The 144,179-nt window shown below is 43.1% G+C and overlaps 3 protein-coding genes and 1 long non-coding RNA gene across 5 annotated transcripts; 2 read left to right on the top strand and 2 right to left on the bottom strand.

The window, feature by feature from the left end:
* Positions 1-1,252: 1,252 nt before the first annotated feature.
* SLC1A4 (solute carrier family 1 member 4) lies at positions 1,253-23,695 on the top strand. The gene is made up of 8 exons (XM_030310711.1): positions 1,253-2,093; positions 10,298-10,340; positions 12,499-12,561; positions 13,896-14,062; positions 16,733-16,966; positions 18,148-18,342; positions 18,650-18,784; positions 20,744-23,695. Exons 1-8 carry the CDS (start codon positions 1,567-1,569, stop codon positions 20,976-20,978), a joined length of 1,599 nt encoding a protein of 532 aa, XP_030166571.1. The 5' UTR covers positions 1,253-1,566; the 3' UTR covers positions 20,979-23,695.
* An 18,574-nt stretch (positions 23,696-42,269) lies between these two features.
* Positions 42,270-47,730, bottom strand: LOC115509843. The gene is made up of 3 exons (XR_003967505.1): positions 47,658-47,730; positions 43,370-43,380; positions 42,270-42,280 (listed from the first exon to the last, which is right to left on the bottom strand). It is a non-coding gene; the product is annotated as an uncharacterized LOC115509843 (long non-coding RNA).
* A 7,054-nt stretch (positions 47,731-54,784) lies between these two features.
* On the top strand, positions 54,785-78,710 carry CEP68 (centrosomal protein 68). Of its 2 annotated transcripts, XM_030310713.2 has the most exons (7): positions 54,785-54,890; positions 65,406-65,811; positions 67,669-69,195; positions 70,854-70,976; positions 73,367-73,463; positions 76,791-76,963; positions 77,859-78,710. In XM_030310713.2, the coding sequence occupies exons 2-7, from the start codon at positions 65,449-65,451 to the stop codon at positions 77,880-77,882; spliced, it is 2,307 nt and encodes a 768-aa protein (XP_030166573.1). In that variant the 5' UTR covers positions 54,785-54,890; positions 65,406-65,448; the 3' UTR covers positions 77,883-78,710. The 2 variants fall into 2 exon arrangements, with proteins under 2 accessions (XP_030166573.1, XP_030166572.1); XM_030310712.1 differs by having other exon boundaries at positions 54,796-54,890; positions 76,791-78,710.
* A 2,176-nt stretch (positions 78,711-80,886) lies between these two features.
* RAB1A (RAB1A, member RAS oncogene family) lies at positions 80,887-111,782 on the bottom strand. Its single transcript, XM_030310714.1, has 6 exons — positions 111,572-111,782; positions 93,253-93,325; positions 88,734-88,829; positions 84,849-84,944; positions 83,185-83,316; positions 80,887-82,703 (listed from the first exon to the last, which is right to left on the bottom strand). The coding sequence occupies exons 1-6, from the start codon at positions 111,592-111,594 to the stop codon at positions 82,506-82,508; spliced, it is 618 nt and encodes a 205-aa protein (XP_030166574.1). The 5' UTR covers positions 111,595-111,782; the 3' UTR covers positions 80,887-82,505.
* Between the last annotated feature and the right edge of the window lie 32,397 nt (positions 111,783-144,179).

Genomic DNA, 144,179 nt, shown 5'->3' on the forward strand with positions numbered 1-144,179 from the left:
AGGAAGGCATTTTGATTTGCACAAATATCTGTGCGGATATGTTTTAAGATGACTCCTTTTCAGCAAGAGATTATAGCAAACTGCTTTCCTCCTTGACTCAGGTTAGCCACATGCAAGACTTCCTTTCCACTGGTCTTAAAAGAACAATTTTTTAAAAGCAGAATGAGAAAATACAAAAAACTAATGCATGTGACAGAGTAAAATGACCCTGCAGAGGTCTCTGATATCTGCCATGACCAGAGCAGCTATTAAATAAAAGTTAAAATAAAAAGGAAACGAATCGGATGTTAACATTTAGAAACCATCTTTGCAGGCTGGCTAAACCACTATATGTACTGGTTTCCTGAGACTGCTGGAAGCCAAGAGATGGAAGAGGGTAAAACCTAGTGGCTTCTACGTGGTAGAAACGCAACTGGAAGTCAGGGCGAGAGAGCTGTGGATTCTGGAAGAGTTTTCCGTCTTCAGCCCACATACCGCAGACAGCTGCCGGGTAACCCCGGGCCTATACCGGAGGCTTTAAGCCCCACGCCTCGGAGAGCGCTAGCGCGCGCAGTGGCACACCCGTGCGCTGGGTTTGGTGCCACCCAGAGCTCCGTTTCACTTACAGGTGAATCTTTGTTAGAGCCTTTAATGAACTTGGGATAAGGTTTTTCTAATTCATCCAGCCATCCATCTCCTGTCTCAGGGACAGAAGATGGACACCCCGGCGTGCTTTGTGGTACAGGACTCCTGGAGTCCGTGGCCCCCTTACAGCGCGCAGCGCCTTGGCAAGAAAGGTTGTCAGATTCTCCCGCAGCCCGCGGGGCCGCGCGGGGGCGAAAGCACCAACCCCGGCGGGAACCCCTCCCCTCCCCCAATCCCCAGGACAGTGAACGCCGCTGCGTTCCACATTCTCCCCGGCCCTCTGACCCTGGGGGCCCAGACCCCGGCCGACCCGAGCGGCCCCGGCAGGTGCCAACGAGCGTCGGCCGTCCCTCAGGCCGCGGCCCGCCGAGGTCACCCGAAGCCGGCACCAGTTAGCGGGGCCGGGAGGCGGCAGCCGGCGCCCGGATTGGCCCGCTCGGCAGGCGCCCCAGCGGCCAGCGGCCTCAGCAGCGGCCTCAGCAGCGCCCCCCGCCCGGCCGCCCCTCCCCCCGCGCCGGCAGCCAGGGCGAGGGGCGCGCGGGGGCGGATCCCGGACGCTGATTGGCCGAAGTCGCGGGGGGCGGGGCGGCGGGTGTGAAGGGGCGGGCTCGGGCCGCTCCCAACTCCCTCGGTTCTTCCCATCTGCGTCCGTTCTCGCGGCTCCCGCGTTGCATCATCTCCAGCCCGCGACCGCTGTGGGAAGGTTGGGCGCGGCGCGACACACTCAGGCCGGTGCTCCAGCCCTCTCTCCCGCGCCTCTCCTGGCCCTTTCCACACCTGCTTCTGCGCCCAGGTCGGGAGCTCTCCGCGGGCCGCCTCCCAAAACCGGCGGGACACAGCTGGCGGACGTCGCCAGCTCCGCCTGATCCGTTCATTGAGAGCCTCGTCTTATCCCAGAGCAAAGTCCCCCGCCTCCAACAGCTCAGGGCCTCGGGCACCGCCATGGAGAAGAGCAGCGAGACCAACGGCTACCTGGACGGCACCCAGGCGGGGCCTGCGGCGGGGCCTGGCGCGCCGGGGTCCGCGGGGGGACTTGCGCGGCGCTGCGTGGGCTTACTACGGCGGAACGCGCTCGTGCTGTTCACCGTGTCCGGAGTGGTGGCGGGCGCCGGCCTGGGCGCGGCGCTGCGCGGGCTCGGCCTCAGCCGCACGCAGGTAGCCTACCTGGCCTTCCCCGGCGAAATGCTGCTCCGCATGCTGCGCATGATCATCCTGCCGCTGGTAGTCTGCAGCCTAGTGTCGGGCGCCGCCTCCCTCGACGCCAGCTCTCTCGGGCGCCTGGGCGGCATCGCCATCGCCTACTTCGGCCTCACCACGCTTGGCGCCTCGGCGCTCGCCGTCGCTTTGGCGTTCATCATCAAGCCTGGGTCTGGCGCGCAGACCCTTCGGTCCAGCGACCTGGGGCTGGAAGAGTCGGGGTCCCCTCCGGTCCCCAAAGAGACAGTGGACTCTTTCCTCGACCTGGCCAGGTAACGCTCCCCCACCTCGCCAAGTGCACAGTGAGGAATGCCAGCTCTCAAATACACTCCAGTGCGCGCGCGCGCGCACACACACACACACACACACACACACATATCACCTTCATATACTGCTAAGAGTTCATTCTTAATTGGCTGCTGGTGGACTTTAACATTTTTTTTTAATATGAAAATACCGTCTGCATGTTATAGCCAAGAACCAGCCCCACCGTTAGGTACGAGTGTGTGTGAGGGAAGAGGCAGCTGTCTCACCTGTACTGTACTCCTTAAACTCTCTGGCCACCCTCACCATTAAAAACGTTCCAATCAGGCCGGATATCTTCACCCCATTTTATCTGCACAGTGCCTGAAAACTTCCGGGAGCATTGGTTAAATTGTGCTTGTTGGGTCATCCTCACCTGTAATGTCTGGCCGTCCCTGTTTCAGCCCTTTGGCTGAGAGTAAGGTGGCCATTTTTGGAAGGCAGCTATGCTCACCACTATACCACCAACGCACACGGATGGTGGCAATTTTTGAAGAGTTGTCAGTGGTCCCAAGGATAACAAGGGTGGGGTTAGCTGTATGAGACCCATTGCCCAGAAACCTGACTCTTCTGGTGGCTTGGGACAGGTTGCTGTTCACCCCATAGTCAGGACCACTGTAGAGTATTGTGAGTTTCAAGGAGCTTTATTTCTGGAAGAGTGAGTTCTAGATGGGAGGAAGTTTTGCCTGCTTTTTGTGACCCTTAGAAGTTGCATTTTATCCCTTGAGATGCAGTGTTGTTTCTGTTGTTTTGGATTATCCAAAGCCTCAGCATCTCTTGGTTTCTCTGTTAGCCTAGAGTTCACAGATGGGAAAACTGCACCCTGGAGGCATTTTCTGGCCTGGCCAGGTTCAGCTGAGTGAGGAGCTCAGCTGGCTCCCTCTCCAGGTTTCCGATAATTCTAGATTCAGAGCCTTGGAGGTGTGTTTTGTCTTGAGTCACGAAGCAAAGCTCCACGTTGCTGAGGCCGTGAAAAACAGCAAACCCTGGGCAAAGTGATTTGACTTCCTGCTACTTCCTTTGCTCCCTCTGGAAAATGTGATGACTGTCTGCCACTTAAGAGAGAGTGTGTTCATTTGAAACTATAACAACAGGAAGTCCAAGACTTGTATTTGAAAAAAAAAAAAAAAAAAAAAAACAAGACGTCTGATGAGAGGGACCAAAAAATTCTTACCAAAAGGGCAGGTGGAGGTGGCCCATTAGGACTTTGATACGATCGCAGTCTCTGGTATCTGGCAGCTTAATATTTGGAGTCTTTAGAGATCCTTAAAGTTTTGGAACTTTTAAATAGGGCACTGAAAACAAAGTCTGCTGAGGTTGAGACTGCCTTTGGCTCATTACATTCAGTACTATATCAGTCAGCTTTCCCTGGGAGGGAAGGTGGTTGGGGGGCGTGGGGGGGTAAAGGATTCTCTTTTGCAGGGATCAGTAGCCCAGGGAAGGGAATGTGGATGCCCAGCCCTTACCTGCTGGCGGTATCCCATAAGGAGGCTCAGTAGCATTCTTTTCTCTCCAAAAGAGGGACAGTGGCCAAAAAATGGGGCAAGTTAAGGTGAGGGGTTACTTTATTACCACCCATCCCAGAAGGGACATCTTATTTCCTGATCATGGTTTTCTAGTTTTAGATCCAAGCCCCTACAGCAGCTGCTTCTGAAGTGAATGGTGGCCCAGCATCATGGCTTATTGACCAGTCTTGGTGCAGACTTTTCAGTGACTTGGACTGCAGGAAAGGACTAAGAGAACCTTTGTTGTGGCTTGTTGGGAATAGGTTGCATTTCATAATGCTTCCAACAGCCAACCTCCTTTAATCCAGCAGCTCTCGGATAAAGGTAGGGCAGGTGGTATGATCCTATTTTACGACTGAGGAAACTGAGACTAGAGAGATTAAGTGATTTGCTCAAGGTCACAGGGTGGTTTACCAAAAGAGGGATTAGAAAAACTATGGGTCAGGGCGCCAGGCTAGCTCACTCAGTGAAGCATGCGACTCTTGATCTCAGGGTTGTGAGTTCGAGCCCCATGTTGGGTACAGAGATCACTTAAAAAAAAAAAAAAAAACTTTAAAAAAGAAAGAAAGAAACTACGGGTCTTGTGTACCAGGGCTCTATTTCTCCCACTCTCCCCTTCCCCCAGTCAAAATGCCATAGTAATGATGCCATGCTGCTGGTCTAGTCTGACCATCTCAGAAATATTTGCTCTGGGCCAAATGGGAATCAGGTAAGAATATAATTTGGGTCAGGGCCAATGCCCACTTCCTCTAAACAGAGGATCTGAGCCTCTTCAGCAAAGAGAAGCCTATTTACTGCTGCTCAGATTTGGCTTTGACGTTGAGCAGCTTATGAGAGGAAACTGAGTTCTGAGCCATGTCTAAATGCTTCCTCGCTCTCTGGGTAGAAGTTTTAAATTTGCTTCCTCCAAAGAAACCCCACAGATGCTGATTTTATGTGATTCTGGGCGTGTTTCTTGGCAAAGGCAGGGTGTGGTCCTGTCTGCCTGTGGGCAGTGAATGAAATGAGACTGCCAGCAAAAACACCTCAGTTATCCAGCAGGCCCTCAGTGGGTAAGGGCCCAGAACTTAAATACCAGAGAGAAGTCTCTGATGACTTCGTGCAGCTGCTGCCAAGGCTTTGCTAAAGCCCATGAGCTTTCCTGGTGGTGAGGGCCTCACAACTCCCACAGGGTCTCTCTGCCTAGATTTTGAATTTTTCTCAAGATGGAGCTACAAGCCAGAAAGAAATGAAGCTAATAGATATTCATTGGAACTTTTAGAAGGTTTTCAGAATGCCATTACTGAGTGGTTTGATTTTCCAACGCACAGTGGATTAGAAATAACGGGCTGGGAAGTGGGTGTGAGGCACTGCTAGTAGCAGGCCCTTTGAGAGTTGAGAAGGGATGAGCAGCCCAGAGCCCTGTGCCCAGGCCCTGGAACCATACAGGACTCTCAGAACTGGATGTGACCCAAGTGATTGAGCTGTGACTTTCCATCCCAAATGAAATGGTTTTGGCACCAAAGAGAAAGAAACAGGTTATCAGGAACTCAGTCATTAGGGAACTTCCGGGCAAACCATAAGAGACTTAAATACTGAGAACAAACTGAGGGTTGATGAGGGCTGGGAGAGAGGGGAAAGTGGGTGACAGGCATTGAGGAGGGCACCTGTTGGGATGAGCACGGGTGTTGCATGGAAACCAATTTGACAATAAATTATATTAAAAAATAATAAAATAAATTTAAAAAAATTATGGAACTTCTTGGTCCCTAACAATACTTCCTGATCATGAGTGTTAGGGCATGTCCCTAACCTCTGTGTCATAGCTTCCTCATCTTTGTAACGGCCATCATGAAAGTACTACTTCAGAAGATTGTTCTGAGGGTTAAATGAGTTATGTCTGTAAAGCTCTTAGAACAGGGCTCGCCCAATATATGCTTGCTCTTGTTATAAATGGAGCAGTATTAAGAGCGATTGGGATTTTTGTTTGTTTGTTTCACGTGACTCTATGGGGATGGCCCTCTTTTCGTAGTCTGAAAGAAGCGAGAGTAAACAGACGGGGACAGCCGAGGAGGACTTGAAGCTAATGTAGTCTTTAAGTGTGTTGGGAACCACACGAGCTTGGAGAAAAAGAAGTGAACAGTTACTATATTTTGGACTGATAGAATCAGCACTATGGGAAATTTGGAAAATGTGGAAAAGTGAAAACTAAACACAGAAGAGCCTTACATTCTAAAAGGGAGCAGAAATCTTCACATATCCTCCCTGACATTCCAGTTTTGTTCCTCCCTGCATTATATGTTTGTGATCTCCAAAGTTGACCTCAATTTTCTTCAGGTATAAGTGGGAAGGACTGAGACAACTGGCTCCTAACATTCCTTTGGGTGCTAAAATTTGTAGTTTCCAAATGGAAAGCCAGAGGCTTATCTGCAAAGGTAGCAGGTAGGAACAGCTCTTGGGCCCAGGGCTCTGTCTGCACTGGCAACCAGAGAAATGGACCTGGGTCACTGTTTTTTGCAAAAGTGTAGCAGGGTGCAGCCATGTGCATGGTAAACACAAATGAGATTTTGCCTGTTGCTCAGTTTTCTAGGCTTTTTTTTTTCCTCGTGCTCATTTTCTCAACAGTGGATAGTGCTACAAGCCTTTCCCTTTGCAGAGGGAGACGTAAAGGACTTCCTTTTCCTTTCAAGGACTGGTGTGAATAGGATGCCTTTCTGCAAAAAACACATTTCTTTAATAGCTGCAAAGAAACCTATCAGACTGAGCTCTATTATTAGCCCCGAGATCACAGTCAAGACAGTGAATAGTGAATAATTTCTTTTAACTTTTGGGCCACAGCAGGTTGTTTGACCCATGCCCTATGTCTCTCTTCTATAGGCAAGATGAAGGCTCTTAGCAAATCTAACAAGGATCCAAATTAACCGAGGGTTCTCAGCCTAAGTAGTCACTAAAGGGAAAAGGTGACACTTTGTTGTTTTAAAAAAACAAACACTAAAAGGTTTTAACCCGACATCTTTCCTTCTGCCACCCAGGAGGCTACCTGAATAGTTGAGACTGAAAAGAGCCCCCGGAGAGGCCACATGGGTGGTGATTAAAAGCAGACACTGAAGGGGGCTCCTGGGTGGCTCAGTCAGTTAAATGTCTAACTTTGGCTCAGGTCATGATCTTGCGATTGGTGAATTTGAGCCCCGTATCAGGCTCTGTGCTGCCAGCTCAGAGCCTGGAGCCTGTTTGGGATTCTGTGCCTCCCTCTCTCTTTCTATCTGCCCCTCCCCTGCTCGTGCTCTGTTTCCCATTTTCTCTCTCTCTCTCTCTCTCTCTGTCAAGAATGAACCTTATAAACAAACAAACAAATAAAAACAGACTTGGGTTTGAATCCAGCTCTGCCACTTACTAGCTGTGTGGACAAGTCAGCTAGCCTCTCTGTGCTTCAGTTTACTTATCTGTAAAATGAGGCTAATAATAATATCTACTACTTACACTTGTTATGAGTATTAAATGAGTGAATATTGGAGTGTCTTGCTAATATTCTCAAGTGTCCCAGCCCCTCAAGGACAGCCCTCAGGCTACTTGCTACAGAGAATTAGTGCTGTTCTTAGCCTCATTTCCCCAAAAGTCCCCCACCCCGGGGGCCCAGCAGTAACCTTACTAGCTGGAATCTAAAATTGGATATGGGCCTTAGGAAGAGGGTAGATTACTCCCCCTGCCCCCTACTGTCACCATAGTGCAAGCCCAGGACCCCCAGCCCTTCCTCTGCTCCCAGCCTTGTAGGGGGTAGCAAGATCTGAAGGGGCATGTCCCTGTTAACGGACTCTAACAATAAACACTAAGGATAATAAATATATAGCAGGCGCACATACCGTGCCATATCCTGTTCTGAAGAGTCTTTGAAATTTTCATAAATTTGGTAAAGAATTTTTGAACTTAAATAAAAGGAAATATTTCTGGAACAAAAAATATACCTAAGCAAAAGTAAATTGTTTTCCATTCTTTTCATATAGGACAGGGAAATGCAGACCACCCTTGACAAATAGGATCAGAAGAGCAAACGGTACCCAATGTATAAAGAAGAAACATCTTTGAAGTGTTTCACTGTGTGAGCTGCGGGAGCATATGCTACCGCTGACAGAAGTTCTCCTTCCAGCAGTTCAGCCTCAGCCCACACCGGTTTTTCTGTTTAAGTAGTGTACCCAAAGACTCCTATAGCACTGGAAAGGCTTGTCCATTCACTCTCCTGATTTGGTCTGACTTGGCTCTCTGAATTTAGTATGGACTTGACACTTTTATTTATTTATTTTTTTTTTAATTTTTTTTTCAACGTTTATTTATTTTTGGGACAGAGAGAGACAGAGCATGAACGGGGGAGGGGCAGAGAGAGAGGGAGACACAGAATCGGAAACAGGCTCCAGACTCTGAGCCATCAGCCCAGAGCCTGACGCGGGGCTCGAACTCACGGACCGCGAGATCGTGACCTGAGCTGAAGTCGGACGCTTAACCGACTGCGCCACCCAGGCGCCCCTGGACTTGACACTTTTAAATTATAGCACCTGTATCTATATACCAACCCCCCCACTCCCCCCCACCTACAACACCAAAGGCACAATCTGTCAAGAGCGCAGAGAAATGTTTTGCTTTACTGCCACAATCTCAGCTCCTTGCCCTTGGTGTGGGCAAGAGGGACTGCGCATGTTCTGTGGTGACCAGAGGGACCAAGGGAGAGGAGAATGACTTTGTGGATGCATGAGCTCCATCTCACTGCCCCCACGTGGTGCCTTCCCAGGGATTCACATCTGAGAGCTGAGATATAGAAAGTTGAGTCATCCCATTGAAAGTATGCATTTTTATGGTTGTAAAATCTTCTTTGCAGTTAGCACTGTATCTTTTTATTTTTTTAAGCAATTTTGAGATGTGATTTAGGTACAATAAAATGTACCCATTTTAGGTGTACAGTTCAATGAGTTTTAATAAAGAATGAATTGCAATAAAGTCTAATAGCAAGAAGGAAGCCACGATTTTATGTAACTGAATCTTGAAAAATGACACCCCATCACCTTTGCTGTATTCTACTGGCTAGAAGGAGGTCCTTCTAGCTCACACTGAAGGGAAGGGCATTGCACAAGATGTGACTTCCAGGAGCCTATCTTAGACCGCTTGCCAAGCCGGGTTGCAGTCAGAGCTGCCTACCTCTGAAACCAAATGCGTTGCAAATAGTTGCATAGAGATTCCAGTGCTAGGGAAACAATTCAACCACAGAAGTTAGAATTACTGGGTAAGTTTGACATAAATTGTAAAGGATGATTTGGAGAGGTTCACTCTTTTAGACTTACTCTTTTTTTTTTTAACGGTTATTTATTATTGAGAGACATAGAGAAACAGAGCATGAGCATGGGAGGGGAAGAGAGAGGGGGAGACACAGAATCTGAAGCAGGCTCCAGGCTCTGAGCTGTCAGCACAGAGCCTGATGCAGGGCTTGAACCCACAAACTGTGAGATCGTGACCTGAGCCAAAGTCGGACAGTCAACCAACCGAGCCACCCAGGCACCCCTCTTCTAGACTTATTCTTAAAGGAAGTGGTACAACCAACGGACAGGGAAATGTCACTGGAATTTTGTTATATATTAAGACCAGCATCTTGCATAGAGCCTGATCCAAAGGAGGCTCTCAGTAAAAACTGTTTGCCTGAATAGATTTTGGTTTCAAAATCTAGCTTAATTTGATCAGTTCTATTGCCCTCCTTTTATGACAAATATTTTATAAAACTCTTCATCCTGAAATGAAATCCATAAATAGAATTTACCTACACACATAATCTCAAAGCATCAACATGACTCAGCAGTAATATAAAAAGATAAAAGGAGAGTAATGTATAATAAAAAATAATATGTTTTAATACATAAGTATCCTGAAACAAAGTGGTTAGGTGCTTGCTTCTCAATTTACATTCACTGTGAATGAGACAGCTGTAAATGCAGGCTGGTACTTGATACTTGTGTGGGTAATTAAGGACTCAGATCCTACAATTTGCCATTCATGATGTGATTTTCCAGAAAGATGAACAATTTTTTGCAAGATTCTGAATAAAGCAAAAAATTATCCCACATTTTACACAGTAGTTGCATTTCTGGAAAATTCAGTGTAAGTTCAAATTGTGCAAAAAACCCAAAAACCAACCTTGTTTTGGAGTTGGTTTAGGCTGAGGTAATTATAAATAAGGTTTTCATCTACAGGTATATAGGACATTTGGACAGCGTGAGGGCCACGTGAGGGCCTCAGTAGAATGAATAGCTGGGACCTGGCACCTTCCGCTATATACACTCCCCCAACTGCAGGAATGCCCCCCAATTATTTTGACAATGAAAACACTCCCTTGGATTTCACCAGTGGGCTGTACCACTCTTGCTGAAAACCTCCGCAATAGGGCTTAACTTCTTGGGGAAAAGAGAGTGCTATGGTTTTCCTGGAGTACCACGAGGGAGATGAGCATAAGACTCTGTGCTCTCAGAGCATCTATTGTGGCCCAGCAGCCAAGGCATAGTAGGGTGCCTGGGTCAAGCAGGGGCCACAGTAACTTCTGGAGGTGGAGAGAGAGGGAACATTGTGTGTTGAGCTGTCAGGAATGGGCATCTTAGAGCAGACGCTTTGAATGCTGAATCTTAAGAACACTGACAAAGTGCTTTCTTTTCCAACAGAAACCTGTTTCCCTCAAATCTTGTGGTTGCCACTTTCCGCACGGTAAGGCTTGATGCTTTGTTAAGAACGGGAAACTTTGATTGGGGTGGTGTATAAATTCGGCTGTAGAGTTAGGTAAGGCGGGACAGGCCGGGTAGTATTGTTAACAAAACTTGGTACGCTGGCTTACATTTTTATAGAGGGGACCCTGGAGTAAAAACAAACCAAACCACAAAAAACAGAAAGGTTTCCTGAAATATCCCCCTGGTTCCATCATCTTTTCGTATCACCTGGGAAAGATATATATACTTTCATCTTTTTTTCTGATTATAAAAGTCATATATGCTAATGCAAAAAAAATAAAGTGCAAAATATGAAAAATATGGAAGAAACTAAAAATCACCATAACCACTACCTAGAGATATCCATTAACATTTTGGTATGCATCCTTCAGATATGTTTTTTCTCTGCATGTGCACACACACACACACATTTTGAAAATAAAAATAATTATACTACATATTTTAATAGTATGTACACATACTACACATATTGTTTTTAATCTCTGCTTTAAGGCAGCATATGATAAACATTTTTCATGTCAGTAAATATCCTTCTGCATGTTAATGGCCGTATTCCACTGTATGAGCATATCATAATTTCTTTCTGTCAGTCCCGTATTGATAGACAGATTGTTTCTGTTTTTCTCTAATGTTTGCAAGACTGCAAGTAACGTCCCTATAGTCCTGCTTTGTGAGGAGAAGGAATATAAAGGTCTACATTAGATAGACTAATCTCATTACCTTTTCCAAGCAAACGTTTCTGTTTCTACTTACAGCCCTCTCTCCCTCTCTGTTATTTTTATTTTATTTATTTTAAAGGTGTATTTGTTTATTTTTGAGAGGGAGAGAGAGCTTGCACGTGAATTGGGGAGGGACAGAGAGGGAGAGAATCCCAAGCAGGCTCCGCACTGTCAATGCACAGCCCAATGAGGGGCTTGATCTCACGAATCATGAGATCATAACCTGAGCCAAAATCAGGAGTCAGTTGCTTAACCGACTGCCCCCCCCTCTCTTTTTAAGAACTGCATGTAAACACAGCTGTGGCTTGTATTTATACTGTGAGATAGGAAAAAAGTAAAAGGTTTATGGAGTTTTCAGTGCTTGTCGCAGAAGGTGTAGGGTGGGTTTTGTTTCCCCTGTCACCCTTAATCACAGGACAGCTGAACACCTCTGTCTGTCTGAAAGCTTGATAAATCAAAGCTGAAAGAAACCAGACCTCATCAACAGTAGGCACAAAGCAGTATACCCTAAAGGGCTCCTCGGGACAGTTCAGAGCCAGGTGTCCTTAGAAGAGGTCAGGAAAGGTGTTTTATAACGGATTCCATTCAATTGTGCATACCACCACAGGGAGACAGCTGTGAGCATCAGGCAGAAGTATGTGAAGTCAACTGTAGGACCAGAGTTTGGAGAGTCATTGTACTTATAAGTGAGTCTCCCAGATGACTTAGCCAGAAAATGCCATCTTGCCTCACATCCTTTGCTTTGGAGAGTAGAGGCCACAAATTAGAAGTAGATGTTGAAAAAGCAGTCAAGCTCAAACAAGTTCTGGAACAAAGTGGAGCATAAATGTATGAATGAAAATAGGGGCGCCTGGGTGACTCAGTCAGTTGAGCTTCCGACTTTGGCTCGGGTCATGATTCTGCGGTTTGTGAGTTTGAGCCCCGCATCAGGCTCACTGTTGTCAGTGCAGAGCCTGCTTCGGATCCTCTGTCTCCCTCTCTCTCTACCTCTCCGTTGTGCTCTCTATAAAAAAATAAATAAGTAAAGATTTAAAAAAATCAATTAAAAAAATAAAATAAGACATTGAAAAGTAAACTTCAGCATTATGAAATTAATGTTCTCCAAGTAACATAAAGTGTCAGCTGTTTGAAATATCAAACTATCAGGATGAAATTGTGCAGATCTCCTCCTCCAAACCATTGTCCCTAACGCTGTGGGTCCCTGAATAATGCAGAGGCCTCTTGGGGTGTATGCTGCCTTGGCCTTAAGTAACTTTTGTACAGTTCTCATAGGCCCTTGTCAGGCCAACCGAGTGAGGAATTCTGAGAACACTTGGAGTGAATAGTGAGGAATAACAAGAGGCCCCACAGTCATCTCCCTTCCTCTGATTGGTCTTCACCTGTGAACTAACAGCGGGTTTTTCTTTCTCTTGTTCCCAGTATGCAACTGATTATAGAGAGATGACCCACAACACGAGCTCTGGAAACGTAACCCATGAAAAGGTAAAACTCTTTATAAGATCACTTGTGGCAAATGACTTATAAAGCAAATAATGCTTCTAATTGCAGGAGCTTACGTGATGCATCTTTTCCTCAGCAGGGTTGAAAACTCTGGTGTTTGAATGAACTGTCTGAAGAACATACATTAGGTTTGTTCCTTAGGTTATTTACCAACATGGCCAAAGGCCAGCATCTGTAGTATTGGAATCTTTAGTAGATCCATTTCATTGAATTGGAACTAATATCCCCTTTCTTCAATATATTTTATCTATTTTTAAATATATTTTATATATGTAAATATATTAAAATATATTAAATATATTTTATATATTTATATTATATATATATATATATATATATATATATATATTATAACACCCCTTCTGCCATCCTGAAATATAACTAATAAAATATAACTACCTCTACACATAGAACTTATCTTGGGGCCTTAACTCACTATTGCCATCATTCATTCACACATGTTCTTGGAGCAGCTATTATTGGCCAGACACTGGGTGAGGTCCCAGCCTTCATGATAGAGCTGGAAGGGACAGGGGACCTTGAGGATTATTCAGTGCTTCTCCAGAGCTGTCATGGGAAGAAGCAGGTACTTTACCCTTTCCCCACCCCCACACATACAGCTTCTGAGGGCTGAGGGGCTCTGAGTTATCCCAGTCTTTCTTTGATTGAGGAAAAGTTCTACTTAAAAAAAAAAGTTGAAAACTACTAATTAGTCCAGTTCATTTCATCTAACAGTTGAAGAACCTGAAAGTCTGAGAAGTCATTTAATATCAGAGCTGGGACTAGAACTCAGATCTGTGGTAAAAATGCTGATTCTATTTTTGCCGTGCTGACATATGTTTCCTGTTCAGAATTTCATGGTGTGTTTTGATGGAATAAACATTACTCCAATATATGCTTGTAGTAGTGCAATTGAGCATTATGGGGAAAAAGAAAGGAATACAGTATGTCTATATACTTTAAGTCAGTGACTTAGGAAAGAATATCCTAAAAATATCCACGTTGATCCTGAAAATCTTTTGTGAAATTTGTCAGCTAGGAGGGCCACCACAACAGTCTAGCAACAAAGAATTTGTGGACATTTGGGAGGCACAATTACCATCATTGACTCTCGATCTGAAGAAACTTTTCACCAACCAGCTCTTTTATTTTTTTAAATTTATTTTTTTATATTTATCATCAAAGTGTAGTTGATATACAATGTTATTTTAACCGGATCTCCTAAAAGCAACCCTTTGAAGTGATCGTCTGACCTCTACTTGAATTCTCACTCATAGATTATAAACTTAGATCCTCTGTCCCTTCTGATCCCACAGGTCCCCATTGGCACCGAGATCGAAGGGATGAACATTTTAGGACTGGTCCTCTTTGCCCTGGTGTTAGGAGTGGCCCTAAAGAAACTCGGCTCCGAAGGAGAAGAGCTCATCCGTTTCTTCAATGCCTTCAATGAGGCAACGATGGTGCTGGTGTCATGGATCATGTGGTAAGTTTGGCCTATGCATTAGTCTCCCTCTCATTTCTCCTGCCATCCAGAAAAGAATCCCAGTCTACTGTCCGAGGTCACCCCTGTGGGGCCAACCTGGCTCAGAACTCCATCTGTGGTTGACGCACCTTAGGCCAGACTTGATAGAGGGAGTGGTGGAGGTGGAAAGGTTTCTCCTCACGTCCCCAGTCTCAGAGAATCAGGAATGTGCCATAGCTACCTGTGCCTTCTTCACCACCCACGGTGACCCCTTATGGTTCTGTCACTGGTGATTTATTTATGGGTTTCTGCCATTATCCATATCATATAGGATGCCCATACCATCTTGTGGGTCAATCAGCTCCATAAATCTGCTATCTGCTATGTAAAATAAGGCTTATTTATCTTAAAACCATACACCTCAGGCTTCAAAGGGGCCCCTTACTATAATATACTATATACTATTATAATATACTATAATATTGGGAGGACAAATTCATTTTCATCCCACGCATATATAAACTTAGAATCGTCTCTTTTTACATAAATGTTTCTTTATGTGACATCAATAAAAGGGCAGTTGTTTAATAAAAACCATTTGATTGATTCTGGCTAACAAGTAAAAATTGGACCAGATCTCTCCAAATGGTTTCTTAGAAATCCTATAATTCCAGCACCTATTCCTTATAAGCTTTATCTTGCTGTTTTACTCAAGTCAAACTTCTGTGGGTTTTAACTTCTACACATACATTGTCAAAAAACTTAGTTTATCCTTTCATACACAAAGCATTTTCCTTATTGTAAACCCTTAAATATCCCAGAACTTCTATCAGATAGCATTAGGGTGGCAGATTTTAGGACAGAAGCCTGGAATTTGGTAGTGAAGTTTATCATTAATGGGAGGCCAAGTCTAGAGCCCCCACTGGTGGTGTTTATCTTCCCCAACCAAAAATTCCAGAATCTGACTCTATCCTTGCAAATATGACCCTTCATATGACTATTGTTGTTCTGGGGAGAAAAATATTTTCAGAAAGGAAAAAGTATTTTCATCACATGTCAGGTTCTTTTCCTGGCTTATTTTTTTGGTCTAAAATCTTCTCAAAAGTTTAGATTACAGGAGATTATTCAAGAAAGTGATGTTCTTGGGTTAAGACACTTTCAATCTGGAAACCAATTTATAGTCATTCCTTTAGTTCAAGGTACTAGTCACAGAGGCAGAGCCTGCTGTGTGTCTGACTGGAGTGGCGATCTGTTGCCCAGTAAGCGCATCTCACCAGAATTAGGGTTTAAAACGCCTTACCTGGGGGCGCCTGGGTGGCTCAGTCAGTTAAACATCCAACTCTTGATTTTGGCTCAGGTCATGATCTCACGGTTCGTGAGTTCGAGTCCCACGTCAGGCTCTGTGCTGACAGTGCAGAGCCAGTTTGGGATTCTCTCTCCCTCTGTCTGCCTCTCCCCCTTCTCTAAATAAATAAATAAATAAATAAATAAATAAATAAATAAATAAAGTAAGTAAGTAAGTAAGTAAGTAAATAATACTTTTAAAAGTCTTAAATACATACCTATGTATCTAAATGCATAGTAAGCAAAGTAGTTCTCTGAGGAGGAGTCTGGCATGAGGGTGGTGCCTAAAGAGGATTTTGGCCTAATCTGTGTTCAATTTTTTGAAAGTTCAGTGCATTCATGAGTTGCTATGGAATTTAAAATTAATAATACTGCTTAGAATATCTGTAAAGAAAATTCAAGAAACCAGTGACATTGGCTATCTCCAGGGAAGGAAACTGAGTACTTGCAGGGAGAAGTGGGAGGGAGACTTTATTCATCCTTTTGAACACTTTCACATTTGAACTATGTGACATTATATTTATGTAATTGAAACTTACAAAGTCAATGGTTATAAAATTCTTCCTAAATTTATATTAACTTCAAAACAGCTGACTTTTGTTTTCTGTAGCTCCCATAGTTCATTTCTTCCCTTTTTTCCTCCCATCTTGCCATTAAAAAAATCTTCACGTTCGAGGAGTGTTCCCTGAGGGTCATTGTTAATGACTTTTTCCCACGGAATCATGTTTTGCAAACCACAAGGAATTTAAAACTTAACAAAAGTCCCAGCTTTGGCTCAGTTCTGTATCACAGCAATTCTACAAAATAGGTGTTAGTCTTTTGTTTTTCTAAGTTCTCAGAACAAGCCTGACCAAGGCTGAAAGTCAGGTTCTCAGTCCCAGAGGCTTTGATCTTGAGGAGTTCCTTGGCTTTCCACTAAGGAGCCCAGGTGGTTGGTAGCATCCCTCTGTTAAGAACATAATATACCCAAGGGGAAAGAAGTCTGGGTTCTGGTCCTGACTCTCTTATCCCTGGTGATTTATCATGTTAATTTTACTTAGTTTCACAGCCTATAAAATGGGCCCATCCTTTTCTATTCCTCAGAATCATACTAGGGAGAGCTTCATTTTTTCTTTTTTTTTTTTTAAGCAGGTCCCACACTCAAGGTGGGGCATGAACTCACTACCCTGAGATCTAGAGTTGCATGCTCTACCGACTGAGCCAGTCAGGAGCCCCTAGGCTTATCCTAAGAAGAAATGAAGACCACTTAGTTGAAAGTCCCTGTGTTGTGTATCAGGAAGGGTCTGCATCTCCCAGCCCCATCATCACGTCACTCTTACTGACAAGTACCCTATGCTCATGCCCTAGGTATGTGCCTGTGGGCATCATGTTCCTGGTTGGAAGCAAGATTTTGGAAATGAAAGACATCATTGTGCTGGTGACCAGCCTTGGAAAATATATCTTCACATCCATATTGGGCCATTTTATTCATGGAGGAATTGTTCTGCCACTTATTTATTTTGTGTTCACACGAAAAAACCCATTCAGGTTCCTCCTGGGCCTCCTCACACCGTTTGCAACAGCATTTGCCACGTGCTCCAGGTGAGTCGGTTTCAAGCGGCCTTGGCTGCTCGGAGCCATATTACTGTGGGACCAGAGCCCAGTCGGTGATGCACAACCAACATCTCGACATATTTTAATTTCTTGAAAACTCTTAATTGATCTTGTCTGGTTTTTTCAAATTACCAGTCCCACAGTTTTATGGAAGTGGGTTTCTGGGGTTGCCAAAAAGAGGGATTGCCTCATTCCCTCCTCCTTCTTGCTCCTTAGAGGTCGAATCATTATTTAACCCAGTTGTGGGTCCTCACCCTAATTAGTAAGACCTTTGCCTGAGTAAAAGAAGGCAACCACTTAACTCAAAACTCACCACAGGGAAGTTCCAGAATGACACCTCCCCAATTCTACCTCTGGATACATGAATTAGAAAATAAGACCAAGGCATCATGCGTCATCCACAGTATTGTGGGATTATTTAATTTAGTACAAAAGATGCACCTTATCATTATTGGAAATCCTTCAAAACAGTTGGGCTTTCCAAATATGTTAAAAAAACTTTCAAAGGCTGGCGGCCCATTGCATTTATACATTTGGTTTTTGCCTCTCTACTGCATGTTTCCTCCCATCCTGACTGGCTATTTATATGACACAGTAGGAGTGGTAAAAAGAATTAGGTAGGTAAATTCTCTGGCTTAGACAGAAACAAATCTACTTCTCAGCTGTGCCGGCTACCCTCTGTGGAGCCTGCAGAGCGGGCTGGAGTAGGGCTTGACCTTCGAGTTATCTAGGAACACAGTTACTCTCCAGACTCACAGCCACTGCTACTTCTTGCCCTAAAAAGGAAAAAAAAAATCATAGCTTGCCTTTTACTTTTTTTGGGGAAAAATTCAACATAGGAGATGCACATATGAATAAACAGTTCTTCGTTCTCTTGAGAACAGTTTGCACCATGAGGTAGTGTGTAGTTTCTTGAAGTATTTTGAACAGGTGTATACAGGTAAATAACAGGTAAATCTAGGGAGTCAGATCTTGAATACTTTGGGAATTGACAAAACCCCACATCATGACAGAAACTTTGAAACAATTCCTATTCTTCTCTGATTTCGGAGTGCGGGGACCAAAAACGAGGACAATGCTAATTGCTCTGTTCCTGGATCTGAGCTGAGTGATATATTAGCCTGGCTGGGAAGGACTATTCTCACGGTGGGTTGTTCTTCCATTTCCAGCTCAGCAACACTTCCCTCCATGATGAAGTGCATTGAGGAGAACAACGGTGTGGACAAGAGGATCAGCAGGTTCATCCTCCCCATCGGGGCCACCGTGAATATGGACGGAGCGGCCATCTTCCAGTGTGTGGCCACCGTGTTCATCGCCCAGCTCAACAACATCGAGCTGAAAGCAGGACAGATTTTCACGATTCTGTAAGCGCACTATTCTTTTCTTCACCTCGAGGCCTGGGTCAAAACTCGAGGGGTTTTGCACATGTGTGATTTCCTTCGGAAAACCTCATGAATACCAGTCTCACCATGACTTGGGGATGTCTCATTAGGAAAACGACAGCGTAAATTCATTACTTGAAGAGAGTGAATCATCTCTCAAGGGCACAGCCGGCAGAATCTAGGGTTGTGTGGTTTTCAGTTTCTAAGCCATAGCTGCCATATTTTGCATATTTCTCTGTGCCCACACCATGTTCTGTGTTAACGGCTAATCTTCTGTGCCACCCCCTAGAGTGACGGCCACAGCCTCCAGCGTTGGAGCAGCTGGCGTGCCCGCTGGAGGGATCCTCACCATCGCCATTATCCTGGAGGCCATTGGGCTGCCCACTCATGACCTTTCTCTGATCCTGGCTGTGGACTGGATTGTGTAAGTAGCAAGTCCTAAGGGCACTAAATAAAAGAGAGTCTGTGCTGACTTCCCTGGGAGCTCGGTGCCCTGCAGGGCCTGGGGCATGCAGAGAAACTTCACACATGCTCCCTGCTTTGTGAAGGGAGCCTACAGTTGAGCTGGCAAGACAAGATTTAGAGCTAGAAAAAATTAAACAATATGAGAGACAAAGGCCCATGAATGATCATGAAATGTCATTACTGAGAACTTGGGCAGAGCATCCAGGAAAGCAGGGGTCCAAGGCCCAGGCTGGGCCCCCTGTGCAGGCCGAGGCGGCACAGGGTCTAATGGAGATTGTTGGCTGCAAGGAGCCTTTGGGAATGATTGTCCTTGGCCTGGAACATCCAAGGAGTGATTTCTGAGAGGGAAGTGAAGATGAACCCAGCTGATGTGAGTGGCTTGGGCTCAGAGGAAGCGGACTTAGGGGGTACAGCTCAGTGGTAGAGCATTTGACTGCAGAGGAAATGGAGTGAGGAAGGAGGTGTGATTCGCACCACCATCACCAGCGCTCCTGTAACGGCACGGAACAGTGAGTGTTGATTCTGAGTTCTGATTCCTTGAGTCATGTGATACCTTGTTTGAGTATAAACAATACTTATTTTATAGGGAAGTTCACCTGAGTTACTAATGTTGGACAGTAGCAACATATGGATAAGAAAATGAGCCGTGGAGCCCAGGTACCTGGGTTTACATCTCAGCTTTGCCATTTATTAGTTGTGTAATTGGAACTGTTCTGTGTTTTAATGTGCTCACGTGTCAAGTGGGAATAATTGCACAACCTACATCAGAGCTGTGTTGAAGATTAAATGAGCTAGCACCTCCACAGTGAATAGAAGAGTTCCAGGATGGTGGTAAACAAGTACCTTAGTGAAGAAAGACACTCCTGGCTAGCCAGAGCCAGGCATGGCATATAATCTAAACTGGAACCTGGCACTGGGCTTGCGGCTCTGCCCATTGTGGTTGGGAATGGTGGTCTCCAGCCCTTTGTGTAAGCCCTGGAAATTTGAAGGAGCCTCTCAGAATCCTTATGGCTCCTCAGCACAATGAGGTTGAAATGTGCAGCAGAAACCCGCATCATCTGGACAGCTCATCAGATGGAACTCAGTCCCTGAGCTGGTGAGTGGGACAGGACCAGAATGGAGCATCAGAGGCCCCGTCTGCTTTCTTACTCAGTTGCCTCTGCATGGGGAAGGCAGGCCTTTAAGAGGCACTTAGGAACAGGGAAATAGGGCTCCAGGTGGGCCGCCCAGTAGAGACCTAAAGTCACGTGAGCCCTCCACCACCCTGTGGCCTCTGCTTCCACAGCCCTCAGCTTCTCTGGGTCAGTCAGGCAAGTTCACACCTTTTCCCCTGTGTTCAAAGTGGGCACTGTACTTGTTCTGAACCCCAGGAGAGAGGAAGGTTATTGGGCTAATCTATGGGAAGACAAGCTTCTGGAAAGGACAGTGCTGTGAGATGGTGTTTGCCAACCGCCATGGAATACATACGAAGATTAACATTCAGCAGAGACGCAGTGTTGAGGTGAGAAAAAGAAGGGGTGTTCCCACGGTGTACTGAGAGTGGGAGAGAAGCTGGATACAAAACCACGTCTACACTATCCATCCCAGTTATATGTGATTTTCATATGATGATGTCTATTCTACCAAAAATACATACACAGGAAGATGACTGGAAGGAAACAGATCAAATGTTACTAGATTCTCTCAGAGTTGTGAGGTATGGATGGCTGACTTTTGTTTTCTTCTTTATATTTCTCTTTCTTCCAGGTTTTCCACAATCAGGTTATTAGTTTCACGAAATAAGAAATATTGAAAGAAAATCAGTTTAGAGTGAAGTGAGGCTTGTGCCCTTAGTAGCCTGCTGTCCAGAAAACAGCAGGGCCTGCAGGTTGCTGTCACCGCAGCACCGGTGTGAGGCCTGCCTTGTCTTTTCCTGCAGGGACCGCACCACCACCGTGGTAAACGTGGAAGGGGACGCCCTGGGTGCAGGCATTCTCCACCACCTAAATCAGAAGGCGATGAAGAAAGAGGAGCAGGAACTGAGCGAGGTGAAGGTGGAGGCCGTCCCCAACTGCAAATCGGAGGAGGAGACGTCGCCCCTGGTAACACACCAGAACCCCGCTGGCCCTGTGGCCAGCGCCCCGGAACTGGAATCCAAGGAGTCGGTTCTGTGACAGGGCTCGCTTTGGGCTTGCCTGCAGCGGCGGTGTCCGGCCTGTTAGTGCAGCTGCCGAATGCCAGACACCGCGCTCGCTCTCTGACTTTTAGCCTCCAAGCAATGCTTTGGCCCAGTCACCAGTTTGAGGATTACCTCTCGGCACAGGCATTGGGCTTCCCAGTGGGAACTGGTTACCGAAGACCAGGGCACTCTGATATTCGGCTTCATCCGTGTCCAGGTGCAACCGTGTGTGCTCTGTTTGGAAACACGCCCTCCAGCTGCCAGGCTGGGTGCGTAGCAGGCTCACAGGTCCTGGCAGTCAGAATGTGGAACATGTACTCCTCATTGCGCCCAGTCAGCTCTGCACTGGGTGCTCTCTGGGCAAACCCAGGGGGTTTACAGTCATCTGTCGCATTGCCTCATGAGCCGGAGTAATTGGAAAAATTCCTAAATTCTTACCCTTGGCTGGAATTCACTGAGCTGGGACTCGAGGTGTCTAGATTTTGTACTGTTGCAAGGTGTGGCTGGCTTCTGATTCACTGGTTGCTTGGGGGCTTGGAGGCACTGCATGTTGTCAAGTTAGAATACTCTAGATGGTGTTAGCACTGCGGGGGTCTCTGGTCAGGGGCACTAAGTAAACAGTTTAAATTCTGAGGTCAGAGAAAGGAGGGGGCATGTAGCCTGCAGGGGAAGGGATGCACCCTATCAGGACGGGCGCACACACACACACACACACACACACACACAGTCATCCTTATTCTCGTCCCAGCCCCTGGGGAAATTTGCTGCTTCTGTGACCTGGCCTCTGACCACACTGTAGCTTTATCCCCATCCACTCCAATCTGGCAGTAGGCAGAGAGGGGCCTCTTCCTCCATGGTCATCACATTCAGAACCCTTGTTGGTTTATCAGTCTATTATTATAATTCAACCAGACCCCTAAAATGCTGCACTGCAGCAAAACAAAGACAAAAAGAAAACCACAAACCCACTCACTAATTAGGGTGGGATGCCCCCATTCCAAGGTCCCCAGACCCCCTAGCTTTGGCTGATTTCTGTGGGCTTAGTTTCTTTTCCTGCCAGTACATCAAGATTTAAATTATAAGCCAAATGTCCGCTTCCTCCAGATGCCTACTGACTGGGTTTGAATGTAGGCGAGGAGGCTTCATAAAGAAGACCGGTGTTGCCAGGGACAGGGAGGACTGAAAGGCACAAGAATGCTATTTCACTGTGGCTGTGGTGTGTATCCTTGGTGTGACCTGCAGCAAGTCCTGGGCCTCACTTTACCCCATTTGTAAAATGGGGCTGATGTCACCTGCCTCTTACCTACCTCAGAGGGATTTGGTGAGGCAAAGTTAGTGAATCCGTGAAAACAACCATTTCAGTTCTTGGATATCAAGTGCTGACACCCCAATGCTCTTAGTTTTTACCTAAGTGATACCTTTCTCCACAGAGGCCTCATCCTGCTGGTAAAAATATCTCTTACGACCAGGGCTTTGTGCTCCGTGTGCATTAACCACTTCTATCATGCCCCTCGTTCTCTTTGTAGTTATTTGATAGCATCAAGTGCAACCTCCTGATGTCGTTCAAGCGTTCCTGAATCAGCCACCCCCACCTTCCACCACATTTCTGGGTCCCTGACTTCCGTGTGACTCCAAGACCCGGGCAGCAGCTCTGCCACTCACAACAGGCCACAACGGCTCCCAGACTGTCGGCATCCTTCGTTTTCTTATTTTCCCTGTTGCCGTGGCATTGCTGTCACCCAGGCCCTGCAGAAGCGAAACACACACACACACACACACACACACACACACACACACACGTTAGGATGTGTGTCCCATTGTACTGAGAATGGGCGGGCAGGACAGAAACAGTCAGACTTCTCCGTTTTAAAACTGGGGTTGTGTTCCTGAGTGGAAGGAGTGGGGAAGAGCCCTGCTACACAGAGCCAGTCCAGCTGGTGGGGAGGCCCAAGTCCCTCCAAATCTCTTTAAACCAGCTAAGTCTCTCCTGTCCCCTGTGAAGCCAGGAGTGACCAGGAACCAAGCTGAGAGGTGCCTGGAAACCTTTACACTCTGGCTGGTTGTTGATCCCCTTCTGTTTTTAAAAGAGAGACAATCACACTGATCCCAAATCGCAAGTGAACATTCACAATTTTTCTGCCTTCTAGAGATCTTATCTTTCCTTCTCCCACATATATCCATGGCTACATATGCACACAAATGCACATGTGTATGTGTGTTAGACACATTGTTTTAGCTCCAATCTAAACAAGTTTGAGTTTGGATAGAGGTGATCTAACCATAAGTTTTAGGGCTTCTGCACACTGATTCTCCTGTTTCTAAAAGTGAATTCTTTCACAAAATATAAACATCAAAGCCGTGCATCCAGTGACTGCACACGCTCTGTCCCGAAACTGGCAATGCAGTAGGTAGCATGCTGTGGCCTGGAGAAGGGTGCTTCTCTATGAAATCCTGATGATCGCCCCACTTCTCCTGGGAGGAAGAAGGTGCTGTGTTTCTCCCCGTGTTTCAGTCCACAAGAGGAATCAGAGCAGGAGTGACCCAGCTGGGGAAAATCCCACTTTCTCGCTGTCTGAAGCTGTCTCCCCTGCTATTCTAACATGTTGTCATAAATACTGTTCAGATACTGTTAATCTCTGACTGTTTTATATGTGTGACATTTGCCTTAAAACATAGCAGTCCTCAAAATGAATACAGTATTTCTACTAGGAACTGCACGCTCCTTTATTCCTTTCTTATGTTTGAAGTGGCATTTACCAATGGAGCTCTGCTAGGGCATCACCTGAGGGTGACTGAATTGATTTTGGTTCTAGCAGCTCTTAACCAGCCTGACCCCCTGAGGCAGGGTAGGCTGACTCAGGGGGGCAGAACCCTGCAGGACGGTCACTGATGCAGCTTGCAGGAGGTGAACGTCCAGCTGCTCCTGGCTGCTTCCTGTTCAACACTATCAGGGCTCGTGAAAAAGTGAGTGGTTTTGCCACATACCTCCATAAAATTAAGTCTTGTCGGAACAACTGGGTCAACAGGCCTTAACTAAGCATCTGTAAGCCATGAGCCACACTGGAAGAATGCCCCCGTCCATAGAATTACTGAGATAGTCCCTCCATGAGGCACTGGCCCAGGCCTCCACCATCATCCACACCACACCCAGCCCATTCTTTTATATAATCTCATGTTCAATGATACCACATTCCAGCACATTTAGGGAATTTAGAAGCCTCTTATAAAAGATTATCCTACAAGTTCACACTGGAAGCCTTAGTTTCCGGACCCTGGGGCCTCTGAAGAAACGGGTCCCGTTCCGACCTTGGACATTTCCTGCTCTCCGTATCATATGGACACCAGTTTTAATTTCTGGGCAAGGCCCAAAGGGATGAGAACAGAGTTTACACAGACCAAGGGCCTGATGGGGCCTGCCACTAAGGACAATTTGGATTCCCACCTTGGAGTGCAGCTGTCTTGCTTCTTGGTTTTGAAGAGTGTTTGAAGGTTGAGATCAGTACTCAGTGCTTCTGCTTTTCAAGACAGCCAAATGAAGAGGAGAAATTCCATAAGCTGCCTCTTCCCAGGGGACCAGAAATTATGCTGATCTGTTGGATCATCTGAGCCTGCTTCCAACAGCATCAATGAAGGATATGACGCAGCAAGAAGGAGTGCGCACTGTCTGCCTTCTCTGTGACCCCAGGCACAATAACCCCTCCGTGCCTCAGCCTCCTTATCTTTAAAATGGGGATAATTTTTTTTTAATTTTTTAAATGTTTTATTATTTATTTGAGAGAGAAAGAAACAGAGCACAAGCAGGGGAAGGGCAAAGAGAGAGAGACACAGAATCCGAAACAGGCTCCAGGCTCTGAACTGTCAGCACAGAGCCCAACGAGGGGGTCAAACTCACTAACCGTGAGATCGTGACCTGAGCCAAAGTCGGACCCTTAACCGACTGAGCCACCCAGGTGCCCCTAAATGGGGATAATATTCTTACCATTGGCACAGGCTATTGTGCATGGAATGTGCTTTGGCAGTTGTTGGCTCTCAAATCAGATGCATTCAAATGTCTCTTATTCACAAAAGAAGCCCTCCGCTCATGATTTCTCTCTTAACCTACATCCTCCCAAGTTGCAACTCAAGATGCCGCCAGCTCCCGGGAATACCCTGCCAACAGAGATTTGCTTTCCTGGTCAAGCTCAACCTCTATTCATCGTGCTCAGGGGAGGCAAAGACAGGCTGTGGTGTGGGGGTTCTAGTCTGCCTCCCAATCGCAAGGCCTTTGACCTACATTCCCCTTTACTTGGGGCCATTGATGAGTGAGTGAGTACACAGCAAGAGGGAGAATCTTAAGTTATTTGAAAGAAAACTTCCCCCTTTCGAAAGAAGACAACCCTGAGTCCTCACTGGCTTTTGTTCTTTTCAGAGAATTGGAACTGAGTATCCTAGAATTTCTCAAATCAGAATCTCAAACCTGAATTATTTGTCTTAGAAACAATATATAAAAGAGTATTGGGTTGAATTTTTAAAGAGATGTAGGATCATTTGGAGCAAGACACAAGATTGAGGTGATAGCTTTGGGACTCCTCCAGTGGTTTTTAACAGGTGAACTTGCCCCCGGTTCTAGGGTACAACTGTCCCCAGGCTGTGTCTTTAGGGGAAAAAGAATATCATGCCCAAAGCTCAGAAGTGTTCCTTCTCTGAAAAAATATTTTCAGGGGTGTCCTGAGCTCAGTAAAGATTCAGTGTCTCTTTATTTTTTAAAAGATATGATAGTTTTGTCAAGATTTAGTCCACATACCATAAAATTCACCCTTTTAAAGTATACGATTCAGTGGTTTTCAGTATGTTCACGGAGTTGTGCAGCCGTCACCACATTCTAATTCCAGACACTTCCATCACCCCAAAAAGAAACCTAGGACTTCTGGCATCCACTAATCTGCTTTCTGTCTCTATGGATTTGCCTGTTCTGGACACTTTGTATTAATAGATAGGGATGTTTCCTTTCATAGATACATCCCAGCTAAAGAAAATTGATATTCAAAACATAATCACTGCCCACATTCTCACTATACTCCATTCTCCCTGCACACACCCAAAGGAGATCCTGTCAGATATTCTTAATGATTAACTAAAGACTCAATCATTTTAGCATGTTGGTAAAAAAAAAAAAAAAAAAAGAAAGAAAGAAAAAGAAAGAAAGAAAGAAAGAAAGAAAGAAAGAAAGAAAGAAAGAAAGAAAGAAGGGATATCTGGCTAACCGGAACACTTAACTAATTTGAAGCACCTCTCCCCAAACGTGTATAGCTGATGAAGGCCCTAGACCACAAGCTAAGTTAAAATGTGGTCTGGATTCAGGCAACTGGTTGTGCCAACATTCTGCTCACTGCACTCTGTAGTTCCCTTGTATTCCATGTAAACGATGCTCCCTGGAGTTGTTAGTGAAGCTTCAGGGTTATAAGTGACAGCTCTGAATTCTGGAGGTGAGTTGCAGTTAAACTATCATCTTATACTCAGAGCTTGTTGAATGCCCTGTTAAAAAAAAAAATTCTTTTTAATAAGTGGCAGCAAATGAATCTCAGAGGCAATAAGCCTGAGGTCTAGAGGGACCTGTTTCATCAACTTTAGCAGTCAGGTTGGTTTTCCCAATGGCTAGTGTTCCTGTCACAAGGCATCTGGGTCTGTTGCTAGGCATTTGGTAGCATCACTATACCTTAGTCTCTCTAGTCTGCAGAGCACCCTGGGCCCGCTGGCTGGATTATTCACAGCCCGCCTCCCTGCCCCCACTTACCTCCAGCCGAGCCCCTCTAAGAGAACCAATCTCAAGACAAAAGGGTGGCCCCAGGAGCTTGTGAGTGGTGGTCCACTACATCCAGTCCTTCCAGAAACACAAGGACAACAATGGCCAGGACTAAAAAAGGACAGATGCCAAAGAGTAAAATGCCATATATAGTATCATTACATTTATACCAACAAAACTGATGTATAATTGATGTGTTCATAGCCTCTTTCAGGTGGAGAGAGGGGGTGGTGATTGGGAGGGGGGAAAGAGGGGCCTCTAAAAGTGTTGCCAGTATTCTATTTCTTGACCAGATGGGTGTATGCTTTGCAATAACTTTAGTTGTACACATATGTTTCACATACCTTTCTGTAAATGAGTACTACTTCATTAAGAAAAAAATAATAATAATAAAGGCAGGGGGACAGGACCTTGGCAGGAGATTTAACTCTCTGTAGTGGTTACAGTTCAGTTTGAGTGATCACATCCTTTCTAAGGTGTCCTACAGGCCACTGGAAATTCGCTCAGCCAACTGCATCTTGACCATCTAGAACAAAGGGCAGTTAACCATGACCCATAGCTTAAACCCAGCCCACTGCTTGTTTTTGTACAGCCCTCAGGCACTGCTCCAGCAGACTAGCTAGCACTGTGGGCCATGGAGACCTAGCTCGGGTGGCTCCCTCTGCCAGAGTCAGGGCTAACTTACCCATTAGGCCCAGTTCACATGGGGCCTACGGCCCACAATACTTTTAGGGGCCTATTTTAATTTATTTTAAAATCATAAAGAACCTAAGCTAAGCCTGTATTATGTCTTTTTTATATGAATGCAGTTATAAAATATAATCTTTAATATGTTTTTATGAAGGAAGAGCCCATGTAGGCAAAAGTGCCAGGGACCCACAGAAATCATATGCGCCCCTAGCCCCTGTTCCCCCCCTCTACTCCCAGCACCAGCCTTCCCGGTTGGTGACCACACCTTACCCCTGTCCGGGGCCCGCCCTGCTCACCACTTACATGCCAGGGACCAAGCAGTGGAATCCCAGTCCAAGCACTGGCAACTTGGCAAATTGCCTCCCTTCTGACCAGTGGCCCAAGCTGAGATGACCAGACTCGTACTCCACGGTCTAGCAGCCACCCAACCCACTGTCCACCAACCCCCTACCATCAGGCCAATGGCTCTTTGACCTGAGAATGTCTCCAGCTACTGGCAGCTGGGCATCAAGTGTATCCAGCCTTGGAGAGGGCCCATGGCAGGCAAATGGGGCACGGCAGGGTGGGAGTTTTCTCTTCTGCTATAGAAGCACCTACATGATATCCTTTATTTTGCCTCTTGTCCCAAAAGGCCTAAATAACTTACTATCTGGATCTTTAGGAAAAAAAGTTTGCCAACTCTTGCTCGAAATAAAATACTTCCATAAAAGAAAAGAAAAAAGAAAAATTTTCCCTGCTTTCCTAACCCATTTGTCCCTGGTATCATTTAGTGGAAACCAGAAAGTCATGTAAACTGTCCTGTAATGTTCAGCCCAGGAAAGAGGGCTCAGCCATCCCAATCCTAGACCAATAACCCGAGCTTTGTTGTTGGCTGGTTGAAATTTGTATGAGCTGGAAGACAAACTAAGATGCATTTTTAAGGGAGACTCTAAGATGGCCCCCAGTGATTCCTGCCTGCTGGTCCTACAGCCCTTGTCTAGGTCCTACCCACACCAGATAGGTCTGATCTGTGTAAGACAGACAGTCTTTGAATAGGAAGCTGGCCCCTGGTCAAAAATATTACTTACTAGAAAAACCTATGTGATTACATCGTCTTAAAAATCCTCAGACACCTTCCCTCTCTGGAGAGAGAAGAAAAAGTCACATTCACATGGATAAATGTGGTGAAGTAGAAAGCCTTACCCAGTGGTTCTCAACCTCGAGGGCTTATTAGAATCACCTGAGCTTTAAAAAAAAAAATGTCTAAGCCCCACCCCCACAGGGATTCTGATTCAATTGGTCTAGGTTTGGGCCTGATTATTTACATTTTTTTAAAAAGTCCCAGATGAGGGGTGCCTGGGTGGTTCAGTCAGTTAAGCATCTGACTCTTGGTTTCAGCTCAGGTCATGACCTCACGGTTTCATGGTTTCGAGCCCCCTATTGGGCTCTGCACGACACTGGAGATCCTGCTTGGGATTCTCTCTCTCTCTCTCTCTCTCTCTCTTTCTCTCTCCCTCTCTTTCTGCCTCCCTCCACTTGGGCTATCTCTGTCTCTCTCAAAATAAATAAATAAATAATTTTTTTAAGTCCCAGGTGATTCTAATGTGCAGCCAAGGGGACAAACCACTGGGTTAGTGCAATATTATGATTTATAAGAAATGTATATTTGGTCTTTGTCCACAGTTACTGGCTCACAGTTCCCCAAAACCTTGGAATTTCCTGAATGGTAAGAGCAATGGGAGCATCTTTTGTCATAATGTTTGGTCTCTTGTCCTCAGTTTCTGAAATAACTTAAGAGCCATAGAGGTAAACCAAGCATCTTGTTATTCATAATAAGCCCCTTTCCAACACAACTGAGTTCATGCTGATGAGGTAACTTTCAGAAAGTGCCTAAGAATGGGGGCTGGCTGCCAGGGGAAGCAATCATGAATAAACTGTTAGAACTGTCAGTCCCTCCCCGTGATTTCCCAGGAGGAGAGAGGGTGAGTGCTGGAGGTTGAATTGATCCCCAGTGGACAAAGATTTAATCAGCCGTGCCTATGTAATGAAGCCTGCAGAAAAGCCCAGAAGAGCAATGTTTGGAGAGCTTTCAGGTTGGTGAACATATGGAGGTGCTAGGGGCAGGCACTCCTGGAGAGGGCACAGAGCCTCTGTGCTCTCCCCCCACACCTTGCCCTATGCATCTCTTCCATTGTGCTGTTCCTGAGTTACCAGTGATCTAGGAAGTAAATGTTTTCCTGAGTTCTGTGACCTGCTTTAGGAAATTCATCAAACCCAAGGAGGGGATCGTGGGAATCTCTGATTTATAGTCAGTTGGTTGGAAGCACAGGTAACAATCTAGGCTTGCAACTAGCATCTGAAAAGGGGGGAGAGTGAGGCAGTCTTGTGGAACTGAACCCTTAACCTATGGTACCTGATGCTGGCTCCAGGTAGATGGTGTCAGAAATGAGTCGAATTGTAGGAGACCTCGCTGGTGTTATAGAATCGCTGGGTGGTGTTGGGGGCCACCCCACACACATATACACACAGACGCTCTGGAATTTGGTATCAGAATCAGAGCTAGCCACTTTGTCTTTTCTTAGCAAATATGCCTTCTTTCACTATCTAGTTAGTGCTACTGACATGATGCATCTCTAGGTGACTTTTAATACCTATATTCAACATTCCTGCCATCTGCCTTTTTGTAGAATAAAAGTATACTACATTGGGGCTCCTGGGGGACCCAGTCAGTTAAGCATCTGACTTTAGCTCAGGTCACAATCTCATGGTTTGAGAGTTCGAGCCCCACATTGGGCTCTGCACCGACAGCACGGAATCTGCTTCGGTTTCTCTGTCTCCCTCTCTCTCTGCCCCTTCCCCGCTCGTGTGCTCCCTCTCAAAAATAAATAAATACTTTTAAAATGTTTTTAAAAATTAAAAAATAATAAAGTAAATAAATAAAAGTATCCTACATTTAGTTCTATGCAAAGTTGATGGTGGCATTCACATGAGGAATTACAGTACTGAAGAATAGTCAACACAGATTTTCTTTCTTTCTCCCTTTTTCTTTCCTTCCTTCTTTCTTCTTTCTTTCTCTCTCTTTTTTCTTTCTTTCTTTCTTTCTTTCTTTCTTTCTTTCTTTCTTTCTTTCTTTCTTTCTTTCCTTCCTTCCTTCTTTCATAATACATGTCAGCCAGTATTTGGAAAATTATCCTGCATCCTCAACCAGTAAGCGCCCTCATGGCAGGCCCTATCGTCAGCTCTGGATCAATGAGCTCTGGATCAATGAGTGTCTATTTTTTCATTTTGAGTCATGTAAGTCAATGTGTTTATTTCCCCATGGTGCTTGTGTTCTCATCGCAATAGCTATCAAAACACATCCAAGTGACTGCTGGAGGTGCCACAAAAGTATCAAAGAAGAGCGTCCAGCTGGATGTCCAAATGAACACCTTCAAGGAACCAATGAAGAAACAGGACAAAAATCGGCAGTCAGGTATGGAGTTCTGAACCCCTCTGACTGATAACATCAGAGCACATGGGAGGAAGAGATGGAAACTGTGAACAGTAACTAGAGGAAAGGGTAATAGGAGACTTGTCACAACCTCAGTGGATTTGAAGAGAATGATATCACAACACATCTCCTTGAGCCCAGGCTGGATAGTTTTGATCTGGATAGAGTAATCTATGAGTAAGAATTCCAAGTTGCAGACAACAGAATCCACCGTAGTTACGAAAAGCAAAAAAGCACTGGTTACATGGTTTTCGTGGGGAGCATAGAGAATTTCTGAGGGTAAGGAAGCAGGTGGGTTGCTAGTAGCCAGGAACAATGCAACTAAGAGTTCTGAGTTCTGGAAGAACTGTTCTAGCAGAAGTTCCATCGATGCCACTGCCCACCACACCACACCTGTGCTAAAACTATATTATTTAAGAATATGTCTGATGGACGAAGTGTCATTAGAAATTTGACAGCCTTGTTTACCTTTCTGGGAGTGGAAACCCCCTTGCGATTTGGAGGACTATTTTTAGCTTTTGCACGTTCTCACGTGGAGGCACTTGTAAGACTCCATTAATATATCAGTCAGGTTTCAGTCGACAAAGAAAGGGAAGCAAAAGAACAGGTGTGTGAGGGGGAAGGAGGACTCCTACACTGAGCTTACTCAGGTCCTGCCCCCCTGCTGGCCCTCACCACCGTGACCCATTAGGTGCCAGCCCAGCTTCTCCTCTTGAGGTCCCCAGGCCCTCCATCCTCGATTCTTTTCTCCCAGGGCTGCTTATCTGGCTGAAAGTGAAGTGAAGACATCAGGGAAGGGTAGTTGAAGGAAAGGTGCCCTTCTCACTACAGCAGAAAGGGGTTTGCAGGGGCGTGAAGGGCCGATCAGCGTCTATTGTGGGCAGGGCCACATGGGCTACACAGAGCTCAACACTTGTCCCGTGTATGCTGCGGCCTTGTTGGCTACAATGAAATCTCCTTTCACCTTCTGCTCTGACGTCTTCTCACACTTATAAACATACTTTCCCCTGTGTCATTTCTACCTGAGGGATGCTGGGGACTTCCAACAGAGCACAGAGTTCCTCATCCATCAGCACGCTCATGAGGCATTCTTTTGTGAACAGCAAACTACTGGTCCTACAGCTAAGTTTTCTGCTTTTTCTTCTTTTTTTCCTTCTCTTTCTTTTTAAAAAGAAATGGTTTGGAATTTCTCCAGATAACCAAAGCCATTTTCATTGGAGACCAATAGAGTCCTTACTGGAGCTAGGGGGCCACCCTGTGGCCAAGTGTCAAAAAACGAGGTCCAGCGTTCCCCACCACTACCCGCCCCCCATGCATTTCTGCAATTAATCTTTTCACTCAAAGAGCAGATAGGAACACCAGGATATTTGTGCTAAGTTTCTGCTCAGAATGTTCTATTGGTTTTCCAGGATAGACTATTTAGGCCACACATGTGGCTAGACCAGCATCATCAGCATCACTGAGGAACTTGTGAGAAATGCAGATCTTCAGGCCCACCCCAGACCCATTGAATCAGAAACTAGGGGTGGGGCCAGCCATCTGAGTTTTAGTAAGCCCCCAAGTAATTCTGACACCAGGTAAAGTCTGAGAACCACCAGTTTAGACCCACTGGGTAAAAGGGGATCTCGCTGGGCTAGGCTAGCACAGCAACTGTACTGATGGTTACTGATTATAATTATTGTGGCACTTGTTCATTCAGCAACTGTTGTATTTCATTCATTTAACTTATGTCCAGTGTGTGGCAAGAAAGTCTATGTGATTGGAGCAGAGTGGCTGAGGGAGAGTGAAGGGAAGGAGTTTTGAGAGGCAGACAGGGGGCCAGGTTGTATAGACAAGTAGATCATGATAAGGACTAATGTGTCCTGGGAGCCCCTGGAACTAAGCAGGGAAAGATATAAGACTGTCTTATAAATAATCACTTCGGGGGTTGTGGGTGGGTGGATGGGCTAAATGGGCAAGGAGCATTAAGGAGGACACTCGTTGGGGTGAGCACTTGGTGTTGTATGTAGGGGATGAATCACTGGGGATGTAGGGGATGAATCTACTCCTGAAATCATTATTGCACTATATGCTAACTAATTTGGATGAAAATAAATAAGATAAAATAAAATAAAACAAAATAAAATAAAATAAAGGTAAAATAAAATAAAATAAAATAAAATAAAATAAATGCACATTAAATAATCGCTTCAGCTACGGATGGAGAGCAGACCATGGTGGAAGCAGAACAGATAAGAAGCTAGAACAAAGCTCAGGAGAGGGGGGGCAGTGAGGTGGTGACTTGGATGGGGTGTGGCAGCTAGAGGTGTTGAGATGGCTGGATTCTGGGTGGATTTTTGAAGGTAGAGTCAGTAGGATTTACGGATGAACTGGATGTGAGATGAGACTGGGGGGAAATCTAAGTTGATTCCAAGATCTTATGCCTGAGCAAAACTATATTTAATGAGAAATAATTAAGTGCCTACTAAAGATATACTTAAGGTGTATTACATACAGACCAAATATCTCAGTAGGCAGGACCAATTAAGTGAAAATTATGGGTTGTTTTCCTTTGCACATAATTCTTTGTTTTAGTCAAAATATTTCATCTTTCATAAAAATAGGTTTTAATTTCGATAAGTAACCTGGTGGAATTTCATAGACCATGTTTTCATACTCTGGTATCTGCAATGAAGGCAGAGGTTGTGCTTAAGGTAATCAAGGGCTATTCTTCATATTAGAAGTTGAAATAGATTTCCTTTACCAATTTGCTACTTTTGTGCTTCCTGCGGTACAAATTAGCAGCAATTATGCATGCTTGCAAACATACATTTTAATATATAAGAGCCAGCCATACCCTCCCCCATTTAACTTAGGAGTCAGATACTTGGCAACCTCAACTATTTGGAACTCAGGTATGAATTCCCAAACTCTACTCAGCAGCTTAAGTGATGTGTCTGAAATTAAGGTTAATGATTTAATAAGCTTAATTATTTGATTTCTTCTGGCAACCTTCCATTCTTCCCCGGTTTAATCCAATTCAATGAATGGTTATTGACTGCCTACTGTGAACTGGGCACCCTATTAGGTAGGCTGCAGTGAGGAATGTAAAAGGGACAGCAGAGAGCAGATTACAATCACATGGGGGACCGGGGCGCAGACCAGCTGTCTGCTGCAAGGAGGAGGGAGGGCATGGGAAGACCACCGCCTACGAAAAAAGAAGTCTCAGATCTTCTGAATTAGCACTATTAATAACACCAGATAATTAAATAGCTCCCTAGGCTAGAGTACAGCCAGCTCAGTGTCTGAGCTTTTCTAATAATGATGAGTTATAAAATTAAAAAGAAAAACAATTGTTAGTAACTCAATTTCATATTGGGAAATGACACAGACATTTTAGAAAACGTTTAACCAAAATAATTAGCATTTAACTTAAAGGGGGTCTTCTCTAGTTGTCTAAATGATTAATTAAATTTGGACTGTCTCATTTTCATTAGAGTTAATAGGATGTTAATTAAGTGTAAATGTATTGTAAATGTACCTGGAAAGTTCTTTTAAGGAAGAGTTTGAAAACTGAATCTTGACTGGCCAAATAGACTGCTGGTTTGGATCTTTTCACATTAATGGGCTACAGGCTAGGTGAATGTGTGGGACAGGGAATGGGGAAGAATTGCTAACTTGTTCTTGTTACCTTGGGTTCTTTCCTTTCTTTAAAATTTCCCACAATAAAACATTTTTTAATACACATAAAACTAATAGAATAGCATAAAGAACCTCCATATATTTGACCCACTGGTTGACGCATTGATAAATCTCATTTTATCTATACCCACCCACATCCCCCTCCTGCATTACTTTCTTTAAGTTTATTTATTTTGGGAGAGAGAGAGTGAGCAGGGAAGGGGGAGAGAGAGAGAAGAGAGATAATCCAAAGCAGGCTCTGTGCTGTCAGCACAGAGTCCAAAGCAGGGCTTGATCCCACGAACCATGAGATCACAACCTAATCCAAAGAGTTGGATGCCCCCCTCCTGCATTATTTTGAAGCAAATCCCAGACGTCATGTAATTTTATCCATGAATATTTCAATATATATTCCTAATAGGTAAAGACTCTTTAAAGAAATTCCCAAAATTCCATGATCATATCTAAAAAATTAACAGTAATCCTTTAATATACTCAAACTCTGGTCAGTTCAAATTGCCATTTGCTTCGTAAAGTTACATTATGTATTAGTCTGCTATGAAGATAAATCCACTTGTTTATGACTTAAGTGCAGTTGTTTTCATCCACTTGCTTATGACAAAGACAAAACCCAGTTGTTTTTAGAAGTTGTTTTGCTATAAGACTGAGGTTAAGTTGTGTCAAGATGCCATCATCTCTTCTGTTCTCACTGAGAAGCACTCCAGAGCTCAGTGCTGAGAGGCCCTGCCCGGGCTTATACATAAGGACATAAGAAACAACTCTGGCAAGGGGACAGTTAGACTTTAAATACCGAGAGTTTGTGAGGACATCAGAGAGTGTTTAAGCACACCTGTACTTTGCTGATCTAAATAGCTCTCTGAGGACCTTGGGGCAATTAGGTCCTGCCTTGATAAAGGCTGCAGTAAAGATGACTCTTTCCCCCAGTCATGAAAGCTGAGCAGCAGCCGTAAAGGAGATCCTCTAGCCCACCAGCAATGTGTCCTAGCAACTGGAGATTTTTACTTTTGCCCTGGCCGCTGGACGTCAGATCTAGGTTAGTTAAACCGTCTCTCCTGAGTATAATCATATACCTCAATTAAATTTAGACTTTGCTCCTTTCGTCTTTCCTTGCCCGGGACAATTATGTGATTAATCTATCATTGGTTTGGAGATTGTTATTTCCTTGCTGGCTTGAGACATTATCCTGTACGCTATTGGCTTGTGAAATTCCCACAGTGAACCCCTGGAACAACATGGGTTTGAAGTGCCCAGGTCCACTTCTACGCAGATTTTTTTGGATACAGTACTGTAAATATATTTTATCTTCCTTAATAACGTTTTCTTTAGCTTACTTATTCTAAGAATACATATATGTATATAACATATATATATAACATACAAAAATGTATTAATTATTTGTTATCAGGAAGGCTTCAGTCAACAGTAAGCTATTAGTGGTTGAGTTTGGGGGGAGTCAAATTTATACATGAGTTTTCGACTTACATGGGAGGTTGGTGCCCCTAACCCCCAAGTTGTTCAAGGGTTAACTGTAAATTGCTAGCAAAGTCATACTCAGTCCCTGAGCATTAACTTGACTCCCCAAACAAGTTATAACTTTTAAAAGGTTTATTTGAATTAGGATCTATATCAGGTCCACACTGCAGTTGATTGGTATGTCTTAGTCCATATATCCCCCATGCCACCCCACCTGTGCCCTTTAAAACTTTTAAATTGCTAAATGAGAACTTCTCCCTCCCATTGAGCAGTGTGGTGTGAAGATGTATGATTTGGGACTGCTACAAACCATTTTGCTGCTGTGCAAGGGGAAAGCCCATCAAGGTCCCAGCGGGAAACAGGTGGCACAGCTAAACTGGGCAATTTGAGGAGCAATTAATATATATAAATATATATAAGGACGATTCACTGTTATGAGCACGGTGTAGGGAAAACTCCAGAATAGCGAGGTATCTTAGGGTTGTTACCACTCTAGATCTACAGAGGGTGGTGACTGGAATACAGAGACAGCAAGAGCTCTATGGAGACAGTCACCTCACAGGTGAGGGCTGATGGTAATCTGTTGTGTGCCCCAACAAAGACAGAAGTTTAATAAATACCCCAACTGTCCTCTGAGCTCTTCTAGTGCTCCACACTGGCCAAACCCAAGTGGAAGGCAGAGGGCAAGGGAGGGCACCAGTGTAATCCAGTTAGTGACTCTAAGGTCACTGAACAGCATGCAGAATAGAAAGACATGAAGAGGCAAAAAGAAGATATGAAGCATAGGTATTGATGCCAGGAGAGGGGAGAGGGAGCCAAAAGGGGCAGGAGGGGGTGTGAAGACAAGCTGACACTACAAAAGGTAAAATAGGAAAACAGAGCAAAACCAGACCACTTGCTGTGCTGAGTTGCTGGATCAGATATCACTTGAAGCTAGATACTTCTGTATTTCTCAGTTCTATGAGCTAATAGATTCTCTTTATTGTTTGAGTATTACATGAAACATAAAGAAACCTCATAGATGTAAGAAGTCTCCAAGTGTGATTGAGCTTTCAATAAGCAGACATAGAGAAAGAACTTTCCGGAAATAGGGAACAGCATAAGCAAGGCAAAGGTGGAAAAATGGGGGGCACGATTAGGGATCCACATTTGGGTAGGCAGTTAACTGGAACATACAAGCCAAGTAGAAAAGTATTAGGAGAAGATACAGGAAAGGTAAATTGGGTCTGTAGAATGGAGGTCCTAGAACTTCGAGGTTGAGGATCTGGGAGCTCCTGCAATTGGCAATGGTGATCCGTGAAAAGTTGAATTGTGCTTATAATTACCATTTTCTTTATGGTTTTCAGGGGGTTCTGGGGAAGGGGCACCAGAGCTGGTACATGTAATTGTGAATAACTTGATAGCACGAAAAATCAGTCACTACAAAGCAGGAGAAAGAGGCTAAATGGGACCCAGCTGCAGAGCTATACTGAGGGCTCCTTGGCTGCCATGAAAATCTGATCCTGGTCCCTGCTAAGCACCTCTCCTGCTCAGGTTAAGCTAGCCCCACTTATTGTGTCCTCCCAGGAGTCCCCAAATGGTTGCCCAGCTGACTATAATAACCACTGCAAAATCAGCTCTCCTCAAAGCTACTCCTAACACCAAGGAAGCTGGGTGACAGCTCAGAGCTTGGAGCCTGCTTCGGATTCTGTGTCTCCTCTCTCTCTGTTCCTCCCCCACTCATGCTCCGTCTCTCAAAAATAAATAAACGTTAAAAAAAATTAAAAAAAGAATACAGGTTGTAGAGGTGCCTGGCTGGCTTAGTTGGTAGAGCATGCAACTCTTGATCTCAGCGTTGTGAGCTCTAGCCCCATTTTGGGCATAGAGGTTATTTTAAATTTTTAAAATTTTAATTTTAAAAGATATTCTCATCACAAGAAAAAAAATGCTAGTTGTAGAACCAGACTATTTGGTTCAACTTTTAGCTCCATCACCTACTAGTTGTATGGCCTTAGGAAGTTAATCTCTATGCGCTTCAGTTTCCTCATGTATAAAATGAGGATTAAAGAGGCACATGAATACCAATAATAGTGTTTGATAGTAAAACTCTTGCTGAGATTAAATGAGAAGTATTAATATGTGAATTTCTTAGCACCGCCTGGTACATAGTAAATGCACCTGGTACACAGTAAATGCCCATGAAATGTTAACTATAATTATTGTAATGGCTATTAAATTAGAAGTTTCAATGGAGGCAACCAACATACAATAGATTTTGGATACTAATGTGAGTTGTGAGTTAGCCTAATTTGCAGGATTTTCCAAGTAGAGAGCTGAGATCTATTAGAGAAATTACCCAGATCGAGGCTATCAAAGAGTCCTGGTGGTTGGACATGAGGAGAGAAGAATTCCTGGAGCATTGCTTTAGAGTGATAAAGAAGGGGATTGGTAGGCATTGAGCTAAGTATGGCTTCTCAGCTTGAAACCCACCCTCTGCACTAGGCTTCAGGATTCTGGGTGGGGGCTCTCCCTTGCCAGCCGCTCATTTTAGGCGCTGCCAGTAGGGGGCGGCAGAGGAGATCACAAAACTGGAGGAAGAAGGGCTTTTTCCTTCCTGCCTGCATACTGTTCCTGTCGCCACCACCCTAGCAATGTTTCTTCACCTCGGCAACAACAGTTCACGCCACTGGGGTCAGTTGATTGAAATTTAGTTTGCCACCTCCCTCTGATGGTAGCTCATCACACCCCCTTGGGCATCCTGCGTGAGCCGGCAGGCATCCCCTCCTCAGAGGTCTGAGTTTCAGCTCCGCAGGCCCCTCAACAAGCTTCCACATTAAATAATCCCAAATGCTTCTCTTTGTGCCCCCAGCCCTCGGTGTGGTAGTGGCTTCATGCAGATGCCGTCTCCATGAAATCTTACCGTCTTTTTGCCTTTCAGTTCTGCCTAGTTAACAACTTTCATGTTAACTTTTCTCAGTTAAAATCAACGATGTGGTTTCCGTGTCTTGACTGGATCCTGACTAAGAGGTGGGGGGTGCTGGCCTTCACCCAGACTAAGTGAGAGGGGCATCAACCAGAGCCCTTAGAGAGCTGGATGTGTGTCCTCTGCAGCTATGGAGGCAAGTGGATGAGTGTCTCGCCCTCACTCACGAAATCTAGAGGCAGGAGACAGGCTGATGAGCTGCTTTGGAAAGAGAATGGATGGGCCTGCATGAGAATGTGTCTCATGGACGCGACCAGTAGTGAATGAGAGAGAGATGGACCAGCAGGGTGGTCTCAGCCAGCCACTGAAAGGCCAACCTGAAGGACTAATGGGACCACAGCTGAAAGGAGAAGGTCTCGTGATTCTTAGAGACCGTGTGGAGGGAGCAAAGAATCTGCTGCATCCCCACGTTGAGAGGACTCAGGTGAGGCCAGCGGTGGTAGGGTTCCTGAAAGCGGACCCCACGAGAAAATCTGTTTATATGCCTCCGGGCCGGGAGAGCAGGGAGCCATCCCACTATAGTACCAGGTGCAAACATACTTGGCCCCCTCCAGCTCCTACCTCCTGTAATCCGAGGGATCTCAGAGATCCCTTGTAGGGAGAGGGGAGAAGATGTCACATCAGATTGAGAGTTCTGACTACTTACGGCTGATATCATAATGGCTACACTGGGACTTTGTGATTTTTCTTTTTTCTTTTTTCTTTTTATTTTAGCGAGAGACAGTGAGAGCATGAGTAGGGGAGGGGTCAGAAGGAAAGAGAGAGAATCCCAAGCAAGCTCTGTGCTCAGCGCAGAGCTTGGCGTGGGGCTCGATCCCACGACCCTGGGATCACGACCTGAGCCAAAAATCAAGAGTTGGATGCTCAACTGACTGAGCCACACAGGTACCCCAAGACTGTTTATGACTTAAAGCAATAACCTCTTTTTACTTAAAGTGACTAGAAAAATAACGAGGCTTGCAGGGTTTGATGCAGGTGAGGGAGAAGAATTACTAACCAGCCCCCCAAAGAGATGATGGGATTTAATTCTAACGTTGCTGTTTGGTGGGGGGGTTGCCTGGATAGCTCAGTCGGTTGAGAGCATCTGACTTTGGCTCAGGTCATGATCTCCCAGTTTATGAGTCTGAGCCCCACATCGGGCTCTCTGCTGTCAGTGCAGAGCCTGCTTTGGATCCTCTGTCACCCTCTCTTTCTGCCCCACCCCAGAGTTGTCTCTCTCTCTCAAAAATAAACATTTAGGGGCACCTGGGTGGCTCAGTCGATTGAGCGTCCAACTTCAGCTCAGGTCTCATGATCTCATGGGTCGTGGGTTCGAGCCCCGCATCGGGCTCTGTGCTGACAGCTCAGAGCCTGGAGCCTGCTTCAGATTCTGTGTCTCCCTCTCTCTCTCTCTCTCTCTCTGTCTCTCCCCCACTCATGCTCTGTCTCTCTCTCTCAAAAATAAACATTAAAAATTTTTTAAAACAAACATTAAAAAAATAAAGTTGCTGTTAGGATTATACATCATACATTCAGCTTTTTCAACTCACAGTCAGATTAGTAATGCTGATAACAGTGTAACTCCTGTTAGTAAGGCATCTTATGTTCTCTAGATACCAGAGATGTTTGTCCTCTACCACTCTCTGCAGGAAAGCTATGAGCCTTTAGTCAGATTTGCCCTGTTCAAATGTGTCCATGTTCTCTTTTTTTTAATGGAGAGTAGGGAAGAGCTTTAGTAAAAAGCTTGAGTTCTGTGTAATGTTCCCTTTTTTTCTAAGTACATTTTCAGAAATAAAAAGTACTTTTAGCTCTTAGGGAACTAAGTTTTGCAGTTGACTCTGAACCTGGTCAGACATAGCAGTGGCCATCCGGGAAGGAACATTTTCCTGATCAGGCCAAGGGTGTAAATAGAAACCGACTGCCCTCCCACCATACATGTCAGGGAGCTTCCAGAAGGCAGACTCCAGCATAGAGAAGATGCTCTGCTGATGTTTTGCTGAACAAACACCGCCCTCGCCTCCTCTGTCGACAGTCTGTGAAACTCTTTGTGACAAAATGGACTCCACCTTGTGGTGGTACTTGAGAACTGCACCACTAGCCTCTGGTTTCCCCCAAGGGCAACAGGATCACCATCCCCTTTTTCCTAGTCCCTTCATACCTCCAGGTCTCTTAAAAATGGAAAAGCAGGGGCGCCGGGGTGGCTCAGTCAGTTTAGTGTCTGACTTTGGCTCAGGTCATGATCTCGCGGTCTGTGAGTTTGAGCCCCACATCCAGCTCTACGCTGTCAGCTCAGAGCCTGGAGCCTGCTTCGGATTCTGTGTCTTCTTCTGTCTCTACCCCTCCCCTGCTCATGCTCTGCCTGTCTCTCAAAAATAAATAAACATTAAAAAAAAATTAAAAAGAACAAAGTGTGTGATGTCAAAAATTTTTTTTAAAAAAGGAAAAGTATACTGGGGCTCAGTTGGTTGAGCATCCAACTTTTAATTTCAGCTCAAGTCATAATCTCATAGTTATGAGTTCAAGCCCCACATCAGGCTCTGCGCTGACAGCATGGAGCCTGCTTGGGATTCTCTCTCTCCTTCTTTCTCTGCCCTTCCCCCACTTGCCTGCACACACACAATCTCTCTCTCTCTCTCTCAGAATAAATAAATAAACTTAAAAAAAAAAAAGCCCCAAGTATATCAAAGTAAATATCATGCAGGCATCTTAAACACAATTTGCCTCAAACTGTTGTGGAATCACTGAGCACAACAGTCAAGAAAGACTTGTTGAGATGTTGTATGGTGCAACTTAGTACATTTAAGTAGCATGGGGACAGGACCTGTGAGCCAAAAGATCTGCACTTTTACTGTATGAAGCTGGTGGTTATATGCTTAGTGCTCTAGGAGGTGGGGGTGTGCAGGGAGTATTAGATCATAAATGTTTTCTTCAAACTTCTACTCATAAAACTACTTTCGAAAGCGTTCTCTGGTGCTTATCATTCAGCCTGATACTAACTATCGGTGAGATGTACAGGCAGTCATGAGACCCTTTAAGAACATAGCAACCAGGGGCACTTGGGTGGCTCTGTCGGTTAAGCATCTGACTCTTGATCTCAGCTCAGGTCTTGATCTCAGAGTTGTGAGTTCAGGCCCCATGTTGGGCTCATACTGGGCGTGGAACCTACTTTAAAAAAAAAATGTAGCAACCAGTAGGTATTTGATCCTTGTCAGAACTACGCAGGTTCTAGACTGGCCTTCTAGGTCAAAAGTAAACATTTTTCTGCTTCTATCCCTCATCAAAACCATCTATATTCTTTATTCTCCAAGTCTCTACATCCTCTTCTATCAGTATTATGCATTTTCTTTGATTTCTTCAAAGCCACAATAGGCCAGGTGCTTTAAAAACATTTTCACATTTAATCCTACAATAACCTGAGAGACTGACAGATGTTACCATGACCATTTCACAAATGAAGAAATCTAGGCAGATGGGCTCAGAGGCTTTCAATAACTTGCCCAAGGCCACGCAATTAATGAGTGGGGGAGTAGGATTTGAACTAGGGCACCTGGATTGACAAACAGACTCTTTCCACCAAGCCACGCTGCCTCTTGGTTGATAGGATTTTCATCTACTCAGGTTTAGAAACTGGAAATTAGTAAGGTGTTCTTGATTCCTCTCTCTCCTTCATCCACATGTGAAGACGGTTTACTGACACCACCTCCTAAATGACACTGGCACTTGTCCTTTCCTCTTTCTCACCGTCACCATCTTACTTTGGCCCTTCCCCGTCTCTCATATGAAATACTTCAAGAGCCTCCTAACAGGGTCCCTGTCTCTCCTGCACACTACCCCACTGAAGAGAGGTCCTGGTTTTAAAATCTAGATCTGCAGAGGTACAACCCTCCCCAGAGGACATTTGGGCACATGTATCAAGAGCCTTAACAACGTCTATACCCTTTCAATCAGTAATTCTATTTCTGTGAATCTACCTACAAAAAAGAATCCCACGTATATAGAAAAAGCTAAATGCACAAATAAATGATGGGGTTTTGGAATGGTGGGGGTTAGGAGCTGATGGCCAAGAAAGAATTCTTGAGATGTCTTTGGTGCAAAAAAGGTGATTTTATTAAAGCATGGGGGCAGAACCCGTGGGCAGAAAGAGCTGCATTGTGGTGGTGAAGAGCAACTGGTTATATACTATGGAGTTGGGGGCTGCAAAGGCAAAAGGGAGGCCCCCAGAAAGACTTTCATATGCTAAAAAGGACTCAGAAGATGCCAGGGACCTTGCCATTGCCAAACTAAGGCTGTTTTCCCTCTAGTAAGGCATTATCATTACAACAATAGGGGGTTCCTGGAGAAAATATATACTCTGTGTTTGTCTCAAGTATTTGTCAATGGGCTACAGGTTATAAGGAAAATTAATTTTACCTGCCGTTTCCTTATTGCCTTTGTTCCCCACATCACTATGGTGGGGAGGGTGATATTGGGACTCCAGGAAACTGAGTCTACAGGTTTTTGGAGATTAGGCTATGGATAAGATTGCCTTTTTCTTGTAATTTACTAAGATAGTTGTAAACTGATGGAGACTCCTGTCCTGCACGACTGTGATCTCTATCAGTTAGCTGTTTGTTTGTTTGTTTGTTTGTTTGTTTGTTTTTCTTCCTTTCCTTTGTGCCTGAGGAATATCGCATAAGTTCCACCTGGGGGTGGGGTGTCAGTTTGCCTTATGCTCCCTCATCACAAAGACGGTGAGGGTGATGAGGTTTTTGGGTGATAGTTCGGTTCATGGGGTCCTGAGCCAATGGCCAAGAAAGAATTCTTGAAGACATCTTTGGTGCAAAAAGGTGATTTTTATTGAAGCACAGGGACAGGACCTGTGGGCAGGAAGAGCTGCCCCAGGATCATGAGGAGAGACTGGTTGTACACTATGGAGTTGGGGGAGATAAAGTCCAGGGGGAAGTTTCCAGTGAGCTTTTCATATGCTAAAAAAGACTCACAGGATACCGGAGGGCTAGCTACTGTCAAGCTAAGATTGTTTTCTCCCTAGCAAAGCATTAACATCAAGATAGTAGATGGGGCGCCTGGGTGGCTCAGTGGGTTGAGCGTCCAACTTTAGCTCAGGTCACAATCTCGCGGTCTGTGAGTTCGAGCTCTGTGCTGACAGCTCAGAGCCTGGAGCCTGTTTCCGATTCTGTGTCTCCCTCTCTCTGACCCTCCCCCGTTCATGCCTGTCTCTCTCTGTCTCAAAAAAAAAAAAAAAAAAAAAGACAGTAGGGAGTTCCTAGAGAAATGTTTCACTCAAGTATTTGTCAATGAGCTGCAGGTTGTAAGGAAATTTAGTTCTATCTGCCATTTCCTTTTGCCTTTGTTTCTCACATCAGGGGCAGTATTATTGTGGTATATTCATCCTCTACAACTTTTTTAAAACTCCATTAGGGAACAAACTGTCTAAATTAGTTCATTTCGGGGCCTGGGGGGCTCAGTTGGTTAAGCATCCAACTCTTGGTTGGCTAAGGTCGTGATCTTGAGGTTCATGGGTTCAAGCCCCACAACAGGCTTGACGCTGACAGTGTGGAGCCCACTTGGGATTCTCTCTTGCGCGCGCTCTCTCTCTCTCTCTCTCCCCCCATCTCCCCCTCGGTCCCTCCCCCATGCTCACTCACATGCTCTCTCTTCTCCCTCAAAAATAAATAAACTTTAAAAAATAGTCCTTTTCAACTGTAAACTAATAGGAAATTGTGCCCCAGGCCATCCTGGGGAGATCCTTAGAAGCCCCTGCAGCATGGGTCATCCTTTGTCACTGTGGAGACCCCCACTATCTCAGTTTGCCTGGTTCCCTCAAGTCTAATATCTCCCTAGCTTACATGCTACCCTTGGGGACACATGGATATTTGGTGGGGCCATTCCTTGCTGTTCCTTTCCAAGAGCTGGCCACCTCCCGAGGTGTTGTCCAGGAGCAGGGCACCCAGCCCTGGACCCCTCCCCCAGCCTGAGGATCCCTTGCCTGGTGAAAGTTCACCAATGCCTGCCCTCACAGGTCTCCCTCAGAGCCATTCCCTGTCTCCTCCTCCGGTCACTGAATCACCTCCGGGAGTTTAGGCTTTTGAAAACAAAGCCAGGAAGGGAAGTGTTTTGTAGGCAACTTCTTTCAGCTCCCACAAATCTCCTTGGAGGAAAGTAAATACAAAGCCCACCACCTGCTTGAGGAGGAAGGAAGAAAAATGGGGGGGGGGGGAATCCCACATTAGTATCTTAAAAAATTATCTTACCTTGAGAAGCTGGAGCAAGCAGTGTCGAAGTGTGAATATTAGCATCACAGAGATGCTGACGTTGTCTGGGCATCAACCCATTCACCCACTCATTTATTCCAGATGCAAATTTCTGAAGTTTTGGTGAAGATGGTTGAAAGAACAGATATTATCACAGCGACTGCACTTGGCTTTTCCAGTTTTATAGTCTCTGAATGCCTATAGAAATCTCTCTCCTGCCTGTAGCTTTAATTTTCTTGGCCCTATGACCAATGATCCCATGTTCATCTCCTGCCCTGCCTTCTGAACCTCACCTCCATATCTCCAGCCGATGGAGAAAAGCACGCCTCCTTTCACTCATGTCCCAAACCAACCTTGTTGTTGTTGCCCTGAGCCAGCTTCCTCTGCACATGTCATTCCTGTCAATGAGATGGGAGTGTATAGGCCAAGCAATGTTCCTCTCTACACTGTCCCCTTCTGGGAGCCTCAAATGCCTGCCAAAGGCCCTAATTTAGGGGCTTCTTTGCAGAAGTTTTTCTGTCTGGTACCATCTCAAAGGCAAATGTGGAGGGAGCCCACATTTCCCTTCCACTGAAGGGAACCCACTGGTGGGAACCCAGTCACAAAGGCATCCGAGCTAGTGGCCAATCTGGACCCTCTCAGTAGCTTGGAGTGAATGTGCTAGCCAGCCAGAACACCCTCTATTACATGGTGGCCAACCACTCAGATCATCTCTCTGGGGGCTTCAAGTGTTGGAGAAATGAATAAAGTACTGCGCTTTCAAAGATGGCCGAGGGGACTAAAACAAACCCTGGTCTCTAGCTTGGAGACCCTTCTTCTGGGTTCTTCTTGCCCTGTTTGCCCTGCGCACAAAAACCCGCCACAGATATGGAAGCTGACAACCACAAATTACCCTTCCCCCCTTCATTCGGAGCTCAGATCTTTGGAGAAACCGTCTCCTCTGAGCCCGCCAACGTTAAATACATCTCTGACCCACCAAGATCTCCGAGTGACGCTTGGTTTTTCCACCAGCGTTCCAGCCTGGTTCTGTAACACAAGGAGTTATAGTCAGAGGGAGTTGAGACAGCAGGAGAGGCAAAGTGGAGATGGAGATAGAGTTACCTTAGTGAGTCCCCATGGATTTAAATTCGGGCACTGGGACCTCTGTAGATGTTCTTTCTCCTATAGCAGGTGAACTTTCCAGACAGTTGGGGAGTAGAGAAGAAAGTGTAGGAGATGTTTGCTCTGTCTCTTTCCTCTCTTCCTACCATCCTTTTTCTTTTCCTTTCTCCTTTATTTCCCCTGCCCCCTCCCCTCCTCTTCTTTTTCTCTGGCCTACCCAGCATCTGAATAACCTCCTGGTCTGAAGGGATGCCCCCGTTGCCTGAGCTTTGGGAGAAGACGGGTCACAGTACCCGCTGTGAAAGCTGACAGCGTGGGGTACTTTCTGCCCTGCACCCGGGAAGCTGGAATTTGGCAACATCAAGACCCTGCTACTGAATCAGACACTCAGAATCAGTTGAGGAATAATTGTAGCATCATCAAATGTCAACAGTGGCAGCATTTAGAAAGTATACAGTGGCCTTGGTGCCAACAGAGCATGCAAGCCAAACTGTCCCCATGGTGAGAAAAACTGCAAATCTCCAGGAACTGTGAAAGGGGACAGGGATATACCCTTTATTTAGTGAACTAGTCATCAACTGCTGTGAAACCAAGGACTCCAAAACACAGCAGGTTCGAGGGACAAACACTTATTGTGCCACAGCTTCTGTGGCTCAGGAATGCAGGCCCTGCTGCCTCAGGGCCTCCCACCGAGCTGCAGTCTGGGTGTTCACGAGATTGGGGTCTCATGTGGAGGCAGGTCTTGGGGAACATCTACTTCTAAGCTAGCTCCCTTGGTGGGCGGTGGGATGCAGTGCCTCACAGGCTGTTAGACTGAGGGTCTCCATTCCTCACTAGCTATTGGCTTGGAGCCTCCCTCAGTTCCTTGTCACACGGCCCTCCTCTCCGTGGGGAAGGTCACAGCAGCCAATTTGCGTCTGAGTCAGCGAGGGAGACAGAATGTCCAAGATGGACGCCCCACAAGTGACATCCCATCATCTCTGCCACATGCTGTTTGCTAGAAGCCAATCACTAAATCTATCTAGCTCATACTCAAGGGAAAAGGATTACACAAGGGTATGAATTGTAGGAGGGAAGGGCGGGGTTCACTGAGTGCCATCTCAGAGGCTGCAAACCACAGATTCATGGAATATTAACATTTTGCCCCATTTGCTCCCCCTCCCCTTTATGAAGCCATAGCTACAGATACAGATATACGGGCTTAGGGACGCCACCCCCCCCCAGCCCCGCCCCACGGTTGAAAAGCCATGTTTAACTTTTTTTTCTTGATTTTAAGGAAGCCCTACACCCAACATGGGGCTCGAACTTATACCCCCAAGATCAGAAGTTGCATGCTCTCCCAACTGAGCCAGCCAGGTGTGCCTCCATGCATAACTTTGACTCCCCCAAAACTTAACTAATAGCCTACTGTTGATCAGAAGCCTTAAAGATAACAGAAACAGTCGATTAACACATATTTTGTATGTTATATATATTTTATACAGTATTCTTATAATAAAGTAAGCTAGAGAAAAGAATATGTTATTTAAGAAAATCATAAGAGAAAACATATTTACAGTACTGTACTGTATCGAAAAAAGTCTATGTGTATAAACAGATGCATGCAGTTCAAACCTGTTCAAAGGTCAACTGTAGATATGGATATATCTGTGTGTATATCATGTATACATACATACACACATACACATACATACTTTTTTTGGTAAAAGTGTCAAAAATAAGTTACAGGTATCGAGACATTTCACCTCTAGTTACTTCAGCATGCATCTAAGAATGAGGACATTTTCCTCCATAACCATAACATAACCACACTGTACCTCTCCCCAAATTTCCCAAAGTATCTTCTATAGCTCTTTTTTTTTTTTTTCTGCTCCAGTATCCAGTCGAGGTCCCCATGTTGTTTTTGATTGTTTTATCTATATCTATTTGGTCCCTTTTCATCTAAAACAGTTCTTCCCAATACCATCTGTTTCTGGTTTTTCACACTGTTGACATTTTTGGAGAGTTCAGGCCAATTGTTTTGTAGAACGCCCCATATTCTGCAGATGATTATGTTCTGATTTCTTTTATTTATTTTGAGAGACAGACAAGAGAGAGTGTCTGTGTGTACAGGCACGCACGCAAGAGGGGGAGGGGCAGAGAGCGAGGGAGAGAGAGAATCCTAAGCACAAACTGTGAGATCACGACCTGAGCTGAAATCAGAGTCAGGTGCTTAACCCACTGAGCCACCCAAGGGTCCCTGCTGATAGCGGTGTTTAACTTCTCCCTGTATCCACTGTGGTTTTTGTAAGCAGGAAGTTAGGTTAAACAATTCTGGAAAGAATACTTAGGTGGCACATGTCTGGTAGGACCACTGTTAGTGATGTTCGATGACTGCTTGATTTCTCTTTTATAAATGCATAATAACTTCCCTCTTGTCATTACTCATCTGTGGGATGGTACTGGGAGTCTGTGTGAATATCCTGTTCCCCAACAACCTTCCTCCCAGCCCTTTAGCACCCAGGAATAGTCCTTGACTTGCTTAATTACTACATTTGGGGTTGCAAATGCTGATTGTCTAATCTATCATTCCTTCTACATGTGTCACTCTGTAAAGATGCACTTTTCTTTTGCTCCCTCTTTTTCTCATGCTCAGTTTCTTCATTTTAGAATCATGATGAATTCATGTTTTTAAAAACTTATTATATTATAATCAATTAGCATTATTCCTTTTGATGTACAAATTGTCCCAAAGTTGGCCAGTGAGAAACCCTTTCAGGCTTTTGGGTTTTTTTGTTTGTTTGTTTTTTAAAGTTTTACTGGGATAGAATTCACCTTCTGTACAATTCACTCATTTAGAGCATACAATTTCATGATCTTTAGTTCATTCACAGAGTTGTGCAACCATCAGCAAAATCTATTTATTTATTTATTGATTGATTGATTGATATTTTTTTAGAGAGAGAGAGAGAGAGAAAGGATCTTAAGCAGGCTCCATGCTCAGTGCAGAGGCTGATGTGGGGCTCACTCTCACAATGGTGAGGTCATGACCTGAGCCAAAATCAAGAGTCCAACGCTCAACTGACAGAGCCATCCAGCCACCCTGTCAAAATCTATTTTAGAACATGTCACCACCCCCCCCCCGCAAAAAAAAAAAGCCCATTACCCATTTAGTGGTCCCTTTCCATTCCCCCAACTCCCTCTGGCCTAAGCAACTATTAATCTACTCTCTGCCCATATAGATTTGTCCTATCAATGGGTTCACATAGTATGTGGTCTTTTATGAATGGTTTCTTTCACTTAGCATTATGTTTTCAAGGTTCATCCATGTTGTGTCAGCTTGTATCAGTACTTCTTTCCTTTTTATTGCCATACAACATTCCATTTTATGGATAGGCCACATTTTGTGTATCTATTCATTGGTTGATGGACATTATAGTTATTCCCACTTTCGGACTATTATAAACAACGCTATGAACATTCATGTACTGGTATTTGTGTGAACTCACGTTTTAATCTTGGGATATATGTAGGAGTAGAATTGCTGGGTCATATGGTAAGTCTATGTTTAACCTTTTGAAGAGCTGCCAGATTTTCCAAAGTGGCTGCAACATGTTACATTCCTAGCAGCAATGTAAGAGGACTCCCATTTCTCCATATCCTCACCAACACTTGTTATTACCTATCTTTTTGATTGTAGCCATCCTAGTGGATGTGAAATGATGTCTCATTTTGGTTTTGATATGTATTTCCCTCAGGCTAATGATATTGAGTCCATTTTTGCCCTGGTTGGTACCTTTGGTCCCTTTCAAAAGCTCATGTCTTATTTTATTTCCAGAAAATGTCCTTGTATGATAGCTTTGTTTTACTCTTATGTTTTTCTTCTTTGGGGACCCTGATGATACATATGTTGGCTCTTTGTCTTCTGTGTCTCTCTCTTCTTCTCTGATATTTTTACTTCCTTTCCAAATTTACTCTTGGTTCTCCTGTTTAAATTTTTTTCCTCAGTGTCCTTTTTTGAATTCTTTGTCTAACCTATTTTCTCTTAGACATCATATAATTTAGTTTTCATATCTCAAGATTATGTTTTTCTTTCCTGAGTTCAGTCAGTCCTCATTTTGCTGCTTTCTATTTTGAGCTCTTCAGTATCTGATTTTTACATATTCTTTATAGCTGCTTTTTGCTCCCTAAGTGATATTTAATTTATGTTAAGAGAACTGTGCTGCAGTTTTCCTCTGCGTTTTGGTTGTATTTTCATTAGCTAAAACGGTTTGATTATTATTTTGTTCTGCAGTTATCTTATATGGATGTCAGCTGCCATTTGCTGTTTATTCCAAAAAGTCTTGGATCCTCCTCAACCAGAAATAAGAGGTGGTTCAACTGAGGGGAGACGACAGTGTAGGAGGCCTACGTAATAGGTCAAGGTTCAAGCAACAGCTCAGAAGGAAGGAAGGAAGGATGATTTCTTAGGAAGGACATCTCTGGGGGAAAATGGAAATGTTAGATGACTGTGAGCATTTTAAAACAAAGTGCTGGTAGAAATATGACACATTTAATGGAAAAAGTAAGGACAGATACGATGAAATCTGTGCAGGTAAAAAAAATCTTTAGCTCCAGGAAAAACAAAAGCTGTAAGAGAAAGGAAACATACCATTGTACAGAACTCATTAGTAAAGAATATTTGACTTAAATTATGAAAACTGTGTTATAGCAAATATAAGGTGGATGAGAGAAAATAGGAAAGGGGTATAATAGGGCTAAATCCTCATCAAACACAGTAAAAAGTCAGCAGATCAGATCCCATATTCATAAATCAAAAATAACAGTACAAGTACATTATTTGAAAATATGTAAATAACATAAGATAAAGGTAAAAATTTGAACATGAAAGCCTCTAATAAAAGAGATTATGGGGGTTGAATGGGCCGTAGACTCCTTTGTCTTACAAGTCTTTTAGTACTACATGATTTTTTTTTAAGCTTATTTATTTATTTTGAGAGAGAGAGCAAGCCAGGGAAGGGCAGAGAGACAGAGAGAGAGAGAGAGAGAAAGAGAATCCCAAGCAGGCTCCACACTGTCAGTGCAGAGCCCAACATGGGGCTCAAACTCACAAACCGGGAGATCATGACCTGAGCCAAAACCAAGAGTCGGAGGCTTAACCGACTGAGCCACACAGGCGTCCCTAGTACTACATGATGATTAAAAAAAAAAAAAAAGAATATATGTACATATTACTTTAATAACATAAAAAATATAATTAAAAAAAAAAAGATCAGTTGAAATGCCAGCTGGGAGATAGTACCCTGAGAGTTTATAGTATTGTCCTTCTGGGTGAAGTGCACACTCTGAGCCAAGGACCGCTCCAGTTTCCCCCACAGGAGGCAGATGTCAGTGAACCAGCTGGTGAAAGCAAGTGTGGCACCTCTCAAATTATACCTAATGATTCTCCTCCAACATGTGTGCTTCCCTTTCCTCCACATCAGTTGGTTTAGATATTTAAGTGCAGTACTCACACCAGAGCCTATAACAGTGGTTCCTACGGACTCAAAGCTGAGATTGATGTGGTCCTCTCGTGCCACTGCAATGTTGGCTGGTGACTGGTCCTGACCAGCAAGGGGAGAGAGGCAGGAAGAGTATGACTAGAGCCTAGGAGATCTCCTGGGGCACCTTATCACTCCATGCCAGAGATACACACTAATGGAAAGGTACGGCACTACATGCAGGCAGGTCCACTAGGGCAGACTCCTCGAGAATAAAGATTTGGTTCACCCTATCGGGTAAAGAATCCTGGCCAGCTTGAAGGTAAGGGGAACCTGGAATGGGTAATGGAGAAGGGAAATAATCAATGTCAATGAAGCCTTATGATGTGGTACACCACTTTAGTGGTGTTTCTTTTCTTGCTGTGTCATGTACAAGTGTAGATTTTTTACCTATCGTCCTTTCATCTCCTTTCATTATCGTATTTAAAGTATATTAGTGATGGTTAGTTTTAAATTTTAGTCTACTGCTACAACACTGAGATAGGATGACGATGAAAGTTAGAGGAAGAATGGACGCACAGCTACAGATGTGGACTTGGGTGCAGGGAGCCAAGGCCATGCTGCTCCAGCACTCTGGTTAGGGTGCATGCTTGTACTTCTAATGCCACCGTTAATTGTTTTTCAATTCTTGTGATAATAGTTATTCACTCAAGATTCAGTTTTGTACAGGACCATTGGCTCGTCCTACTCTAGGTCATGCACCAGTGTTCTAGCTACCAATAGGCAAGGAGAGTTCTGGTTTCTATCGTGGCTTCCTCTAGATCCGTTGGCTTCTAGTGTGGGAGGAGAGGCCCAGACTCCTTCCCAGACTGAGAGTAGGGGAGGCTCCCTCCAAATTGGATATTCAGATGCTGGGTAGCCAACAGGAACTCCATGACAGTCCATCCTTAAGTCTGCCCAATGCAACCATCTCTCCTACAACAACAAAGGCACTCATCCTCTCCTCAAAAGACGACAGCTCAGTCTCATGAATTATTTTATCTGCCCCCAAGTCCACATCTGTAGGTGATGATCCATTTTTCCCCTTTCAGGGGATTTCAGGTGGTTCCTCAAAGGTAAGATTACTTGTCAAGCAAAAACAAAAGATGCTCAACAGAAAATTACAAAATGTCAGAGCTGAAAAGAACCTTGGGAGTCATCCATCCTACCCCCTCTTATTGATGAGTAAACCATACAGGGTAGAAAACGATAAAGGCCATAGGAAAGGTACACACCAAGTGCTGCAAGTTTCAAAGGAGGGGCAGTGCAGGTCTCCTTGAAATTAAGGGGAGGCTTGATGAAGGTAGGGGGACCTAAGCTCGGACCTGACACACAGTGGGTGGACTCTCCTGGTCTTTTGCTAAATTCTGAAGTGCTTTTCTGCTCATAGTCTGCTTCTCTTAAATTCCTCCAGCCATAACTTACTTGGCTTTTTGAGATCTTACTCGTTTGGCCTTGATTTTTTTTCCACATTCCCTTCATTTGGATTTTGGTGTCCTTGACCTGGTTGCCTATTTGGACTTGGCCCGGTTCTGTTTCCAGCTCCGTGTCTTGGCTGGAAAACACCTGAGTCTCAGTCCCTGGGATTAGGTGACTCCCCCAGAAGTCTCAGGAGATTCAGAGAAGTCCAAGGGTCACAAACGCAAATGCCTTCTGATTTCAAGCAGGTAACAAATGTGTGAAGTGGCTGGCTGTTCATTAATACACAAGTGGTGCTCACGGGATTTAAATTTTTATTGAAAACCAAAAGCAAATAAAATTAACGTGCTGCCCAAACAAAACCATCTGTAGGCTAGTTTCTGCTTTTGCTGTCAAAAGTTCGTGATTCTTGGTTCAGACAAAACCTGTAGCTATCAGGGCAGGTTCAGGAAAACCCAACAAGTCTTTATGTCCTAAACTGCCTGCGGCCCAGGAGTTCCGTGATAAGGAATTTATTACACTGTCCACAGCTGAGGTTCAGACATTTACAGACCTGTTTCATAAATTAGTGAGGCATTCAATGTAACCCATATTGCCGAAAGTGCTGTTGAAGCAAAAGGATCAGAAAGGAGGAACAAGTCTATGGGTTACAATGCGACCCCTTCCCTACCCCACGGTGGTAGTTCCTCTAAGCCCCAGGATTCCGCTGGGCAGTAGACGCTAAAGAGCTGGGTCATTAGACTCCTAAGTCTCACTGCTGACGGGGTGATGCATCATAGCCTTCCACAGTCAGGATCTCACTTCCCCTCGGACTTCATCACCCATTTCCTACCAGACCGGCCTGCTCCCAGAGCCTCTAAGTGTCTGCCGGCCCATTATCCAACCCTTCCCACCCTTTCCGAGCCTGCCTAGGTCCCACCTCACTGCTGAAGCTGTCCCCATCCACTCGTCCTGGACACCGCCCTCCCAACCCCGCGCGCTGGTGCCCGGTGGCACCGTTTGGGCCAGGGTCACACGCCTGCGTGTTAAGATGCGAATGCGAATACGCACAGTAAAAAACTCTGAAACCGCCTCCTTCCCCCCCCCCCCCGCCCCGCCCCGCCCCGAGGCGGCGCTCCAGAAACACAACCGCGTGCCCTGCGCAAAAATGAATGAATGAACACGTGACTCAGGGTGCGACCTACACGCTGGGAAAGAGCACCCTTCCACACACCTCCAAGACTTCATGCCCCCGCAGGACCTGACTCGCCCAAAACAGGCGAACCTGACCCCCGAGCGCGGAAGGCGAGGGAAGAAGGTTGGACGAAGATCAGGCTTCCCACAGGCCAGAACGGCACGAGGGGCGGGCTCTTTTTCGAACAGGTCGCATATTGGTTGAGCCTCCAGCCTTAGGGCTGGGATTGGCCGCGACGCGCCAAAGGATGCCTCTGCGCGGAGAAGGGGCGGCCCCGAAGGGCGTGGCCGGGGCTCGGTCCCGCCCCGGGCGTAGCGGGCTCGGGCGTGAGGGCCTCGGTCTCCACCTGGGACCCCCGCGTCGGGGCCGCAGCGTCGCGTTGCTGGCGCCGCAGGCCCGGTCAGGGAGTCCGAAGCGCTTGAGGCAAGGTAGGCAGCTTCCCGCACGGGGGTCGGGGTTCTGCAGCTCCCGTCCGCCCGGACCCTCTGCCCAGCGGTCGCTCCAGGTCTGCGAGGCCGGGCTGGGCGCGTCGCTGGGCCCCGAGTCCCCCGCCGGGAAGGGCACAAAGGCTCCCTGGGGGGGGGGGGGGCAGGGGCGCCTCTTGCCTTCGCCTCCATTTTGCAGGCGGCCCGGCGGGTGCGGGGCGCGGCGGCCGGAGGCCCGGGTTGGAAAAGCCTGAGCTCGGTGAGGCCGAGCCGAGGGGGCGCGCGTGTCCACGTATCCTCCGGTCCGAGCAGCTGCGCGTCTGGTTGGCCCCGGGCGAATTCACTTTCCCTCGCGGCCTCTCCCGGGCGTGTGCTGTTTACCCTGTGCGCTCGCCGGGGCCCAGGGAGTAAGGGGCTCGCGCTGCTCCCGGTCGGGGCTAACGCCGAGACCCTCTGTCACTAGCTCACGGCCCTTCCCACGAGAAAGATGGAGACGAATGATGCTTTCTTGGTGCCGTGAATGCAGCAGCCCCCGGCTGTCGAGGGGAAAGCGCAAAATGTCTTGCTTTTTTTTGCCTAGAAAGGCCACCCTTTTCGGCTGTCATCACTAGAAGTGTTCTCAGCAGCCTGGAGGCACATGCTCGGGCCCTTTATAATTATTTGTTTGGGTTCGGTGTATTGTTTGTAATAAAAATGAGCGGAAACCTGCCAGTGCGGGAGCAGATTGGACCTCACTGGGAATTCCTCGGGGGGTGGGGAGTGGGGCCTGCACGCTGGTACGTTGTATTCATAAATACCCTAACAGCTCCCAGATCTAGGGTGGGAAGGATGTTGTTAAAATGCCAGGCAAAATGTACTAGATCAGTTTGCAGTTTGCCGAGGGTTTGGTTAAAAGAAGTACAGGTCACCACTTCTCATCTTGTTGCCTCCAACACCTGGGTCAATTCTAGACCACTCAGTACTGAAAAGAGCAAAGAACTCCGTTTCACCTCTTCTGAAAAGCTTTTAAAGCTCTTCCCCACCCCACAGCTAATAATCTCTTGTTCCTTTAGGCTACCTTCTATTGCCTCTTTTTTTACAAGCATCAAGTTGTGTGGTTTCCTCAGCTCCTAGCACAGTGCTTGGAACAGAGAAGGCACTCAGTGGATGAAGCCAAAAGAAAACAGAAAAACAGCAGTGTAGCCAAAAGTTGACAAAACAAAAATTTTCATTCCTTTAATTTGTTGGACCAGTTATTATTACTGGTTAGGGAAGCTGTTGACTTCTGGCTCTCTTAAGTCAAATCAGGCTTTATCTGCCAAGTTACTAACTCTGGATACATTATTTAACTTCTCTGTGCCTCAGCTTCCTTATCTGTAAGATAGGAGTTATAATAGTACCTACTCCATGGGTTCTGAGGATTAAATAAGATATTGACATAGGGGTGCCTGGGTGGCTCAGTCGGTTGAGCGTCCAACTCTTGGTTTCAGCCCAGGTCATGATCCCAGGGCCCTTGGTCGAGCTGTGCCTAGGGCTCCACAGTGAGTGTGGAGCCTGCTTAATATTCTCTCTTTCCCTCTGCCCCTCCCGGGGTTCCCATGCTCTTCCCTCTCTCTCAAAAAATAGTACAAAAAAAAAAAAAAGATATTGATATAAAGTGCTTAGCATAGTTCATGGCTCAAAGAAAACGTTCAGGAGCAGTTAGCAGTTGTTAGGATAAAAATAAACAGATACTTCAATAGATTTACTAGTATTAAGTATCTATATAGTACTTGACCCTTCAGGGTCTCTCTGCCTTTTAGTCCTTATCTGTGGCTTGATTTTAAAAAGTCCTTAAGCCTTTCGTGATTTTCCCCCCATAGCAAAAGTATTCCACAGGAGACTATCTGTTATGCATTTAGAGCCTTACCACCCACTACAGATTGATGAAGTGCCAGATAATAACTTGGCCAAGTACTGCAGTAGTAGCTGATATACTCTTAATATGGTCTGATACCCAGAATGGTCCTGTAAGAGCAGAGGAGTAAAACAGATGGGGCCTGTTGTGGCTAACAGGAAATCTTCAGGATGATTGGTTCAGCCAGAATGGCAGAGCTTGTGGAGATGGACTTGGGGTGGCTTCTTTTCTTAGAACTTTGTTCACATGAAGAAACTGTCTCCTGTCTTTGAAGTTGTTCACAGACACTGTGAAAAGTGGAAGAAGCCTTCTCATTGGCTTCAGACCTGTTTGCCAGACCTAGAGGTGGCAGATACAACCCCTAGGGGCTATTGCCTCACTTCCAGGTTTTCCTGTACCACTTTCTGGGGGCAGGAAGCAGGCCAAGTTGTACATTTCCTTTCAGCTGGAGGTCCCCTTGAACTGTGTTGATTTCTCTTAAATTATTTGGAGTCATCAAGACAAATGCTGTCTCTTTTTCACTTGTAACTATCACAGGAGAATTCTGGTCTCTGATTCTGTTTTTAATGTAGGCATAATGAATCTTGAATCTTTTCTAGGGAATACGGTTCTTTCTGGATATGCCTTTCCAGCTGTAACATACTTATAATTAGCTATTATATTAAAAACCTGCCACAGATGTGAACTTTTTCTAGTGTCCTATTGCAAAGACTTTAAGGACATGGATCATAAATTTCCTTCCCAAGTGTACCTGGCATAAGATAGGCAATCACTGGGGCACCTCGTTGGCTTAGTCAGTAGAGCATGCAACTCTCGATCTTGGGGTTGTAAGTTCGAGCCCCACATTTGGTGTAGAGATTACTTAAAAATAAAGCCTTAAAAAAAAAAAAAAAGAGAAGCACTCAGTGAATGGTTACAAAGCCACTGTAGTGGTTCCTTTCCAGCCTGCTGAAACAGGCTTACTGATTAACCTGGTGCTCCTGAAACATTACTAATCGCTGGAGATCTTGCTCAAATGCAAATTCTGATTCCAAGACTCTGGGGTGGAACTTTAACATCTACATTCCCAACAAGCTCTGAGGTGATGCACATACTGCTCGTCTGTAGACCACACTTTGTAGAAAGGTACTAACATAAGTACTTGCATTTGGTTTTTAGAAGTATTGCTAAAAACAGATTATGTTTCCTTATGGGTTTGGATTTATGATCTTTTTTTTCCTATTATGTTATTCTATTTTTAACAATTCTTTTTTAATTTTTAATTTTATTTATTTATTTTTATTTTAGAGCATGCAAGTGGGGGAGGAGGCAGAGGGAGACAAAGAATCTCAAGCAAGCTCCACACTCGGTGTGGAGCCTGAGCTCTAACTCACAACTGTGAGATCATGACCTGAGCCAAAATCAAGAGTTGGAGGATGCCCAATCGATTGAGCCACCCAGGCGCCCCTGTTTTTAACAATTGTTATATTTTGTTCCAAAAAATGATTTGAGAAATCATTCCAAGGTACTTTCAGTAGAACAAGATTTTTCAATAAAAGTAATTAAGGCAGATAGGTTGAAAGAAAAGTAGGAGGAAGTCAGGGGTGAGAATAGTATAAAAGGTGAGTGCCTTTCTGTCCTAAGCTTTTTGCTTGAGGAGGATTGCAGATTTGGCCCTGAGCTTCCTAGTAGTCAATGCAAAGAGGAAAGTTTTATCAGTTTTGCCAATACCTATGAAGTGAAAACAAACTGGCTGTTCAGTGAAACAGTTGTTTTTGTTACTGAGACCAGAGAATTCTCCAGTGGTTTCTCCAAAAGAGGATCCTTTGGTACAGTGAGTGACATTGTTATCAGTCTTCGTACATGTGACCTGACTACCTCACAGAAAATGCCCAGGACAGTAAAAGCAGTGGCCTCTGGAGCTGCAACCCTGTATGCCAGGGCCAGCTTCCTTAGACAGCAGGAGAGATTTTTGTTACAGGAAAGCCAGTTTTCTGCCTGCTCTATGGTGGGAATAGAGGATACGGTTGTTAACATGTTGAGTCCTCCACATCCTTGTAGTTTGAGTTTTGTTGGATGGGGACAGTTTGCGGAGGAGGCCAGAGAGCTTGCGTTCCAGTGGACGGGAGGCTGGGAGCTCAGCCAAGCTCCTTGTAGATGTGGTAGTTGCATCTCTTTTGAGGCCTTCTGAAGACCTGCTTGATGAGTTAGAAGACTGGCCTTGCTGCACGGCTGTCTGGTGGTCCCAGTCAGCCTGTGAGTGAGCGAGTGAGAAAGTGAGGGGAGCAGCCTGGCCACAGCCCTCCCACCAAATTGATTTAGAGGGAGCCAGTGGCTCCTCCTCAGGCCCTGGAGGACTGTCTCTAACTCTAAGCAGAACAGAGGGAAGTCGCCCTAGGAGGAAAAAGAAAGGGGCTGCTGATGCCCGAGCATCCTGAGGATGGCATCAGCCCATTACCAAGCCACGGGAAACACGTTTACCCTCCATAGCTTTGAACCTCTTCTTCCTTTTCACTTGGCTTGAACCTTCAAAGGAGGTGGACGCGGCGCTCAGGGTGACCTGCCCCACAGGGAAAGACAGGGTCGGTGTGGAGGACTAAGGGACTTGGGGTCTTCAGCAGCCAGGGAAGGAGCAGGTAGAATGGCGGTTGCTCTTGGCTGTTGACCTCCCAGTCTCAAACCTGTGGCTCAAAGCCACAGCATTCCTGGCACCCACCCCGCTCTGAGGCAGGCCCTGGCCTCTTGTGACTGCCCCTTTTGTTGGCCTCCCCCACATATATATTTACCCCCAACATGGTGCTTCCCACGCCTGGATTGGCTTCTGCCTTTAAGCTTCTTTCTCCCATAAATTAGTTCCCCCAGAAGCTTTCCAACAACCTGAGGATGTTGGATCCTACCCCGCCCCCTCCCCTGTTCCTTGTGGGCAGTTTTATGTTTTTAGGGAAAGAGCAATAGTACTAAGAGCCTCTTTGGTTCTCTGGCCAGATTCTGCCGCAATGTGTGCATGGCATTTGCCACCTATACCTGTGGCCTCCTGTGAAAACACAAGGAGTTTGAAGCCTTTGGCCCCTAAACTGGTAGGGCTTGCTCTGTCAAGTATACGTAGTCTGCATGGCTGGTACAGGTGGCTGGCTGTGTGCTTGGGTATAGAGATGGGCCTTGCCTGTACACAGCTTCCCTGGCAAAGTTGGTATAAATCAGATTATCTCAGAGGGAGGTTGTGATTTAATGAGTCCTGGAGATAGTCTTTTTTTTTTTTTTTTTTTTTGGCAGGTAGTCTGTTTTTGATCGGAGGATTGATCCCTGGTTGACCATTCCTCTCTCAGAATGGTTTAGTTAAGAGAGGGGCATCATCCCTCCCCCCTAATTCCCAGCCCTCCTTTGTCCATCCTGGATGGGAGTGAGTGGGAGGAAGGCCTGGCAGCTGTGACAGGGCTGCACGAGAAGGGTCAGATGTCCAGGCTTACAGAGTTAGCGTTGCCACATACGTGACGTATGAGCGTATTTTTACTGTAGGGCAAGCGGATGCCAAGCCTACATCACTCCTAATTATATATATCTGGTAGGTCATATGGCCTCTGCCGGAGACTAATGAAGAATTTTAATACAGTCCAGGTAGTTGCTACAATATCCTGAAGCTTATGTGGTTTGTCTCTTGGTTTGGCCAAGGACAGGGCAGTTCTGGGATGTACAGATTTTTCAGATGGAGGGTTGAATTCATTGTTCGTTGTCTATGCTCCGAGGGCTCCAGGCACTCGTTCCGACCTTGTGGTTCTTCCCTAGTAGGGAGGAGGCCGGCTAGCTCGCAGGAACTCTGTAAGAGAAGTTATCTCTGAGCAAGGAGGCCCCCCACAGAGTAAGTAGTAGGTTTTGTAAAGCTGTTGACCTGGGAGACAGTGTTGGTTCAACACCACAAGTCATATTCATGGTCCAGAGCAGACCATTTTGAAATGGTCTTTGAAATGGGTGCTTTGAAAAGGAGTTAAGCTGCTTCTCATTGGAAATGTCTAAGTGGAACCCCTACCCCCGTCCTCACCCCAGAAAGTTAGAAGAAATGATGTGCAATGAAGCTATAGAAATGAGGGCTGGACCTTCATGCAGTATTACAGCTGCCCACCTGGCAAGCGTGGATGGAGTTGAGGCTCAGAAATCTAAAACTTGTGCATTTTCTAGGCCACTTCATCATGTTTGATGTTTTAAAAATGCCTTTGCTTCCAACAGTCATCACTTTCAGTTTTCCCTGATTATTTCTATCCTGGTTGACTCTTACAGACTTTGAAATCTTTTCTTTCACATGTATCTGTCTCCTCATAACTTGTGGAGCCAAGGGGAGAGCATGATTTGGTAGGCAGATTAATAAGTAAGATTAGGAAAAGACTGTTTATCCATACTGAGGAAATAAACCTGCCTTTTATGAAGTACTGTTTCCATGAAAATCATTCAATCTCAGACCATCTTACCTGGTTGCTCAAGGGCCTCTGGCGACAGTGTTAACCTAGTTCAGGTTTGTCTGTACACTTGAAAGTTACCTAAGGTGTCTTCTAAGTAGCTTGTAATTCTAGCTCACCACTCCCAACCCCCCAGAATAAATGGATAGCTTCTTTTTGAATAATGAGGTCCAGACAGGACAAATTAAAACTACATCATCAAAACAAAGACCGATCATTTGCACCCTTTTTTTGCCCCAGCATCATCTTATTTCAGCCCTCGTTGCAAGACCACACCCTTTTAGTGGAGGGAGAATTAGCCACCCATCAGGCCTGACTCTAGCCTTTGAGAGAGTTTCTAGGAATGGAGCAACAGTAGAAGTTGAGGGCTACAGGTTAGATTTTCCCAGTTCATGGTCTCCACGTATTTCTCTAGTTGCAAAAACAGAATTTGCCTGTCAACAGCTTCATGTGTAGTTTTTTAACTAGCCACAAGGTGAGGATGTGGCTCCATGAACATGTTGCAGCAGGACTTGGTCACTCACCTCTTTGTCCTGTCATTCTCTTCCCTCCTTCATGTACTTCTCTGCTTTGTAACTTGTTGCCTTTGATGGTTCAGAGCGAGCTTGGGTTCTAGAGTCACACAGTCCTGCATTTAAATCTCTCTGAGCCTTGGTCTGTCTCCCCCTCTGTGAGGGAAGATAAGAGGACCTGCCTCCCGTGGGAAACTCACTCTGGCATGCTGCTGGTTGGGGTATAAATTGATGCCACGCCTTAGAGGGCCACTTGGTAACGGATGCCGAGGTATGTGCAGGTACCCTTCGCCTCAGCAGCTTTTCTTCTGGATGTTTCTGCCGTGCACGTGCTAGCATGCATGCAAGAGATGTGTGCCCTTGATGGTTCTGTTTGGTCAGTTGTTCGTTGAAGCATGGGTTGTAATAAGGAAAGATTGGAAATAATCCCAGTATTCACAGATAAAGGGACAGTGACACTTTTAACGTGAATATGGTACTGGGCAGTGATGTAAAAGAAAGAGGAAGCTCTCTGGGTATTGTTGAGAACAGATGTCCAAGATACTGTGTGTGTGTGTGTGTGTGTGTGTGTGTGTGTGTGTGTTTTAGAGGAAAAAAAAAAAGGAAAGAAAGAGTTGTGAACAGGGTGTCCTGTACAGTGCTACTTTTATGTAAAGAGGGAGAAGGATGAAATAGATTGTTGTGTTTGCTTGTACATCAAGAGCTCAGTGAGAGACCTATGTACAGAATTAATGAGACTGTTTACCTGTTTTTATGGGAGTATCTAGTAGTAAATATTTTGCTTGAGTTATATGAGAAATTGGCTGCTTTTTCTCTCTCTGTTGGACTCCTTTGTTGCCTGTAAGGTGACTTGTTACACTGATTCTGTGCCCTACACTCCCTCCATGACACTGTTGGCACCAGCTGACCCACAGCACACTCCGTGTGCCAGGCACTGTCTTAATGCCCTGCATCATGCAGGAGCTTGTTACAGTGAGGAATGGGGACAAGGACAGAAGGAGACTTATATCTGCCGTGCATTTTATATTTCATCCACAGATTACCTGTCAAAAAAATTGTTCTGCCCCATGCAGCGGTTGTGAGAAGAGAGTCAATGTGAATTGTGTGCTCTGCTTTAGAGTCACCTCCGAATGGGTCTGGAGCCTCGTGTGCCCAGGCAAGCAGAGTAGGACCCTTTTCCAGTACCGGGCGGGGTGTTCTGAAGACATAACTGTGCCCCACCCGGTTTCCCCAGTGTGCAGGCTGAGCAGGATGAGCCCCAGTCTTCAGCCTCCGCCTTCCCCGCTCCTCCTGGCACCTCCTCTTGCTATCACTGCTTCTCCTGGTCTCTGAGGAAACAAGGCTATTTTTGTCCAGGTTCTAGCTTTGAGGTTTGCCCAGTGCATTCCAGGTGACCGCCAAAATCCTGGGCCCTTTTGCTTCCCTTGTTCCCCTTCCAAATCTTCTGGGAGTCGTTCCCTCCTTCCAGCTTTTTGGCCTGGCCCTGTCCACCGGTGCCCCCAGGGACAGTTGTTGGGTATACTGTTAGGCTGAGGGGAGCTAGCCTCTGTCTGTAATCCCTGAAGCTCTTACTGGAACAGGCCTATTTCACATTCAGCTCCCAGATGGTTCCGTCTTCCCCCCATGAGTGCTCGCCCCGGTTGTCCCTCACCTGCCTGCCCGCCAGCCGGCCCAGGGCTCTCACTGTCATATGCATGCATGCTTTGTGGCCATTACTGCTGTCACCCACCTGGATTTCCCTCAGTACGAGTTAATCATAACCCGAGCTCGTGGGAGAAGAGCTGCTGCTTGCTCTCTCTCTGGCAGGAATAAATCGCTACCTGCTCCACCGCCTGGGATGTGGTTTCTGTGCTTTGAGAGAGGGTCCTGCCTCCTCTGCCAGGCAAAAGCAGGCACTGTATGAAGACCCTGGGCTCAGCCAAGGCCCGAGCCTGCCCTGACTTGCTGTTCCCTACGGCAGAGCGGTCAGAGCCAGGCCAGAGCTACCTGCTGATGGGAGTACTGCAGCAAAAGAACTGTCGTGGGGCTGGCCCAGGGAGGGCCCAGGCCGGGCCCCTTACCCCAGTTGCACTAGGCCAAAGGGACAGGGACGAAAATGTGGATTTAAGCCTGGTCTCTGATTTGGACCTGTATTGACCCTCCTGGGCACCTGGTGCTGGGGCTGGTACAGGCCATATAAAAGCAGAGGACAAAATGGTTTGCTCCTGCATCCCCTTTGGAAGGCTCTGGGGCCAAGGAAAAGCCAGACCTGTGTTCTCTTCTGAGGAAATAGACACCATTTGTTCTTTCTTTTCTTTGGCCAAAAAAGGGAGAGAGGGAGGGAGGAAAGAGGTTGTCCTTAATTTTTTTTTTAATGAAATATAGTTGACATATTAGTTTTAGGTGTACAACATAGTGATTCAGCAATTGTATACTTAACAAAATGCTTACCACGATAAGTGGATAAGTATGGTCACCATACAACATTATTTCAGTATATAGATTATATTACAATATTATAGACTATATTCCCTATGCTGTGCTTTTCATCCCTGTGACTTACTTACTTTATAACTGGAAGTTTGTACTTCTTAATCCCCTTTATCTATTTCACCCATCTCCCCCACCCGCCGCCTCTCTGGCAGCCACTAGTTCTCTATATTTATGAGTCTGTTTCTTTTTGTTGTTGTTTTGTTTTTTAGACTCCACATATAAATGAAAACATATGGTATTTGTCTTTCTCTGAGTTATTTCACTTAGCATAATACCCTCTAGGTCCATCCATGTTGTCATAAATGGCACAGTCTCATTCTTTGTTTATGGCTGAATATTCTTGGTAATATTCCATTATATGCACCATATCTTCTCTGTCCATTCACTGTGGATGGACACTTAAGTTGTTTCCGTGTAATGCTGCAATAAACATGGGGGTGCATGCATCTTTTCAAATTAATGTTTTCAGTTTTCCTCAGTAAATATCCAGAAGTGGAATAACTGGGTCATATAGTACTTCTATTTTTAGTTTTTTGAGGAGCCTCCATACTATTTTCCCCAGTGGCTGCCCCAGTTTCAATAATTTACATACACTGCACAAGGGTTCCCTTTTCTTCACCTTGTTGCCAACACTCGTTATTTCTTGTCCTTTTTGTTCTAGCTGTTCTGACTGGTGTGCGGTGATGTGTCATGGTTGTTTTGTTTGTTTTAATGTTTTGCTTATTTATTTTGAGAGAGAGAGAGAGAGGATCCCTAGCAGGCTCCTTGGTGTCAGTGCAGAGCCCAACAGGGGGCTCCATCTCAGGAACCATGAGATCATGACCTGAGCCGAAATCAAGTCAGATGCTTAACTGACTGAGCCACCCAGGCGGCCCTGTCATGGTGGTTTTGCTGTGCATTTCTCTGATTAGTGACATTGAGCATCTTTTCATGAGTCCATTGACCATCTGTGTCTTTTTTGGAAAAATGTCTAGTCAGGTCCTCTACCCATTTTTTAAGTCACATTATTTGGGTTTTTGGTATTGAGCTGTACGAGTTCTTTATATATTTGGATATTAAACCCTTATAGGATACATGATTTGCAAATATCTTCTCCCATTCAGTAGGTTACCTTTTCTTTTTATTGGTGGTTTCCTTCACTGTGCAAATGTCTGTCTTAATCATTAAAAAGCAAGGTTTCCTGGACACAGATGCAGAAAATACATCTTTTTTTTCCTTTCCCATTTTGTAGAGAGCTGAAGGCCTCAGGGGAACACTGACCTAGTGACATCTCAATGGCTTTGGGAGAAGAAAAGGCGGAGGTGGAGGCCCCCGCAGACACCAAGGCCCTGTCCTATGGGCAGTGGAGCTGCAGGGAGCAGGAAGTGGACACCCCAGGGCTCACGAGCGGGGAGCAGGAGCAGCCACCACACCTGGAAGCTGAGGGCAGGCTTGCATCCCCAGTGTGGGGAACAGAGGGGCTACCTGCCCCTGCCTGCTGTGACAGGGCTGGCCCCAGCCCCTCTGGAGCCTACCAGCCACAGGCCAGCAACACCAGAAGGGAGCCAGTAGCTGGTAGATCTAAGCCTGCTCTTGGTTGCCTGCTTCCTTCTGCTGGCCCGGGGACTGGAGACCTTTTGCACTCTGTGGAAAGCCAGGTAGGTAATAAGGCAAACGGGACTTTAGATTTAACTAATGTGGTCATTTGGCAGTATGTTCTAGCATTCTTCTTACCCTCTTACCTGCTTTCCCAGCTTCTGTACAAGGTGGGGACTTAAGGGAGTCTGGGTGTGATGATTTCTTTTTTTTCAACGTTTTTTTTATTTTTATTTTTGGGACAGAGAGAGACAGAGCATGAACGGGGGAGGGGCAGAGAGAGAGGGAGACACAGAATCGGAAACAGGCTCCAGGCTCCGAGCCATCAGCACAGAGCCTGACGCGGGGCTCGAACTCACGGACCGCGAGATCGTGACCTGGCTGAAGTCGGACGCTTAACCGACTGCGCCACCCAGGCGCCCCTGGGTGTGATGATTTCTGATTTACAGGCTCACCTGGAGAGTTGGGCCCTGGGGACTCTGTCCACAGTGTCTCCTGTTCCTCAAAAGTGTGACTGGTGACCTTGTGAAGACTGGGGATGCTATGGCCAAGATCTATTGCCCAGAGGGCTAGACCACGGGGCCGTGTCTTGTTTCTGACTTGGTGATCTGAAGTCTTCAGGGGGAGCCCTGAGGAGACTTGGGTCCAGGGCTGTGGGCTCTGAGACTGGATCCCCTGGGACCCAAGGAACCTGGCAGAGGCTTGGAGCCCCCGTAGTAGGCGGCACCGTCCTTGGGGAAGAATTTCTTGCGCCTCCCTGACTGCAGGGAAGCCTTGCCTAGTACGAGTCACATGGATCAAGGAGTCCTCCTTGACTCTGTGACCTCAGACGTATCACCAAGTCTTTCAGGCCCTCAGAAAGGTGAGGGCCTTGGGAAGGTGACCTGAATGATCTGTCCCTTCCGGCTCTGGCATCCTATTATGTTCTGCTTGCCAAGGCCTTCCGTGGGATGGCTTTGATCTCTTTAGTATCACTCTGGCCTCGGCTGCTGAATACTGCCCCATGCAGTTCTGTCCTGTGAGGATGCTCTGAGTATGCCTGTCTGGGAGAAAACAGAAACTGGACCCATCTGCCTGGGAACCAGGGATGGTGGGAAGTTCAGGGCACCCGTGAGAGATTCAGTGAGGCAGGAAGCACATAAGCAAACATAGAAATGGGCTATTTTGTGAGCTTACTAAAAATGGGCTGCTTGTTGTGGTACCTGTTGTTTGTTGAGCTCTTACCCTGTGCTTTTCACATGTGAGCTCCTTTAATCCTCATGTCCTGAGGAAGTGGTACCGTTACCATCCCCGTTTTACAGATGAGGGAAGTGAGGCCCAAAGTCATACATCTGGAAGGTGGCAGTTAGGGGTTGGCATCGAGTCTGTCTGGTTCCAAAGCCCACGCCTTTAACGGGTGTGCTATCCCGCCTCCCCCGGGGGCAGGTTCTTCGCTGAGCAGATTAAAAACTCAGAGAGAAGAGGCTGAAACGCGTGACTCGCTTTGCCAGCGTTCAGTTCCCGCAGGTGTGAGCGGAGCAGGGTGTGGCCTGGTGGATCGCCTGCCCGTTGGTTTGGATGTTTCCTTCACACAGTCAGAGGTTTCTTCTGCCCGGGATGCGCTTCTCAGAAGTTAGGTGGCGGGCTCCGTAGCACGACAGAGCTGTCGTAGTTGCACCTGCTCTCTGCTTGCATGGAGGCCAGAGGGCGAGATCAGTTTGGGGAGGGCAGGCAGTCTGCTTCCCGGAGCACGCGGAGTTTCCGTGTCGGACACTAGCCGCACGCTGTCCGGTTCTTGCATCGGATAGCGGACTCTAATTTCAAGACCTTTCCTGAATATCGTCTAGGCCCCCAAGGAACATTCCAAAGTTGTCCTTTAAGAACGAAATTTGGTTTGCTTGCTTTTACTTGACTGCTTTTTCTTCCCTCTGTCATTACAGATGGAGGAGACCAGGCTTTCTGACTCAGAGGAGCTACCTCAGACTCTTACTGTTCCCAGAGCCACAGGTCTCTGCTCAGGACATGATGCTGATACCGAAGATGACCCGTCCCCAGTTGAGTCGCCACGGGCGCTGGACCTCAGCCAGCAGCCTCACAGCTCAGGTTTCCCTTTCCCGACAAGATGGAGGTCTGTGGTGAGCCAAGGGTCTGCTGTTCCTCAGTTCTCCAGCCGCAGCGTCTCTGCCTCCTCCCCGGGCAGCAGTCTCCAGGGTCACCAGGAGAAGGCGGAACCTCAGAGTTGCTCCATTGCCAAGGTCTCATCCTCCCTGGAGCTGGCCATGCCCCACTCAGCCCCCTCTGTGGGGTCAGGGCCACGGCTCCAGTGGTCACCACAGCCTGCGTCCTCTGGGGTTGATGCTCCTGGGCCGGGCAGGAGGCGCCTCTCCTTCCAGGCCGAGTACTGGGCCTGTGTGCTTCCAGACTCCTTACCTCCTTCCCCTGACCGCCACTCCCCACTCTGGAACCCGAATAAAGAGTACGAAGACCTGCTGGACTATACTTACCCACTCAGGCCCAAGCCTCACCTCCCAAAGCACCTTGACAGCCACGTGCTGGCTGACCCTGTGCTGCAGGACTCAGGTGTAGACCTGGATAGCTTTTCTGTTTCCCCCGCGAGCACCCTGAAGTCACCCACTAATGGCTCCCAGAATTGCCCATCAGTAGAGGCCTCTGCCCTGCCATTCTCTAGGCCCGGAGATCCAAGCCTTAGGCGGTGGTCCTCTGGCATACCCCAGAAGCAGGGCAGTGTGGGGTTGGCGTCTTGTAACCAGCTCACATCTACCCCCAGAGCCCCGGGCGGTAGGGATGCTCCTTGGGAGAGCAGAGAGCCAGCCCCAAGGGGTGTGAAGGACTGGCTTGGGTACATGGGCAAGCACCCTGAGGCGGGCTCTCCCCAGCGGAGGACATGGGAGAGAGGGTGGCCCTTGCCCAGGACAGAGAGAGAGAAGGGAGCCAGCCAGGGTGTCTGGCACCCTGCCTGCACAGAATCTGGATGGAAACCAGAAGAGGAGGTGGAAAGTGATGACGAGTATCTCGCCCTGCCCGCTCGGCTGACGCAGGTTTCTAGTTTGGTTTCACATCTAGGTTCCATCCCCACCTTGGTAACCCTGCCCACGGGGGTTGCCGAAGGGCAGACCTCCCTCGACGTGTCAGACAGCGATGGGCCAGCTTCCCTCCCGTCGGACTCTAGCCAAAGCCAGCTTCCTTCTGAGGCTGCCCTCAGAGGGTCCAGGGGCCCTGAGGGCCAGAACCACCGTTTGCTCTGCTCCTTCATCCATGCAAGGGGCTCTGCAGGGGAAGGCGGTCTGGGGAACAGCCAGGCCCTGGGAGTCTCCTCTGGACCCCTGAGAGCACACTCTTCTTTGCCAGCTGTGTGGGATCGGCATGCGTTCTTAGACCTAGATGCTGCAGGGCAGCCTCCTGGGAAAGGAGAGCCCGGAAAAGAATCACTCGTGCAGTGTGTGAAGGTAAACTCCACGTTCAAGAGGCTTTGCCTAGAGGGAGCTCTTCTGCCAGTGCACGGGGAATCAAATTTAGTGACCTTGAGCACTTACATGTGCCGGGCACTGTGCTGTGCCTTAGTTTACTTGATTCTCACCCCTCTGCCCGATAAGGACTATTGTTGTCGTTTCACAGTTGGGAGAAAGGCCTTAAAGGGGTAGGTAACTTGCCCACCCAAGGGCTGGAGCCTAAGCTTAACCATTACTCCTGGCTGCTTCCTAGAGCTCTTGACCTTGAGGATTAAGAGGTATTCTGCACGAAAAAGGTCTGGGCTCGATTGTCTGAACTAAACAATGGTAAATGGCTTTCTTGACTGCAGGACTTCTCAGAGCTTCAGTTTGATAAAGTGGTGGCACTTCGGAGTTAGAGTCACTTCATGTACTGTTTCCTAAGACATTTTGATCACCAAACCTCTTGTGGACTCATGACTCTCTGGCGATAGAATTAATACCCTGTGGAATGGGGTCATCAGCATCAGACAGATCTGAATTTCAATCATAACACTGCCGTAGTTGGAATTTCAGCTTAGTCTTTTGAGTTTGCTCATTTGTAAAATGTGGAGCCTTGCCTCTCAGGGATGTTGTATGGATTACAATGAAACTTTTTTTTTTTTTTTTTTTTTAATGTTTATTTTAGAGAGAGACACAGAGTGCGAGTGGGGGAGGGGCAGAGAGAGAGGGAGACAGAATCCCAAGCAGGCTCCAGGCTCTAAGCTGTCAGCACAGAGCCCCATGCAGGGCTCGAACTCACGAACTGCAAGATCATGACCTGAGCTGAAGTCGGATGCTTAACCGACTGAGCCATCCAGGCGCCCCTACGTGAAATAATTCTTGTTGAGGCTTTGTATAGTCCCTGACACTAGGACGTTCAGGTATGTGGCTCTCTGCACATGGAGAGTCCCACATACGGCCTTGTGTCCTGGGTGAGTGCATGGACACTGCACACACACAGCAGCACAGGTGGCTGGAAAACCTTGAACCCATGAGCCAATGCAGTAGATGTTTCCATTTGTCCCGTGAAGCAGGTAGGACAAATGTTAGCATGTGCCTCTTTTGTGATAAAAGACTGAAATACTGCGAGGCAAAGTGCTTGGCTCATAGCCTCCCTAAGGTGAGTGGCCAGCAGGAGTCTAGGAGCCAAGTGCCCTGGGCATTGTGGGAACAGAACAGGGACGAGCAGTTGTAATTCACTTGGTTTCCTGCCATAGGTTCAAGTTAGTCGCGATTATAGTCATTATCTTCTGTTTTCCTCAGGGACAGTTAACAAAGTTAGCACTGGTGCTCACTCGAGAATTGGTTTCCATGGTTGGCATGCTTTTGGGCCATTCCCTGTCCACGGCCCCTCCCCTTAGCTGCTCTCTTCTCACGTGCAGAGCAGGCTTTTCTCAGCCTGTCATTTTTGCTGTCACGAAGGCTGAGGGGAGACAGCCAAGGTGGGGCTCTTCATATTGTGCTGGCGGAGGTCTGGAGTCAGGGTGGGAACAGGTTGGGGGGAGGGAGGGGAGTGACCCCTCAAGTGAGGGAACGCTCCAACAAAGTGCAGTCTTTCTCCTAGCATCCTCTGGATTGAAAATGTAAACAGCAGTTTGGTCAGTAACACCATGTGTTCTTTTATTTGCCTACAGACATTCTGCTGTCAGCTGGAAGAGCTGATCCGCTGGCTGTATAACATAGCAGATGTCACCGACCACCTGATTCCATCCAAGTCCAATCTTACAGGTCTCAAGTCTTCTCTGCAGCTTTACCGGGTAATATGTGGTCCTGGCTTCTTAGCCACCAGAGTGGTGGCTAAGTACTTGATTACAAAGTAAAAGCTCAAATAACTGATACTCGGTATGTTATGGCACAATTGACTGTTCTACCTGAAATCTAATCAGAGGTCCTTTCCAAATTCTTTTTGTTGAAAAACTGCAAAATGTAGGAGTTCTCTCCCAGGCCAAGAAGAGTTTGGAGAAAACCTATTCATCCTCTAATATCCTTAGGGATGATTTGTAATGTAATTTTCCAAATGTCTCAGGGATTAAGTATAGATCTGCACTAGTCACGGAGTCACCAGTCACATGTGGCTCTTCAGATGAAGTAGAATTAAAGATTCCTATTTGTTACACTAGATACAATCACAAGTGTCTGGGCATCACATTTGTCTAGTGACTACCATATTGAGCAATGCAGATAGAACATTTCCATCATCACAGAAAGTTCTTTTGGAAAGCACTGACTGGAAGTTGCTTCTGTGTGTTTTGTTTTGGGGTTTTTTTGCCTCTTTTTCATTAAGGTTCCGTTATTTTTAACGTCTCTATGTTCTGGTTCATTTGACTTTAGATCAGGTGTATCTGGAATGATAGTTTGTGCCTGTTCTAGAATAATTATCAACAGGTCCCCCTTCATCCTCACAAGTGTTCTGAATTGGAGGATAAATTATACAGTTATGCAAAGTATAACATTAACCTTGACTGAACTACCCAGAGGCCCGTAGCACTGTCTGGTTGGCCAAGCATTTTTAACCTCTTCTGAAGGAGCAGAGGTAGTTAGGAATTGTGGTCTGAGCCTGATGCTAGTCTAGAAAGGGTTTTCTGAGACAGTTTTTTGAATTTCTGTAACCTAATCAAGTGCCTTCAGAGGAAGATGTTATTGACCCTTGCCTCAGCCAGAGTAGCACCAACCTAGCCCCCCGGCACATCCTGGCGGGAGGGAGGATAGGCCTTTGGTGTTCCGGCTTGGAGCCGAGTAAAATTTAGGGAGGGGCCTCGACTGGGTGGCCAGCTGTCCTGCCTTAGTGGGAGTGCTACTTCCTGCTGTGTGGAGAGAGGTGGCCCTGAGTTCCTTGCCCAGAGTGTGCCGGAGGGAGGAGGAGAAGGCTGAAAGTGACAGCGCCCTCTGCGCGCAGCTCCTGAGTGTGCTTGTGTAGCTGAGCAGGGCTCACCCCTTGGGGGTCCAGGGGCAGTACCGCTGTGGGGAGAGGAAACTGCCTGGAAGTTGCCCTCAGAATTATCTGGGTGGTCTCTCCAGAGTGCCTCGGCCCCATCCCCGTCAGAGCAAGTGCCAAGTAGAACAAGTCTATTCCCTCCATTGTATCCCTCACTGTCCTTCTCTGCCTCACCTTCCAGGCTGGCCAGAGCAGCTGTCTTGTTTTGTGGGTAGAACTGAGATTTGAGCTGGGAGTTAACCCTCACAAGTCAGTGAAGACTGTCCCTCTTGTGTCACCACACAGCTGTGTCATAAAGCATGACAGCTCTGTCAGCCCCTTCCCCACACAGAATGGTGCATGACTCATGAATATGTATGAGCTGCCTTGACCCCCGCCCCCCCGCTTAGATAGCTCATACAAGCAAGTGTGTGTGTGTCCACATGTTGTTACTGTGACTCTGTCTCACTCTCTGTCTTAACACAGTAGGTTTATGGCAGCATATAAACTAGAGAATACTAAAGAATAAAATAATCAGCATAGGTATTAGGGCAAAAGAAAACTAAAGAATATGGTTAAATCCAAGAGTAAAATGATAACTTGAGAATGTGAACCACCAAGGTCTGTACCCTGTACTAAAGGTTGTCATGGATTTGACTTTACACGTCTTCGCGTTAAAGGAACATCAAAACAGTCGGCTATAATAAGGCTTGGTACCCACGAGGAGAAGAAAAGTCAGCTACTTGGGAGACTCACAGCTTCCCTGCTGCCTTCCCCAAGGCCCAAGGTCTGCACAGAGTAGGACGTTCCGGGAAGAAGTGGGTGGAGGCACCTCTTACGTGGCTCTCACTTCCCAGGTCCGTTAGAATAGAAGACATTGTGTTTTGAGAATCCCATAGCGAGTTGTGCGTTTAAAGAAAACCCAGTGAGGTATAACAAAAAGAACCCCTGCCCCCCAATCTGTTCATGAACCAGGCTCTGCCAGGGAAAAGAAAACTCTTTTGTCAGACTGTAAACAAAAAAGATTGACTCTGTATTTATTTTGGGTTCAAAGAATCAAAGAAGGGAGAGTTAAACTAATGTACTGTTTACTTGGGGAATTCTGAAGATCGAGTGGGTTTGTCTTCCAGGTTAGAGGGGAATAGAACTACCTTTGCAGAGGATCATTTTGAGTAAGTTTTATAGAACAATAGTAACGAAGCTTTTTTTCTTTATTTTCTCATATGCTTTAAGCAATTTAAGAAAGATATAGATGAACACCAGTCCCTGACTGAGAGTGTCTTACAGAAAGGGGAGATTCTTCTTCAGTGCCTGTTGGATAACACCCCAGGTGAGATGCTTCAAGATTTGAATTGAGCTCGCGCTCCATCCCTCGGCAGCAGGTCCGGGGAGCCACACTGTCACTGGTAAAGACCCCCCTCCCCCCAACTGCCATAGATTCCTGTGGCTGCGGCCCTCCCACTGTCGTTGCCCCACGGCCACAGGGGGAACCAGTCACGGTCAGAAAGGTAAGTTGATTAGAAGGCCTGGAGCCTGCAAGAGTGACACACTTTTACCTTTTCCTGGTAGTGACCTGCGCAGGAGTGCTGGTTTTAATCCAGCGGTCTTTGGTTCTCTGGTAGGATATACAGAGTAGGGAGCCCTCAGGGGTTCCGCTCCTATCCCAGCACAGGCTGGACCCCTCTCTGGTTATCTGCTTTGTGTTCTGCCTTGAAGGAGACTTGTTTCAGCATCTGAGAGCAGTCAGTCTGTTCTAAGGGAGCAGACTAAGGGAAGAAGTGAATTGATGAGAGAGAGGGACAGGTGGATAGTGGTATACCAAGTAAGCTCAAGTTCATTCTGTAGGATGGACTCCCCACTTAGGAAAATGTGAGGTCACAGACATTAAGAGTATGCCTAAGCCTGCAGGGTGCAAGGATTTACAGTCGGCCTTGCTCTTGCTGAGGGCAGATGGGATGGGGAGGATGAGGTGGGGAATGCTAGCTTTAAAGAGAACTGATGGATCGCCAAAGCAGCCCCTCATTTCCTAGAAGACTAAACAACCAAGAGCTAAAAGAGCCCATGTAGATTATGCCTCAGTTTTGGAGTGAGGTGTGGTTTATCCCGGGAACAGACCACATTGTCAAAGCTGGGCGGGGCCCTCGGGCTTGAGAGGGAGTGAGGTGGCACTGTCCTGACCAGCAGTGGTGGGTTCGTGTTAGGCAGGTGGTATAGGGTGGTTTCTCGACCTGGGCATTATCAACATCTTGGGCCACATGATACTTTCTTTGTGAGGAGGGTTGCCCTGTGTGTTGCGGGATGTTTGGCAACATCCCTGGCCTTCGGCCATTATAGATCAGTAGCACCTCCTCTCCAGTTGTGACAACCCAAAATATCTCCAGGCATTTCTTCCCCTGGGGAGAAGAATGACCAGGGTTGAAAGCTGTGAACAGGCAGAAGGGTTTCAATGGGACAGGGAACTACTGAAGGATTTCTAGCGGGGATTATCCGGTGTGAATTATGTGAGCCCTTGGCAATCCCCTGCCCTCAGGAGGCCTTTGTTTTGGCTCTTGCACTAGGGTTTTTTGGGTTTTACTGGGGCAGAATTCAGTATGCCAGCCTCCTCTGCTGCGTGTAGTTACATCAGCATCGTGCTGAACACTGTGTGCCAGACACTGTGAAGTAGTTAATGTACCAATTTTTTTTCCCATTTAATCCCAGCCTCGTGAGATAGGTACTCTTCTTACTCTCACCTCGGAGTTGTGAATTTGCCTGAGACCACACAAGGAGTGGCAGCCTGGCTCAAACCCCTTTCTGCCGCCTCCCCCGCTGCTGTGTCTGGAAGTGCAGGGGCCTGAGCAGGAAGGGAAAGCCCTCCATACCAGGAAACTCTCCCAGAGGCCGCATGGAACAGTGGGCCTCTTAAAAAACTACAGGTTCTTTGACCTTCATTTAAAAACCAATCCAGTAATAGTTCTCGGTGCTTAATCTGTAATAACATTTCACTTTGCCCTTGTCTCAAAAGGAGTCTAAAGGTATTTTACTGCCAAAGTAAGGCATTTGGGGTTTCTGTGATTTTCAGATACATGCGCAGGCTCTTTAAGATGGACACACTGCCCCTCCCGTCCTTGGCTTGGACTAATGAGGAACTTTGGTGTCGTGTGAACATCACAAGTTCCCCTAGACGTGCACAGGGTTTCTCCAGCTATGTGTGGGACTGCTTAGCTCTCTGTGGGGCGCACCTCCAGAGTCCGTAGAGCCTGGGCACAAGCACTCCTACCCAGTTTCACGGCCTGCTTCCTTCTGCAATCACCAGTGCCACTGTAGGGACAAGAACCAAACTAACTCCCCCTCCGAAATGTCCGTCTCAGCCTCCTGCCGAGGCCTCCCTGTGGGCAGCTGGCTTTTCGCTGCACTTAGGCTCAGTGCTTGGGTGCCTGTGTCGCCAGTCCTTTCTGGAGCCCACTCCTTAGCGGTGACGATTCAGGCTCCTGTGTGTATGTGTTCAATTAAAACAGGAAAGTTTTACTGGGAAAGATTACTTCATTCTTACTCCCAGCTTTCCTTTTACTTGGCCCCAACCAAATACTCTAACATCCTAAGATAAATGTTTAGAAAAAAAAATAAAGGTCCCTGAATTCTGACAAACACACAGGAGGACTGAGCAAAGGTCTGGAGGGGAAAATCCAGCCCAGTCGCTCTTACAGACGAGCTGTACCGTGCACCCTGGCCGCACTCCTCCGCCGGGCCTCACCAGGACGGCACTCCGCCCAGATGACACGGCACTCATGTGGCTTCCCCGGGGGCCTGATCTCGGCACAGCGAGCCCATGTCCCTTCTCCTGCCACCCGTCTGCCAGCATCCCCTGCAGATACGCAGCTTCCCCTTTCCCTTCCGCTGCTGGCAGATGTTGCAGCTGTAGCAGGAAACCAGAGAGAGTGTTAACACAGCTGATAAAGGCTCAGGAAGCTAAAGCAGCCTTTGTGTTTCACAAAGGAAATAAGGTTTCTCAGAGAAAAACAAGCCTGCTGTGTGTGATGCACTCTGAACCTAGCCTATCCCTTCCGCAAATGAACACGTGGCCTGTGGGAGGAAATCTTGGCCTTACTAACCTCTTGTCTTACTTAGCCTGCTTTCAGGTAATTTTCTTTTGAAGTCTGTTCGCTTAGGGCCCACAAAAGGTTCACGAGCATTCCCAAATACGTTCCCAGACTGGCTGCATACATGCCAAGTAACAGTTCCCCAGCCAGTAGAAGCTGTTAGGAACCTGGCAGTGGGGCCCAGTGTCCTAATCTTGGCATATTGTTTCGTCTCATTTAAGCCTCCTGCCCCGTAGGGTCTGGGTGTGCCCTGTGTCTTAACTCTAAAGGTCAGAGGATGATAACCAGTCACCAGAGCACCCTGTTTCTGTGCCTTTTGGTGAATTACATAAATCCAGTGAAGCCAGTGAGATTCTTTGCTCCGCTTTAATCATAAGTTAACACCACAGATTCTCCAGTGCAACAAACAGCAGTCCCTAGAGAGTCACCATTAAAAAGAGTGGACATCCTGAAACTATTGCCACGTTCCTGTTTTGTGTAAAACACTGCACCCTTATATATGATTCTTCCAAAACACGCTTACATGTTGGGTGTTGGGGTTTTTTTTGGGCCTAAATGCTTTGAACCTCATTTGTTAGTGTTAAAGGATGTCCTCGGGAGGATCTCGAAGCAGCCCAGTGAGCTGGAGAGCCATGCAGATCGCCTGTATGATGCCATCTTAGCTTCCCTGGACATGCTGGCTGGCTGCACCCTCATCCCTGACAACACGCCAGTGGCACACAGGAGCACCGACGTGAAGGGGATTAGTCTGGTGAGTAGGCAACCCGAGAGAAGAAAACGTGTCCACTGGACCCCAGTGCCAGGTGAGGGTACAGAGCTCCTGCTCTAAAGGTTGACTGTCTCTTGGAAGACTGTTGAACCAAGAGTGACTGAAACAATGAGATGCTAGAAGACCCAGATGCTGAAAAAGGGAGATGCTGCCATTGCCAGGAAGAAGGTTGGGGGTCTTCCTGTGGGAAGCTGGCTCCCTGAGGTGCTTTCCACTAACTCCGTTTCATCCCCACTGCCCACTAAGGACTAGGGTGCCCCAAGCTCGCACTTCCGTGGCAGTCCCTTCACCTCCAACCCCTCAAAGACAACAGTGGCAGAACTCCTCTGTGCCTACTTTTTTATATGTCTGCGTCTCCAGTAGAGGGCCATTCTCAGGCTGCCTGTTCTGGAGGCTCTTCTGGCCCATCTTCAAGCAACTTACTGATAAATCCTCACCCCTCCCTTCCCAACAATGATCTCTGCAAACTCCCTTCTAAAAAGGGCTAGGGGATAGGTGGGGTAACGTGCCTTGGAGACTTAACAGTACAACTTTCTTTTCATCTTTGGGAAAGTCCAACAGGGAATGATAGGGAAAAGGAGCTGAGAGCAGAGGGGGTTCGTGCCCAGTGTGGGGCCGCCACTGCCCAACCTGCTTTCCCTGAACTGCCTCTCCTGCAACCAAAATGTGGTGCGTCACTCACAGACCTTCTAGGTAAGACTTCACTGTGAAAGTAAAGGATAAAATCCAGGTGTGTCCAGGGCAGGGAGGCCCTGTACTTGCATCAAGGAAATCTGAGCAACAGTCATTGTAGTTCTAAAATGAACACAGTGCCTGCGGGTGTCCTTTCTTCCTCTGCTGCATTCTGCCTGTAAAAATGTTTCTCTTTCTCTTTCAGGCATCTTCTAAGGCAGAGATGTAATCTGTCGGCTAAAACCTGGCTGGTGGGAAGCTTTCAGGAAGCCCTTGTAAGAGCCATTTATAACACTGAAATCACAGGGGGAACTTAACTCTAATGTAACTAGTTTTAAAATGCCTTTCTCTTCCCTGAAGTAAGGGCTATTGAGTTCCTATCTTTATTTAAAATGAATCCTTCCAAACTAAGGTTTTCCTTTTGGTGCTTCTCAACAAAAGCATGTGGCTTTGCAGTTTTTGATAAAATAATGCTAATAAGGCTTACAGGCCTATCATCCCCTTCAATCCAGCTAAAAACAGCAGAGCTCCTAAAATAGTCTACCTGCTATAAAGGTCATTTAAAGAAGGTTCGTTTGAGAGAGAAGGTACCAAATACATGGAATTCTCAGGCATACCAGAAGACCCAGGAGACTGAAAAAACTGAATGGTTGGCCAGGAACTTGAGTCTTTTCATAAACTTAAGCTTAGGTTTATAAATCCCCCTTGAAGATTTTAGAAGAGACTTTAAGTCTCCAAATCAATAGTTCTCAAATTATTTTGGGTTGTTAGGACACCTTTTAAGTTATCTTAGGGGCTTAGTAATGCTCCGTCTGCCTGCCTAAGATCTTAAAGGAAAACGTGTCAGACATAGGGAACTGCTACTGAGCTTTGCAAGACTATGGACCTGATTATCCACACCTAAAGGGCACCTCTAGGAGGACGCGTCTATCCACGCATTCCTACTCTGTCTTGGAAGAGCAGTCCAAGATCAGGGAAGAAGAGGGCGTGCGGTCACTAGGGAAGGAAAAAAGGGAAATGTTTGGTTGCATGATACGTAACTTGATAGGGAAAAAAAGAAATCTATGGATCAACCATTTAAAGCATCAATTGTAAAGCTTTTAAAAGCAAAACGATCAGCTATTGCTGGTAACCAATTCTGCAAAAAATCAAAACAAAACAAAAAACAACCTTTAAAACATTTCTCTTGTGCCATGAATGAACACGGAAGAAAGCATGTCGTGTCCCCCCCCCCCCCCCCCCCGTATCTGTAGCGTTATGGTGGGCTAGGACTTATGGAAAGGATTTTTTGCACTTAAACATCTTTTTTCAAACTCCTTCCAGATTCTCATTTGAGGAGGGTTCTTTTAAGAAAGGAAGAGCTTATGTTTATAAAAAATGCACAGATCATTTTAAATCTAAAGGTGACATTAGAACAGTTATTCTCACGAGATTTCTGATACTCCTAAGAGAACATTTAATACAAAATTACCTTCTTTAAAAGAAATTCAGGCTTTTAATCTTGGTTCCATAGTGAGATTTAAGAAGATAAAACGCCTCCAGAGCAAATAATTCTATATGTAAAATTTCCTTAGGAACGACAGATATGTCTAATGGCCTTTGTTCTTTTAATTTTTTTTAATGTTTATTTATTTTTGAGAGAAGGACCGAGTATATGTGCACGAGCGGGGGAGGTGCAGAGAGAGAATCCCAAGCAAGCTCCGCACTGTCAGAGCCGGACGTGGGCCTTGATCTCATGAACTGAGCCAACCCAGGTGCCCCTAATGGCCTCTGTTCTTGAATTGATCTATTTTCTCTTCTCTTTGTGGCTATAAATTGGTACGTGCCTTTCTACTGAGTGTTACGGAACAGCCCTGAGGCGTTAAACCCACTTATTTGCTAGTATATGAGAGACAGTTTCTATTAGGTTCACCAAAAAACCTAAGATGACAACCCTACAGAAACAGACTGGCCAATGATACAGCAACTGAATGCTGAGTATGCCATTCTGTTCCCATCCAGCCTAATAATTACCAGCTTCACCTGATGGGAATTTTCAGAGTATTTTATTTCGGAATAACCCGTTTCCCAGGAAAGTATTACTTTACTTAGAAATAGGATCTAAGATACTTTTGTTTATCTCCTTTGAAATAAGGTGTGACTGAAGATACTCGGGACCTAGCTATGAATGCCACTGAAGAGTATCAACAGAACCGTTAATTATATCTTTTGCAGTGCTTATAAGCAGTTTAAGACCACCTCGAAGACTCAGGTTGAAATCGTTTCATCCCAGGAAGGTGCTGCCAGCAGCATTTCCATGGGCAAACATGGCGGGGTCAGACTCGCAGAGAGCCCGGCTGGCCACTGCACCGACTGCAGTTGGTACACATGAGCCTGAAGGACAGCATTAGCTTGCACTGACATAGCCATAGTTACCTGTCGTAAACTTTCCTAGTAGTCCCTTTAAATCAGTAGAATTGAAGTCCACGGGGAAGTGGTAGTACTAAGAGCTGGACTGGCGGTTTCGAGCCCTGGGTTCGTGTTGCAGCTCCGTGGCTAGGCTCATCTGCAGATAGGAGACAGTATCAATACAGGGCTGTTTTTCAGCTTAACTGGGGACATAAAGTAGGGTTGACCTAAAAGATGCTGCAGTGGCAGCATGCATGCTAAAGGCAATTTCAGTCGCAAGTCAAAGAACGGGACATTTTGCTCAGGCCAGAATGGCTATCGTTCTGCAAGGACTTCCCAGAGATTGTGACCAATCAGGCTTAGAACACTTCCCTTATTCCCATAGCTGATTCATGGAAGCCACTGACATTAAAATATGACAAGTGGGAATTCCCCTTATTAAATGAACAAATTATTACTTGAAGCGTTTGTACTCGGAGACATCTTGCGGGAAGCCCAGTCTTGACTGCTGTGGGGGAAAGAACACTAGATTTTCAGACCTAAATAAGTATGTAAATATGCTTACATCTTAAAATAAGTTCATGTAATGTTTCTTGCTAGCTCACCAGTAAGCTGACAGTTGGAACAGCTTGCTGTATAAACTGAAGTGCACAGCATCACACTAACATTTGTATTATTCATCTGTTTTAGGAAATAGCTTCTGAATTCTTTCCCCCTCTATATGGTATCAGTAAGGCAAAAAACAAACTTCCGAAAAAAACACAACTTCACCCATATAACTGTTGGTAACTTGAGGGATTTTTCAGTTGCCTTATGCGAGGATGAATAGATCCAACAAGCACATCTATAATACAAAGTAAACTATGATTTTATTGTGAAATTCTCAGATGGAAAATTAAATTGAATATTCTGTCCATTTCATTTTACAATAATCTTACCACTTATTTTTGTACCATGTATTTCAATTGCCTGTTCAGTGAAAATAAAGAAACCTATCATTTTTGGCTTGTTTTTAGTTAAAATTTTATCACTGGATTAAAGATCCCACCGTAAAATGTGTTGCCAACAGCCACATCCCAAGCGCCTAAGAATGTTTTGGCTGCTATTTCAACCCCAAGGAAACCTCCTCTGACTTTACCACCTCAAAATGCCATCGTTAGCAAAAGATTTTTGTTTCCCACAATAAAAACAAACCTTAGGCTCTTTAACAAAATTTTTCACATGTGCAAAATTCCACTGAAATAAATACATTGTTTTCATTTATCATTCCCACCCTGCATTTGTGTTCTTGGTTAATTTTTAGGGATATGATTCCTAAAATTAGGGCAATCGATAGTAAATTTCCTGCTTTCTACTTTAATGCTTTAACTCTCCTCCAACCTAAATTATACAGTTGTGGAGGATAAGATAGTTGACATCTGACTCAGAGCACTGAAGAAACAGTATCAGCACACAACATTAGTCTGATCACTTGCCAGTTAGGAAAAATGTGCTGCTTTTCACCTCTACCGCAGAAGAATTAACAAAAATGTTGATCGATGAAGCCGTTTCAAATGGTTTTCGAGAAGGATCAGACATAAGAGACTAGATAGCATACCTTCTAAACTTGTTTTCCATATAATTTAGTCTCCCTGAACCACTAAGCCTGGTTAAATCCCTATACAGCACAGAAGCCTCCCTAGGTCATTTACTGGATATATTATCTGAAAAGCATATTGGATGCTGCTCTAAGATAGGTCTACAGTGCCCTGGTTGCACACACAAATGGCTGTTTTGAGTATAATGCAAGGCCCTATTTCCCTTTAACCATAAGAATTAAAACAATACTTATCACCATACAGTTTGATATTACTTCCAATAAGTACAATATTTATTAAACATATCTTCAGTTGTTTTGTTACATAGTGTGCAACAAATTACAATATTCTGCAGCCACAAATTATATGCAGAGTATGAAGAAACTATTAATCAGATAGTGTAATCTTTCCGTTTATAACTCTACAAGGAAAAACTAGCAAATCAGATCTTACATATAACATCTCACTAAACTTTATGCATGGAAAGTGACAGACACTGGTTGTGCTGTTTGATACAAAATGGCTGAACTTCATCTTCAGAAGACTAAACCTGACATCTAAACATGCCAATATAAACATCAAAACAAAATATATTCTAACCAACCACGGGAAACAGTCTGGTATCAGGAAAGCAACAAGGATTACACACATTATTTTATAAACCAGCACACAAAGGTTTAAAACAGTTCTGAAAATGAAGTTAGCTGTCTTGAGTCAAGGGAATAAAAAAAAAGTCAGTATTGACCATTTACAATCTCTGACCTTTGTGGAGACGGTAAGAATCTGTTGTAGTGCAGCTACATACAGTACAATTCAGGCAATTTTGTTTTTTTCACTTGGGTTCAGATTGCAAATTCATTGCTGTGAGAGAAGGGCGGAGGCAAATTTTAGCAGCAACCTCCACCTGACTGCTTGACCGGAGTGCTCTGAATTTTAACATTGGACTTCTCTGCACCACCAGCTGTTGCTCCAGGACCCATTCGCTTTTTAATCTCAGCTGCCATCGTCATGAAAGACTGTTCTACATTCGTTGCATTCTTAGCACTGGTTTCCAAAAATGGAATTCCAAGGGAATCTGCAAATTCCTAAGAGAATAGTAAGGTTTAATTAACACAAAGTTTCTTCCACTTAGTGCATTTCTGTCATCTGAAACGGGGAGTGAAGGAAGGACTAAGTTTGCTGAATCCGAAAAGACACTACGCGAACTGCCATTATCAGCATATGCTACTGCACGTATTATTTTTTTAAAGTTTTTATTTACTTTGAGAGAAGGCAAGTGTGGCAGGGGCAGACAGAGAGGAGGACAAAGAGAATCCCAAGCAGGTTCTGCGCTATCAGTGCAGAGCCTGACACGGGGCTCAATTTCACAAAACATGATATCACGACCTGAGCAGAAATCAAGAGTTGGGTGCTTAACCGACTGAGCCACCAGATAGATGCCTCTCCAGTGCACGTATTTTAAAAGCTGTAAATGGTTGTGGCTGTTGTGGGACTCCATACCCATACATAAATAATTCAAACTGAACACCTTCAAATGCAGTTTGAAAAATCAAACTTGAAACATACCTTTGCTGTTGTGTAGTCTACTACTTTCTTTGTGGTCAGATCGCATTTGTTCCCTACCAACAACTTGTTGACGTTTTCACTGGCATAACGGTCTATTTCCTGCAGCCACTGTTTAACATTATTGAAGGACTCCTAAGAAGACAGACATTTTTAAGAATGATCATACAGTCTGGACACAACTGCTCTAAATAAGCACATAAAAACAGAAGTGTCTTTCCCGGCCTGAGAAGTAGACAAGTCTAGCTACAAAACAGTAACTAAAGTGCTGGGAAGAAAGTGAAGTGATATATTACAATGACTATACATATATGCATAAGACATTAGAATGTGAAAGCTTAAAGGAGGGAAATACAGTTCATCATTAAACTACAGTCAGATCTGTTTTGGAATAAACAACTTAAAAGCACCTACAAAATCTTGTGTTTTGACATTTGATCAATTTTAGTTTATGAACAAGAGAGCCTACCTAAAGTGTTAATACTAGAGATGTCAAAAGGTATTATTAAATAAATGAGTCCAAGGTAAAGATGCTTGTTTCCTTTCCCACAAGCCTATTTAGGGGAAGGAGATTTTCTTATTTAAGTATTTCATGGTAATGACTAGAGACATTTTTAATTAGCACTTCTTTGTTTTCCTGTTGATACTACTCCCCCAATATTTCTAATGGCATGGACTCTATAAAGTCTATGATTCTAGTTATCTCCTAATTAGCTATGATTTCATAGTTGAGACGAGACTTAACATTTGACGCAAGAAAAACAAATCCTAATTTTCAAAGTTTATTTTTCATACTTTGATAGAAAAAAAAGACCCTGAAATTTTCTTTTTGATCAAAAGAACAATGATGGCCCTCAGACCACATTATTCACACCTTCTCTACACCCTCCTTCCTACCTTCTTGTAACAGCTAATTTTTAGATCCTCATGGTCCTCTTAAAAGAATCGTCCTCTAGCTCATCCTATTTTTGAACCACATCCTGCAGACGCAGAGATCTCTAATCTTGCTTTTGGCAACTCTGAGACGTCTAAATTACTAGCAAATTGCTGCTAAGTAATTAGTAATTGCTAAAACCAAGAACACAGTATACACCAAACAATCCACAGCTCCCTATGAACTCTTGTCAGAATGATCAGTTATTAGTCCATAATAAATATAAGCAGAGTCCCTTGCAAGCAAATGTAAAACCAATTACTAAGTTTTCTATTTGCTAAAGGAAAATACAAAATTTTGGTTGGTCAATTTATTAGTATAACAGAGGGGAGAAAAGTAACAATATACCTGTTGTTCTTTTTTAAAGTACTGCTTTAAAATAAGTATTTTTTAATGTTTATTTTATTTTTGAGAGAGGGAAAGAGAGGAGGGGAAGGGGCGATAGAAGATCCAAAGCAGGCTGCACACTGACAGCTGAGAGAGAGCCTGTAGGGCTCGAGCTCATGAACTGTGAGATTATGATCTGAGCTAAAGTCGGACACTCAACCAACCGAGCTACCCAGGTGCCTCTAAAATAAATGTTTTTTATGTGACTCATTTATTTGGGAGTGGACAAAGTATTCTGCCCTATAAATAATACTGATGCCAAATACACGAAGTAAAAGAATCTGGTATTTATCCAATAGTAACCTCCTACTTTGTCACTGTAACACGACTTCCTCCTGGAACTTACCTGATCTGTCACATCATACACAACTATGATGCCATGGGCTCCTCTGTAATAACTGGAGGTGATTGTTCGGAATCTTTCTTGGCCTGCTGTGTCCCACTATTATAAAACAATCAAGAAATCCAAACAGTTCCATTAAATAAGAGGTGGGGGAAAGGGCAGGAAGGAGAACAGTTTTGTTTACGCAGCTTTGGAGATTATCAAGATTTGACATGGGAACGTTAACCCTCAATGCTCACACTACTAGATTGCATGGTAATTGCCAAATACCTGAAGGTTCAGGATGAAAAGGTTGTGCCAATACTTCAGCTTGTGGTAACGCTCCCGATGAGTTCTTTGAGTCACAGACTATATGTCATTCTCTTGATATTCCTTCCTACAGCCTTAGCACTGTGCAAGGCATTTAGTATGAAGGCGGACAGGTTGACCTGATTAGGAAAGCTAGTAGCCTAACACCTCTTGAACAGTATACTCTCACAAATAAGACAAAATCACTTGTTAGGACATTTTACCTTCATGGAAAAGCACTGAAAGGACCTAATTCAGATAACTACTAGTCACGATAGCACTTTAACCATCTCAGGAAGATACTATCTCAGTCCTGGGAAAAACAACGTAAAGAAGATGATTCTAAATACTTTTAGAAAACTCATTTTAAGAGCCATTTGCCACACTTCAACCATATAGACTCAAACAATGAAAACAAATGCTTATGTTGTTACATTAAGATTCTGGGTTTAAAAGACTAATTGTTAAAAATATCAAGAGCCAAACTCAATGGTTAGATTTTAAAAGCCTTGGTTTTAAGAAAAACAGTAAGTTTGTGTGAATTGCTCCTAGTCAATGACATCTTCTTAAAATATGTGTGTAATCAGAATAGCTACCTACCCCACTAAAAGCACCTGGTAAAAATAACACCTTGACTGATGGGGAAATAGCAAAATGGGAATTGTTACCATTGAAAACAAAAACCAAAAACGGACTTGATGCCTAAAGCAAGTGGAGATTAACATGCAACAGCCTTTAAATTAAGGGAGGGAATTGTAAAGTTTTGGATTATATAGCTCATGAATTATACGCTGATCTCCATTAGTGTCTTAAATGGCAAAACTAAAGGTTCAGGAGCACTCAGTGAAATCACTTCCTTTTTTAAAGAGCCAGCCCAAATAGGGCTGTTGAAAACAAGTTACAATTTTGGGGAAATGTGAATACAGCTTGGATATTAAGAGAATATTATGGCAGTAGTGTCAATTTTGTTAGATGTGAAAGTGGTGAAAATAGTAAAACAGAGATGCATACTCCAGTATTTTTGGAGTAAAATATGATGTCTGTAATTTACTTTAGCATGCTCCAGTAAGAAAAAAAAAAAATGTTAAAACTGTTAATCTAAGGCAAACCAAAAAAAGTCACCACAGCTTCATTACCTTTTTTGTCCAAAGTACTAAGCTGGAGCGTGCAGAAGACTATTTAGATATGCTGTGCAAGTAAGGAGCCTCAAAGTCTTTCAAGATATCCGTGGAGAAACAAGAACTTTGGAGTCACACCAACCTGACTTCCAATCTAGGTTCCTGGTTATTTAACACTAGGGAGAGTCACTTAACAGTTTCCTCATCTACAGATCACCTTATAGAACTGCTAAAAGGTTTAAATGAACTGATGTTTATAAACTGCCTAGCCTGACTATAGAAGCTGCTCAACAAAATCTTAGCTCCCTTTTCCACCAGCCCTTTCACTAACATAGCAAAGTTAGACAAGAAAAGGAAGCAATTGTTTCTGAATAAATGCTAACAAATAACTGTGACTGTCGAAGCAATGACATCCAAAGAGTAACATTTCTGCTCTCCTTGCCACTCTGAAAACTCCTGAGTTTTCATCCTAACAGTACCTACCGTCCTCTCTAATTGATCACCCTTAGTAATATAATTCTCATAACCCCTCATAATCACAGGGTAACTGATTTTTCCATATTTGTCTCTCCCACTGAAATGGAATCTCCTCCTATGGAACTCTGTTTCCTTCATCTCTGTAACCTCGTATCTATTTTTGAATGGATTAATTATGAGGAAAGGGCATGAGTCCTGAAGTGCAGGAGAGGGGGAAAAAATTCAGAGTCCAAATCAAAAGAAAACTTAGCCCATGTAGCCCACACTGGCTAGATTCTTATCTCATATTTGATTTTAGGAATCATACCTTAATAAAAGGCACTTCTATCATGCAAGAGTGATCCAAATTGTGAAAGGTTCTGGAAGCATGCTTCCAGAAAGGAATGACTGACTTCAGAGGTAGAAGGTTGTGATAAGACCAATCTAAAGAGCGCAGGTTGCCAACAGAAAACAAATTAATTGTGTTTAGGCAGCTCCAAAAGGCAGAGGAGTAAGAGAAATTAAAGGAAACTGGCTTTAGCTCAACATAAAGAAACAATCAGAAGTTATTTATAAACAGAACTAGCTGCTTCCCAGAAGTGTTCAAAAAAAAGGACACCAGATAGCAAAAGGAAATTCCTACTGAAGATGAAAGGAAGACTGAATGACCTGTAAGATGCCTTCTAGCCCAGTAAAGTCATAATAAATGAATGTTTCACAAATAGACATTCAAAGCTTACCAAGACCAGTGATCACACATGACATAATCATTTCACACCAGTAATTAGATTAGAGGCTTGAGTACTTCTTTTTTGAAACAGTCTTTGTGCTACCAAGTATAAAGTTGGCACTCCACATACAATGGGAAAAATCAATATAGAAGGTAATCTGTTCACTGGTGGAAAGTATTTAAAGCTATTGCTATCAAAGGCAGATAAGAAAAGGGAGCAACTAAAAAAACAAGAAGGAATCAAACATCCATTTATTTGGGTATGTCACATCACCAGTAACATTTACATAATGCCCAGAAGTTTACAAAGGCCTTTCGCACACATTATTGTATCCACATACACAGAGCTACTGGGTCTGGTTCTCACAACTACCTTACGAGTTAGTAAATCAAGTATCATCATGGTCATAGAAGAGGGAAGTCCCAGGAAAAAGGTTGAAGTGAGTTAAATACACGACTGACTAGTGAATACCGGAACGAAGACAATAAATCCAAGTTTTCTTTCTGACTCCAAATCCAGAAAAGCAGCAGTCACTGGTTTTCTACACCAACACCAAAAGATACTCAGAAATTAATGTTTTTAAAGACCACTGATGTGTACACTGGCAGTACCCAGACCCATACAAAGCCGATATAACTGAACTACCACAACTGCCTACTTTTAATTCGGGGTTGGGGATGGAAGGATGGATGAGCGGACTAGGATGCCACAAGGGCACCAAATACTGAAAAAAGGGAGCAATGAGTCACTCGGTTCTGCCAGTAACTGTGGGCAAGTCATTAAATCTCTTGGCGTTAATTTTCTGAGCTATGAAACATGTTAGAAAAGCTAAGTTCCTTTCCAATAAAATTGTTTCTACAGAGTTGGTACATATAAACTAATAAATACAAAAGAACTAAATAAAACTCCTCATCTAAGCCACATATGAAGACCCTCTCCTACATTTCTTTTAATGTTCCACAGTATTCAGCACGGTAAGGCATCAGAAAATACTCAAACTACTTTCACTATTAGGACAAGGTAAACTTCAACTTAGACCCCCCTTCCTCCCGCCCCCCGATAAAAACACAAGAAAAAGAACTAAAAACATATTTCTCTGACTTAAAACGTATTTCTCTGCTTTATGAACAGAAAATTCAATTAGGAATGTAATCTTAGAGAAAACGTTTTTAACCTAAACAATTCTGATTCTCCCACTCTACCACAGGTACATGAGATTCTGAAGATCATAACAAATACATTCTAAATTTACCAAAATAATTTCCAAAACAAATTCTAGTCTAAAAATGACTTACTATTTGAAGCTTGATTGTTTTCCCATCTAACTCTATAGTTCTTATTTTGAAATCCACACCAATTGTGCTGATGTAGCTTTCTGTATATGTATCATCCTAAAGGGGAAAAAAGTTAATAAAATTAATGTTCAATAAAGTAAATAAGAAAATACAATTTCAACTTTTATCTATAAAGTTGATAAAGTTTATAAAGCATAACATGTTGAGAACAGCTACTCCATCCCAATACTCAGTTTGCGTTCTGATTACAACGCACTATTTAATAGTTTCTTCTTAGGATTTTCTTAACAGCTGTTCTTTAATTTTATCAAACATCTGTTTGCAAATTCTTTACATACATCATATAGAAAAAGGTTTCATATTTTTAATGATTACAAGTGATGTTTCTAATTGTTAATCAGCAGAACACTCATTCCCCTCCGTGACCCTCCATCCAATGTATTCGCCACAAAGGAAGGAGGTCCTTCTCTTCTTCCATTTTTGTAGAAGTCAATTTTATCTCCTAGTTATGACTTTTAAAAGCTTGTGCAACCATCACCGTTATTTAATTGCGGAACATTTTTATCACCCCAAGAGGAAACCCTGTCCCAGTAGCAGTCACTCTTCATTTCCTCCTCTCCCCCAGACCCCAGAAACCACTACTAATCCACTTTATGTCCCTGTGGCTTTGTGTATTCTGGACATTCATGTGAGTGGAATCATGTATATGTGGCTTTTTATGTCTAGCTTCCTTCACTCAGGATAAAGTTTTCAAGGTTCATTCATGTTACAGCATGTACCAGTACTTTATTCCTTTCTATGGCTGAGTATAGTTCATTGTATGGATATAAGCCATTTTGTCATCCATCGATCAGTTGATGGACATTTGGGTTGTTTCCACATTTTGGCTATTACGAATAATGTTGCTTTATGAACACCTATGCACAAGTTTTTGCATGAACAATGTTTAACTCAATAAACTTTTAAAATTATACCTATTTTTCTCAAGTATCTGCCATGACATTTTATTTAGAATGGAAGCAAAACTTTTTTTTTTCTCTTTAACTGAAAATGTTTGTGAAAAGATATGTGAAAGGAGAGATCAAGCTATCACCACCTAAACTCACTGAATAATCTTAGCAAGCACAAGGTAACTCCTATGAAGTATTCTGCCAACAAAGATGGGCCTAAATCTATTAAGAGCAGCCCTGTCAAACAGAACTTTCTTTGATGATGGAAAGGTTCTACAAACTGCTAGTCAATACAGTTACCACTAAGCTAATGGAGAACAAGGAACTGAATTGAAAATTTTATGCATATTTAATTAATTTAAATTCAAGTGACTACATGGGGCTCATAGCTACCATAAAAACAGCATGGTTCTGGGGCTTCCAATTACTGTAACAAGAAGGATAAAGGAACAAGTTTTAAGACACCACAAAAAAGCAAAGTGACAAATCTAAAATGTTGGAAAATCTATGTGACAACTACCCAGGTTCTGCAAAAAGTAAAAGACATAAATAAAAAAGGTTGGAACAACTTAGATGAAGCAGCAAACAACCAAATGGAATGTATAGAACATGCTTGAATCCTGATTCAAACCAACTGTGACACCACATTTCTGAGACAATCTGGGATATTTATTCATTTTTGTAAGCTCACAATGGCACTGTTACTTTATAAAATGTCCAGTTTTTCTTTAAGATTTTATTTTTAAGTAATTTCCACACCCAATGTGGGGCTCCAACTCACAACCCTGAGATCAAGAGTTGCATGCTCCACCAAGCTGAGCCAGCCAGGTGCCCTGCAAAATGTCCAGTTTTTAGACATGCACGGTTTGTGAGATCAAGCCCTACATCAGGCTCACACTGACAATATGGAGCCTCCTTGGGATTCTCTCTTCCCTCTCTCTGTCCCTCCCCAGCTCGTGCACACTCTCTCAAAATGAACAAACGTTTTAAAAATCTTATTTGTTTTCAATTGATTGTCTAATAAATATCAGATACTACAGAAAGTGGACAGAGAAGAAAATGAGTGCAATGAACATTCACTTAGCACTCCTACATGATAGATGCTTTGTTGGAAATACTTACGAATGCTTTGTTAGAATTCTTATAAATCCCTACATGTGCCTTATTTGCATGCCTCTGAGCCACTGCACATGTTCTTCCTTCTGTCCAAATTTTCAACATCTCTCTCTGCATACCTCCTAATCCCCAGTCCCCGGGTTACAATTTTTATTCATTCTTCAATTCTGAGCTCAGGCAATACTGACTGTCCAAACATTCCTCAACTTCCTTGGCCAATTCTTAGAGTTTCTTCCCTCTGTGCTCCCATAGCTTATTATACATTTTTTTTTTAAGTTTATTTGGAGAGTGAGCGAGTGTGCAAGAGCAGGGGAGGGGCAGAGAGAGAATCCCAAGCAGGCTCCGCACTGTCAGTGCAGAGCCCAATGCAGAGCTCAAACTCACAAACTGCAGAGACCATGACCTGAGCCGAAATCAACAATCAGATACTTAACCAACTGAGCTGCCCAGGTGTCCCTGTACATTTCTTTATTATACGTTTTGCAGCTCATCTCTATTCTAGGGGCCCAGGAATCAGTATTCTCTTAAATGCTACCATGTAGGTGGGTAGTACTGAAACCTGTGGCTTAGATCAACAGGCATCCCAGAGAGGATTTTCTTTGAAACAGACACCTCAGGCTATAACCATTTTCATCAAGAGATGCCAGATTCTTCCCACATACCCAGGATTACTGATTTACTATTATGGATGATTCCTGATTTTAATATTTGCCAATTTAATAAAAAGTACTACCTAATTTTAAAGTCTTTAACTACAAATAAAATTGAACTTTTGTCAATTTTTATTTCTTCTTTTGTGAACTGCTCACTCATGTTACTTGCCCATATTCCCATTATGACAAATACCCTTTTCATACTAATATGTACATTTGCTTTATATATTGAGAATATCCCCTCCTCATGTATATTTTTTTTGCTAGTATCACTGGTTTTTTAACACTTTTAAGTGCTTGACATTAATTTTAATGCAATCAAATTAATAATCTTTTCTTCCCTGATTTGTTTCCATATTAGGAAATATTTTCACACAAGATAAAGAGCCACCTATGTTCTATTCTAGTAGTTCCTTAGAATAAAACATAGGTGGCTCTTTAGCTTGGTCCCTTGGTTTCATTAACTGTTTTATATGTATATACACATATACATATATACATATATATATAACATATATTTTAAGTGGTATTAATACTGTCAATCAGAAAAGTCAAGTATGACATGCTGTCAAGTTCACAGTGAATTTCAAGTTTTCTAAATTTCTAATTTTCCCCTGAAAGCTTAAATTTCATTACATACAGCAAATGCTATCAGTTATTTTCCTTGAAATGACAGTCTCAGTACATTGGAGAAAATGTCTGCCCAATACCACCAAATTCTACATAACTACAGTTTGTCAGCTATTCTTTCAAGTAAGAAACAAGTGAAAAGAAAAAGAAAAAAGGAGCTAGTTCAGCTCACAACTCAAACAACTATACAAGTGTTTTTATTTTCCTCAAGACAACCAACATACTTCAGTCTGCAGTTCAAGTGCTTTATATGTTCTCCTCATTTTTTCACACAGAATATTTAAAAAAGAATACTCAAGGATCAAGACTTTTAAAAATTAATCATTTTCACTGTTTTCAACAAAGACACTCTTAAGTGAAAATCACCCCTGACTCCCCTGCCGCCATCCCATGAGTAAATACAAGTAAATACTTTGACTAGAGTACAGTTTGGCACTTAGCACTGCCTTGATGTGGTGCTAAGGCACCAGAGGTTTTACCCACCACTGCATTTGCATCATCAGAGAAAATGTCAACACGGTGAAAAACGCAAATGTCTTTTGTCTTAATACTAAGTAAATACTTAGTTAGTAAATACTAATGGCTTAGTATTATTAGGATAAAAGTTTTAATCTCATGGACCCTCTGAGAAAGTCTTGATGATCCCCAGGGGTCTTTGGACCATACTCTGAGAACCAATGACCTAGACAGTGAGAAGGAAAACATGCTAAATTTGAAGGCAGTTGATAAAGACTATAGAAGACTGTGGATTCTATTCAGTAGGTTCAAAGTTACATATCTGTTTGTGAAGTGTAGCATACAGACTATGCCATTGTCAAAAAAAAGAAAAAAGAAAAAAAAAAAAAGTGTACCAGGCCCTGCTCTTTCTTTTTTTATCCTACTAAAATTTTACTTGAAGATTCATTTTTCATCAAGTCACTTAAACACAAGCCAACTATTTGAACTCTACCAAGAGCGTTAGACATTCTAACTTTATAATCACACTTTGCTGAATTTCTTTTAAAATCAAGAGCTTAAGAGTCCAACATATCACTGGGAATGTATACTTGGAGACTTTCAAATATATAAATTCAGGAAGAACTACTTTATTCTGAATAAAATTGTTTAATCCTTTGACTACCTAGAAAACACAGCATAAACTTCTTTAAAGGCATTTCAATTTCAACTTACTGCAAACCTAAGGAGGAGGCAAGACTTTCCAACCCCAGAGTCGCCAATCAGAAGTAACTTGAATAAATAATCACTGCAAAAAAAAAAAAGAAAATCACATTAATAAAATGCATACCGCACTGTAGGCTCTACAACCAAAATATAAGCCAAGAATAATAGCTCACTTGAGGACTCCTGAAAAGCCCGTGAATGGCTTCAGAAGCCAAAACTGCAACCAAAAGCAAAAGCCCTTTTCATGAATCACTGAATAGGACACAATTCTATAAAAGTAAGACAGGCAATGCCACCCGTGATCTCTATCAGTGAACTTCTACTTCCAAGGAAAGAATGAAAGGAAATATAATTTCCTTTATTTATGAAACATAAATCTCTCCTTCAAATTTCAAGATCAGATTATTTCATAGCAATCCTCCAACGAAGGGGCTTTTATGTTCCTTTCCTAACATCCACCTGGAATTCTACCCTTAAAAAAAAAAAAAAAAAGAATCATTAACTTCTGAAACCTGTATTAAAAATATTTTAGACTAGAGACACCTGGGTGGCTCAACTGGTTAGGCATCTGACTCCTGGTTTTGGCTCAGGCCATGATCTCATGGTTTGTGAGTTCGAGCCCCACTTCAGGCTCTGCACTATCAGTGCTTGGGAGTCTCCCTCTCCGTCTCTCTGCCCCTCCCCTGCTCTCTCTCAAAATAAATAAATAAACTTTAAAAAAAATAAAAATATTTTAGACAAGATTGGTAAAATCAAACGCTGCTTATGTCAACACACTTTACCAACATTCTAAGTTTGATATTTAAAGCATTCTTCAGAAAATGCTGAAAGCTAGGTTCTATTTATGTACATGAAACTGCCAGGACTAACTAAAAAACCAGCCCCAGGGATTCCTTCACGGAGCAGGATTCCTTCCTGGACCAGATGGCCTCCATACTGCCCAGTCCCTCATACCTCCTTTCTAACTCGGACTACTTCTGTGTTAAGAATTTCAAAAAAAAAAAAATCCAGAATTTGTAGATTTTTTTTAAGAAAATCTATTCATAATTTTCAGTTTTGTCCTTTGTGATTTTAAAAGATGATACTTGCAAAGGGAAACAAAAGCAAAAATGAACTATTGGGACCTCTTCAAAATAAAACCTTCTGCACAGTGAAGGAAACAATCAGCAAAACTAAAAGGCAACCGACAGAATGGGAAGATATTTGCAAACGACGTATCAGATAAAGGGTCAGTATCCAAAATCTATAAAGAACTTCTCAAACTCAACACCCAAAAAGCAAATAATCCAGTGAAGAAATGGGCAAGAGACATGAATAGACACTTCTCCAAAGAAGACATCCAGATGGCCAACTGACACATGAAAAACTGCTCAACATCACTCATCATCAGGGAAATACAAATCAAAAACACAATGAGTTATCACCTCACACCTGTCAGAATGGCTAACATTAACAACTCAGGCAACAACAGATGTTAGTGAGGATGTGGAGAAAGAGGATCTCTTTTGCACTGCTGGTGGCAATGCAAACTGGTGCGGCCACTCTGGAAAACAGTATGGAGGGTCCTCAAAAAATTAAAAATAGAACTACCCTATGACCCAGCAATTGCACTACTAGGTATTTATCCAAAAGATACAGAAGTGCTGTTTCGAAGGGGCACACACACCCCAATGTTTATAGCAGCACTATCAACAATAGCCAAAGTATGGAAAGATCCCAAATGTCCATCGATGGATGAATGGATAAAGAAGAGGTGGTGTATGTATGGTGGTATGTATATATATACATACACAATGGAGTATTACTCGGCAATCAATAAGAATGAAATCTTGCCATTTGCAACTACGTGGATGGAACTAGAGGGTATTATGCTAAGCGAAATCAGTCAAAGAAAGACAAATATCATATGACTGCACTCATTTGAGGACTTTAAGAAACAAAACAGATGAACACAAGGGAAGGGAAGCAAAAATAATATAAAAACAGGGAGGGGGACAAAACATAAGAGACTCTTAAATATGGAGAACAAATGGTTACTGGAAGGGTTGTTGGAGGGGGGATGGGCTAAACGGGTAAGGGGCATTAAGAAATCTACTCCTGAAATCATTGTCGCACTATATGCTAACATGGATGTAAATTTAAAAAATAAAATTTTTAAAAATGATACACTTAAAGCGAAACCCAAATATCACAATTTAAATTTAGATTGCAATTAGTTAAATGTAAGCAATATGTAAAACGTTCAGAAGTGATTATCTCTGTAGATATCCATCAACTGCTACTTAGGTTTACACAGTGATTATGTATTACCTAAAATGTTTTTCTAGTTTTACCAAGTTATCATAGTACACTTATTGTCCTAATTATATCTGAAAAAAAAAATTTAAAAAAATCCAAAGTGCCCTACTCAGCAACAAAATAAAAATCATAGAAGGAAACAAGAAGCTCTTAAGTCATAAAGGGGATTTAAGCACAGGATGAACTAATAAATAATTAACATCCTTTCCAGTTTGAGATCCTAAAGAAAAAAGGAGGGGAAGGGAATAATGACTGTAAAATTTACCCATAATAAATAATACTGAACTGACGTTAGTACTATTGACATCCTGCTTAGACCAAATAAAATTTTTTTAAAGTTTATTATTTATTTTTAGAGAGAGACAGAGCATGCGCACATATGTGCACAAGCAGGGGACGGGCAGAGAGAGAGAGAGAGAGAGAGAGAGAGAGAGAGAGAGAGAATCACAAGCAGGCTCTGCACAGCCAATGCAGAGCCCAGCATGGGACTCAAAACCACAAACTGCAAGATCATGACCTGAGCTGAAATCAAGAGTCGGATGCTTAACTGACTGAGCCACCCAGGCACCCAAGACCAAATAAATTCTTAAGAATGATGAACATTAGCAATGAGTACATGTTAACAATTTACATTGCAGTTAGCAAGAATAATCACACCACTGATACTACTTTACTTAGCTTTTAACAGAAATTTAGACACAACAAATGCCCTGAAATCACCAATCTCCCAGAGCACAGTGCCAGGCATCCAGTGAACACTCAATTAACACCCCCTGAATCAGCTGTATTGGACCCTGTTACAATAAAAGACAGCACTGGGCCACAAATGTTGCCTGAATACTGTTCATTACCTTAAAGATCAACTTTCTCTATTTCAGCATAAACATAAGGCTGGAAAAAAACAAGAATGCTTCCTAAGTGTGTTACAAATTACATTATGGTTAAAAGAAATTAACAGTTAATTTTCTAAAAATCAACTTTTTCAATTATCACATTCTTTTTAACTTTTACAGTGTTATTTTAAAACAGTTAATTTGGGGCGCCTGGGTGGCGCAGTCGGTTAAGCGTCCGACTTCAGCCAGGTCACGATCTCGCGGTCCGTGAGTTCGAGCCCCGCACCGGGCTCTGGGCTGATGGCTCAGAGCCTGGAGCCTGTTTCCGATTCTGTGTCTCCCTCTCTCTCTGCCCCTCACCCGTTCATGCTCTGTCTCTCCCTGTCCGAAAAATAAATAAACGTTGAAAAAAAAAATTTAAAACAGTTAATTTATGAGTTTCTGATAATTTACAGTTCACAGCTATTAAAAATAATATGAACAGTTGAGCACTCTTCTCTGCAATGAGCTAATCACTGGAAAAAGTAAAAACTTTTTCCAGTTTTACTAACATGACAAGAGACTTGGAGGAGAATGGCAAACAAAATCAAACTCACAAACTTCTTCCTCTTACTGAATACACATACCTGGAGAGTGTGATCAATAGCACATTACTTGCACTGGAACATTTAAAATTACCTACTACTGTAGTAGCTTATTTCTAAATTATTAATATACCAAATGTTCAAGAGAATTCAGAGATTCGAGACTGCTTAAAGATATGTCTCTAACTATAATTTACAAAACAGAACACAGTAAAAATGCTGACAAAAACACAAAAATCTATAATTAGAAAGCACGAGGTGACAATTCTGGTATAGAGTCAAGAACAGTTTAGCAAAGGTGTTTTCATTTATTCCCCAAGAATTTGGATTTTCAGTTTACAATATAATTTTGACCAGAGTGCAAAAAAAATAGATTATTCTAGTTCAGAAATCTATAGAGTTACAAAATCACCACATTCTTCTAAATTAGATTTTCTAATTTCAGTTCAGGTCATGACCTCATGGTCCTGAGATCAAGTCCCTGGTTCCTGGTTGGCTCCACATTGGGCATGAGACCCTGCTTAAGATTCTCTCTCTCCCTTTGCCCCTCCCCTGCTCAGACACTCACTCTCTCTCTCTCTCAAAAAAAAGAAAATCCATTTCCTTAATTCCCTTCATTTCACAGACATACCTGTGAGTATGAAGATAAACTAACTTACTCATCTGTATATCCAAAAATCTGGCATTGTACCTTTTACAAAGCATGTGCTAAGAGACCAGAGAACATTTTAAATTTGCATTTTTAATCAGGTCTCTTTTGTTGTGAGACACAACTAAAGAAGATCTATGGCCATTCTTGATTAACATTTTGGCAAAATCCTAGGGGTAAAAAATGGATGGGGACACGGCATGTTAAAAGGACACAGGAACCAACAGAAAGTTCCCTCACTGGCCAAGGAAGAATAACCTGAACCACAAAATAAACCATGTATTGGGTTATAGGCCAATGAATAAAATAAACAACCATGAGTTCATACTGGTATCAATTATTAAATAAATAACTGGGAGATCAATCTTCCTTATAGGAGTCCAAATAATACATGTAGAAGGAATAAGAGAAGTAGAAAATCATCAATAGATCACCACAGTAATAACTGCTGCAGGCAAAATCCAACAATGACTTCTAAAATTTGCGGGTGAAACTTTAAGGAGAAACAGGATATATACATGGCCTCAAAGTATGTCCCCTCAAATATTTATTACTGTGGTGGCTTTAACTTTGCCCACAAATTCTTCGAATACTCCTCCATCTAGAAGATGGACTTAATTCCCTTCTGTTGAGTGTGCGCTCTTAAAGACTGCTTTCTAAGAGTATGGAAAGGGAAATACAGTAACTTCACAATGGAGGAACCAGACAGACACCACCTTAACTGATTAAGGTGAGTATCATCAGTAAGAAGTCAGAATGATTTCATGTACCTTCTGATACAATGTGATGAGTAGAGTGCTCCGCCTCTAAGGTATCTTCTCAAAGTCCATAACCCCAGTTTAATCATGAGAAAACATCAGACAAATTAAAATTGAAGGACATTCTACAAAATATCTAATAGCACTCTTCGAAAGTGTGAAGATCATGAAAAACAGGAGACTGAGAAAAACACAGACTGAAGAAGGCTAACATGTATAACAGGTAATTCCAACATGGTATCCTGGACTGGATTCTATAATAGAAAATGGACATTAAGAGAAAAACTAGAGAAACTACAATAAAAGTCTGTAGTTTAGTTAATAATGTACCAATGTTAATTTCTTTTTTTTTATAATTTTTTTTAACGTTTATTTATTTTTGAGACAGAGAGAGACAGAGCATGAACGGGGGAGGGTCAGAGAGAGAGGGAGACACAGAATCCAAAGCAGGCTCCAGCCTCTGATCTATTGGCTCCAGGCTCTGAGCTGTTAGCAGAGGCCGACGCGGGGCTCAAACTCATGGACCGCGAGATCATGACCTGAGCCAAAGTCAGAAGCTCAACCGACTGAGCCACCCAGGCGCCCCCAATGTTAATTTCTTAATTTTGATAAATGTACTTTGGTATGCAAGATGTTAATATTAGGGGAGGCTAAGTGAAGGATATACAGGAATTCTCTGTACTATTCTTACAACTCTTCTATAAATATATTTCAAAACAAAAAGATTTTTAAAAAACCACAAAGTAGGGGCGCTTGGATGGCTCAGTTGGTTAAGCGTCCGGCTTCAGCTCAGGTTATGATCTCAGTTTGTGAGTTCAAGGCCCACATTGGGCTCTGCTGTCAGCACAAAGCCCACTTCAGATACTCCGTCTCCCCTCTCTGCCCCTCCCCTGTGCGTGCTCTCTTTCTCTCTCTCTCTCAAAAATAAACATTAAAAAATAACATAAAAAAATAAAAACAGGATAAATACAAAGATGGAAGGAGTAAAATATTTTTTGAAAAAACACTAAGTATGAGGACATTAGTGAAATGGGCACAAAATAACAATCTCTTTGAAAAGCTATCTCCTGGGGCACCTGGGTGGCTCAGTCGATCATGCATCCAACTTTAGCTCAGGTCATGATCTCACGGTTTGTGGGGCTGGTTTGTGGGTTTGAGCCCCGTGTCAGGCTCTCTGCTGACAGCTTGGGGCCTGGAGCCTGCTTCAGATTCTGTTTCTCCCCCTCTCTCTGTTTCTCCTGTGGTCACACTCTGTCTCTCTTTCTCTCAAAAATAAACATTTAAAAAAAAATTTTTTTAAGAAAAAGAAAAGCTAGCTGTTATTTTTTAAACATAAGAGACATATTTTGTGTTTTCTCAAGTTAAATCAACAAATCAGAAATCTTGCTGGAATCTACAAAATAAAGACTTAAAAGCTGCTTTTGAGGCACAAGTATTAGAGAAAACTCTTGAACTGCTTGAACTTATATTAACATGAGCAAAGATTACATTTTAATTTAAACAGGAGATAATTCAGTGAGAAAGCAAAGACAGTTAAGGTAGACTGACAGATTAAGGCTGGATAGAAAGAGACAGATTCAGGGAAATAAACAGCCTTTAACAAATGGGTGGTGGGGGCATCAAAGATAACGGCGATTGAAAAAAAAATTCTTTCACTATCTCCTGTAAGTCAATTCATGGTCTACTTCAGCAATATTGGAAATTCTCTATTATAATCTTGATACCTCTGCCATTTTTGCATGCAAGCACTAACAGATAATTTTCTGTAGTTTTTAAAAAGTCCCTATTGTGAGAACATGATTATACTTTAAAAAAGTTACAAAAACAGGGGCGCCTGGGTGGCGCAGTCGGTTAAGCGTCCGACTTCAGCCAGGTCACGATCTCGCGGTCCGTGAGTTCGAGCCCCGCGTCGGGCTCTGGGCTGATGGCTCAGAGCCTGGAGCCTGTTTCCGATTCTGTGTCTCCCTCTCTCTCTGCCCCTCCCCCGTTCATGCTCTGTCTCTCTCTGTCCCAAAAATAAATAAACGTTGAAAAAAAAATTAAAAAAAAAAAAAGTTACAAAAACAAACTTTGGTTCAAAATTCTACTTAGGTAAAGTGGTTTCCTTCTCATGAAGTTACCACAGTGTACATAAAATACGTAGTAAGGGATGAATCCACTTATGTCTGAATCTAAAATGCCACCGGGAGGGGCGCTTGGGTGGCTCAGCTGGTTAAGCTTATGTCATGATCTTGCCATTCCCAAGTTCCAGCCCCGAGTCAGGCTCTGTGCTGACAGCTCAAAGCCTGGAGCCTGCTTCAGTTTCGGTGTCTCCCTCTCTCTCTGCCCCACCCCCACTCATGCTCTCTCTGTCTCTCAAAAATAAATAAACATTAATAATAAAAATAAAATAAAATAAAATAAAATAAAATGCTACTGGGAATTCTAAAACCTGTAGAGACTGTTTATGTGAAACACTTGTGAAAAGATTACATTTTGTTTAGTATAATTCATTTCCCACTTTTGTTTTTAAAAAATGTTCACATACACAAAAGATTTGGGAGAAAATGGACACTTCTAAATTTTAGGATTACAACTGATACCTTCTTTACTTTTTTCACAGTCTGCAATAAATACATATTACTCTTATAACAAAAAACAAATTATTTGAGAGGAAGAAAAGTTTTAACCAGAGGTTTTTCCCAAAGACTTAACACCTCTGCAAGTTCATCCAGCATTACTACCATAACATAAATGATTTCTAAATAGGTAGAGCAGAGTCAAGATAGCACTGGCACATTCCCAATATAGCCACAAGTATATGAAGTCAATTTTTTGGATTAAATAAGAATAAACATTTTTCTTTTATGAAATAAAATTTAGATTACCAAACATAGGTCATATGTAAGAGAAAGCTGACTGACATTAACACAACTTTCAATATTCCACCCTCTGGAAACATACCAAGGAAGAAAAGACAAAAGCAAAACAATTGGCTATAATATAAAGTCGTTTTTATCCACACAGTACTCCCAAAATACAAACTTCATGTCACCTATATCTTAGAAAAGGCCTACTATTTTTAAAAGTTCAGTGGAAAGTAAATGTGTTTTTCATCCAGAGCAAATTCCCTTGAGAAAGGTAGAATGTTATTCTACCTTTTTTATAAATGTCATACTTGAAAATAACCTAAGCTCACATAAAAAATTTAAAACAAAATTATGACTATGATATTATGACACAGTGGCCAAATTTTAATTCACTATTAAACTATACACTGTTCTATTAGACTCTAGGGTATGGAATGATTAATAAAAACTTGGGCTGCAGTTAACTGTGTCTGACATCAACTTTTCTTCTTCACTTTTTTTTTTTAATGTTTTATTTTTGAGAGAGAGAGCACGCGCGAACACGCACACTTGAGCAGGGAAGGGGAAGGACAGAATCTGAAGCAGGCTCTGTGCTGACAGCAGAGAGCTCCATGTGGGACTAGAACCCAAGAACTGTGAGATCATGACCTGAGCCGAAGTCGGATGCTGAACAAACTGAACCACCCAGGTGCTCCCCTTCACTCATTTTAAGTATGCTCCATGGAAAACAATTCAAAATTGACCATCAGGCTGGAGAAAAGAGGTAAAAACTTTTAGTTCCTTCACATATTTCCATTGTTTGAATTTTATAAAGCACATATTACTTTGAAGACTAAACTACATAAAAAACAAAACAGGGGCACCAGGGTCCGACTCTTGTTTTCAGCTGGATCATGATCTCATAGTCTGGGAATTCAAGCCCTGCACAGGGTTCTGCACTGACAGTACGTTGTCTGCTTAGGACTCTTTCTTTCTCTCTCTCTCTCAATAAATAAACAAACAAACAAACTTAAAAACAATAAAAAATAAATTTTCAGCTATGGACAAAAGCACTGTCAAAGTAATCATCAAGTATCTCAGAGTACAACAGTCTTTCTTCCAAATTTAACGAACTAGCCAAGCAATTTTTTAAAAATTGTCCCCATAAGCTATTCATAAAAGTACACGTTTTTCTTTGATATTTAGAGACAATAAATTAATTTTCCAGGTTCCATTTCAGCTCAGTTTAGAAGTGTTCCAAAAATTCAAAGTTGGAATTCTGAAAATGAAGGATACTTTGGTAGCTCTAAACAAAGCGGCAAGTCATACAAGAGGACAATAAAAGTAGATAGGTCTTACAACCTATGTAACCAGTATTTCCTGAAAAATATGCCAGGGAGGAGATGTAAATATCCTCTACTTCTTTTACCTTTCAAAGCCTGCACGGGTTTTAGAGCTGGAACGACCGGTATTTGAATTCAAGCTCCACCCTCTACCTTGGGTTTCTTGTCAGATTTAGAAAAAAATGCCTCTAAAACCTGTAGCACAGTATCTGGCACATTACAGAAGCACAATAAGTGGCAATTATTATTATTTTTCCTTCCTCCCTCCAAACCACTAGGTAACGTGACGAAAACCTTTAAGAGCTTTGACAAAAACTTTAAAGCTATTTATCCAAACCCTCTGTTCAGATGATGGTGACAAAATACCACAGGAATTTACTAGTATAATCTAAAATAAAGGTTTAAAAATTACCAACTAACAGTTATAAGTACTATGATCACACCAGTCACAACTCCCAAAGCCTAGCACACACAACATAGTAACATGGTCTGCAGCAAGGGTGCCCTCTCCAGCAAAAGAAAGGCAGTTCTCTGCTTCACTTGCTTTACTCACAGAAACACATCCATGACTTCCAAGGCCCCAAGTATAAATATTCAAGAATAGTCATGAGGGTAGAAAAACTGAGAATGGATACAATAATTGACTTCAAGCCTAAGGAAGCTTTAAATACCAACCCAAGATGTGAAAGAGAAAGTCAAAGACCATAATATGTACCTCGTAACATGTATTTCACAAACCTTTAACATTTTTAAAAAGACCTCTCTAATCATAAATTTTAAAAGACACTGACCACAAAAATGTTAGTCGCCTAATTAACTGGCTCAAATTTTAAATTTCTAGAGTTAACCACACACAGTAAGTTGGAAACCGCATACTAGGACTGTGAAATCACAGGCCCTTGAGTTAAAATTCCAATTCTGCTGCTTACTGAATGCCCTTAGGCAAGCCATTAAACTCTTCTCTGCCTTTGTTTCCACATCTGTAAACCTAGGACACTATTTCTTCACAGGACTGAAGGAAAGAATGTACATAAATAAAATTTCTGGCTATTGATGACAACTCAAATTGTTAGCTCTTGACTACATCCCAAGACTAGCATCAAGGTTCTGGAGAGTCCTCCTCAGTACTCTGTTACTCTCCAGCTAAAGAAAACATAAGTAAAACTTCCTGTTAATGATAGAAATCAGTGGCCCTTTCTCTAAATCTTCTGCATCACCTATTCTGCCATTCTATTTTTTAAAAGTATCACAAGATTTAATCTGTGATAATACTGTGATACCAATTATACTTGTTTGAGCATGAGACATTTTTTTTTTTTTAAAGTTAACTTATTTATTTTGCGAAAGTGAAAAGCATGGATTGGGGAGGGGAAGAGAGAGAATCCCAAGGAGGCTCCATGCCACCAGCACAGAGCCTGACACACAGCCTCCATCCCACGAAGAGATCATGACCAGAGCCAAGATCAAGAGCGGGACACTTAACCGATGCTTAACCTACTGAGCCACCCAGGTGCCCCCATGAGTCACCTTCTTAACAAATTGGTATGCACCTGCGAGCAGAGTCCATCTTTCACAATAAAAAAAAAAACTCCCCCCCCCATCCCCTGCCCCAACTCCTAGCATATTCTAACTAATGACAGAGAAAGGGCTGGCTGTTTTCTTTACCAAGCTTTCTTGTAAGGTTGAAATTACCCCTGTGTGTGTGTGTGCATGCATATACACACACACATAGGTATGCATTTACTAGAAGATTTTTTTTAAATGTGTATTAAGAAAATTGTTAAAGTAGACAAAAACAGACTAATTGGGTGATGAGTAATCATGTGTGAGAAAAGCTTTAAAACTGAAACCACTTGCCATTTACAGTCTAATATCCCTTATTAGAATATACATGTCAAATAACATCTCTATAGCACTGTACAGTTTACTCTTGAGACTCAGAACTGAGGTGGTACTAATCACATTTTATAGAGAAAGAAACAGGCGAAAAATGCATAAATGACTTGCAGAGGTAAGTGTCAATCTGAACTTAAACCTAGGGTTTGTAACTCCAAATGCTGTTTTTTATCACACCATATTCCTTCAATGATGTATTTTACATACTCAGATGATAAAAACCTTAAGTCATACATATAAAACCTATCAGAATGAGTCAAACGATTATGAACTAGTACACAGGACCTGACCAAATACAAAGTAAAGTGTGATTCACTGCTTAAATTAACTTAGAACATTTGTGTTGGTAGAAAATAAGTCAGCTTGGCTCAAAAAAGCATGGTAAATTTTACAGTTCAGACTTCATTAGCTTTAGTAACTGATGAATCCAATTGGTCTTTATGAAGACAGGTGCTAGCCACCAATCTACAAATAAAGCACTAAATGATTATCCAGTGTGTATTTCACAAAGTTGCTTCAAATGTCCTTTTATAAACCTAGCTATTCGACTATTTGTATAAGTTTCATCAAACACTTAAGACTATATCACACTTGGCTAGGCATTATCCTAACTATATCCTTTACTGAGGTAGTAAAGATACTACAGAAATGATCTATTGTTCTTAATGCAAACACTAATGTTCTGTGAACTTCATGTGCCTGTTTCAAGGCTCTTGGAAACAACTCATATATTAGTAATTCAATGAGAAACAGAAAGGTAGCATTTAAAAAAAAAAAAAAAAGGAAAGCACAGAATAGTTCACGAAAATAAAGCATACCCAAATAAATCTCACATTTTAAAGCTAATTAGCTCAATACCAGACTTTAAATTAAACTGAGTATAAACAGCATGCACTTTTATGCAAAATGTTTTAAGTATGTATGCACAAAGGGAGCATGTCCACAGATTTCATCAAATGCTCCTAGGAGTACATGACCATAATAAATGGGTTAAGAAAAACTGCTTTATATTTACCCAAAGAATACAAGAACACTAATTCAAAGGGATACATGTACACCTATGTTTATAGCAACACTATTTACCAGAACCAAGATATGAAAGCAGCCCAAGTGTCCATCGATTGATCCATGGACAAAAAAGATGTGGGGTGTGTGTGTGTGTATATACACAATGGAATATTCAGACATAAAAAAGAATGAAATCTTCCCATTTGCAACAACATGGATGGAGCTAAAGCATATGATGCTAAGGGAAGTAAGTCAGAGAAAGACAAATACCTTACTTCACTCATATTTGAAATGTAAGAAACAAAAGGGAAAAAAAATGAGAAACAAATCAAGAAACAGGCTCTCAGTTATAGAGAACTGATGGTTACCAGAGAGAAGGGTGATGGAGCGTGGCTTAAATAAGCATGGGGATAAAGGAGTGAATTTGTGGTGATGAGCACCAGGTGATGTATGGAAGTGCTGAACTGTTGCAGGTGTAATTGTACACCTGAAACTAATATAACAATATATGTCAACGGGAATTAAAAAACAAAACAAAAAAAGAATAACTGCCCTAAATCAAGTTATTGGAAAATATCTATAGGCAGAGTGAAAAAAACAAAGAATAATTCCATTTAAGTACTATTGTTATTCAAAGGAAATATATTCAGACAAGTTGAATCTATCACAGTTCATAGAAAACTTCAATTACATAATTTATGTAATTGCTCACTAGTTTGAAGCACAGACTGCAAAAAAAATGCCCCTGAAGCCAGGTGGCTGGCACATAGTAAGCACTCATTAAATAGTAGCTTCTGTTAAAAAAAAAATGATGTTTCCAAAGAATGGTCCCCCTTATAAACAAAGGCGTTTACATGACCACCACCTGTCAGAATTAGGAAATCTACAAACAGGGAACAGTGTAAACTTAATCGGAACCTGTCACAACCTTGGATTTAATAAAGCAGAGTGCTCCTAGCAACTGAGCCAACCAGTCACAAAACTACCAAGGAAAACTTCATTTCCTACTCCTCCTCTGTACCCCATTTCTCAACAAACCAACACTTTTTCTCTCACTCCTCAGGACTATTATTTTTTTCCAAATATCACCCCACATTACCCTTTTATTTATTATCTGAAACACAGAGCAGTTTGAAAGAAAAGCCAAGACCTAAGTGTTCTTCCCTAAATACTATTCTAGACATCAAAAAGGCAATCTCAGCTCCACCTTCTACAGGAAAAGAGAGGAGTAGTCTGACCATGCCTCTCTCCTTGGTGGGGGAGGGAGGAGGCATTTTGCCTCTTTTACTGAAACTCCAAAGTTGAGCTCAGACAATGGTAAAAAGCTGATAAGCTACATAAATAAAATACCTCATGCACTGGCATTCTATATCCATTTTTAGTTTATTTTCATCTTAAAACACTCAAAGTATTTTTTAGCAAACCTTAAATCTCAGAAACCTTAAAAAGCATTTTACTTGACCTTAAATATTTTCATACATTAGAAAGAGACAAGAATAGATAACATTAGCAAAAAAAAAAATAAAGCTATTAATTATCAAAAATGAAACTTTACTACAATGGCAAATAGTAAAACTATCCTAAACGTATAGTCAAAGGTTGCCAAGGAAAGAAATACATGCACACAAAGGATTGCTAGTAGGATGTGAATATAACAAAATGGTAGCACATAGATAAATTACTAAGACTGCTTTCAGAATAAAAAAGACTGAAATATCCAAGAAACAAAATTACTCAGAAAGCAAAATTCTCTTTAAAAGTCAACTAAAGAGTTTTCAAGAGAACACTGGATTCTGAAGCTCTTTCATCTTTTAATATTTTTTAAAAATTTTTATTTGGAATATGTAAGAACCTGTCAAAAATTCTCATTTTAACTTAATGATGAAAAAAATATTAAATGCCAAATTTCAGTTCTCTTCAAATGACCTGACAAGATCATATATTCACACAAAACTCTTAAGATTCATGCTGTAGATTCTACATAGCTGCCGGAAACACACTCCCCAAAAAAATCACACATGCTGATTCTCTACAGAAATTAAAGTATATTCTGGATGGTGAGAATACTGGTTATTTTTCTTCTTTAAACTTTTCTGAATTTTTCAAACCATTATCAACACCACCCAAAACTCATCAAGACAACCAAAAAAAGGCAACTTACTTTAGTTGATTTCTTTTCTAATAAAAAAAGTGCTAAAAAAAAAGTGTACCAAAGCCAATTATGACATACTTATTGTCAGATAACAAAACATATTAAGTTGCTTTTACTTTCAAACTCTTATGTTAAAAGTGCAGGCAGAAAAAAAAAAAGAAAGAAAGAAAAAGGCAAATGTTCATTACGTCTACTATTATTAGTCTCCTGTTAGAAGAGCAAAGTTTGAAAGACTGATTAAATCCTGGGCCATGATCTCAAACATCATTCGGAAGCCGTGTTAAAACATAAACAAGGCATTTACTATAAAACTTTTTTTTTTAAATGCTTATTTATTTTTGAGACAGAGAGAGACAGAGCATGAACGGGGGAGGAGCAGAGAGAGAGAGGGAGACACAGAATCCGAAGCAGGCTCCAGGCTCTGAGCTGTCAGCACAGAGCCCGACGCGGGGCTCAAACTCACGGACCATGAGATCATGACCTGAGCCGAAGTAGGGCGCTTTACTGACTGAGCCACCCAGGGTCCCCACTATAAAATTTTTCTACATTAAAGAACTACAGGTGATCCAAGAAGATGACTATAGTCCTTCCTATTGTAGTTAATTGGTATATCCATGATAAGTACCCACACTTTATTCTTAACACACTCCTTACAGATGAAGTAGCCAAAATGGTTTTCTTGACACTAAAAAATCCACCAAAAGCTTATGGATTAGAGAAAAATGTTTCTGGTATGACAATAATGCTAAGTATTTCTTAACCAGTGTGCTGAAATAATCACTGCCTGCTTCACCACCTAGCTCAAAAAATCTTCAGATCTCCAGAAAAAAGAAGAATTTGATCTTTTCACCTACTTTTCCCACTATTGAGATTCCACTTCCAGTTGCTTTTTCTTGTTTGTACTTGAAATTCACAAATCAGTCATTACCCTTAATTTCTGCCATAAAGATAACCCAGGGTTGTCATTTCTCCCATATCAGCCAAATAATGTAGAAAGTAGTCAAAGGGACAGCTTAAAATTTAATCTTTGGCTGCTATATTTCTCATTCTCCTCCTCCCAAACCAAGTTTACAACTAAAAGATCATAAAGTAAAAGCATTCAATAAAAAAACTACCAACAGGCAATCTTATATGTTGATCAATAATCTAAAAAAAAACCCTGTTCCTTCTGAGAGAACCAAATTTTTTCTTTTATCAAGAACCCATTTTCATTTTACCAAATTCAGTGGCACCCATGAAGCAGATTTTAAAAGTTTCTAAAAGGAATAAGATAAATTAGATGATAAACCAAAAACAAGGAATATTTAGAGAGCACTTTTAAACATTATCTAGTGTTCTACCCTTTCACATCAACATATGTGTATGCCAAAATACACACGTATTGTAACGTATATTATACCTAACATATACGGCTCTAAGTATAAGCTATTAAGACAACACCACAGAATTGTGAAAGCATTCACCCATTAAAAGTTTTAATTTAAGAAAAAATAAAAGATTTTAAAGTTTAGAACAGGTACTAAAGTAAATAGACGTATAAGAATTTTTGTTCTTTCTCTATTTTCCGATCTTTCACTAACTACTTTTATGATGGTTAGCTTCATTAAAGACAAAAAGAAAAAAAACGCAAGTCACATTGTTAAAATCTGCTTGCTGCTTGCCCTTGTGACCTTCCCTAATAAATACCCATCACCTCCTCTCCAAGTAATTTTCACTAATGCTCTTCAAAGGTTTTCCCAACTCCTATTTTATTAGACACAGTATAGACTAGAAGTATAATTGGCCAGTTACGGGCATACTCGATAGCAGAAAAAGTATAAAAATGACTTCTGGGTTTGATCCTGTTGAGATCATTAACGGATGGTTTGGCACTTAAGAATTACTATCATTGCCATTTATTAACCATTTTCCTTTCTTCCCCCTTGAAAAATCCTCCCCACTCCCTAGAGCTTCTCTAAATCTACTGCTAATAATTCTCTCACAAGCCTCTTTTCTATAAATTCTTCCTGAACCCAACTGTCCAACCACAACCCTCCACCCTCCTGTGAACTCTTGTTGCTCCTATCCATGCTGCACATCTGGAATGAACTCTACTGGCATTTACCAAACTATTTTCTATACTCCATTATAAACTCCTTAAGGGTAAGGATTATATTCCTAAATCCTAGCACTACTAGAATGTCACACATGATAATGACATGACACACACCACCTGGAGTGCTCTTCTTTTGCATACACTTGAATCTCACAACTACCCTGATAGGAATACTGACTGCTATCCTATTTTATAGAAGGAGAAACAAATTCAGAGGCCAAATAATTTGTCATGGTTCTGTTAAACTAATCTTCAAAATCTATTTATAGTACTAAATATATTCAGCAAATAGAAGGAACTCCCCTAATGGACAAGGTTTACAAGTCTCCATAAAGTGACAAATCCATGTACTTTATTGTTGCCAGGAAAACCACCAAATTAGGATCCTCAAGTTCAACTCTCCCTAATTGTGCAAAACCAACTTTGTCCTAGGAGTCTGATAAAGAAATTAAAAACTGCCAACATAGCAAACACGGCACTATGGGAACACGATCCTCAATTTCTTAAAGTATATAAAATTTTAATGAAATAGAATGGCTTCTGTTTAGTGCAAAAGGGGACATTTCAGCATCAAACCACCGTATTACAAAACTTGAAGTCAGAATGCATTTTGCAAGAACCATGTGACACACACATGACAGTCAGCTAAACTGATGGGTAGACCTTTTAGGGGAACTGTTTAGCACTAACTGACCAAAGAAGCAAATAAAGTCAACTTTTAAAATACTGACTTTTGCTTAAAAAAAAAAAATTCCCTCTCTACCCCAAAGCCTTCTGATGCTGAAGAACACCAATTAAATCTCCTCCATTCATTAATTTATATATGTAAGCTGAAGGAGGACTTTTTTTTTTTAAGGGCCATTAAAGACAGCCCAAAGAAATCTTCCCAAGAAAAAGTGAACACCAGTTCCCAGGAAAGGTGCCAGGTGTGTCACATATGCTGTGGTGACTTCTTGAGTAAGAAAAGAAATGCATTAACTTTTCATGACACGTCATGGAACCTCATTCCCTATCTTCGAGCATTCAAGAAGGTAATCCAAAACCTACAGATCATAGAGCCCATTCGTTTCTCTTTCAACTTGACAGCAGTCTTCCTTTAGTTTGATAACATCAGAAAAATGTTCCTACGTCTTAGTTGTTTTTCTTTTCTCGACCTACACAAGACAAAATGACTTCAGTGTCCTCTTAAAAAAAAAAAAAAAAAAAGGCAATGGGCCCCGTGAGTTCTTGAAGAACCCCAGGGAATAAGTTAAAAAAAAAAAAAAACTAAACTAAAAATGTAAAATAAAATCTCTTCTCACCATCTACTCATTCCCCTCAATCCCACGCAGTGGGAAAAGCATCCATATTACCTGCAGCCTGGCCGGAGAGTGAAAGAAAGAGCCAACAAGCTCAAGATTTACAAGTAAAAGCAGGTTTCCACCCCTGACGATTCTGACAGCTCCGCAGAGTGCGGGCGCAGGGTCTGACAGTGCCCTCTAGGACAGCTCTCCCAGTCTATCCTCTCCCCCCTTAAAAATAAGTCTTCCTTCAAAAGTCACTGCTTCTGCGAGAAACTACCCCCCCTTCCGCCGCCCCACCACCGACTCCAAACTCCCCAACCCCCTCAACAGACTATTCCTCTGCACCGGCCCGGCACTGAGGGCTTCCAACCAGACCTGGTCCAGGCCCGGGCGGCTCACCCCTCCGACCCGACCCCTCCCCCCGGCCACCCCTCTTCCGTCAGACAATGGGGCCCGACTCCGGGCCACCAGCATCTCCTGCCTTACCACCCTCACCTCACCCTGGCCGAGGCCCTCACTCCCGCCTCAGCCCTCTTCGCCCCTCTTAAGCTTTTCCAAGCAGGCCCACGGACCCAGCCGACCGGTGCTCTCCTGCACTCACTATTCGGGATTCATGCTGGACATGTCACTGCAGCTGCCGCCACCGCCGCCCTTGCTGCTGCAGCCGCCGCCCTGACTCTCCGCGCCACGGGTAATCGAGGGAAAGGAATGGATAGGCTGTTCCGGAGAGCAAACGTCTTCCCCACTCCGTCCCCTAAGAACACAATCAGCAGCCGCCGCCACTCAGCTATCGCTTCCACCCAAAATGGCCGCTGGCGAACCAGGAAATAGGAAAGCCTTAGACCGAGGGGTCTTTACACAGCCCAAAGGGCGGCCGCACCGCGTGCACGCCGGGAAAGAGAGTTCGAACCCACAGCGGGAGCTGGAGACGGACGGTGCGGTATGTCAACCAGGACTCAACTTCCCGCCAAACCCGCGCCTCTGGTGCATGCGTACTTGAGAGCTTGTCGCTCGCCCCATTCCCACTCTCTCACCTCCCCACCCTCTTGCCCTCCTGGTCCCCGCCCCGCTGACTCGCTTGCTTGGACTTCGCTCGGACTCCCCCTAGCGATTGGCTAGACCGAGCGGCCCTGGTGATGTCATCAGTGAGACGTGGCAGCAGGACGAGTCAGCCCCCCAAGGGGGAGGGGGGAGGGAGGGACAGAGGGCGGTGCCGGCCAAGGCTGGAGATGAGGGTGGGGGTGATCTGGGGACTCCAAAGGTGAGGAGAGAAGGGTAGAAACCAAGGGCTGCTTTAGAGCGGAGGCTGCGAGGACGGGCAAGCTGGAGGACCTGCTTGGCGGGTCCGCCTGGCGGGTCCTTCCGCCTATGCGCCTTTTGCTGGCCTGACCGCCTGAGCTGGAGCTTTTCCAGTTGATCCCAGGACGTCCGCGTTAAGGACGGAAGAGGAATTGAGGGGCCTCTGTTCACAAATTCGGGCCTATGGAGAACACGGAGCCGTTTCTTCAGTTCACTTCCTCACTCACCCAACCTTACTGGGTCTGTTTATCGGCTAGTGTTGGTTGCAGACACTATTTCTTTTTTCATTTCTTACCATTTCCTTTACACCCCGGCTCTGATCACCTCAGCCGGATGTACCTCCAAGTGGACTCCTTCTATCTCTTCTTTGTCCAGACATTTGCAAACGCAGCCAGATTTATCTTCCTGAAACAGCAGTTCCATAACAACCTTACTTTTCAGTGGTTCCACTTTTCGTTGGATGCGATGCAGCCCAAAGTCAGCCAGAAATTCAAGGTCTTCCTGCTCTGGCCCAAGGCTTCAGGTTGAACTGTAATTTTAGTTGTATTTAATGCTGAGCTGTTCTGCAAGATAGAAAAATAATAAGCGATGGAAACATGCAATTCATCACTACATAATGCCTAGAAACTCTGGGAGTAATATTAACATTTTAAAAACCTAACAGTCTTAAACTCTTTAATCAGCTCAGGAATTAAATCTCCACTAAACTTTAACATATTATCTTGGGTTATTTAATGCAAAGGGCATAGTATAATACATTGTCCAAAGTTTATCTTCCAACTTGTTCTAAGAACCAAGAAAATTATCTCCCAAGAGCGATTGCAAAATCACTTTTAAATTCCCATGACACTGTAATACCCAAGGAAGGCAGTTTCTATACCCAGTTACTAACTATACCCCTTAGCCCCAAAATTCTGCCATGTGGCCTCAGCTGACAACCTCATCAAATAGCACACTAGAGTTCCTTCACATCATACTGGCTTCAGAAATGAACATGGTGGCCACACCAGCAGAAAGAAGTACCTTGAACTGATCAGTGATAGACCTCAAAAAAAAAAAAAAAAAAAAAGTTTATTACCCTGGACTCTTGTCCTTTCTTGCTTATTGTGATTCACAGAAGAACAACTGCAAAGAACTTATCCTGAACTAAAATATGTTTTAACCTGCCCCTTCCCTTGGAAGTATACCCCTAAACTTCCTTAAGTATCTATTTCCTTTCCCAACAAAGAGTTACTTCCTACTTACTTTTAACTTCAGTGAGAGAGTAGTTGTGAGAATTAAATAAAACAGTATAAAGCATATAACACTATGACTATGGGTTACTTAGCATTACCGTTCTCCTTCCTTTAACTCCCTCAGAAGTTTTAAGTGCATGTGCTGTACACTAAGAACAAAACATCTCATATCTCAGTAATGATGGTGTGATATGCAAGGAGATCAGAGACAGCTTAGCCTGGGATTGGTGGGTGGTTGTTTCCTACCCACTAGCAAAACTTGAGTCACTTACATTAAGACTTCCTTGGGGTACCTGGGTGGCTCAGTTGGTTAAGTGTCCAACTTTGGCTCAGGTCATGATCTCATGGTTTGTGAGTTCGAGCCCTGCGTGGGGCTCCGTGCTGACAGCTCAGAGCCTGGAGCCTGCTTTGGATTCTGTGTCTCCCTCTCTCTCTGACCCTTCCCTGCTCATGCTCTGTCGTTCTATCTTACAAAAATAAATAAACATTCAAAAAAATTAAAAAAAAAAAAAGACTTCCTTCCCAAACTTAGAGTGTCCGTCTTGCTGATTCAAACTTCAATATATTTTATGTTTAGGTGTTTAAGAGTAACTGCTTTTGTAGCTCAGATTAAGAAGTCAGAATAATTCATTAAACTAGTGTGTACCCTGTCAACTGCCCCACTGCTGAATCAGAATTCTCCTAGGCCTATTTGTCCATTTATTCTTTGGCTCATTCTTTTCTTCCTTTATTTTTTCTTTCCTTCCTTCCTTTCTTCTGGTCTTCCTTTCTTTCCCTTTTCTTCGCCTTTTCATTTATCAAATATTTGTGACCTGGCACATAATGAATGTGTTTGGAACTTGTGCTTGGAACCATGAGCAATGCAAAGGTGAATGATTATAGCTCTCTGCCTGCAAGGAGATTACAACCCAGTGAAGAAAGATGTGTAACACAAATGAAGCCTTAGGGGGAAATGCTATTTAAATGATATAAGGTGTATAAGGACAAAAAAACAGACCGTGATTGCCAGGACATAGGAATGGGAGGAGGGAATTGTCTATAAAGAGACACAGAAACTTTTTGGTTTCACTAAAATACTCTATAACTTCATGTGGTAATGATAAGTTACTCAACTATGTATGCTTGTCAAAACTCATAGAAATATATACTTTAAAAGGGGTGAATTTTTCTGTGTATAAATTATATCTCAGTTATAACCTGACTTTTCAAAAAAACGATATGAGCTGAAAGTACAGAGGAAGGAAAACAATTCTGACTCAGACTATTAGAATGTTTTCATGAAGAAGGTGACATTTGAATCAGGCCTCGAAAAAAAATAAAATAACTGATTATTGGCAGAACATGGGGAGAGGGAGCCATTTATCCTAGAATGACAAAATAATGTGAAGCAGAACCCTAGAAGTGTGAAGATGCACATGTTTAAGAATAGAAATCACAGTTTCCGTGGTAGAAAAGGGAGGAGGTGTTTAGGTTAAGGCAAGTAATGGGGGCCCCAAATGCCTGCTAAGGAGTTTCAACTTTGTTCAATAGGTCATGGAGAGAGCCAAGAAAATTCTGAGAAGGAAAGTGAGGTGATCAGCTCAGTTATTTATTTATTTATTTATTTATTTATTATTATTTTTCCAGCTCAGTGTTCTAAAAGGAGCACTTTGGAGTTCTGTGGAGACTGGAGACAGGGAGATTAGTTAAAAGGTAATTAGATTCACTTAGTCAAGAGATGATGTGTCCTGACCTAGGGCAAATTGCATCCAGAATGGAAGGAGAGGAGAATCCAGAGAGAATAGAACCTGAAGGTGTGGAGAGAGGAGAGGAGCTCAAAAGTGACTCAGAGACATCCAGTTTACCTGCCAGCATGGAAACCAAGGCCCCAATTAAAGCCAGAGAACAGAAGAGAGGGGCATTGGAGAGGGTGCAGGTGGAAGACTGGCAGTGCTATGCAGTTTGAGGGCAAAGTTAAAGCTGCCCTGGTGTAGAAGTGCTAGAATCACCAGAAATTGTTCCCCTTCTATATCAGCAAACACACACACACACACACACACACACACACACACACGATTGTCAAAGAAAGACAAACCAGAAAAACCGTAAAGACTCCACCAAAAAACTACTAGAATTGATAAGTGAATTCAGTAAAAGTCACGGGATCCAAAATCAATCTACAGAAATATAGTGCATTTCTATACACCAATAATGAAGCAGCAGAAAGTGAAATGAAAAAAATAATCCCATTTACAATTGCAGCAAAAATAATGAAATATCTAGGAATAATTAACCAAAGAAGTGAACGATCTATACTCTGAAAGCTGTAAAACACTGATGAATGAAATACAAGATGATGCAAAGAAATGGAAAGACATTCCATGCTCATGGATTGGAAGAAGAAATATTGTTAAAATGTCCACACCGCCCAAAGCAATCTACAGATTAATGAAATCCCTATCAAAATACCAACATTTTTTCACATAACTAGAGCACCCTAAAATTTGTATGAAGCCACAGAAGATCCTGAATAGCCAAGGCAATGTTTTTTTAAAGCACTTTTAAACAGAATTATTTTATTTTATTTTTATTTTAAGTAGGCTCATACCTAATGTGGAGCTGAACTCACGAGCTTAAGAGTCACATGCTCTACCGACTGAGCCAGCCCGGTGCCCCAGCCAAAGCAATCTTGAAAAAGAATAACAAAGCTGGAAGTATCACAATTCCAGACTTCAAGTTATATTACAAAGTGGTAGTGATATTTTTTAAAGATTTTATTTTAAGTAATCTCTACACCCAACGTGGGGCTCAAATGCACAACCTTGAGATCAACAGTTGCATGCTCTTCTGACTGAGCAAGCCAAGTGCCCCACAAAGCAGCAGTAATTAAAACAGTATAGTTTTGGCATAAAAATAAACACATAGTTCAACGGAACAGAATAGAAAACCCAGAAATAAGCCCACAGTTAATCTTCAACAAAGCAAGATTTCCCATCTTGGAAAAAGACAGTGTCTTCAACAAATAGTGTTGGAAAAACTGGACAGCTATGTACAAAAGAATGAAACTGGACCACTTTCTTTTACCATACACAAAAATAAACTCAAAATGGATTAAGGATCTAAATATGAGACCTGAAACTATAAAAATCCTATAAGAGAGCACAGGCAGTAATTTTTCTGACCTTGGCTGTAAGCGACATTTTTCTAGATATGTCTCCTAAGGCAAGGGAAACAAAAGCAAAAATAAACTTTTGGGACTACATCAAAATAAATAGTTTCTCCACCATGAAGGCAACAATCAGCAAAACTAAAAGACAACCTACAGAATAGGAGAGATATTTGCAAATGATATATTTGATAAAGGGTTAGTATCCAAAATATATAAAGACTGATACAACTCAACACCCCCCAAAAAATAATCCAATTAAAAATGGACAGAAGACATGAACATACATTCCTCCAGAGAAGATATCCAGATGGCCAACAACACATGAAAAGATGCTTAACATCACTCATCACAGGGAAATGTAAATCAAAAACCACAGTGAGATGGCTAAAATCAACAACACAAGGAACAAATGTTGGTGAGGATGTGGAGAAAAAGGAACCCTCTTACCTGTTGGTGGAAATGCTAACTGGTGCAGCCACTGTGGAAACAGTATGGAGGTTCCTCAAACAATTAAAAATAGAATTACCATATGATCTGGTAATTCCACTGCTGGATATTTACCGCAAAAATACAAAACACTAATTTAAAAGGATACATGCTCCTATGTTTACTGCAGCATTATTTACAATAGCCAAACTATAGAGGCAGCCCAACAGTCCACTGACAGATGAATGGATAAAGAAGAGGTGGTATATCAGGGCACCTGGGTGTCTCTGTCAGTTAAGCATCTGACTCTTGATCTCAGCTCAGGCATTGAGTTCAAGCCCTCCATTGGGTTCCGTGCTGTGCATGAAGTCTACCTAAAAAAAGAAAAGAAGAGATGGTAGAAATATACAATGGGCTATTATTCACCCATAAAAAGGAATGAAATCTTGCCATTTGCAACAAAATGAATGGAGCTAGAGAGTATAATGCTAAGCAAAATAAGTCACCCAGAGAAAGACAAATACCAAATGATCTCACTCACATATGAAATTTAAGAAACAAAACAAATGAGCAGAGGGAAGGGAGAGAAACCAAGAAACAGACTCTTTTCTAAAGAAAATTTTAAGTTTATTATTTTGAGAGAGTGAGAGAGAAGAGCATGCACATATGTGAGAGAGGGGCAGAGAGAAAGAGGGAGAGAGACAATCCCAAGCAGGCTCCATGCTCTCAGCATGGAATCCAACAGAGGCCTGATCCCCACAAACTCTGAGATCATGACCTGAGCCAAAACCAAGATTTGGACACGTAACTGACTAAGCCACCCAGGGGCCCCCAAGCCTCTAACTAGAGAGAACAAACTGATGTTACCAGAGTGGAGGGAGGTGAGGGATGGGTGAAACAAGTGATGGAGATTAAAGAGTACACTTATCGTCAGAGCACTGAGTAATGTATACACTTAAAACAAACAAACAAACAAAAAAAAAAGACAAACTAGACAAAAGTTAAAGTGGTAAGAGGAATAGACTTCATCATAACAACTATTGCGATAGCTGGAAAAAGGCCCAGTGTGAACTGAAACTCACCATCATTAAAATAAAAGCTAGACTTTTTAAAGCTGGCATGTGCTAAGGAAAATGCACTGAGAGGTGTTAACAGGGTTAACACATGTCTAGGGTTAGTCCATGTGTCTAGGCCATCTGGGTTTGTTAACTGGCACTTATCCAGAAGACAAACTTTGTGCATCTTTATGACAGGAAGCAGCAGTGCAAATTAAAGCAAGGTGCTCAGTGCCCACTGGGCTGAGAGTGAGAATTATCTCCTTGAATGTTTGCATTTCCAAGAGACAGGAAGCAAGGAAGGATTTATAATTGCAAGCTTTCTAAAGTGACTACTCTAAAAGGGGTTTTGGAGACCTCTCTCCCTGCCACCATGTTTTGCCTAGAACAAACAATAAATTCCTCAGGCAGCACTGAGCTTTCTCAGGCAGGCTTGGGTCATCCCAAAGACATGGCCTTCAGCAGTTAGAAACTATCCTGGTGTTTGTTCAAATCTCTTAGTGTATGGGAGCAGATAAAATCATTTATGCTGAGAGTCGGTCATTTTTATAAGCCAAGGTTGAGACCTGTTTGAGAAGAGGGCTCAAAGGAGCCTGACTAGAGTTTGGTCAAAGAGAGCCTTTGTCAAAGACAGAATCCTGCATTTAAGATGTCCAGTGATTGTGTAAGAAACATTTCTTTATGTCAATGGATCCAATGTACCACATTTGATCTGCAGGCAGGAATGGCGAAAAGTCTTAGGGGAAATTGCAAAGTTGGAAAATGTTTCCAGGACTTGAACTTCCCGGCTACCACCACCCCCTTCTTTCAGACACCCTCTTCCCATACCCAATCTTACCCCAAATATATACTCTCAATATACATTAAACTCATCCCTACTTCACTCTAAGGTGATTCCCTCTTCTATTCCACCTTTCCACACCTATTAGCTTAGGGGTGAGAAACTTTAGAAGTGAGTTTACTACTTCTTTACCTCTGCTTTGTTCCTCCAAAACAGAAGGGTGTTGAGGTCATAGACTCTTGCATCCGTATATCCTCCACCCCCCATATCGAGTTCCATTCTCCACCCTGAGCAAGACTTTAAGTTGGGTGACATTGGACTGCACCATTCTGTTCCACTAAAATATAACAGGAATCAGAGAGCACTGGCACAGGACAGAAACCTGGAGAACATTTAGTAAAGAAACCTTGATTCTTTTTAGACAAAAACCTAAACTCGTGTGTGAGTTAATGACACAGCAGGAATAGAACCCAAGTCTCCTGACTCCCATTCTCGTGCTCTTCACATTGCCCTTCAGATTATTTGCTCAGACCCCTGGAGAGGAAGTGTCAAAGGGCATGAAAGAGAGATAATTTCCTCATAAAATCCAACCATCTTTTTTTTTTTTTTTTTAAACGTTTATTTATTTTTGGGATAGAGAGAGACAGAGCATGAACGGGGGAGGGGCAGAGAGAGAGGGAGACACAGAATCGGAAACAGGCTCCAGGCTCTGAGCCATCAGCCCAGAGCTTGACGCGGGGCTCGAACTCACCGACCGCGAGATCGTGACCTGGCTGAAGTCGGACGCTTAACCGACTGCGCCACCCAGGCGCCCCAAACCATCTTTTTAACACAATAGACGAATGAAAACCAAAATAGGACTCTACTCTGTTCAATATTTACTCTCTGGTACCCCCAACAGTGCTGAGAAAGTTCCCAGAAGCTAGTGCTATCTTCTACATATTCTTCTCTCAGAATGCCATGTATTCCTAAGGACCACCTGTAATCACATCTCTTTCTGGAAGCCTTCTCTGTCTACATCAACCTGAAGTAGATGACCTTCGTCTCCTCTTATCTACCTCAGCTCTTTTGTTAGTGTTCATGTCATACCTCATACAAAGCTATCCAATTCAGAAGCCATGATCCACATATAGCTATTTAAATGAGTTAAAATTAAGTTAAAAATTCAGGTCAGTTCCTCAGTTGCATTATCCACATTTCAAGTACTAAACAGCCACAAGAGGCTAGTGGATACCATATTAGACAATACACATTAAAGAACATTTCCATCATTAGTTCTATTAGAACAGAAAGTTCTGTTAGACAGCTCTATATACTATCATGATTTTTTTGAGAGAGAGAGCACACATGCACACCCTGTGGGGAGGGGCAGAGGGAGAGGGAGAGAGAAAATCTTGAGCAGGCTCCGTACTCAGCGTGGAGCCTGATGTGGGGCTCAGTCTCACAACTGTGAGATCAAGACCTGAACCAAAATCAAGAGTTGGATGCTCAACTGACTGAGCTCCCCAAATGCCCCTAGTTATAATTTTGTATGTATATATTTTATTTTCCCAGATAGACTATGAGCTCCTTGAGGGCGGGGACCACACCTTTATCAACTCTATATCCCTCCCCACCAGCATTTAGCACAGTGCCTTGTACCTAAGAAATATCCAACATATTCATTGATCGGGTCCTCAGGAAAGAATTGCCTAATTAGTAAGCTCTAGGATTACTCAAATCTTTTTCTTTTATTCTCAACCAAAAATAAAGCTCAGTCCATCTTTCCATAAAGAAGAACAATGTGTCAAAGCCTAATAGATAAGAAACTCCAGTCCACACAGGCATGGTCAGCAGGAAGAAAGGGCAAAGGAAAGGACTGGCTAAAATGTGCTATGCCTGCCATAGATGTTGAACTCCAGGCCTTCAACACTCCAAAAAGAACCTCTGTCTGCACACCTAGTTCTCTGACTTCTACCTCCCATGGAGTTGTCCCCAATTTGGAATATTTTTCAGGTCAAGGTGCTGCCAAGGTCACCACAGTGTTCAGCAAATGGCAGGGCAGGGGCCACGCCACAGGTGTGTCAGATAATCAGATAAAAACAATTCCCTAAATAGGTCTCAGAACCATTACAGACGAGTGTAACACCTGTGACTAAGGGCTCGGTGCACCTATCTGAACCTGTTTCAGAGCTCACCTCTCACAGCCTGACCTTCCCCAGCTCTCACCTACCTATCTGATCTCAATCAGAGAGGCTTTTGGATTTAGTTACCGAAGGCTAATCTCTCCCAGAAATCCTCCAGCAAGCCAGAGCTGAACCACACTTGACTATATTCAGTCTGTTTTCCTTCCCTATCATCTTCTGTTGTTTTCTGATTGTTCCAACTGTAATACTTATGTCCTGAGAGGAAAGACCTCATTGTCATCCTTGTCCCCTATATTTTTTAAGATGGTTAAAGGAAGGTGATGTTTGTGAAAACAACTGCTGTGGAAGACGCCTCAAAATTGCCTCCCTTTTGGGCATCTAGCCCTGAGCTATAGCTCCTTTTTCTCTTCCTCCAAGGAAGGTACATTTTAGAGTCTTGTCCATTCTAACAGTACATTTTAAAGTCTCCTTTATCTCCATGAACTCCCTCCTGACCATCCAGGACATGATCCCTCTCTCCTCTGAACTCCACCACCACCACACTGCTGGGCCCCTCAACACTCTGTTGGCATGAATATTGTTGCTTTCCATTAGGCATCTTGAGGATTTTTTTACTTGGTGCCTCCATGGCTTAGCCCATACAGATTTTCTATAAATAACTAGTGTTTGTTTAAAATCAACAATATATATATTTTTATTTTTATTTTTTATTTTAGAGAGAGAGAGTGCATGATGGGCAAGAGGGGCAGAGGGAGAGAGAGAGACAGAGACAGAGACAGAATCTTAAGCAGGCTCCATACTCATGTGGACCCTCACATGGGGCTCGATCCCATGACCCTGGGATCATGACCTAAGCCAAATCCAAGATTGGACACAACCCATTAAGCCACCTTGGCACCCACAATCAAAAATATATTTTAATAAATAGTTAATTATATTAACACACAGTCATCAGTCATCAGTCATCTTGCTCCATAATAGAATATATTCAGGACAGGACTTTTCTTTTCTTCTTCTCTTTTCTTTTTTTAAGTAATTTCTGCACCCAACATGGGGCTTGAACTCACCGGCCCAAGATCAAGAATTACATGCTCTACCGTACTGAACCAGCCAGGCATTCCAGGACAAAGATTTTAAAGTGCTCTTCAAAAAATATTCATATTCAAAGCACTTTACATAATGCCTAAGATGTTTAAGTGCTAAGTAAATGTTGAGTGAGTGAAGCTTCTAAATAAGCCCTATAGAAAAGCAAGTCACAGTCTTCTGGTCACTTATATACTTTTTTTTCTTTTTAAATACTTTTTTAAAATGTTTTTTAATTTTTTAACATTTATTTATTATTGAGAGATAGGAGAGAGATAGAGCATGAGCAGGGGAGGGGCAGAGAGAGGAGGAGACACAGAAACCGGAGCAGACTCCAGGCTGTCAGCACAGAGCCCAGCGTTGGGCTCGAACCCACAAGCCACGAGATCATGACCTGAGCCGAAGTCGGATGCTCAACTGACTGAGCCACCCAGGCACCCCTTAATGTTTATTTTTGAGAGAGGGAGAGATAGAGCGTGAGCAGCAGTGAGGCAGAGAGAGGGAGACATAGAATCCCAAGCAGGCTCCAGGCTCTGAGCTGTCAGCACAGAGCCCCACCTGGGCTCAAACCCACAAAGCACTAGATCATGACCTAAGCTGAAGTTGAACGCTTAACCAACTGAGCCACCCCGGCACCCCTGGTCACTTATATTCTAATATGTGTATAACAGTGATGGGCTTCGGGTGCCTGGCTGGCTCAGTTGGTTGAGCATCCAACTCTTGATTTCAGCTCAAGTCATGATCCCAGGGGCATGGGATGGAGCCTCACATTGGGCTTTGCACTGAGCATGAAGCCTGCCTAAGATTATTTCTCTCTCTTCTCTCTCTCTCCTTCTCTGCCCCTCTCCCTGTCTCCCCATCCCCTTTCTCTAAAAACAAACAAACAGGGGTCCCTGGGTGGCTCAGTTTGTTGAGGATCCAGGTCTTGATTTTGGCTCAGCTCATGATCTCATGGTTTCAGAGATCTAGCCCCTCACCGGGCTCCGTGCTGACAGCACAAGAACCTGCTTGGGATTCTCTCTGTCTCTCTCTGTCTGTCCTCTCTCTCTCAAAATAAAATAAATAAACATTACAAAAATAAAAACAAACAAAATCCAAACAAAGCAGCGGTGGGCTTGTATCAGCTACACTACTGACTGACAAATCTCAGCAATGGCTCTTCTTATGTCCCAGTGCTTACTGGCCAAGGCACCACCCATGAGTGTAATGCTCTCATCTTCACAGGATCACTCAGGTTCCAGTTGATGCTGTTTTAGGAGAGCATCTTTTTCCCTCTATTCATCTTAAGTTCATTGGTGAGACCTATAAATTAAAGTGATAAAAAAAAGATTAACAAGAGAAAAACAGAAGCTTATTAGCATGTGCATCGTGCATACACACGGAGCCACTCAGAGATGAATAACTCAATGGGTGTTTAGAACTTGGCTCTTACACGGAGGCCTGGGTGACTCAGTCAGTTGAGCATCTGATTCTTGATTTGGTTCAGGTCATGATCTCATGGAGACTGCTTGGGATTCTCTCTCTCCCTCACCCATTGCCCCTCCCTTGCTCATGCATGCATCCTCTCTCTCTCTTTATCTCTCTATCTCTCTCTCAATAATCTCAATCTCTCTCTCTCTCTCTCTCTCTCTCAATAAATAAATATCTTGGGTCATACAGCATTTTAACATAAGAATAATACATTTCTAGAGAAGTGTATACAAAGGAAAAAGACTTTGAGTTTCTACTGGCAGCATATTGTGGGAAGGTATATATTTGGGGAATGAATGGAAGACAAAGGCTAGTTGGTAAAGTTGGTTACATAGATTCCTCTGGTGTCATCTCTGGGCTAATAAGGGTCTAGAGTTGCCTCTGATGATTAAATCCTGTCCTTCCAGATAGAAAAACAAAAAAAGAGGGGTATATCTTTAGAAATTTATATCCTGCTTTTAGGCAAATAGGGGAGGACAGAGAGTTTTTCTTAGATCTGCTTCTTCTCAATTGCTTTAACCTCAAAATAATCCTCATGCCAAAGTGGCATATTTTGGGGTGGCTTATTAGCTACCCCTCACTCTTCAATTAGCCAAACCACACTGACATATTATGGGCCACAAGGAACTCATTTTCATTCACTTCTCAAACAATGGCATCCCTGTGGACAACTTCTATTTCACCTAATTGCAATGTTACATAACTAGGTTGGGGAAATCAAAATTATAAACGAGTATATAAGCATCTGTATGACAACATGAGATTACTCTCAGAGCCCCTTGTAAAATCCTTATAGTTGTGTGACGTTCTCTGGAATTGGGTTAAAATGGAAGCATGAGAAAGTGGAGCTATCTTCTCTGATTCATTTTGCCCCAAGATTCTCAGCCAGGATGTCTCATCAGTAAGAGTTGCCCTTGCACTCCATGAGATCCCTCTTGGTCTGTCATCCACTCATTCATTCAACAATTATGCATTAAGCACCTATTCTGCTCTGACATGAAGATAAACCAATGAAAAAAACCTGATCAGGTCTATGCCCTTATGAAAAACGTAAATTATCATAAGAGACATATCAGTTAACTACTATATTTCCTCAAATCGAAGGCACTGTTGATTTCCATCATGTATTTAATAACAGTTTTTTGGGGGAAAAAAAAGTGCTACCACATTAAATGTGCACCATCAAATCGATGTCACCATCAAAAATTCCTCTCCAAACATATCATTAAGCAATGTGTTGATATGACAAAACTCAGTTTGTTGCTTACCTAGTTAAGGGAAAGCATTATCTAGATAAGCCTTGTAGCATCTCAAAGAAGGTTAAGGGAAAAATTGAGCTATTTGTTGAACTTTAAAAGTCTGGTTTAAGGTGGATCTTTCACTGGGGGGAGATGGAGTCTTGGTGAGCATTGGATAAGGATCATGATATAATAGTTATGGTTGGTAGACACAGCAATTGAGGCAAGGGGCTCAAAGAGTTTTGAAATAGAAATTGTCATTTGATGTTTTATTTTGAAGAGTAGATGAGCCTTTTATGCAACAAATAAGTCATGTGTAACATTAATCTTCCTGGTAAAGATTTGCCTGGACTGGTAGAGTCATGTTGATGACAACAGTAGAAGAGTAAAGTCATGTTAATGTATACAGTAAGCTACTTAGTGCCATCAACATGTGAAAAATATACTCCTTCAAAGAAATAAAGTAACTACACAATTAAGGATATGTAATTGAAATTGCAAATGATCTGTGATGGATGGGGTGCATTTTGTGTTATGCACATAACTGGGGCACCTCACCTACTCCGTAAAGGTCAGAAAAGCATTTTGAGGAACTTGTGTTTGAACTGAGGCAAAATAATGATTCATCAAGATGAAGAAATGGAGAGGTGGGGTAGGAAGATAAGATAGTATGTGCAGGGGCGCCTGGGTGGCTCAGTAGGTTAAGTGGCCAACTTCGGCTCAGGTCATGATCTCACGGTCCGTGAGTTCAAGCCCCGCGTCGGGCTCTGTGCTGACAGCTCAGAGTCTGGAGCCTGTCTCAGATTCTGTGTCTCCCTCTCTCTGACCCTCCCCTGTTCATGCTCTGTCTCTCTCTGCCTCAAAAATAAATAAACGTTAAAAAAAATTAAAAAAAAAAAAGATAGTATGTGCAAAAGTCCTATGCAGGAAGAATAGGGTATAAGAGGACTTGTTGAAAGATTAGCAGGACTGGAGCACAAAGAGTGAGAGGAAGAGGCACACAGTGAAGACTAATTGACTAGGAATGGGCAGAGATTGCTGTTCATTGCTATGCTTCAGAGTGATTTTTTATTTTTGAGACAAAAAACACTTAATGCTCTGAGGTCTGAAAACAATATCCCCAGAATTAAAATCTAACATTCTCAAAGGCTTTAAAAAGAGTGATGAATGAGCCTCCATGCTAGGCTACCATACACATCATATTCAAATTGTTGCCCAACAATAGCAAAACCAGTTCTAGAATATCCTCCTCCTTGTGCTCAAACTTGTGATCAAACAGGTTATTTTGATTCTGGCCTGGATATTTGGCCATGCCCAAGAGGCCAGATAAATTAGAATGAAAGAGTTATTTCCCAGTGTTTAATTTATAAATGAGCAAATTGATAATTTTTTTTTAACGTTTATTTATTTTTGAGACAGGGAGAGACAGAGCATGAACTGGGGAGGGTCAGAGAGAGGGAGACACAGAATCCAAAGCAGGCTCCAGGCTCTGAGCTGTCAGCACAGAGCCCGACGTGGGGCTTGAACTCACGGACCGTGAGATCATGACCTGAGCCGATGTCGGCCGCTTAACCGACTGAGCTACCCAGGCGCCCCTACAAATTGATATTTTAAAAAAAGTCTTGGGATTAAGACCTCTGCTTTATAGTGATTTGTTTTATATACAATAATTCATTTATTCATAAGAATACGTCAATAACTTCTACTGGTACAGGCTGCCATACTAAATCTTGAATGAAAGTCGCTTTCTGTTTTTTAGGGTTGTAAGCAGTCAAGGGTGGGTTTAGAACCACATGGTCAAATGAAATTCTTTATTCAGGGGCCTCTTTGCTCTGGTTCTCCACGACTGTGCATAAAAATTTATTATTATCTGTCATGGGTTGACTGGATTCAACTCAGCAGTTTTTGCTTGATGTCTCTCATGTGATTGCAGTTGGAAGTCACCTGGGACCGTGGTCACCTGAAGGCTCAACTAAGTTAGACATCCAAGATGGCTCACTTACCTGGCTGGCAGTTGATGCTAAATGTTGGTCAGGAGCACAGCTGAGACTATTACCCAGAGACCCTGCTTGTGGTTCCTCAACATGGTCCCTGCATCTTACAACAGGAAGGCTGAGTTATGAACCGGAAGCAGCCAAAGAGCAAGTATTCCAAGAAGCAGAGCAGGAAGCTGCTGGGCTACTAAAGGACTAAGCCAAGGACTTCCCCTGTGTTACTTCCACCGTATTCTATTGGTCAGAGCAGTAAGAGGGCCTTCCCAGATTCAAGGGGATGCAGAAATAGATGCCACCTCTTGATGAGGGAGTGACAAGTTAACATTGCACAAGAGCAATGGGGGAGGGGTAGGAGATACCATCACAGCAATGTTTGGAAAGTACAATCTACCATATTGGAAGAGGTGATAAAATTGGATGATACTTTACCAACCTTACAAGGAGGAGGGGAAAGATGCAAAAGAGTAGCAAGCATTACTCTTGCCTTTTAGGTAGTACTTGGCCATGGTAAGCTCACACTGAGAGAATTAGTTAAGGTACTTCCCAAATCACATACCAATAAGTATGGACAAATGCACAGGCATCTCCCACACAATATCAGAAATGCTCTTCTGAAGAGTAGAAACTATGTGTGAAAATCCAAACCGTGAGCCTATTTTTGTAGTATTTAAAGGGAGAAAAGTAAAACATCAACCCCAGACTCCCAATCATTTTCTAAGTCATAACTAAAACACTGCAAAGCACCTACATATAAGTGATAATCAACTATATTAGATTGTAAGGTGCTTAAAACATTTGTTCCCCGATCACTGAACAATTAATGTGAATGTCTATAATGACTGCTTTGTGTCAAGAACCATGAAGGATTGAGATTTTTATCCCACTTGCAAGCTAACAAGTTAGTCTGACACACTTTTATAGATGCTAACCAAGACAAATCTCCTGGGTTACTGACGAAGAACAGCTTATTACTCACAGCAATAGCGGTAGCCAGAGAACTATTACTTTCTCATATTAGTTTCCTGACTCCAGTTTCTCCAGTGACATAATGAGGGCTGGGTGGTGCCTACACGTGCAGCTAATTGCATTCCTTTTTTTTTTTTTTTTTTTTTGCTAATTGCATTCCAAGAGAGGAACCCCAAGATTAAGAAACTTCAGTTTTGTATAATGGACAGCAAGCAAACCCGTTGCTCAACTTTTGTTCCAGAGGGAGACATTATCTTTATTACATTGCATAGCATACAAAACTGGAAATAGATACTGTCTCCATCTTTCTAGGCTATACTATCCTTGAAAAGATAGTAGAGAACAAATACTGTTGGTGCCTCTGCTTACAAGATGTGAAGAAACATGAGAGACCTATGGAGAATTGTCCTCCCAACACTTTGTGGAACAGTAAATGCTATATTCTAGATCAAGCAATAGCTGAATTGTGTGCCCCTTTGTTGACATTTGATATTTTCTTTTCTCTCTCTTTCTCTCTCTCTCTCTCTCTCTTTTTATTTTAGAGAGAGAGTGTGTGAGTGCGGCTGTGGGAGGAGAGGAGCTGAGGAAAAGAGAGAATCTCAAGCAGGCTTCATTCTCAGTGCAGAGCCCACCATGGGACTCCATCCCACGACCCTGGGATCATGACCTGAGCCAAAATCAAGAGTCAGACGCTCAACTGACTGAGCTACCCAGATGCCCCTGCTCTTTATTATCAATTAAGGGTTAAGACTCTGTAAAATTACTTACTAACATGTTCATTTGTGTCTGGTAGAGATTTGAATAATATCTCTTCAGTAAAAAATGGTAGTAGCATCAGTGGTAAGCTGGTAAACTGGCTGGAGGAAGAGAGACTGGCTTGAAAAGTTCCTGAATATGTAATAATAAGGTGGTATGATCCAGGTCCAGCATGCTACTTGGTAACTTCAAAAAGTTATGGTTTGTTACCCTGTAGGACATTAACCAATTTTGTCTCTAACTTAGCAATCTTAATCTAAGATTTTTTTAAGGATTATATAAACCCTGGTTTCTCAAAATGTTCTTTGAACCAGCTTTGCCATCTAACTTGTTCCCAATAAATTAATAATTAATTAATTAAAAATAATTTTCTAGAGAGAGAGTTCATGTGCACAAATGGGGGAGGGGCAGAGGGAGAAGGAGAGAGAGAATCTCAAGCAGGCTCCGTGCTCAACACACAGCCCAACTCACAACCCTGAGATCAGGACCTGAGCTGAAATCGAGAGTCGGGTGCTCAACCAACTGAGCCATGCAGGTGCCCCTATTTGATTAAATGTTGACCCATTTTCATTTCAGATTTATATAAGAGTCATGAGTTTTAAACTTTTCAAAAAATTACATTTTCATTCTTAAAGTGTGGCTTCATCACTTATATTCAAGAATGGTGTGTCACAATGAGAAACCACTTCATACCCGCCAAGAAGACTAGATCAAAAAGTCAGATAATAATAAATGCTGGCAAGGATGTGAAGAAATCAGAACTCTTATACAGTGTTGGTGGGAGTATAAAATGCAGCAGCTACTTTGGAAAACAGTATGCAGTTCTTCAAGTGATTAAACACAGAGTTACTACATACCCAGCTATTCCACTTCTACGTATATATCCAAGGAAAATGAAAACCTATATCCACAGCAAAACTTGCACACAAATGTTTATAGCAGCATTATTCATGATAGCTAAGAGGTGGACACAACCCAAATGCTCATCAACTGATGAATGTATAAACAAACAGTGGTATATCCATACAATGGGATATTATTCATTCATAAAAAGGAATGAAATACCGATACATGGTATAACTTGGATGAACCTTGAAAACATTATGCTAAGTGAAGGAAGCCAATCACGAAAGTCCATATATTAAGTGAGTTTATTCATACAAAAGTCCAGAATAGGCAAATCCATAGAGACAGAAGATATATTAATGGTTGCCTAGGGTTCCTAAGGGAGGATGAGAAAGGAGAATGACAGCTAAAGGGCACAAGGTCTCTTTGTGAGGTGATGAAAATGTTTTACAACTAATTGTTCACATACTAAAAGCCATTGAATTGCACACTTTACATGGGTGAAGTAAAAAAAGAAAAGAATGCTGTGGTTCATGGTGTTAAATGCTCAGAGAAATCAAATGGGGAAAGAATAGTGCAGGGGGAGATGAAGCAAGAAATGAGTTAGATTACTTTCTCAGGAAGTTTGGCTGTGAAGGACAAGCTAAATATCTAAGTGGGTATAGTATTGAGGAAATATGGTTTTTAGAGTGAAGCTAAGAAAAGATGTCTAAAGATGTCAGTAGATAGGATGAAGTTAGAGAGACAGGAGAAACAGATTGGTAGAGGTCCCTGAGGCAGTAGCAGCTGGAAAAATCCAGGGTACAGTTGGAGACAGTCTGGGGAAACCTCTTGTGGTGAAATGGTAGGGGATGGAGACAGGTAGGTAGGTGTGGAAGCAGGTGGGTTTGTAGGTTTAGTCACAGGAACTTCTGAAAGTCCTCTGATGGCTTCTGCTCTTGCTGTGAAATAGACTGGCTATATGAGGGAGTAACGAAGAAGGTGATTGGGCTGGAAGCCTGAGAAGTGGAAAAAGTTTGAAATGGTTCCTTCTCACAATGGAAGAATGGGTTTGCAGTGTTGCAGAAAAGACGGTGGTTGTAAGAATCTTATCTAGGTCCTGCTCAGAAAGTCCAGAGAAATTTAATTCATAAATATATCCACCAAGATGAATAGAATGATGGACCCCAGGGTTAGGGTCGCCCCATGGGGATTCCTTTTAGGATAAATAATTCTAGGTCTGGGTCTAGAGATCTGCAGTGTAATTTCAGGTAAACAACTTATCTGTTGTGTGATCTTGAACATCAGTTAACTTCTCTGTGCTTTAGTACTTTTTTCACTGAAATTGTATTTTTTAACTTTCACTTTGAAATCATTTCAAATTTATAGAAAATCCAAAGAGAGTACAGAGAGTTCCCATATACCTTTCCCTAACGTTAACGTTGTACATAATCATGGCACATTTATCAAAACTCAGAAATTAACATTGGTACAATACTAACCTACAGCTTTTATTTGGATTTTACCAGTTTTTCCACTAGCATCCATTTTCTGTTCCAGGATCTAATTCAGGATGTCACATTGCATTTACTCATCATGTTTTCCACAATCTTGACAGCTTCTTAGTCTCTTCCTGTTTTTTCATGAACTTGACACTTTTGGACAGTAGTGGTGAAGTACTTTGTAGAATTTCTCTCCATTTTGGGGGGTCTGATGTTTTCTCATGATTATATTGTGGTTATAGATTTTTGGGAAAAAGTAGTAAAGAAATGATGCGCCCTGCTTATCTTATCAGGGGGCACATGATATCAACATAACTTATTACCAGTGATGTCAATTTGATTGGTTGGTTAAGGTGGTGCCTGCCAGATTTCTCCATCATAAGGTTATTACTTTTTCCTGATACTCCATTTATTAGAAGTCAGTCACTAATTCTAGTCCCTATTCACGAAAAAGGGGGTTCTGTGTTTCTGTTTCGAATCTTTGCAATGCAGAAGTTTAGCCTCCCAATTTCTATGATTCTAGGCTGTTTTCTATAGTGGTACAATCTGAGAGGAACCAGGAAGTTCCCCAACATTAATCATCCATCTATCTATCCTAACCAATGATTGAAATTCCAAGATTAATGAGGCACCTACGGGGTTTTGCATTGCTTACTTTCCAAAGGTCTTTCAAAATGAAGTCATTTCTGGAAGAACCAGTATCATCTAATTGTGACTGGGTACTTAAGGATGCTTGGAGGCCAAATGCAAACATTTTTATTGTGTACATGCATGTGCAACCTGAAAGTGCCTACTGGGCACACCTTACTCTGGTCCTTTGCTCCATCTTGAGACCAGGCAAAGAAATTATTTCCTTACACATATACCTAAAAAATTAATCCCAAAATGCCATTTACTGATATTTTCATGGGCAGGCTAAGACTCTAACAGCCAGAAGTTCCCATTAGATATCTCTCTTCTTTCTCTCAAACCACTCCCACCTCAACTGACCAGTTCTTAATCTTTTTCCACAGTCTGTCCTCTACCCCCTCCATCCCCTCTAATATCCCCATCAATAAGTACTCAGCATCTCCCACTAGTAAAACAAAACCCTAAAGCAGGTTAGATAAGCCCCAGGGAAGATCTTAGTCCAGCCTGTCGTATCTAGGTCATACCTAGGTCATACCTAGCTTTTTTTTTGAGAGAAAAAGCTAAGAACTCTTCTCCCAAAGAACCAGCACTTTCACCAACAGCTTGCAAACATCTCTAGGAGGATCACTCTCTAGGACTCTCAAAGCCCATCCTTGACCCTCCCCCACCAAGGTTGCCAGTGTTCTGCTGTGTTCCTGAAACCTGGCCATTCACTTCTGCTTGATGTAGTTGATCACTAAGTACATCTGTTCTCTGGAGTGACAATGAATCAAGTCCCCCCCCCCCCCCCCCCCCGCCAACATAATTTGCTTTTCCTATATTTGAGGACTATCAATATAACCCTTACTGGTCTTCCTATTTTTTCTGGCCAACCAGCTTCATTTTCTTCTGTTATTTCTTAATGTGATATGTTTGCATAACTTTCACCAGCCTGGGCACTTCTCACTGGATTTAAGACCAATTTTCAGAGGCTTTTTAAACATTTTTTTAAGTTTATTTATTTATATTTGAGAGAGGTGGGGGGAGGGGCAGAGAGGGAGGAAGTGACAATCCCAAGCAGGCTCTGCACTGTCAGCGCTCAAACCCACAACCTCTAAGATCATGACCCGAGCCAAAATCAAGAGTCAGACACTTAACCAACTGAGCCACCCAGGTGCCCCCAGAGGTTTTTTTTTTTTTTCCAATATATGAAATTTATTGTCAAATTGGTTTCCATACAACACCCAGTGCTCATCCCAAAAGGTGCCCTCCACAATACCCATCACCCACCCTCCCCTCCCTCCCACCCCCCATCAACCCTCAGTTTGTTCTCAGTTTTTAAGAGTCTTTTATGCTTTGGCTCTCTCCTACTCTAACCTCTTTTTTTTTTTTTTCTTCCCCTCCCCCATGGGTTTCTGTTAAGTTTCTCAGGATCCACATAAGAGTGAAACCATATGGTATCTGTCTTTCTCTGTATGACTTATTTCACTTAGCATTACACTCTCTAGTTCTATCCACGTTGCTACAAAAGGCCATATTTCATTCTTTCTCATTGCCACGTAGTATTCCATTGTGTATATAAACCACAATTTCTTTATCCATTCATCAGTTGATGGACATTTAGGCTCTTTCCATAATTTGGCTATTGTTGAGAGTGCTGCTATAAACATTGGGGTACAAGTGCCCCTATGCATCAGTACTCCTGTATCCCTTGGGTAAATTCCTAGCAGTGCTATTGCTGGGTCATAGGGTAGGTCTATTTTTAATTTTCTGAAGAACCTCCACACTGTTTTCCAGAGTGGCTGCACCAATTTGCATTCCCACCAACGGTGCAAGAGGGTTCCCGTTCCAGAGGCTTTTTAAAAATGTGATAACCCTGGGGCACCTGGCTGGCTCACTCGGAAGAGCATGTGACTCTTGATCTTGGGGTCATGAGTTTGAGCCCCACATTGGTTGTAGAGCTTACTTAAATAAATAAATTTTAGAATAAAATAAAATAAAATAAAATAAAATAAAATAAAATAAAATAAAATGTGATACCCCCGATGAGATGCCACTTCACATCCATCAGACTGGCAAATCTGACAGTACTCAGTGTGGCAAACCACTGTTGGGTAAATAAATTAAAGGGTATATCCATTCAGTGGAATACTACATAGCAGTGAATGAATGAACTAGAGTTATGTGTATCAATACAGATAAATCTCACAAATATAATATCGATCAAAGTTGCAGAATGATACATGTAGTATGATTTCATTAATATAAATACATAAATACATGGAAAACATCTCTATATATGTAGTTTGATTTTATTTATATGAACATAAAAATACATGAGAATAGTAAATACGAAATTTGGCATGGTGAGGCCCTCTGGAAAGAGAGAGGGGATTAAATGGAAAGAGTGAAGAGAATAATTCAACTATTCAACTATTGGTCTTGTTTTACTTCTTAAGTTGGGTGGAGAATACCTAAGTGTTTCTGGTATTTATTATAATGTAAAAATAAATAAAAGTGGATCCAATATTGGCAATATGTATTTTTTTATTATTTTTTTTAATGTTTATTTTTGAGAGAGACAGAGTGTGATTGGGGGAGGGGCAGAGAGAGAAGGAGACATAGAACCCAAAGCAGGCTCCAGGCTCTGAGCTGTCAGCACAGAGCCCGACACAGGTCTCGAACCCACAAACCGTGAGATCATGACCTGAGCTGAAGTCGGACTCTTCACCGACTGAGCTACCCAGGCGCCCCGGCAATATGTATCGAAAGCCTCAAAATCATTTATATACTTTCATTTGCTCCTTCCCCTTGTAAGGAATTTTTCTAAGGAAATAATAAAAGATGTATACAGATATACATATGAATGGTTGTGGTGGTCTCTTTATAATAGTGAAAAAAGTTACAAAAAACCTAAAGGTTCGACTCAAAGTGTTTAAAGATTATGTTCCATTGACATGATGGATGAGTAGAATGAGGCCACTAAAATTTTTGCATTGGGAAAGTATATGGTGGAATGGGAAAGTACTGGCCATTTAGTGTAGTTTTTTAAAGGATGTCACAAAGTAATATGTACTATGTGAGTTAAACTTAAGAATGCAGATATGTGGACATAGGGAATGGACAAATTGTGACATATTCCTATAATGCAACACAAACCAGGGATTAAAAAAAATCAATTAGCCCTCATGTATCAGCTAGGTAGAGCTCAAAACTATAAAGCCCAATGAAAAATGTCACAAAATGATGCTACCATTTATAAAAAGATTAAAAACATATAAGATAGTATCACATCTTGATTATGGATGTACACTATTTGAAAAACACTTAGAATAATAGTACCTGGCACATAATAAGTGCTTGTGGCAGGTTGTATTTTCCAAGATGGCCAGAACAATGTTTTGCATCCTAAATGATCTTCCTACAATGTGACATTCACAATTCTCCCATCAAGAAGTAGAGGGAGTCTATGTTCCCTCTTTTTGGATCTCCGTGGGCTATGACTATTGCTGACATAACACCATGTGACTTCTGAAGGTAGATCAGAACAGTCCCTCCTGGAATCCATCCACCATGCTGGAAAGAAGCCCAAGCTGCATGAAGAGGCCACATGCAGGTGTTCCAGCTGACAGCCCCAGATGAGGTCTTAGCCAGCAGCCAGCATTAGCCTCTAGGCGGGTGAGTGAGGAAGCCAAGAGACTCCAGCCCCAGCAGCCATCTGACTGCAACCTTATGAGAGATACACCTCGCTGAGCCCAGTCAACCCACAGAACCATGAGAGATGATAACACAATTGTTGATGTTACTTTGAGCCAGTAATTTTTAGGGTGATTTGTAATGCAGCAGTAGATAACTGTATGGTGTTATATAAGAGTTTATTAAAAGAAATAAAATGGTAAAAGTATAAAGACAGAGACAGGAAGTGTACCTGCCAACCTCATGATACATCAGGGAAGAGAGGGAAGCAAACTGAGACTGGGGAGGACTTAATATGATAGTTCTTTAAATACAAAGAATTAAATGCCAAAATTAAATTCAAAAGATGATAAAATTAGCACTTGTTAATTCTGGACTTGAAAGTTTTTAATAAAAAAATTGTTTGTCTGGTCCCCCTGCTCCCCAATACACACATACCGCTCCAAAAAGGAGATACAGGTATACAAAATGGACTCTAAACCTAACAGGTTTAATCAGTGCTATATTGCCCAACAGAGGAGGTCTGGAGGCATGAGAGGTTCCCAAGCGTGCTTGCCAGTGTGGGGAAGGGCTGATGGGGCAATAAAATAAAGAGGCTGGGGGTGCACGTAAGTCAGCTCCACTTCCTTCACAGTCGAGGGCCGACTATGAAGAAGGAGGGTCACTGCGTATCCTGTTACCACCTGACCTAACTCTGTCTCTAATGCAGTAATTATAACACAAACTCCTTCTGGACTGGGAGGGAGGGATGTGGAGGCACCAGAGAGATTTTCCTTAGCACCCCTCTAAACACAGGAACCCAACCAGAGCATCACGAACATCTTACAAGAGGACACTTTTGCTGTTGCATAAGATCGGGAGGAAATGAGTCTGTTGGGAAAGGATTCAGAAGACTAGAAGGGCACAAGGAATGGAAATTGATTCTCCACCAAAGGACTGATGTTTGCAGATGAAGACATTGGCTATCATGTGTCTTCATACTTGAAGCAGAGCAGCTAAGAAGGATAGAATAGTATTATTCTGTTGCCTAAGAAAAATTAATGAAGACAGCCATCCTTGGAGAAGATAGTATAGTACTGAAAGAATTTCCTACGACAGCACTTCTCAAACTGTGGTGAAGGACCAGGGGTTTTCATTTCCAATCCAAAATGAACTGACACTTTTGCTAAATGGAAACAAAGTACTAGAAAAATAATTATGCTTAGATTGCCGTCAAACTTCCTAGTTGCCTACTCTTGATTTCTGTGCTTGTGTTTTCATGGACGGACAAAGTTAATTAACAGTTTGCCTCTGGTCCCAGTCAATGGGTCACACCTTGAGTAGCACTGCCCTACGAGGCTGTCTTAGGAAGGTAAATCTCATATTGCCCAATTTCACAATAAATAAGTCTCTTATAAATGAAACACCAGAGAAAGGCAGGAGTTCCTTATTACATTCTTTAATTTTAAAATAAATCCATTCAACTTCTACGGTTTATTTTTCAAGGAAGCTGGTTCATCCCAAGCAAGCGTATTTTAAATGGCTTTTATGGAAGAAATTAGCACAGGCTCGCATTTTGTAAAGCTCAAGTCTTAAATATAGAATATGACAGTTGAAGTCTCAGAAGTCAAGCTCTTTTTCCTATTTGGCAATGTGTATTAATTGATCCACCGGTTAATTAAAAAAAGAGAGAGAGAGAAGCCCTGCGAGTTAATCTAGAGCCTGGGTTGTCAAAATTGTTGAGCATAAAATTTCACTGCTCTTGAGACATCTCGCACCTGCCTAACTGAGCCAGGTGCACCTGTTTTCCAAGACAACTCCAAAGACAATGCATCTAGTCAGGCTGGCAAGAAAAGAATGAGTTTCACTCAAGGACATGCGTTTGGGGCTTAATGAGGCACACAGGATTATTATTTACAACACAATCAACATACGCAATTTATGAAGTGATTAAATCTTGTCCCAGAAGAGCTCACATGGATCCATGCCATGATGACCCAATTATTTAGAAGATTTTTTTCTTTGCTGTCATAATTTGCTCTCCTGTGATGAAAAAAGGATTTGAACTACTCTGAGATAAAATTCAAGGCCATAATGGCCTTTGTTTTCTCCAAATTAAATGGTAGTGGAAAGAAAGACTTAGCTTAAAAAGCAAAACAAATTAAAAATAACCTCACCCTGAACTCCCAGATGGGGACATGCACATTTTGATCTATGGTTTATCATCCTTGGTATTTTTATATCCTTTTTATTCCTTAGGACTTTACATTCACATGGTTGTTATTCTTTGAAAGTATTTTTAGTTACTGGGCAAGATCCTTCCAAGCCTCTTTGGATGGGCAGTGTAGTTGTTATATCCACTTTGTGTGGTGATAATAAAAATAGTTGGCTTGGGCACCAACCAGTCCAAATGGGGCATGAACCAATCAGAAGTGACCAGCAGGGAACTCCCAGTACAGCTGGAGCAGAGCCCATGGGGAAAACTGTCCAGCCTATGTGTGAGAGGAGGAAATAGATGGTTAGGAAAACTATGCCTAGGGTCATAAAGTCAATATTTCTATTTCGAGGTAGTAGGACTGCGTTTAGGCTATCTGACTTCCAATCTGAACCCCCCCCCCATCATATATGTAACCACTTATAATAATACTGAAGTTCCAAAATAAGTAAAGACAGTGATAGAAAAGTTTCTTTCATATCACTACAAAAAGGAAGGAAGAAGGAAAGGAGGGAAGACAGGCAGGAAGGAAGAAAAGGTAGGCGAAGAGGAAGAGAGGGTGAAAAAATTATCAGAGCCCCATAATCAATATTCGTTATGAGGACTGGAAATATAGCCTCATTGTGATCAACTGTTTTCAAATATTGATTTTGTCCTAGTTGATTAGAATTGTTCAAGACACTTTGTTTAGTGCTGGCTTTCTCAACAGTGGCACTATTGACATTTGGTATCACGGACCACATAACTCTTTCCCGTGGGGGCTATTTTGTGCGATTTAGGATATCTAGCAGCATCCTGGCCTTTACCTCTTGGATGCCAGTAGCAGCCTCCTAGTTGTGGCAACCCAAACTGTCTTCAGACATTGCTAAATGTCTCAGGCAGTCCTCCAATTGAAAACGCCGGGTTTAGTATGTTTGTTCTAAATATATTTTCAAACTCAGTTCATTTTATACCTGAAGGTCAAAAGTTGCAACCAAGAACTGGAATTTATATTAAACAGAAAATACAAGGTCCTTTCAACATGGGAACTCTGTAATTTGATTTAAAAAAAAAATGTCCCCGTGCCCATTCTCTGACTGAAATGAGAATGCAAATGGAATGATCAAACTAGGCAACCAAGAGCAGCCACCTATCTCTCAACTGTGTGGTTCATAGACCTGACAACAGGTCTGTATTCTTCTATCCATTATGAAACATAGAATGACATTTGATATTTTTCTAACATTTCCAATAATTTCTTATATTTGTTTTAGATTTATAACCTATTTCCCCTCATTTTCTTCTCAGACGCAATAACTCTACATTTTCTGGGGGAATTTACTTAAGTTCTTTTTAATTTTCTCATGCAAGTTATTTTCAAAGTGCTTTGAGGTAACTGAAAAGTGCTCTGTGAGTAAGAGGCATACCTTTCAGCTTGTCCGACATCAATGCTCATAGCCGCGAGAGTTACGTGCTGTATTCGCAATAGCCAAAGGTGGGATCAACCTAAATGCCCATCAACAGCAAATAAAATATGGTGTCTACATACAATGGAATATTATTCAACCTTCAAAGGAAAGAAATTTTGACACATGCCACAACACGTATGAACCTAGGACATTATGCCAAGTGAAATAAGCCAGTTGTGAAAGACAAATATTGTGCCATTCTCCTCATACGAGGTACCTGGAATAGTGAAATGGAGAGAGACATGAAATAGAATGGTGATTTCTGGGGAATTGGGAGTTTTTCTTTAATGGGTATAGAGTTTCTGTTTGGAATGGTAAAAAAGTTCCAGAGAGTGATAATGGTGATGGTTTGCCCAACAATATACTTAGCATCACTAAACTACACTTAAAGTTGTAAAAAGGGTAGGGGCACCTGGGTGGCTCAGTCAGTTAAGTGTCCAACTTCGGCTCGGGTCATGATCTCATGGTTTGTGAGTCCGAGCCCCGCGTTGGGCTCTGTGCTGACAGCTCAGAGCCTGGAGCCTGCTTCGGATTCTGTCTCCTTCTCTCTCTGCCCCTCCCCACGTGTGCTCTGTTTCTCTGTCTCTCAAAAATAAATAAATGTAAAAAAAAAAAATTATAAAAAGGGTAAATTTTATATTTGTATTTTGCCACAATAAGAATCAAATCATAATATTCAGCAATATAAAAATACTCTAGGAGTGCCTGAGTATCTCGGTCAGTTAATCTTCTGACTCTTGATTTCAGCTCAGGTCACGATCTCATGGTTCCTGGGTTTGAGCCCCTCGTGGGACTCCGCACTGTTAGTGCGGAGCATGCTTGGATTCTCTTTCTCTCTCTCTCTCTCTCTCTGCCTCTCCCCCTCTCAAAATAAATAAGTAAACTTAAAAAAATACTCTACGTACATAAAAATATGCAACCATAATACCTCTTTCACAAAAATCCTCTTCTCTGGGGTAAAGGGCATGACATCAATGTAATATCCACAGACACCCCCCCTTGTCCTTTGAAATCTGGTCAAATGCGTTTCCAGATGTCTAGCTGGGCTGCATCTGTGGCCACGCCAACCATTTCAGTCATTCCTGAAATCCAGTTGCTGAGACTAGCCAATCTGATGGGAACTCACGGAACTAGTTTGGACAAATCAAAAGAAAGAACTCACCTTGTATTTTTTTTTTTTCTCAGAGTCTCAACCTTGGACTCAGTTCATTAGCCTCAAAAACTATTCAGATAAACAAACAAACAAATAAAAAACTATTCAGCTAGTTAAGAGTTGAGAGTTAACATTTTTTTCTCCCATCCACTGACAAAGCAAGGCGCGAGCAACCCCTCATTTTTTTTCATTGCACAAAATCCTATTGATAAATACTTGACACTGTGTCTGTGGAATTGATTTGTCAGTAAGAGAGGATCTTGAGGGTCTATCTCTACTAGGGTACATCATGTACAAAATACCGTATACTACTCAATCGAACTAAAAGTCGTAAAAGAGAGTTATAAATGTGGGATGTGCAATCGGTATCCAAACACTTATGTACAAAACAGGGCATTTATGGCTTGATTATTGCCAGTGTAGACACCCTACTTCCACCACTGATCCTACGTCCAGGTCAGTATTAGCTAGCATGTGTGCATTCATGTGTAAGGAACTTGTATTTTGTAACAGAGAACGTGGAGAGGAGGTCTGTGGAGGGGGAAAGGCCGAGGTGAAGGAGATAGTTAGAAGTTGATGGCGGTCTTCAAAAGAGACTTTGAGACACCTGTAAAAACCAAGGAAGGAAGAGGAGGAGGCCCCTTCCTCCCATGTCTAGTTGCCCCAGCACTGTTCTTGGGCTCTGAGGACTGGAAGTGTTGGGAGAACCCAGAGACCACAGCTCGGGGTAGGAATCAGGGGGGCGTCTCACCAGGAGGCTGCAGACAGCAGTAGTGGACAAGGGGATCTGACTTGGGAGAAGACAATGAAGGAAGATGTCATGACAGGCACTATTGAAGCACCCTTTTGTTTGCAAAATGCAGGCTCACTGTGGAGGAAAGATGGGACCATCTTTTTTTGGAGCACAGTGATTCATAAAAGTCAATGGATACTGAATCACGTATAAATTATTTTTATTCAGTCCCTATAACAAATCCTGTGAGAGTGGCATTATTTTTTTAAATGCATTTATTTTTGGGGCGCCTGGGTGGCGCAGTCGGTTAAGCGTCCGACTTCAGCCAGGTCACGATCTCGCGGTCCGGGAGTTCGAGCCCCGCGTCAGGCTCTGGGCTGACGGCTCGGAGCCTGGAGCCTGTTTCCGATTCTGTGTCTCCCTCTCTCTCTGCCCCTCCCCCGTTCATGCTCTGTCTCTCTCTGTTCCAAAAATAAATAAACGTTGAAAAAAAAAATTTTTTTTTAAATAAATGCATTTATTTTTGAGAGCGGGGGGAGGGGCAGAGAAAGGGGAACAGAGGATCCAAAGCAGGCTCTGTGCCAATAGCAGAGAGCCCAACGTGGGGCCCCAACTCACAAACTGTGGGATCGTGACCTGAGCTGAAGCCTGACACTTAATGGACTGAGACACCCAGGCGCCCCGAGGGTGGTGTTATTATTCCCATTTTACAGATAAAGAAACTGAAAGTCAGAGAGTGTAAGTAACTTTCCTGGGCCACGTGACTCTCAAGAGGCAGAGATGGGATCAGAACCCAAGTATGTTTGACTCTAAATCCTGTGTCCTTAACCACTGTGCTTCACTGCTTCCTACTATAGAAGACAAGGACAGGTTGGAGCATCAGAATTCTGAATGCTGCTCATTGCTCCATTTTATGCATTAACTGTTACTTTACAAAACACTGTTAAGAATGCCACAGGTTTTGTATATGCACGGCTTTGTCATTTTGCTGTTAAATGCTACCAAAAGAGAGTTCTAGTATTTCTGGGTTCACACATTGTTTTTCTTTTGTATCTATCCTTCTAGAGTACTTAAAAAATGCTCCACACAAAAGTGGGAGCCAATGGCCTATCCCAAATCATTTTAAGATAAGTTTGTTTGAAGACAAAATGCCCTTTACATGGGGATGAAAGGTACAGCATAGGGAATATAGTCAATGGTATTATTACAGCCCTGGATGGTGACAGACGGTAGCTACACTCGTGGTGAGCACAGCATGATGTATAGATGTGTTATGAACATAGCTAATCACTATGCTGCACACCTGAAACTCATGTAACATTGTGTTTCAACTCTACTTCGAAGAAAATAAAAAATAAAAAATAAAGACATTTATTTTAGAGGCACTTGCCCTCTAAAGTACAATTCTAAAAAATGAAAGAGTGCCTCCATACACCTCCTACTTTCTTTGTAACCTGAATACATATGTACTTGCAACATTGACAATTATGACTGCATCACATATTATTCTGTCGATCCCTCTGAAAAGCGTTTGCGTTTTTGGCTCACGTTCTCTTCCATAATGAGTTCCCCTATCTTAGTTAAACACATTCCAAGTATTTAACAGAACATGGCAGAGTGACCCTGGAGCCTCTTTGGTAGGAGCCCTCTTCCATTTAGCTCACCTATTTGGTTGCATGAAGTCTTCCCCCAGAATGCTAACACTCTGAGAAAAGGGACCTTATTTTGCTCTCTGCTGTCTCTCTGGGGGCCAGAACCATGCCTAGTCAAGCAGGTGCTGGATACATATTGGCGGAATGAATGATGGATGAATATATCCAGACTATGTAAAAAGAAGGGGATGGGGTGTTTTAGATAAAAAAGGCTATAGAACTATAGAGACTACCTGGCCCCTTGGGAGCTACAGGCATTACCTCTGGAGCTTGGCCTGTGCTTTGGTGGAAACTTCTAGTCTGAATGACCCAGCAATGACCATGGCCCCCTTACACTCCATCTTATATTTCGAAACCCAGCTTGTGGATGACTCCTTGGGTCAGAGGCCCACCACAGGTGCAGGCAGGGGGACTACGGACGAAGAAGGTCAGTGTCAGCAGACACCATGGCTGGCATATCTTCCACTTTGCTCTTTAAAGTGTAATCCCTGGGTTGGCAACATCAGCATCACCTAGATCTTGTTAGAAAAGCAGACCCTCAGGTCTACCCCAAGTCCACTGAATCAGAATCTGCATCCTAACTCCATCCCTAGGTGATCTGTAGAAACATTAATGTTCACAAAGCACGGTTACGCCAACGCCATCCGTGCAGCTCCCTGCCAGGCACAGGTCTAACCATATTGCGTTATGCCCGGCACAGCCTTTCAGTAACATCTTTTACCTCGGTAGTACCATTTTTAAGCTCTTACTTTATTTTTGTTTTCCAAGCAATAGAAGAGCTGCTATTTATTGAGCTCTATGAGATTTTTATCCTCTTTTTTATACATGAGGAAACTGAGGAGAAGAGATGTTATACTGCCTGTTCAAGAGCATATCTGTGAGGCCAGGACTGCCATATAATTCCTAAGCATTCCTTGCCACACTCAAAGGCTAAGTTCTTATAAAATCTCCATATGTTAAACAATTTCCTCAAAAGGAAAAATACCAAAAAATTTTGGGGGGTGCCTGGGTGGCTCGGTCGGTTAAGTGTCCAACTCCCACTCAGATCATGATCTCACAGTTCATGAGTTCGAGCCCCACGTTGGGCTCTGTGCTGACAGCTCAGAGCCTGGAGCCTGCTTCAGATTCTGTGTCTCCCTCTCTCTCTCTCTGCCCCTCCCCCAGTCATACTCTCTGTCTCTCCCTCTCTCATGAATAAATAAACACTGAAAAACATTTTTTTAGGGGCACCTGGGTGGCTCAGTCGGTTAAGCGTCCGACTGTGGCTCAGGTCATGATCTCATGGCTTGTGAGTTTGAGCCCCGCCTCGGGCTCTGTGCTGACAGCTCAGAGCCTGGGGCTTGCTTCGGATTCTGTGTCTCCCTCTCTCTCTGCCCCTCCCCTGCTCATGCTCTGTCTCTCTCTGTCCCAAAAATAAGTAAAAACATTTAAAAAATTTTTTTAACTTTTTTTAATTAAAATATATTTTTTGCTTCATTTCTAGACTTTCAGAGTTGAAGTGAGGTGGCCTGGGTTCCTCTCTGGCTTGTCCCTACCTACAAGAGGAACTACCCTAACAAGCTTTGGAGAAGCTCCAGAAGCTTCTGCCAAGCACTTTCCTGCAGTAGGCCCCTTAAGTCAGGGCTTCTGACCCTGCTGCACTTGAGAATCACCAGCGGAGCTTTAAAAAATGCCACTGTCTGTACTCCATCCCCAGATACTCTGAACTAATTAGTACAAGCTTTCTTCTTTCCCTTTCTCTTCCCCTTAGTCTCCTTTTTTTCCTCCTTCTCCTTCTTCTTCTTAAGTTCTGTAGACAATTGACATGTGTACTCAGGGTT

The sequence above is a fragment of the Lynx canadensis genome, chromosome A3 (assembly GCF_007474595.2).
Source record: "Lynx canadensis isolate LIC74 chromosome A3, mLynCan4.pri.v2, whole genome shotgun sequence".
Taxonomy (NCBI): domain Eukaryota; kingdom Metazoa; phylum Chordata; class Mammalia; order Carnivora; family Felidae; genus Lynx; species Lynx canadensis.

Bases quoted from the DNA above. Each gene is read 5' to 3' on its own strand.
- RAB1A (XM_030310714.1), bottom strand. From the start codon at position 111,594: ATGTCCAGCATGAATCCCGAATA. The intron at 93,326-111,571 runs GTGAGTGCAGGA...TTTTTTTTGCAG, and splicing joins TCCAGCATGAATCCCGAATA to TGATTATTTATTCAAGTTAC. The intron at 84,945-88,733 runs GTAAGTCATTTT...GTTTTATAATAG, and splicing joins AAACAATCAAGCTTCAAATA to TGGGACACAGCAGGCCAAGA.
- SLC1A4 (XM_030310711.1), top strand. From the start codon at position 1,567: ATGGAGAAGAGCAGCGAGACCAACGGCTACCTGGACGGCACCCAGGCG. The intron at 10,341-12,498 runs GTAAGGCTTGAT...TCTTGTTCCCAG, and splicing joins TGGTTGCCACTTTCCGCACG to TATGCAACTGATTATAGAGA. The intron at 16,967-18,147 runs GTGAGTCGGTTT...TTCCATTTCCAG, and splicing joins GCATTTGCCACGTGCTCCAG to CTCAGCAACACTTCCCTCCA.
- CEP68 (XM_030310712.1), top strand. From the start codon at position 65,449: ATGGCTTTGGGAGAAGAAAAGGCGGAGGTGGAGGCCCCCGCAGACACC. The intron at 65,812-67,668 runs GTAGGTAATAAG...CTGTCATTACAG, and splicing joins TGCACTCTGTGGAAAGCCAG to ATGGAGGAGACCAGGCTTTC. The intron at 69,196-70,853 runs GTAAACTCCACG...ATTTGCCTACAG, and splicing joins CACTCGTGCAGTGTGTGAAG to ACATTCTGCTGTCAGCTGGA.